This window comes from Motacilla alba, chromosome 2 (genome assembly GCF_015832195.1).
Source record: "Motacilla alba alba isolate MOTALB_02 chromosome 2, Motacilla_alba_V1.0_pri, whole genome shotgun sequence".
NCBI lineage: Eukaryota > Metazoa > Chordata > Aves > Passeriformes > Motacillidae > Motacilla > Motacilla alba.
This window is the reverse complement of record NC_052017.1, coordinates 92,380,394-92,523,667: the sequence shown is the minus strand read 5'-3', so window position 1 is coordinate 92,523,667 and position 143,274 is coordinate 92,380,394. Positions and strand designations below refer to the sequence as shown.

At 42.0% G+C, this 143,274-nt stretch overlaps 5 protein-coding genes across 9 annotated transcripts; 2 read left to right on the top strand and 3 right to left on the bottom strand.

Annotated features, from left to right (window-relative positions):
• Positions 1 to 41,702: 41,702 nt before the first annotated feature.
• Positions 41,703 to 47,600, bottom strand: TDP2 (tyrosyl-DNA phosphodiesterase 2). Its single transcript, XM_038127696.1, has 7 exons — positions 47,388 to 47,600; positions 47,225 to 47,313; positions 45,045 to 45,212; positions 44,299 to 44,390; positions 43,705 to 43,823; positions 43,162 to 43,332; positions 41,703 to 42,363 (listed from the first exon to the last, which is right to left on the bottom strand). The coding sequence occupies exons 1-7, from the start codon at positions 47,568 to 47,570 to the stop codon at positions 42,082 to 42,084; spliced, it is 1,104 nt and encodes a 367-aa protein (XP_037983624.1). The 5' UTR covers positions 47,571 to 47,600; the 3' UTR covers positions 41,703 to 42,081.
• ACOT13 (acyl-CoA thioesterase 13) lies at positions 47,399 to 53,771 on the top strand. Its single transcript, XM_038127698.1, has 3 exons — positions 47,399 to 47,743; positions 50,732 to 50,916; positions 53,072 to 53,771. Exons 1-3 carry the CDS (start codon positions 47,663 to 47,665, stop codon positions 53,226 to 53,228), a joined length of 423 nt encoding a protein of 140 aa, XP_037983626.1. The 5' UTR covers positions 47,399 to 47,662; the 3' UTR covers positions 53,229 to 53,771.
• Positions 53,772 to 60,565: 6,794 nt separating this feature from the next.
• C2H6orf62 (chromosome 2 C6orf62 homolog) lies at positions 60,566 to 68,473 on the bottom strand. The gene is made up of 5 exons (XM_038127697.1): positions 66,006 to 68,473; positions 63,940 to 64,116; positions 63,210 to 63,332; positions 62,363 to 62,497; positions 60,566 to 61,868 (listed from the first exon to the last, which is right to left on the bottom strand). Exons 1-5 carry the CDS (start codon positions 66,132 to 66,134, stop codon positions 61,743 to 61,745), a joined length of 690 nt encoding a protein of 229 aa, XP_037983625.1. The 5' UTR covers positions 66,135 to 68,473; the 3' UTR covers positions 60,566 to 61,742.
• An 8,083-nt stretch (positions 68,474 to 76,556) lies between these two features.
• Positions 76,557 to 84,292, top strand: GMNN (geminin DNA replication inhibitor). 5 transcript variants are annotated; one of them, XR_005255681.1, is made up of 8 exons: positions 76,557 to 76,636; positions 77,257 to 77,321; positions 78,996 to 79,094; positions 79,418 to 79,550; positions 80,236 to 80,318; positions 80,399 to 80,509; positions 82,118 to 82,394; positions 84,016 to 84,292. XR_005255681.1 is itself a non-coding variant. In XM_038126704.1 (7 exons), the coding sequence occupies exons 2-7, from the start codon at positions 77,265 to 77,267 to the stop codon at positions 82,319 to 82,321; spliced, it is 687 nt and encodes a 228-aa protein (XP_037982632.1). In that variant the 5' UTR covers positions 76,557 to 76,636; positions 77,257 to 77,264; the 3' UTR covers positions 82,322 to 84,292. The 5 variants fall into 5 exon arrangements, 4 of the variants coding, with proteins under 4 accessions (XP_037982632.1, XP_037982633.1, XP_037982634.1 ...); XM_038126704.1 differs by having other exon boundaries at positions 82,118 to 84,292; XM_038126705.1 differs by lacking the exon at positions 76,557 to 76,636 and adding an exon at positions 76,692 to 76,857 and having other exon boundaries at positions 82,118 to 84,292.
• A 2,921-nt stretch (positions 84,293 to 87,213) lies between these two features.
• Positions 87,214 to 139,341, bottom strand: RIPOR2 (RHO family interacting cell polarization regulator 2). The gene is made up of 22 exons (XM_038126703.1): positions 139,004 to 139,341; positions 120,945 to 121,071; positions 119,643 to 119,798; positions 118,930 to 119,008; positions 118,702 to 118,725; positions 117,617 to 117,670; positions 114,670 to 114,819; positions 113,698 to 113,761; positions 109,926 to 109,969; positions 108,545 to 108,670; positions 107,016 to 107,164; positions 105,830 to 105,959; positions 103,135 to 103,824; positions 100,398 to 100,582; positions 98,472 to 98,640; positions 96,886 to 97,021; positions 95,879 to 96,040; positions 94,740 to 94,898; positions 93,488 to 93,690; positions 91,954 to 92,037; positions 89,991 to 90,081; positions 87,214 to 88,851 (listed from the first exon to the last, which is right to left on the bottom strand). Exons 1-22 carry the CDS (start codon positions 139,317 to 139,319, stop codon positions 88,751 to 88,753), a joined length of 3,399 nt encoding a protein of 1,132 aa, XP_037982631.1. The 5' UTR covers positions 139,320 to 139,341; the 3' UTR covers positions 87,214 to 88,750.
• Positions 139,342 to 143,274: the final 3,933 nt, after the last annotated feature.

The following is a 143,274-nucleotide window of genomic DNA, read 5'->3' as shown; positions in this document are numbered from 1 at the left end:
ACTAAACAAACCCTAACTGGAGGTAGGAGGCCTGTTCCCTTCCAGCCAATCTAAAGACATGATACCACCAAAATGGGGAAAGGAGATGCTGATGCTCCCACCCACACTTTGGTCTTGTCCTCTCACCTGCTCTTATTTCAATTAAAGACTTTGATTTAGCTGTGCAAGGACTGGAAGCAAATTTTATGCACAAAAGAAGGATTTATGTTCAATCAGAGTAATTAAATGGTCAAACTCATAAGGGTCTGCCATCACATGTGAATATAGAGTCACAGCCGGGTAAAGTGTCAAATCATTGGTAGCAGCATGGTTGTAGACCAGCTTAAACTGTCTGAAAAATATGCCTTTCATGCTCATGCCCAGAGTGTAATGCACAGAGGACACAGAAAGAAATGTAAATTTCACAGCAAGGGGTATTTTCATCTGAAAGCAAGTATTACATTGATTTCCAAAGCACGTGAGTAATCTGCTGTTGGGCAATGTCTTCACCAGGTCAATGACCATTAGTGCAGCCTTCTTGTGAGCTGCAGTCTGGGACACTTGGTTTGGTCAGAGAGCCTGGGAGGATGAGCCTGCTTGTCCAGAACCTCACTGGGTGCAACAGAACAAGCAAAACTTGTTGGAAGTGAAAACTGGGGCAGGCAACCAGCAGTCTGCATTTCCATGAGATAACAGGAATAGATAACAGTGTAAGACCCAAATCCCTGGCAAATAAATTAATTTAATCTATTTACTTATTCAAAACTTTGTGCAAATAGCCGTTTCTTATTTGTTTCTGTAACTGTCTTCAAAGTGAATGGATCTGGGTCTCTCAGATAATAGATAAATGAGTGCAAATTTATCATCTCCTCTGTGTATTTAAAAAAACAGTAGTATGAATAATAAATTCAGCAATTACATATACAGAATCTTATTGTCCCATTTACATTCACCATAAAATTGCAACAGCAAAAGCAATTTCAGCCATGTGGCAGGTTAACAATTCCTATTCCCAGACATGTGTCTCCAAATTTATCAAAAATAAATTATGATCTGGAACAAGAAAAACTGAACATGGGGAAAGCCCCAGTCCAATGTCTTTATTTTTATTAAACCAAATCTATTGCAACAATTAACTCAGTTTGCCTTATACATCTCATTAATTAACTTTTTAAATAATCTTTAATTTCATTCTTGTTAGTCACTGCTATTAGTTTTGATGTGTTTTGACCTTGGATATGCTCTGATTCTGTTGTTCTTTTTATTTCCGTTTTATTTAGACAGAGACCAAAGTCTCTGGAAATTAATTTTCCTCCCTGTAACTTTTGTGGGTTTGTTACTTAACTTACCTTTGAGAGCTCTTTACATTTTCTGTATGTTTTATTTGTACAAAAATATTTTCCTAGGGCTAGTAGTACCTCAGGTTAATTTTCTTGAATTTTGTGCTCCATTTTTCAGTCACTAGCACAAAAAAAAGGGGTAACTGGAGAGGAGCAGCTAACAAAGACAGTTGAACTAAAGTTTTGCTTAAAACTAGTTTGTAGATGGTGAGAGCTCATTCTTCTCTGTTGGATGAAAGGAGACCTCTTGAAGAGGTTGATCCCATTGCTTGGTGCCTGACTTTATACATCTTAATGATCATTTTCAAATAAATTTAGAATTCTATAGAAAGCAATGAAATTTCAGAGGCACTGAGACAGAGAAGGGATTTTCAGAAAACCTGGTTCCCACTACTGCTAGTTATTTTTAAGTGTTGAATGTCAAAAAGAACCTGGCCTTTAGATATTTTTCATTTGTCTTCCAGAAAGAGAGATCTCTATTCTGCCAGTTTGTCTTAAGCTTACTGCCCCACTCCACTCTATTCTGTTCATGTTATTACTGTCTTTGAATTTGAGAAAAGCAACTTCAGTCTCCAGAGAACAAGGGTGTAGAGTAGATTAAGGAGATTATTTTAAGCCAAATCTCAGCAGTAACTGCATTTGAGTTGTTGTCATCCATGAAACTGAATAAAAAACATCCTGGCTTCTGACCCCACCATTGCCAGCTTTTTTCTCTGGGGGACTCAAAGGTTTGAAATTATAAATGGAGTTAAAAGAAGTGAGCTGGAAATGACTTAAGGTTCTGCAAACACATAAATACTGTACCTGTCACTGTCATATTTTCTGAAAAATCCCTTCGCCAGGATTTCTTCTCCTGGGAAGCTGAGAAGCCTCAGAGAAAAATGAGAACAATAATTATCTGGTTGCTTCTCCTGTGTTTGGCTGCTTTGGAATGTGGTTTGGAGATTGTTTACCAACTGGTCATTGTTTGATTGGTTTCATGTGAATTGTTTTAACTTAATGACCAATCATGGCCAGCTGTGTCAAGGCTCTGGAAGCAGTCACGCATTTTCATTCTTGTTAAGACTTCTGTCTGTATCCTTTCTCTATTCTTTAGTATAGTTTTAGTATAATATTCTTTAATATAATATAATATCATAAAATAATAAATTAGCCTTCTAAGAACATGGAGTCAGATTCTCAATTCTTCTTTCGTCATGGGGACCCCACAAATACCACACGTACCTGTCACCACGTTGTGTGAGATGTATGTTTCTTGGCTCAGAGACCTACCAGCAGCAGATTTGTAAAATGAACTCATCTGTGTTTTGATTCAACTCTGGATTAGCAGCCAATTTAAGAGAGCTACTGGAGCTGGAATTTTGTGACTCACCATCATCATTTATTGGCTAAGAAAGATCCAAATATTATGTTTGTCACAATTAATAGTCAATACTTTCTTGCTTTTTTTTTTTTTCCCTTCAAAAATCATAAACTCCAAGCAACTGGGGCTGTTGTTGCTTGATCTTGTTGATGTCATCTACAAAAGAGTCCCGGGAAAGGCGAACAACCACCATCTGTATCCCCTGTGCTTCTTAGCACACTCATCCAGAGGAGCCTGGGATGACCAGCAGCAGCAGCCACCACCCTGGGAGCTATGCTGAGTTTCTCTGGGGTGCTGCAGTGTGTTGAGGACAGCAGTGAAGGCATTTTGAGGTTTCAGTCCCATGTCAGCTGTGTCTAGTCAGCAGATGCTCTCTTACCAGAGCTAGTACTGCTGGCAATCAACCACATGTGAAATTATCCTGGAGAGAATCCTTTATTTGCTGAAGAGTGGAGAGCATCCAAAGGCAAGGCGAGCCTGCCAAGGATATTTCCCTGTGATGCTGCTGCAGCTGCCAACACAAGGAGAGCAGGGTGGCAGCAGCAGCTGCAGCAGCACCATTGCCCCTGCTGCCCTGTACCCCATCCTTCCTGGGGAATGCTCAACATGGACAGGGTGACTGGCAGCCTGGAGAGCCCAGATGGGGGAATGGCAACCTCCTGCTGCTGCTGTGGAGCCTGCTGCTATCACTGTGACAAGCCATGGCACGCTTTTGTGTCTGCTTTAGAGCGATTGTGGCTTTTCCTTTCCCCTTGCACTGGCACACTTACAGCCAGCAAAGCTGAAAATCATGTTCCCACAGTGACCACTGCCACACTGATGATGTGGTCCCAGAGTAATCAACTGGATCAGTGATCTGCACTTTGCTATTTCCCAAGAAATGCTTGAGACACTGCATGCTGAGTGGAGAAATGCCGGTCTTTTTTCCTTAATAGTTTGTGTTGACTTTGGGCTGCTTAGGGGCTGTAAATTCCTGCTGAGGGTGACATCTACTGTGGAGTTTTCACAGCTCTCAGGCATTGCCATATGTCACACATGCCTGTCTCTCTTGACTAGCCAACTGGACTTGCTTCTGCTCTTGCAGTGCTTCCTCCTACCCTGATTACCTCTACTGTCAAATTCAATTAATAGTCCTTATATGGTGGTCCATTGTTCTTATATTCATCTACAGCTTGGCTAAAATAATTGTTATCAAGGATGTATTAATGAAGGGAACTATCCACATCATGGGAAATATAAAAAAATCACAATGTGGTGCTTTCCTAATGCCTAAAGTCTTAATATCATCAGTAACATCCAGAACAAGAATCCTAATTTGTGGTATAGGGGACACACTAACTAACTTACTTTTCCTATTTTACATTTTAGTGTATTTTTATTTTCTTTCAATGAATACAACTGATTGATTGGATCTTACTGCTTGTTTTAGCAATGAAAATTATGAAAATAAGATTATTTGTCTCGTTCTTTGTGTCCCTGAATATTTTTATGCCTGGATGACAGCAACCAACCACTGACAACTGCAGTAGTATGGATATTTCATAGAAGCACCTGCTACAGAAAAGGAACATAAATACCATGTTTTGTTGCCATACCAGCTGATCAAGCAAATGTAGGCTGTTTATCAGATAGCTGGAGGATGGCAGAGATAAAACTATCATCCTCCAGTAAGGATACTGAATATAGCCTATTGTGTTGCTTAGGGCTATAAAATCTGAAAATTCTCCCCTGTTATCAATTATACTCATATATGAAACAAAATCTTCTTCAGTGTCTATTAAAAAAATTCCAAAGATAATTTCCTGGAACCGGGAAATAAAAACTTGGAGGAGGTAATTTATTTTGGGTCTTTTTTGCTTGGCTCTACAGAGCTAAACTCTGTCAGAGTGCTCTGAGTTTCCCATCTGCTGTCCAGTCCTGCAGGTCAGCCTAAAGACCCTTCAGAAGTTTCTCCTTTGGCAACAAAGACATTATTTAGTGTTAGCAAGAGATAGCTACGGCTACAATATTTTTCTCTTCCTCCCCTCATGGTTTATGAGCTGAGCTCAAAGGAAGGATCAGGAAACACTCAAAGTTCAGAGTCACTCTGGAGGGCATTCTTCTGTTCATGTGTTGCTGTTACACACTCTCTGCAACCACGAGATGCTAAACACTTGCATTAGGGTTGGTTCAAATGCTGGATGTGTTTATTTGACTTTGTCACTGTTTTCTCCCCTCTCCAAATGATGCTTGTTTTCCATTCATTTCTGCCAAGGCAGGTTTTCCTTCCCTACACAGCTCCAACATTTAAACCAATGCCTGTAGGGTTACCTGGCACTCCTGGGTGGGAGCATTCTTAGCTCACCTTTCCAATTATGAAATATTTCCATTCCAGTTTTTCATAAGAAGATTGTAGCTGCAAACATTTTTCCAACTAGCCCTACACACCAATGGCATTTAAACAGCAGTAAGACAGTCATGGTATATGCTTGTCATTTGAAATATTAGGTACTAACACTCTTTACTACAAATATATTAATTTCTCTATTTTCTGCATAGTAATTATGAGGTTACACAACAGATGAAAGTTGCCTGATTTCAATTTCAAAAAGCACTAATTTTTACATGAAATGGCAAATTATGAGGGTCCGTTTCAGAAGATTGCTGATGACTAATTATTAAATTGACTTTCTGATGTATATTTATTTTTCAAAAACTCCTGGTGTAAATGCCATCCTGATGTTTTACTGGCATCATAGACACTCACCTTAAATAACTGGAAGTACTCTATCCACAAAAGAATAGCCTGATAGCTAAAATACACATTGAAAAGAGAGGAGCTCTTTGACATCTTTGGACAGATCAGATGTACCTCAGAAAAAAATTGACTGAGACATATTGAAAAGAATTATTTCACAGCAGGTAAGTAAGGTAGGCAAAATACTTAAGGGTTATAGATATCTGCAAAATCTTATGGGAGTGGCTGAGGGAGCTGGGGATGCTCAGCCTGGAGAAAAGGAGGCCCAGGGACAGCCTTATCACACCCTACAGCTGTCTGAAAGGAGGGTGTGGCCAGGCGGAGGTCAGGCTCTTCTCCCAAATAACAAGAGATGGGACAAGAAGAAACAGCCTCAAGTTGCATCAGAGGAGGTTTAGGTTGGACATTAGGAAAAATTTCTTCATAGAAAGGGTTGTCGAGTGTTGGGACAGGCTGCCTAAGGCAGAGTCAGCATTCCTGGTGATATTTTAAAAATGTGTAGATGTAGCACTTAGGGAGGGACATAGTTAAGTGGTGAACACTGCTGTCTTAGGTTAACAATTAGATTTGATTATCTAAGAGACCTTTTCCAACCCAAATGATTCTATTTTGATTGTTGATTGTATTTCCTCTCCAAGGTGTATGCAGACCTTTCTGCATTCCTGAAAGCCTCTGAGTTTGTCTTGCCAACGTATCTGAGGGAGGTGTATTCAATCACAGAAAAATGGGCCATGTGTGACTGCAGCCCCATGGACAAAAGGTTTGTCTCATTGCAATGGTAATAGCAAGGCATCCAGTGATGCCATGAGGAAAATTACTTACAGGCTCCACTCTGTTATCTCACAGAGTAAGTTTTGGAGCAGAACAAGGCTCATATTTGTCATCTGATATGAACATAGCGTGTGTTTTCCTCTTCTAACCACAGAGAAGTCAGAGTCCCCCCAGCCACCACGCTATGGCTCTGCCTCTGACACTGACTCACTAACCATGACCATCAACCCTCTTACTGCTCCTGCTTCACCACTGCTTGTCAGTGTGACACACACTAGATTAATACCATGGATACAGATTAATTTACTGAATTTACTGCTTTAAAATTCTGCCTCCTTTTTGAAGCATGCAATGGAGTCTTTCACACCTTCCCTTGCAGCTGGATTACTGTGACAATATATCTCATATAAGAAGATCCTGAATAGCTCTATATGCTATATCCCCCAGAGAGGTGTGCCAGACTGAAAGGTTAATAGCTTAAACATTGCTAAAATCATTGAAGAACAATGGGTTTTGCCCAAAGATATTTCACTGTGGTGGTCCCACATCCCCAGTGGCCTCAGCCTGGTCAGGCCAGGAGAGCAGTGGAGGGAGAGTTCTTAGAGAAGGTGTTGGAAAATTTCAGAAGTACAAGCCTGTGTTGGGTTTACATGGGAAGGTTTTGGCAGCAGGGCGGCTACAGGAGTGGCTTCTGTGAGAAGCTGCCAGAAGGTTTCCCATGTCCAACGGAGCCAGTGTCAACCAGCTCCAAGACAGACCCACCATTGTGCAAGGCTGAGTCCATCAGTGACAGCGGTGGCATCTTTAGGATCGCAGATTTAAGAAAGGGGAAATAGTTGCTGGAAAACAGCAGTACGACCAGAGATAGGAGTGAGAATAATTGAGAGAAATATCTCTGCAGACAAAGAGGGAGGGGCAGGAGGGTCTCCAGGTGCTGGAGCAGAGATTCCCCTGCAACCTGTGGTGAAGACCATGCTGAGACAGCTGCACCCCTGAAGGGAGAGGGACGTGGAGGACTCCATTCTGGAGCAGGTGGATGCATGGAGGAGGCTGTGACCCTCTTGGAAGCCCACACTGTAGCAGGCTTCCTATGGCCCCTTGGAATGAGGAGCTGCATTAGGGCAGCCAGTTCCTGTTGACTGTAACATGTAGAAGGGACCCAAACTGGAGCAGTTTGTGAAGAGCTGCAGCCCTTGGGAAAGACTCACATTGAAGATGCTGTGGAGGTCTATCTCCAGTGGGAGGAACCCCACACTGGAGCAGGGGAGGAGTGTGAGGAGTCCTCCCTCTGAAGAGGAAGGTGTAGCTGAGAATATGTGTGGTAAACTGACAGCAGCCCCCATTCCCCCTGCCCCTGTGCCACTGACAGGAAGGAGGAATAGAGCTCGGGAGCAATGGAAAGAAAGGAAGGGTAGGATTAAGAGTGTTTAAGATTTGGTTTTTTATCCCATTATCCTACTCTCATTTGACTGGTAATAAATGAAATTAATTTTTCCAAATGAAGTCTGTTTTGCCTGTTTTGACAGTAACAAGTGAGTGATCTCTCCTATCTTTATCTTGATCCATGAGCATTTAGTTATATTTTCCTTCCCATGTCCTTCTGAGATAAGACAAGAGATAGAGTGGCTTTGCTGGGAACCTGGAGTCCAGCCAGGGTCAACCATTCACAGAGCTGATTGCCAGGGAAGCTGTGGAGGGATATTCCTTCTGGCTACAAGTTATGTCAGCTGTTTAATCAGATAGTTCTTAATTAGGTTCATTTTTTGAAGCAGTCACATGAAAGTGGGCAAAGCAATTTCAGAAATTACTGTACAGTAAAAGTAACAAGACATATTTTACTGTTTCTTCTTATAACATTACAACTATCATTTTGTTACAACATGGTGATAACATTATCCTAACTGTGTGTTATTATGCTTAGAGTCTCTCTGGCTTTGTGGAGAAGAGAAAAAATTAGGAGCAGCTGCCTGTCCTTATCAAAAGAGCCATTCCCTCATCAGAATAAAAATCCCAAAGCTGCAGTTTTTAATCCATAATCCATTGAATCACTTATCTCTGTACAAATATTGGGGTTTACCTAGTGAAATACGGAATATATCTTTTTCTTGAAAAAAGTTTTCACTTAAATATTCCTTGTAATGACATCAGGATCACTATTGTCATCAAATAGTAACTGTGAAGGCACCTCTTATGTCTATCAGGACTCTTAGTGTTGAAATACCATAATTACCTGGTTTCCATGTGTTTCAAACCTAACACAAATACCCAGCAGTGTGATACTATTACCATGAAACCATGGTAATAGCATATATATTGCCTACATACATGGATGAGGGCTTCCCTACCTTATACATCCAAGACTCCGAACAGCCTTACGTAGTGTTGGAAAACAAAATGTTAATCCTCTCAAGTCCTAAAATGCATTTCCATATGCATTGTGACAAAATGCTTGGAAAGCAGCAACAAATATCATAGCACTGTTATTTATTATTTTAACTTCCATGTTGGTCACACTTTAGGAGTTGACATGTGACAAAGTTAGAAAGTAGAAAAGCTCTGTCTTCTTTCCCAGTGATATGAAGTTTCTGGCTGCCATTTAAATCCATTCCCATTCTTATCATCATGCCCCAATGCAATCAGTCTCTACGCAGCGTGCAGGATGAAGCAGTTTTAGTCCACAGATGCTGGCTGTTCTGGCATGGTTAGACATATTATTCAGGCTGCAGGACATATTACTGTAGCAGCAGGCAGTTAGCATCCACTTGCACATGTGGAGTCTTTTTATAAAGAAATTCTATATAAAACTCTGCATCAACAACTATTTTAAACAGGGAACTTTTATGTTAAAATGAACATTAGGAAGAATTTCTCTCCCTCTTTTTTCTCTCCTTATACATACATACCATGAACTAGCAAATGCAGATGGGTGAGGGTCATGAACTTTAAACAAATATTGTCAGAGGCTAAAGACAGCCCATTTTGTGCTGCAAATGTGACAGAGAACTGGAGTTCTTCCTTACAATGAGAAGACCTATCTATCTTGGTGCAGTTCATGCTTTTAAAATTGCAGTTTAGTGGCAAGGTTCAGTGTCTGCTTTCTGACTTTTCAAATGAAAGACGTAAACTAAAATTGAAATTTCTCAGTGAAAGCTTAAAAGTGGAGCAGGTATGACAACTGCAAGTAGCTGTTTTGAAGTGTCCTCAGAAGAAAGGATGGTTTCCCATCAGACTTTTATAATCTTAATCCACAGAGATGAACATTCAGAGCAGTGAGCTTCAGGGCATTTTCAGATGGACCACGGGTGTGTATACACACACAGAGCAAGCACTGCACATTCAGAAACAGAAACATTTTGTTTTACTGAAATGGAAGAGCAGATTAACACAGGCATGGCCCTGAAAAATGTGCAACTGCATATTCTAATGCTAATAACTAGAAAATACCTAGTCTGCAGGCAGTAATGAAAGGGAGAAGTAAAGGTCAGATTAAATGGAATGAGCAATACCATAAGAACAGAAAGAAAGGTTTTTTGCATGAGTTCTCCAAATTAAAGCAGGACTTTGGAAAGGCTCTTAGAAAGTAATGAATTACTAAGACTGAGAAATCCATCAGGTGCCTGTTGAATGGAGGGCACATTTTTTCTGCTCTTCTGCGCTGAATGTTTGCTCATGAGCTCCCACAATATTTTGAAACCCATAAACTCAGATACTTGCAAGTGAGGAAAAACTGAGATCTGGGATGAGCTCTAGAAGATGAGAAAAAAGTAGTTTATTTCTTGTACAAAGGGTAAGCATATTTTGAAGTCTTTCCCATGAAGTATGTGCTCACAAGACTACCTACCCATAACCAAAGATTCAAGTTTGTTGCCATGAAAAAATATCTTCTAGTCCCAGGAATTGCAAAGAGAACAATAACTTCACTAGCACTAAAGAGTGGATATCTGTGTAAATAAACACAATGTTAAAAAGCATTAGTTTCTAGTTGGCATAAGTCTTATTAACTTGACATTAACCAAGGACAAACAAGAACAGTGTCAAATTTGTTTTCCTGCCAATCTTTCTTTTGTGGTTTTAGTCACATTGTAAAAAGTTGTTAGCAAATGTCACTGTATTGTAACTTATTATAATAAAGCATAAACAAAATAGGTTCTTACAGAACCCTCTGTTCAGTCTATTCAGAATCTGAAAATTTTAATGTAATGTAGCTACACACTTTTTCAAGAAATAGCATATCACAAAATCCTCTCGTATTTGCTTTTGGCAATACATGCTAGATTTGCTTATCAAAGCCCTGGGTTATTTACATATAAAATATTATTTGGGATTTTCAAGGGACATTGATCTTCCCTGTCACTGGAGGGTTTAAATAATGAATTAATGCTGCCCTCTGCAGTTATTTTGGAGTCAGAACCTCTTCCTACTGTTCTCACACAAATGGTAACAATGCTGTGGTTGCTATGATGGTCTAAGGATATAAGGAAAGCATTTCTTAAATCAAACTATTGTAGCTTCAAAAAAACCCTCAATCATTTATGAGGTTTGGGGATGAGGAAGCATTTCTTCTCAGGCTAGGAGAAAGGTTGCTGTGCTGAAAGATCCTGTGTTTCTTCCAACCTGTATGACTAAAATTAATTCAAAATATCAACACTCCCTACAAACTTTTCCCACCTGAGTTACTGAAAGAAAAAACAGATCATGTACTGAGTAAATGTGTAAGAGCACCCAGCTCTGCTGTGTAGCTTTCTCAGAGAGTCCTGAGACCATTTAAATATTTTGTCTAAAATCGTAGAACCATAGAATATCCTGAATGGGAAGGGACCCAAAAGAATCATTGAGTATAAAGAGTCACTCAGACATGGAAGACTGAACACTTCTTGCAGAAAAAGAATGATAAAATTTAGGGTGAAAATTTAGGGGTAAGCTTTCAGGTCATTTTACAAGGAAGATGCATGCTTTACAAAGTGGTGCAAAAATGGCAAAAGCAGCCATGTTGATGTTAATGCCACCACAGGAGCAGGTACTGCTCCTTGTGCCTATCATTTAGATCTGCAACCTTCTAGAAATAAGGATTTATAACCATAAATCTGCTGATGTAGATTAAATCTTAGTATTTGAAGCAGAAATCATGTTTTCAGAGAGGCTACTAGGACGTGTTGCTATGAAGAGATTTTTGGACCCCACATTGCCTCATTAGTAAGGAGTGAGCAAGAGTAGAAATATTATGTATCTTGCTAGAATTTCTCAAACTTCAAAGTCCATGAGCACTAAAAGTAGGATTTAGCAGGTTTTATTTGAATTTTAGGAATATTGCTGGAGTTGTACCAAGCATATCAGCAGCTGCTTGGCTGTCATAATTATACAAACTCTATAGCATTCTCTTTCTAACTTCTTTGAAATGAAAGCCCATTTATTTATGAATAAAAGGATTGCAAATAGAGTTAATGTACTGCATATTTTTACATCTAAACATCTGCAACTGGATGAGCTGGTAGTCACAGTTTCTTGGTAGCTAGCATTGTCAATACTGATGAGACAACAAGAGAGCCCCAGGGACAGATAACTTTAAGGACCTGCACCCTAAGGATGTCTGAGAAGCCAGTGCTTAGTTTTACCTGCTGGAAGTGAGATTCATGTCAGCATCCTTAGTAAATTATCGCCACCCTATTGATTCTGCATACAAAAGTATGACATAGAAACACAGAAGCATCACTGACTTAGTGCTAATTCTTCATATAGTAGTAATTTGGGGGTTGTAAATACAGTCATATCAATAATACCTTTTGCATATAACACAACAGTTTTCACATATGCATTTACATTTTGCTTGTCTTTTGACTATGGGACATTTTTTTTAGTTGTGAAGGACTGAATTTTATTTCGGCTCCACTTAGTCAGGGATGTTTTCAATTCCAGATTGGTTTTTTTTCCAGTTTGATATATACGTCAAACCATGACAATATTGCTTACTGTTAAAAACAAAATATTGCTTACTAGCTGAGCAAGAGTGATCTTTGATTTGTCATCCAAGTTACCAGTAAAAATGCTGAAGAATACCACCCTGTGATCCCCTCCTTCACTCATCCTAGTGTTCCCTCAGAGTGCACTTACAGCCCTTAGTGCATCCATGATATTCCACAGTGCTTATATCTGACTCAGAAGAAGTAAGACAACAAGGAACCTATGCTCATACTGGTGTTCATACTGGTACATGCATTTAAACAACAAAACTGTTCATTTGTTGAGCTCTTTTGAAGTCTGTTGTGCCAGGAGCTTGTTGTATTTTATACAATTTTAAATCTGTATGTCTGATGACTTAGCTTGCATCACTTAAGGGGAGAATATTAGCATTGCATACTTTGTTGAAACACCTAAATACAGAGAAATTTCTCAAAGGTTTGAATCCATAATTGTAACTGCAGGCAAATATTGTTGCTTGAGAAAAAACAACTAGGAGGGAAAAAAAGGAAAATAAAAGATAACAAAAATGGGTGGGTCTGAGAATTCTGGTTACACGTCCAGAATTCCCATTTGTGTAACTTGCAAACTAGAAGATAGTCAGAAGGAGCAGAGCTGATTATAAGCAAGAAAAACTGCTGTGAGCTTTGATGAATACCAGGCTCACAGAGTATCCAGCTCCCACCATTTTCCTGTGTTTTGATCAACACTGCTCTGTAACTGATCCAACCTGAAACTGCATCTTCACTCCTGTAATTCACACAAGTACACTTTGAAACAGAAGCTTGTAAGCAGACTCATTAAATCAAAGGCACAGTGTCAAATATAAAGCACTTGTTGTTTCTTTCAGGTCTTCCCCTGGCTCCGTTCTCACTTCACCTCCTCTGTTATTTGTCACCATAAAATAGTTATTACCCATCAGTGGTGACAGCTTCATCAGCAACTTGTCTTTCTTCAAAAATTTACAGAAAATGTACATCTTCCTTCTAATAAGTTCCTTCACTTAAAAGAAAATTTACAGCCTCTGTAGGCAATGTGAACAGAGTGTCAGGAATGGAGGTGAAATGATTTGTGAAGACACATGTAGTCAGGTCAGGATTAGAAGGAGGTGGCAATCCAAGTTTGAGGTCCTGTGCATTGATGTGTTTGCTTTCCTTTCACAGCAACAGCACCATCCTGCAGCAGTCTCACATGGCTCCCTTTGTGATGTATTCTTCAGAGGACATTTTGCTTCCTAGACTGGAAAATTCCAAGTATTAGTTGACTATTAATACTTTAGGTTTTGCTTTGAGCTTACTGATTATACAACCTCATGACTTTCTGATTACACCAGCGAGCTTTGATGTCAGTTCACAGGAAAAAAAGTCTTGTAGGGATTGTTGTGCTGGATGCAGTCCTATCCTGTGTTTTCCTCGAACCACAGATGCAATGCTAAGAAAATTGAATGCCATAGGTGTCATTAAAATGGCAAAAAGGGAACAGCTGCCTAATGTTACCAATTATCCTTTTCCCTTGTCCTGGCTAATATTTGATACCTTGCCTTGACTTAAGTCCCAGATAATCCCCCTTTCTCCTCACCTCCTCTACATCTGCTCTGTTGCTTTAATTGTGTAGGGGGAATTCTATAAATCAGCTCTACTTCATTCTCTTGAGCAGAGTGAAAGCAAAGATAAAAGTTAAGTGGCTCAAGAGAAATATTTATCCGCAACAATTTAGCATGCACTGGGAAGATGTCTTTCAGACAGGGAAAATTGAAACAATTTTGAGGGACATACATCAAAGAGCTTCAGACACACTTGAGTGTACTTTGTTTAATAAAAATCTTCTCCTGGTAAAAATGTCCATGCTGCAGTGGTTTGGAGAAGCTGTTGAGCAGAAAATTTCAGATACATGGCATGGCTTCCCACAAAATTTTTGGTTTATTGCTGTAAATATGTACACACAGACAGCATGACAAGAAGAAAGCAGCACTCCCTTGGCTCGTTCTTTTTTATGACAAAGCAAAATACTGCAATGTTTAAGCCAAGTAAGTATGAAATTTCAAAAAGTTGAGTGTGTTTATATATCAGAAAATAAGTGTAAATTCAATTATTATCACTTCATTATCTTAGTTGTGCTGCTTTATGAAGACCTCTCTGCAAGGTAAAAGAAAACATCCGAGACAACATGGAGTTTCATGTTAGGCTTTTTCACTTCTAATTAACTACAGATTGCCAAAAGTGAAAGGGGAAAAGAGTTTGTCTAACTTTTTGTAACATAATCATTAATGTATTCTACATTGATTATGTTTTGTCACCCATCTCCAATGCCAGCTCATTTAAGGGAAAGAACAGAGTGCTAGGATGGAAATAACATTAGCATTTACTGTTCCTCATCCCCAGCATAGATTGTAGGATTCATTTATCTCAGAAAAGCCCTAGGAGGTATTATAGGAAGAGAATACAAGTGTAAGAGGAGCAACAATCCACATGAACCAATGTGCATGTGAAATTAGTTTGCCATGGGAGTTTCACAAAGCCTGCATGTCCTCCCCTAGCTTAATGAGCCAAGGTTCTACAAGTGCAACCATTCAACCAAACTGCCTCATATAGCAAACACAGCTCTGGGTTCTTGTAGACACACTTGAAGAATTTGAATTCTTGTGAATTAACCCAATTAATTATAGTAAACACCATAAATATCTGTAATTTCTCTCCAAGAATGTATCAAAACCACTTTGGTTTTAGTTATGACTGTGCCATGGCAGTACTCCTCAGGAAGTGATGTGGTATTTTTGGACTCTACGTATCAGCCACAGTGTGCCCTCCAGCTTGCTGCTTCTGGAAGCACCTCACTTCCATGATGAGCCTCTTTGTCTCCTTATCCTTGTGCTGTGCTCATATTAGTATGTGGGTTTTAACCTTCAAACCCTGAACTCCTGCTCTGGAGGAAGAACTAAGAATTCCCATATTTCTTTACTGACTAGGCTGGTGCATTCTTGGCTGTACTTGAATTTTTAATAAAAGAAAAGACCTAGGTGCTTAACAGAGAATGCTGACATTTCTAGGTGTTGCAGGTTGATTAAAAACAGCAGAGATTTCTTCTATTCTTATTATTATACAGCTAGATTCACATGTAGATGTTATCTACTAATGCCCAATGGATTTCAGAATTGTCCCTGCTACACTTCCATGTAAGCCATTTATTTTAGAGAAAAAGGAAATTGCATAGGAGTCGTATCAAATGCACCTACCTACTAGACTTGCTTCAATTTTTCTTGGTCTGGGGAGCCTGAACTGCAGGCAATACTTCAGAGGGGACTTCAAATGCCTAACAGAAGGGAAGAACCACTCCCCCACTCGGGAAGTAGTAGCAGGGGATAGCAGTGAGCTAGCAGGCAACAAGGACCATGCTTATGCTCACACATCCCAGAATATAGCTGGCTTTCATTGCTGCAAGGGCACACCTGGCTCATGCTCAACTTGCTGTCAACCAGGACGTCTTTTGTGAAATTGCTTTCCAGGCAGCTGGCCCCAGCCTGTTCTCTTGCATGGGATTTGCCTGTTTCAGATGCAGGACCTTGCATTAGCTTTTGAGATTTTTTATGACATTTATCTCTTTTTGCATCAGCCTTGCTCTCCTGCCTATCCACTACTACCTGCAATTTGGTAGCTGTGAACATGCTGAGATTGTGCTACATCCCATTGTCCAGGCCCTTCACAAAGATGCCTAAATCTTTAGATTTTGATCTGGTGGCAATTAACACATGAGTGATACCACTAAGGGCTGGCTGCTAGTAAGAATTTATGCTAGAGGCTGCAGCCCTTGGAGTCTGGCAAGCCAGTTGATTTTCCATCCACCTATCATAAACTATATTTCAGCAATTTGGTTGTAAGGTAATTGTGTGAAGCTGTAAAAAAAATCTTCATAGGGTCAAGGTGAGAAAACAGCCACTGCTGTCATCTAGTCAGCAGAACCTGTCCCTGCCCCACAGAAGGTCATCAGGTTGGCCAGATCAAACTTGCCTCTAGTTAAGGAAATTAGGATGTTCCAAATCACTTTCTTTTTCTTCTTGTACTTGTACATGACTTCCAGGAAGATTTTCTCTATATCTTTCCTCGTGACCAGAACCCCTCTGTACCTCCTGCAGCCCCACAAAGGGATAGAGTCCTTTTCCTGCTTACAAAGCATAAAGGAAACTTCAGCAGTTATTCACCCACTACACCAGCAACAAACACATCAGGAATGGGGCTCTGAGCAGCCTGGTCTAGTAAAGGTGTCCCTGCCCATGGCAAGGCCATTGGAACTAGACGATCTTTAAGATCTTGTGCTGCTGTAGAGCCTTCATTAGTTGCTCTAAATATATGGGTGAATGTTTAATTGTGCTCCCTTGTTCCTGTCTTGTTGTTCTCATTATTTTCTGTAGCAGCTTTGTCATAGAACACAATGCCTTTCCTGTCTCTGAAACTGACACCTTACACATGCAGCAGCTCCTCCTGCCGGAGCCACAGGGCCACATTCAGCTGCATCAGACGTGGTTTCAAGTCCAGCTTAAACCAGTCACCATCAGCTTCTGACCCTGAAGCACTTACATTTGTCTTTTCTTTTTAAATGGTGATTAATGAGGTAAATTATGGCTTGTCATAGGCACAGGGTGTAAAGTCATCTCTCACCAGATAATCCTCATCTTTTGGTAACAGTTTAGGGATCTGAAACTGTTGGACTTTTGAAACTGGGCTCATCTTTCTCCTCATGACTTTGCACAAATACCTATTGCCTTGCATCCTCCTTATTGCAGTTCAATGCTGTGGTAGGCATTCAAGAGGATTTGGAGAGGGAAATTGGACCTTTCAGTCATTTTTCCAAAAATAATGAAGATGTATTTGGTTCCAGGCAGCTGAAGTTACAGGGGAAGGATTTTAAATTATTCTGAACACATTTTCCTTTTTCTTTCAGAAACAAGGTCAAGAGAGATTATTGATTGATTAAATCATTCTTTACTCATCCTTGAAGTAGTCTCAGGTCATCATGACAGGAACTCAACTGAGTTCAGAGAACAGAGAAAGAGGAAGAGAAACAAGAAGAAAGGAGAAAAACTTGCTAGGATTTCACCATGGTAATTTCACAATTGCTGCTTTACAATTCATCTATTGTCCCCAAAATAACTTCCATGTATTTTGCAGTTCACACAGCAAGCGGGGCAGAAATATATTAATCACAATGGAATGAATTGCTGGCTCCTAGATTAAAAGAAAAAGAAACTACAGACTCTGAAACACACTCGGGAAGGAAGTGATATTCAGGAACACTGGAGATGGTATTAAAGTAATATATTACATTTAATCAAGTAAGATCCAAATGTTCCAACCAAACTCAAGCCTTTTTTGTGTAAAGTGCTGAGAAAATGCAGACAAAGAGACAGGACATAGTCTCAGTGGAACACACAGAGGCAGCTCTCACTGGGGCTTTGATGCACCAGAGACAGCATTGTGAGCTAAGTAATGCACATGGAACTCGGGAACCTCTGCAGTAAGCAACAGACCATAAATGCAGCAGGCAGTGTCATTGAAAATAACCCATCCACGTTCCCAACCCATCCCATGTTCTTGTGCTCCCTCTGATGCCATTTGTAGTCACACTAAGCCTCATGCTATACCAGTGATCTCCAAAACATGATGCTGCTGCCTACAGACATTTACAGAGACCATCTTTTTCAGTTACTACATGGCATCAGCTTCTGAAGATTCATATCTTTAGTTTCAGCTGCAACTACAGTGTAATACACTTCTTTTTTTTTTTTTTTTTTCAAAAAGAGGACCTAACACTTTTATTGTGCTATGGCTTGACTTTATGGAGTCTAAGAGGATGCCAAATAAAAGATTTCTGATTAAATGGAGAATTAGCAAAACAAATATGAAAATAAAATGCTTTTCATTTATGCATCAGCAGGCACATGATATTTGCTGAAATGTTTAGGTTTTCTGATTGCTCAGGGCTGCAATTAAACCTGTTTTAACTATCATTAGCTTAATAATGCCTTTCTGCTCTCCAGCCCAAGACAGAACAGACATTAATATCTCCCTAGAATGGAGTAGTAGATGCATAGTATTACATGTCTTTTTGCATGGCCTTAAACAAGGCATCTTAATACAAATGCTTTTTTTTTTTAAGTTTTGTTTAGAAATTAATTTTTTTAAAGCAAATTCTGAATGGGTGCTAAGAAATGGGTGCTAAGAAAACTGTATGTTAGGACTGAAGTAATGCTAATGAATATTTACTCCTTAAGTAGTAACATAGAGAAACTCAGCTGGGAAAAAACCAATCTGTCTGGAGACAAAACAGCTGTTATATATCCATAGGATACTGTGGGACTACTGCCATCTTCTGGAACATGAAAGAAAGGCGTGGGAAAACGAAATTAAATACTCCTGTGAATCAATGAGGTTTAGGGCTTGAGATACAGAATAAACAAAAATTCTTCAGGGATTACCCGTTTGCCTATTGTCTTTTTTTACATATCATATTCCAGTTCTTCCCCACTTACATATTTGACTTCTAAAAAGCAGGTCAATATCGTTTTATAAGCACATCGATATTATAGTCCTTTAATTTAAGTTGTGAGGAAGAGAGATAAGCATTTGTTTTATTCTACTTCTGAGAAGTTTCACCGAATGATCACAGTGGAATAGTGTAATTTTTTTCATTTATATCACACTGATTGTTATGTCTTGACGTGGTTTACTATTAGGGCTTACTGAAGTGTAGCATTTTGTGCTAACCTATAATTCAGAAGATCTATCTTTGTGTGATGCATTTTGTGGAAGCCTTCTTGCACATTTCAGGCTTTTTCTGCTTTGGCAATGACACGAAACACTGGGAGAGCTGGATTCATCACATAGCATCAGACTTCCCAGAGACAGGTTAGATTTTTAGGATCACTGAAAATAAACAGCTAATCATAAATAAATGATAAATTAAAGTGGAAATAAATAAATAAGACTCTTTATTCTCCCTGACTGGTATAACACTCTCTTTCCAGAAAACAGCAGCTCCCACTCAACATTAAAATCTTGAATAACCACCTACTAGTAGAGACTTTTGAGTGCATACATCTGATTTTAAGGAATGCACTTGTCTCTAACCTCTGCCTGTGGCATAACTAATCTTAGGATGTTTTCATTTCTTTCACCAGTTTCTCCCAATCTCTATCTTATTTTGTGTTGGATGTCTTCCAGCCCAGAATTACGATTGACTCCTGGCTGGTTTTCCACAGAAAAACATAAAAAAACATAAAACATTACCTGCTCCAGACCACTGCCCAATGGGATGAGTGGCAGGAGCAAAACTGCAGCTGTGTGCCCACAGCCCAGCAAGACATGAGGGATCTCAGGTGGCCTTTGGGACAGGGCTGCCAAACGCCATCATGTGAGTTCTGCATCCCTCGGCACCCTGCCTTGGGTTTGTCTTGGCTTTGAATACCAGCCATCAATCTTGTTCTTCCCCAGGCTGGTTGCTCAGGAAAGAAACTGCTTTGCCTCTTCCCACTCATTGTCTCCCACTCATAAGAGGCAATTTTATGTTCTTGGCACAGCTAAGAGTACCAGATTCTTGGCTCAGCAGAAATAAACTCATGCCATGAAAAGGTCCTTCAGGCTCAGGTGAGACGGCAGAGGAAAGATGCTGCAGAGTCTTCAGGTAATCTGGACATGAGTTCATGAAAAATGGCAAGTGAAATATGCCATTTTTAAACAACAATTAAAATAAAAATCCTGGACAAGACCTGTGCAACATTTAACTGCGTACTAAGATCCCATTTTGTGAAAAATCCTGATTGGTTTCTTCATTTTATCATGCTAATCAAAATGAGATACAACCAGGAAATTCTGAGTGAGTTTATTAGTTACCTAATACTGTTTCTATAATGTGAAACTCATTTTTTTTAACGTTCTGGGGTTGCACTATTCTTGATGAGAAGCATGTAAACACTTATTTATTATGAAAATCCAGGAGAAAATGAGATTTGTGTTCCATCTTTTGGCACCTGATTGAATATAAATTTGTATAATATTATAATACTGAATTTATATTACTTGCTCCATTTTTAACTGTGTGAGTCAGAGTGTTTTAACATGAGAACCTTGGCAAAAGAAGAAAGAAATGTTTTCATCAGTTTTTATCATAAGTACTGATTTTGCTTGGAGTGAGCAGTATTTTGCAGAGCATAGGTTGCATAAAGCTATGGAGACAATCTGTCATCTGTCAGTAAGTGTTATCCAAGTTATGTTGTGTCCCCAAGAAACACAAAATAGTACTTAAATAAGCATGACAGTGTAAATTAGCTATTGACTTGTTACCCTTGGATCTTATGCAAAACTGTTCTCTACATTCTAGTATCAATGTTTTGAACAGCTACTACGTTGTTGGCACCAATGCTGCTTGCAGGGAGGTGGTGGATTTATTGCTTCAGGCTTCTCTTGCCTTTGCAAAGCAAAATTATTTCTCGCTGTGCCTCTGTTTTCAAATGAAAGCTGTGCAGTCTATCAGACCATGTGGACATGACCTTTGAGCTCTTCGTAGGCGTACAGTGCTCAGCACATGTGTGCATAAAAAATATGCCAGGTCCTGGAAAGCCTCCTGTGCTCCAAAAAATGCTGAGGTGCACATTTAGTGCACAAGTAGAGAAATGTGTGTGGGCTTCCTTTTATTCACTTTTGTGTAACTGGAAAAAATACTGGAACTGGCAAACCAATTAATTAAAATTTACTGAATAACTAGAAATATCCCAAAAGCAGCAAGATCCTCAGGATGCCGCCCTTTGGTTGTCTGCTGCCCTATAAAAGCAGCTTTACTCAACAGGGATGATCCATGTGACGGAGCCTGGACTGCTCTTCCAGGAGTGTTTCCCACCAGAGACTCTCATTGGCACTACTGTGCATCCAAGATGGGTCATGCTCAAGGAACACTTTAAGGTCTTCATCTACAAATATTCAAGGCAGTGTTCTTTAAACAACTCCTACACTTGGTCTACTTGCTTAAAAAAAAACAAAAAACAAAAACAAAACAAAACAAACAAACAAACAAAAACTAAAATAAAAACTAAACCAAACAAAAGGGTGTGGGGTGGAGAATGGAGAACAGATGTAAGTACATTTTTTCAGACTTGCATATCTGTCAAGCTTCAATGAAGGTATTTATTTAGTAAATGTGGCATATTTTAACTAAATATTACCAAAAGAAGTCTTTTGTAAATTTTGACAAATTCAAAATAAACATTAATTTAACTTCAATGTAGTATATCTTTTAAGTGAAGGATATTTTGAAAATATCTAATTTGATATTTTTGAGGGGAAAAAAAACTTTTAGGAGAGATCATATTCATAAGCCACTCTAAAAAAGATTCAAATATAAATGAACTGCCTATTAGATAAGGTGGTAAAAGCTCCAGTGCACACCCACAAAGGAGCGTGGAGAAACAGCAGCAGCAGGAGGAGCCTGAATAAAAACTTGCCTTGGCTGCTCCCCGGCCCATTGCAGAGGCCCTCTTGAAAATTTTGTGTGATTTGTTTAGAGTATAGATTGTTTACCAGATTCTTTTATCAAATTAAATTCAGTTTTGTGGCTTCCGAAGATATTGAAGTCATGCTGTGCTTTCTTCAGCAGAGTTCTTCAGGGAGTACCAGGAGGCCTCTCACCCCACAAACACATTCTTTATTATTAGCAGATCCAGGCTGCACTCCTTTTGAATCCTGTTCATTCCAGAGAAGTTACTGGTGACTGACTCAAGCAGGATTCAGTGGGACATCTCCCTTTCTTGACCTGTGCAACTGTGTTCACTTGTGTGACTTGCTTGATGACTTCCAGCGTCCTTCCAGTTTTGTGGAGAAGAAATCCATTGTCTTTCACTTGCCTGCAAAGACCATAAAAGAAAATGACATATAATTTTTGGAGCTGTTGAAGTCTTACCTTTACTAAATGTATAAATATTATTTACCCGTTCTGGAAAGTTTAAGTATGATTTGTTACCACAAAGACTGATAACACAAGAGTGATATCACAAGAGCTGGAAAACGCAACTTGAGCCTTGTGCCAGAAAGGCTTTTGGCTCACAGGGAAACTCATCCTGAGCATGAACTCATAAGGTCCCTTGGGACATCTGCTGGGTTGAAAGAGCTCTATGGAATATGGGAGTATTAGGTGGTGGGGGACTCTAGTGACTGCCACTGTACACCCAGAACAGTCTGACTAGTAAAAGCCTAGCCTAGAGGCTGGGGATTTCAATATTGTCATAAGTGTATGAAATAGTAATCATGAGCATTTTAGAGTGATCATCAGGAGAAATCTGACCAGCGCTTATTGCCAGTACATTTATTCATATACGGCATAAACCAATAAATGACACCTATTGCTGCCTTCAAAATCAAGCTGAGCCACACTGAATTGAATACAACTGCAAATACAACTAAAAGAGTAAGTCATTTTACTATTAAATGACCAGACATTCATGGTCTGATTCAGAAAGGTATTTAAATCTAATTCTAACTAAAAGTGGCTGCCTTGTTCTATTGCAAACTTACAGATTGTAGTAAAATAGAAGTAAATGAGGCTTAAAAATTACCCTGAAATGAAGTCACTCAGCTGTATTTATGCTCTTGAATATGTAGCCAGTTTTGCAAATAATAGAAAATGGCTCTGAAGATACGGAAGTTGTGTTACATCAATCTGCTAATTTTAAAATACCTTATTTAGAAGAATTATGCAACATCTGATGCAAGAAAATCCTCCTGCGGCAATATGCAGCACTTCTCCATTTAAAATATGTGTTTTCATATTAACCTTTATATCTGCATGCACCTCATCTTTGTTTTCATTTACGAAGTTTGGCAATTTATGATAGGACAGAAAAGGAATTCATTATACTTAGCAACAGAAAACTCATTTCTCATTTTTCTAGTGTCAAGCAGTTGCTACAAAATTAGCTAAGCCACTATATCACAATTCTTCACCATTGTGATTCTTTAGGTCACCCTCATGGGTCTTCAATTTTATTATGTTCAGAGCTTGGCACCTAGTAATTTTCAGAATCGGGAAATAAAAGGAAGCGATATATTTTTATATATTTTCCTTCTGAGAAGGATTTTCCTTTATTTAAGAAGACAAAGTATCAGTCATTTTGAAAATATTACAAACCAGAATAATAACCACAGCAAGGGCAACACCGAATTTGTTTATCAAACTTTGGAATGAAAATGTTCTGCATGACAAAGAAACCTTGCCTAACCCTGAGAGAAATTGTCCATGTACAGGGAAATTTGAATTCCTTGTTCAATAGCCAAAGGAGTTTAAGAAAAAGTTATGATAAGACACCCACGATTATTGTTCCTCTAAAAAGTTCTTGCTGCTGCCAACTTCCATGGGCTATGTTGGCAAAAATGAGAAAAAGATTAAGTAATTGTCTCTCTACATAAAATGATTATATGACTTGTACTCCAGTATTAGTCCTATCATCTATCATCTACTGTAACCTTCCCAGAAAAATCAGATATTGAGAGGAATATTTGTGTTAGGAAGCTGGGAGAATGCCACCTACAAGCATCAAACAGCATAACAATTCTGAGACTATGCAGGGCAAGACTGATCCCTCTCAAATTCAAAGCAGATTTAGAATTTTCATACTGTGATGGATTTATGAGTATAAGCTATTCTTTAAAAAATTGATTCTGTGTTTAGGTTTTGTTCTGATATGAATGTGTGGGTTTCAGTCCTGAATCAGGGATGTGATTTCTTAACATGGTTTGAAGAGATTTTCTTAACCCTTCTGAATATTCTCCGTGACTTTGAGAATCACTCATGTTGGTGTTTGCCTGTGACATACACACACACAGAACTTAAACCCCAGCAGTTACTACTTTGGCACAAAAACAGCACAAAAATCTGCATGTTATTAGCAGGGTTTTTCAAAGCTGAAATCTGGAAGAAGAAATCCAATCTGTCAGGGGCTAATAGCATGAACTATGGAGATATTCTCCCATTGCAGTTACAATGCTGAATAACTGATTTTCATCACTCTGGGATGTAATAAACCATGCTTTCCGAATAATTTTTAATTAAATTTTTATAAAATAGCTGTCAGTGTATTTCAGAGATGCTGCTATGCTGAGCAGATGTGTAGTCCAAGGGGAAGCTTTAGGACTAAATATATCAAGATCTTAACTGCCATTCTGCTAGAAATGTGTAAGTTGTAATTAATGCCGGCAAAATACAGGCTGGGAGATGGCATGGCTATAGATGAGAAGTGTAGCCATAATCACTACTTCTGTGCAACATTTAATTTCAAGAGCCTTGATTTGAAAATTAGGCTGTTAAAAGGCTGCTGTTGTTTTGGGTGCCATCTCAGCAAAACCCCAAGATTTATAGCAAAGCATACCTGCCCCCTTCTTCCCTATTCTTCAAGAAATCCTGGAGCTGGTTAGCTGGCTGACTCAGCTGTGCAAGGGCTCAGCTCATGTAAGTACGTATCAGCTCACTAGATGTCCTCCTCCCACAAAATTTCTTGTCATTCTCAACTAGCAAACATTTTCTCTTAGAAAGGACCTACAGCCATGTGCAGCGCCAGCAGATTGCCAGTGCAATTCTGTGTATTCACAAACCACCTGTGCCCAGAGAGCGGCCTCAGGGTAGGGCAGAGCCTTCAAGCCCAAACGCAGGAGCACTGCCCTGGCTGAGAGTGGGAAATGGTGTTCACCACTCCTTCCAGGCAGACTCATCCTTTACCACATCTGTCTTGTCATCATTATTTTCAGTGTGTTAAACCAGCGATGAATCTCATCCTAATGACAAAGGCCTAAGACTGGAATCACCTGTGTGCTAGCTATGTAAGTAATGAGAATCCTTTGACTGGAAAATGAGGAGCAGACCATGGATTGCAACGTGGAAAATGAGGTTACTACAGTCAGGCACCAAAAGCTTAATGAAAGTATCAAGTTGCACCATTATACCAACACTTAAAGTTTGCATGGTCAAAATGTTGTGTAGCAGAGCCTGGTGTCTTTTCTGGCCTGAGAAATTATGCAGTATGTTAAGCAGAGTGAAGGGTGTACTTTGACATTAACTGACTATATATTTCACTTTATTGACTTGCTAGAAGAAAAGCTGCTTTACTTACAGGTCAAAGCTTGCCCTTAATTTTTCCTTTTATGACTATCTACTTCAGTGGATGATTGCATCTATGGCAAATGTTGACTCCCTGCCTTGTCTAAAAATCTGAGCTTATGATTAGGTTGTGGGGTTTTTTCCCAAGAAAGCATTATTTCCTTATTTACACAACTGAGACATAAATGGATGTGATATGAGAACAAGAATATTTGAATGAAATTTTACTGCAATCTTGCAAAGGCATTTGATTCTTTGAAGAATCAAAACATTTTGGCAAGGATGTGGATTTTTCACTGCATTTTTTTGTTCAGATTTCAGGCTCACAGAAATGCAAAATGTCAGATTTCTTTCACACTGTGTCAGCATTCCATTCTAAACATTAGCCAACAGCTAACACTTTGGCTTGAGGCCTCAGGGAAGATCCTGTTCTGCAGTTTCTGCTGTCACAAGCCACAATATCATGACATGCCAGAGACTATCTGTGGGTGAAGGTCGGACAAGAGAAATTACTGGGAAGAAAGTAAGTCCCATGGAGCAGTCAGAGAAATCCCCCTGAAAGAAAGGAACTGAAAAACCCTATAAACTGTAGTGATCATGTTTAATGAAACAGTCCCACTTCTAATCAAGTAGACTTTCTATTAATGCTTACTAATTGGTAAAAATGTAATCCTGTCTTCTCTCCTTTTATTAGCAGGTATCTTACACAGCAGGACCACTTTGCACTTGCACAAGCAGGAGTCATTTCACAGATAGACTGCATAAGGTCTGCCTCATTTTCACTTCAGAATACAGCGATTCAGGATGTAATTTTCACTTCACATTGTGTTCACCCACATGAGAGCGCCATTTGAAACAACAGGGGAGGAACTCAATGACACTAAGTCCATGTTTGCCTCGTTAGTGCGCTTTTGTGGATATTGGTGTCCTGCTGGTAAATCTGACCTTGGGAGAAAAAACATTGTTGGAGAAAGACAAACATAAATGTTTCCATGTAGCATCTTTCCAAAACAGACTAAAGGAGTTAATCTGTGAGAGATAAAGTATGCTTGATTGTGCCATCTGCACAAATAGAGTTTGAATGTTGTTGTAATTTTGCATCTTTTGCACTAAACAAAGTTAAATGGAAACATTGTCCTTATTGCTTGCTACTTCTACAGTCTTTTTTTTCCCCCTAGTAGCTTCCCCTTCTAATTATAGTAAGTTGTGTGCAAATCACACTTCAGCAATATGGTTTTGTAAGTAGCTATTCTGGAGTCATTTATGCTTCAGATGTAAGCAATCAGCTCATGAAGCACCTCAGAGGTTTTTTGGGGTTTTTTTTCGTATCCTAGGCACTAAAGGGCAAAAAGCATAGAAGTAACTTAGATGTGTGTTCATTTTTCTGACTTGGTGTTTGCTTGTATTACAAGGTCTAGGAACAATACAGAGCTGAATTAGTACCCACAGTATCTTCTCCTAAATGGACTTGGATGGTGTTTTGTATGAGATCTGAGTTTGTTCTTTAGTCTCACAGACTAAAAAAGAAGAAAATTACATATATATTGGGCACAGTGAACTACGTTTATAGATGATTATGAGGTCAACATTGTGTGTGAAAGTGAAGTTGTATTAAATCAAGAGTAATCATAAGGACAGGAACAGGTACTTCAGACTCTTTGACACCTGCCTTGTGAAGGGGCTGTGACACCAAACTCCCCATGCAGCTTCCCTGCTGCCATGAGAAACCTGAAAAGTAGTTCCAACAGCACCAATGGGTTCTGAGCAGTCGATAAGAAAACAGTTTTTGAGTTCAGCTGATCCTGTCATAACACATGAAGGTGCTGCAGCTCACAAAATACAGCACAGGGGAACATGGCTTTGAACAGCACAGGGGAACAATGCTCTCATAGCATTTTAGAAGGGTGTTATTTTACTCTCCCATATGGATGTAAACTTCAGGTGACAGCTTTCCTTCCAAGCTGACCCAAGTCCGCTCAGAAAACGAGATGATGCAGAACAGGTATGAGGAGACAAGGCTGTGGTGAGAATATGAAAGCACTTTACCAAAAAGCTCTAATTCTCCTGCCTTCTACACTGGTGTCACACCAGTTTCCCCTGAGCATTACAGTGCATTTACACTTGGCCTAGACAAGAGCTCCAGCTGAGTCCATAGTAGTGCCACATAATTTTTATTATACATTAAATAATCATGTATTTTCCTTCCAAATTTCCAAAACTTGGGCTGAGAAACTGGTCAAATTAATGGGAACCTTACACAAGTGTTTAATCAAATTTAAGTACAACACAGGCAGTGGTCATAATTAGATGGTAGGAAAAAAAAAGGTAAAGCTAAACTTACTTCTACTCACCCTCATTTCTTCTCTGTTTAATCACTGATCTCAAGGTAAGTTTGGGTCAAGATTGTAGCAAGAGATTTGTCATTTATTTCTAGATAATGCTCTAGATAATGCTGTAGAATTTCTAGATAAAAATTCTTAGGTTTTGCTCTCTGGTCAGATAAAAACTAATATGGGCTTACACTCCTGCTGCACTGTAGGTGCAGTAAAAGCCTTTTTTTTTTTTCTTTTTTTTTCTTTTTTTTTTTTTTTGGAGCTTGCCACATCAGCAGTTTCAGGATGAGATGTTTCCTGTTCTGTTAAATGGAAGCCTGTGGTGCAAAAATAGACAGTGCTATATATTGAAAGCTTAAGCCTACTGAAGTTTTACAGATTTAGAAAGTTCACTAATCATTACAAATTAAAAGGCTGCTTCATTCTGCATAAATTAATCATAATGATGCACTTAACTGCAGGGCCTGCTGAAAATATTTATTTTGAAAAAGTGGTACCAAATGTAATCCTGAAGTGGTGCTTGTATTAACTGTCAAAGCTTTTAAACTGCTACAATTACAAGTTATTTTCTAAATCCCATATAACTCAGCAAGACTGTGCCACCAGTGTCTTTGCATCTGGTAACTATCAAGCAGGTTCTGAAAGGCAAAAACAAAAAAGCAGTACTTGCTTTGAGTGTCTGGAGGACTGAGGGTATATACCATGTTCCCATTAGACTTTCTTACGCCCAAGATTATGGCTGAGAACAAAAGTATTGATTTCACATTACTGTGAGAGAGAGTAGCACAGTTCTTACCCAGTATCCTCTTCCTGCAAATGTTTGGGTATTAGAAGGATGCCCTGGGTTAAATTCCCAGCCTTGCCAGCCTTGTAGCAAGGCTTCTGTTATGTGTTATCAGGTCTATATGTACTGTGGTCCTAACATCCAGAATATATTCAGGACAAGAAGCTGTGTGCTTTAGCTCTGTACCAGCAACAGAGGTTTCACACAGAGGCCTCAAGAGGTGTGTGCAGCTCCCTCTTTAAACCTGCCATGGGTTCCCATAAACCACTACTGCAAAAGCTTCTTAGAGAGTGTTGGAGGCAGGAGGGTCTGCATGCTCATCATAGCACACATGTTAAAGCAGAGACAGTGCACAGAGACCTACAAGCTGGTCCAGGAAGTCAGAACCCATTAACTTGTACTGGATTTATGACAAGCATCATTCTCTAAAAAAACAGCAACCAGCTGACAAATGGTTGAGAATGAGTTCCTAGGAAACACAGCACGAACAGATGGAATTGTTTTATTCAGTGCGAAATAATACAAACAAAGGAAAAGATATGAGATACTGTGAATATAGCAGGGACTTACTATTATGATAAAATTGATATTTTTATTTCACGAAAAGTATCTTTCCTAGCAATTGTGATAATGAAGCACATGTGGCATATGTTAATCACTAGCTGAATGTTAAACTAACCATTGTTATATCATCATCTTTACTCATAAACATTTATTAAGTTGTAAGTATGTTGTTCTCACTATTCAAATATCCACTAATCAGTCATTAGCTGGATAGAGTTTCAAGTGGAAGCATCTCAAATCTCTAAGGTCTTCAGCTTTTGTGATATCTCCAAGGTGTACCAAGGAGCAGACAATAGTGATGACCTTCAACACATGGCAGTGCTAGACAACATCTCATTTAAAAAAATTCAGTGCTGTTTCAATGATGTTTTCTTGTAGGCAGTACAACAAAAAAATGTATTGAATACTTTCAGTTTACATGTTTTCACTGTGCCTAATAGAAATATGTTGGTAACTGATGTAAAAATTCTTCTTTTTCTTTCAAACTGGCTTTTCTTCAGATTCTCTGCAATGAGCATAAAGGTTCTATCAAAGCATAAAGATTCTGTCAAGCCAAGTAAAATTAAAAACTTTTATTATGCTTCCATCTTAGCAAAACACACATGCAAGGAAACCCACCTGCTTTCTGACTGTGAGTCTGGAGCTAGGAAACTTCTGCCTCTAATAGAATGAGGATTTCTCTGTGTCAGTCCCACAACATGTGCCATCTCTTGCTTATGGTTTTCATAAAATCAAGAGGCAGAACCCACTATCCTTGCATTAGAAGCATTTCTTTGGTTTTCAGTTTAAAGTTTTGCTTGGAGACACGTGGAGAAATATTTCATTTGCTGTCAAATGTTTTTATATTCTGTGAAGCTCATGGATAGCTGGTTTAAGTACTGAAATAGTTTTTCTTTTCAGTGAGGCTCAGAGAAAGCATGTTGTTCTCCCATATTTTTGAACTGTCTTCCTTGAAATCCATAGACTAAACTGCTTTTAATTTTTTATCTTCAACACCATAAACCAAGTGCTAACCTTAGCAATTGTGCCAAACGAGTAGTGAAGATAAATATTTTGCAATTTTCACCTGAACAGTATAATATTAAAGCACTTACATAGGATTTGAAAGTACTACTCCACACAGAAATGATACTGTGTTCTGCCTTCTTGCACTGTATGTTGTATTTTATCAAGAGGAGCAGAACAAATCAGTACAAGAGAAGATAAGACCACAGCAATTCATTCTAGAGTTAGAACAACTTCTACCTCTCTGAGACAGAAATGTGGGTTACTGATTCCATGGTGTTTCATATCTGCAGTGAGATTAATAATTACTGACAGCTGTACCCAGCTGGAAGTTTGCTCAAAGCTACTGGATCCTTTCACTTGAAATACTCCAGCCAGGGAGTTGTGTCCTCTGATGGAGCATAAATTTGAGCATCTCTGCATGTCTAGAGGCTCTTTCCCAATGATCCCACTACAGAATTGCTTTCCATTTCCAAATGGCTGGTCTGAGCTGAAGAGCACCAGATTTGTGAATGTGCTGGCTCTGGCTGAGCTGGAGGTCATTTCCCCGCAGCAGCTCTCACCGAGCCCTGCTCTGCAAGGTGTTGATAACTCACCAGTGCTTTGGATCCTGCTGAGCAGGGCTGGCACAGCATCAGCACTGTCCCTCAACACTCCCCACTCACCAGTGGGCTGGGGACAGAGGCAGGACAGCTGGCCCAAACTGACCGAAGGGATATTCCATACCATATTGGTATGGTTTGCAAATAAAACAAAGGGTGAGGGTGGGGAGAAGAGAGAGGCATTTGTTATTACAGCATTTGTTTTCCAGAACAATCACTATGAGTGCTAAAGCCCTGCTCCCTGGGAAGGAGGTAGGCATGACCTGCTGATGGGAAGTAGAGAATAAATCTCTTGTTCTCCTTTGCTTCTGGATGACCTTTATTAAATTGCCTTTATGTTATCCCACAAGCTTTCTTCCCTCTTAGTTTCCCCCCCGCCATCCCTTGTCCTGCTGAGAACAGGAGTGATAGAGCAGTATGGTGGGTGTACCAGAGTCGCCCATCGCAATTTAAAATTGTATTCCTCAAATTGTCACTGGAAATGGCCTGAAAAGTCTACCCAGATGTCTGTGGAAATCCTTCTACAGTGCACTCTGGTGTCTTAATCTTCTCTTACTCTCACAATTCAACTCCAGAGACTTCAGCTTGGAATCAAACTACCTTGGCACATTGTGGATGCACAGTATCCACTAACTAACTAACAGTTATCTTTTAACACTATTAACATAAAAGATGTCATTATGAATATTTGTTTTAAATCCAAATATTAAAAAGGCATCATTAATTTTATTCAGGCAAATTGAATTCATTAAACCCACTGACATTGAATTCATAAAAAATACATTGATTTATAGGTTTTATGACGGTCTGGAAATTCACTAAAAGCATTGTACAATCCCTTGTATAACTGATTTATGAAGTCTTTTATTCAATACAATATATTAGGTACATATTATTGATAGCTTCCACCATAAAATAGTGCATACTGGTGCTTTCATTCAATATTGCAGACTACATACCCACTAAGTGCAAAAAGGGATGGTTTCTTCCTTGCAAAATAAGTCAGAAACTGATTTATAGACATAATATAGAGTAGTAAATATTTATATTCTAGTATTTTTACTTAAGATGCTTATTTGTGAAAATCAATTATTCGAAAGACACTTTATATACAAAAAAGACATCCATAAAAAAGACATTGTATCGGAAGTATCATGGGCTCATATAGATAATATGTTTTTACTTAATGCTTATTTGTAAAATTGACCACAGAAAAGACACTCACTATAAAAAAGACAGTGGATCTGGAGTATTGTGGGCTCATACAGATAATACATGTCATGAACGTTGGTGTCAAAGTTGGCTATCTTGTTTCTTTCTCCTATTGCAGAATATACTTTAGCAGCAATATTTAGTGCAAGACACCTAATTTCTCCAACCACATCTAAAATATTCACGAATGCTTTTTACCACATTACCTGTGCCTTAGAATGATACTCACCTGGATCATAGCTGTGCCCTGAACATGTTTGGGGCAGCTCTTGAGTAGTCTCAAAGCTCACCATCCAATTCTTCCTTCTTTTACTATCCATTCTTTCAAAAGTTAATTAAAACATCACTCGTTGCTATTAAAGAAGAATGCCATGCCTTTATTTCTACAGTCTAATGATAAAGTAGTAACCTAGCTTTAATTATAAGCCATATAGTAAATTATGAAAAATATCAATACCCTGAAGTATTTATGACAAAATAACATCCCACAGAGGAATAAGATACTATCTAATTTCATCTGGCAGAACTCTCACTCCAAATGACTTTCAATCTCTCTGCTCCTTGGATCTGCTGTCCCACTTCCTCTTTGCTTTTATTCAGTGGCCTGTTTTAAGTTCTGACATTTAATCTCTTCAGGACTATTAAAAAAGAAAACAAACAAGCAACAATAAAACCCCAACAACCAAAAAAAAAAAAAAAGAAAACCCTGACTGGTAGCTCTGCTTGGAGCTTATACCTAGTTTAATAACAATAAACACAAAAACTTCTCTTTCTCTGTGCCAACTTTTCTGAAGGATGCATTGTGGTTAAATCAACAGGTAATTTCGTTCACTAAAAGTGAAGTATTAACATGTTAAAAGGGACATTGATACCTGTGGATTCTCAACACTTTTCATTTCTCACATAGTTTTTGATTGTCATGTGCTTTCAATTTGTACTTATTTAAAACCTTGCCTCTCTTTGCAACAGAATGAATTTTGGCTTCGCTGATTGCCTCAATGTTATCAGTGCTGCCCAGATTTTTCTCTCCAAAACCCACACAATTCTGGGGCTTTTTTATTTCTCTTTGGCTCAGAAAAATAAACAAAATTCAGCTAAAAGGATCAGACTGACATTAGTCCATGTTTTTTTTGAAGTTGAATGGCATATTTATTGGAAATTACTCATTTGCTGGCAAAGCACAGTACTGCTAAAGAGACAGGAACAACTTTACTGAATCCTCAAGTCGCTTAGAAATCTTTACAATATTGTCAAAATTAAGCTTGGAGAAAAGACAAACACGTATTTTCAAAAATCTGAGTGTTTGTGGAGAAGTATTCTGATGACTGGAAAAGGTAGACTGTGTGTCTCCTGTTGCTGGTCCATTTCTTATCTGGTAAAAGAGAACTTTTTCTTACTGAAAAGGGCTGGCTATGCAAGATGGTCTCATCTTACATTTTTACAGCCATCTCATACAGGTTCTCCAGAGCAGCATCAGTCTCATTGTTACCATAAAGCTGACTGAACAATTCCTTAGGGATTAAACTCTTCTTTTTCCCTAGAAAACTGTGGTGGGAGAGAACATAATATAAAACACAATTCTCTTTCATTCTCTTTTCCCTTGCCTGAGAGGAATGAATAAGAAAAATTCCCCAAATGTGACTTTAAGACATTTTGTGATGTATGTGTGCCCTTCAGAGATAGGCACTAAACCAGACATACATGTGCATTCTCTGGTTTATTGACAGAAACCAAATATGTTTTCTCACTTCTGCCATTTTTTTAAATTATATTCACTTTTCTGCTCTGGACATCTCTGCTGAGATTTGGACATCTTTTCTGCCTTCCAGTTACTCCTCCAGCTGCCATAAAATGTACCTTTATTTAATCTGAAGACAGTATCATTGTAATTTCAGAAGACATATAATCTGCATAACCAGTTTCGTAGCAGCTCACTGATAGATTTCTGAGTAAGTGTGAAAATAGTATGATTGTTTTTATGATTGGGCTAGGGGATTTTATAATGCAATTTATGTCATCATTGCATGAAGAAGTAACTTTTCCCCTTCTTTAGGATATACAAGTAGTAACATTTTTTTAAATCTGTGCTGTGCTCTGAAAACCTTTTCTTCCAATAACCATGCACCAACCAAGCCAAAATTGCTGTCTTGTGTGTACAGATCCTCGCCTCACACACACTAAGGTGAAGTTACATGAATCAAAGCAAATTGAAAAGAAGAAAAATATCTCCACTCTGCAGGTCTAAGGTGGAGAAAAATATAAAATCTTTATGTCTTATATCTGGTTTGCCATACACACAGGCTGTTATCTGGCAAGCTAACAGCTTGTAGAGGCTGTTCTCCCTCCACAGCCAGCACTGCCTTTGGTAAAATAGACTCAGAAACAAATTTTGGAAGTGCGTTGTGCCCAGAGCCCACATAGGATCAGGAATTCAAAGCACCTCTAGCTGACCAACATATACATTTGTCACTGGGCTGGTGCAATGAAGGTGACCTGACAAAGATCACACTTGTGACAGTTTTTCTTTCGCATTGGCTGCAGAACAGATAGGAACTGTTTTCTGTGGCCAACTCCCTGCCTCCAGTGATGCAGACAATGGCAATTCCACAGGCAAATCAAACTTACATTTTGTGTTCATTTTCATCTGAAATATGAGTTGGGCTGTTGTACACAAGGTAGTTATTTACTACTCATTTTCCTTTATTGATGTTTAGGAGTTGAAGCATAAAGTGATCCTCAAATGTAGTTAAAGTGAGGCAACAGCTGCCATTGTGATCACGACTACAGCGGCACCACAACCACATAAATCAAGGGTTTTATTCATCTTTGAGCCAGCACACAGTAGAAAGTATCCTTAAAATGGAACTCTGCTGTAGTTAAAGAAATGCATTGCTTTGTCTGCATGGGGACTAACAGGGACAAAAGCTGACCTTAGCAAAGAGCAACAGAACAGTAAAGTCTTTCTTACTGATTTGCATTCAAGGGCTTTTCCCCACATCATGTCCTGGAAATAATTTGCAAAATCATCTTTCCTACATGTTTTTTAATATTTTTCTCACTGAATTATTACAAACACAATAAACGTAACAAAATCCTGCCATACACAGCAAGAGGAAAGCCAAGGCACTCAATTTATTTGTAAAATGGTAAAAGACAATTGATAGTGTGGATAGGTATTTTTATATGCATTTACTAATTCATAAATTACAGAATATCTCATCTCGTCTTTCAACAACAGCTGATGTCTCCATTTTCCTCGGGAAACCCCTGCAGGTTCCATTATAAGAAACATAAATAATATGTTTTAATGAGATATGGATTGATTATGCTGGGAAAGCTGACATTTTCATCCATCATTCTAAATGTTGTTTAATGATGGATTACAAGCCTGCAATTCCTCTGATATGAGATTAAATAAAGCATCAGGCTGTTTCAGCAGACTAGACCAAGGAGATGACAATAAATCTGCTCAATTATCGCATCAACAATCTGGTTTTCACTAATAAGGATATTATTATTTCATTTAAACTTGTTCAGGCATCATAGATTATTTTATTTCAGCCAGTCAATGGGAGCAAGTGCAGTATTTTATTCTCAGAGTTGCAAAGAACCAAGCTTTGAGAGAGTACAGTACATGCAGCTCAGCAGGCTTCAAGCAGACAGAAGAGAGCTACCAATCCCCTTTCAAACCAAAAATACATTGTGAAAGAACATTTTGTTTTCAACCTAGTTAAGTAATCTGAAAGCCTCAACTGAAGGAGACTGTGTGAGAAGCTGATCCATTGAAAACAGAGTTACTGGATCTTCTGTGACTTGTGCTTCATCTTGGTTCTGTTGTATATTTATAATTACGATAGGCAATTAATTGGCCTGAAAAATTAGACTGCAAATAACTGCAACAAAAAGAATCCCTCTTTTTTCCTTGCTTCATGCTCACAAAGCAGAAATCATGCAAATTTTATTAGCAGAAGCCTAACACAGAGAGTTTTCTTTGCCAGCCAGTCCTAAAAAACCCTCTCCTGTAAATCTAATCAAAAATGTTACATTTCACTCGGCACCATTGTTCTCCTCAGAACGTTCTGTAACGGCAGATAATACTTCAATATGGAGCATGTCCAGTGCCCAGCAAAGCCACACGGACATGGGGGAACTTTTAATAGCTGAGAAAGTTTCAATTTTCTACCCCAGACTGCAAACCAGTGGAGCAGGTGGTCCACGGAAAACACACAGTGTGTTTCATGTGCTTACATGAATGATCCTTGTTGCTTTACCAGTTACTGCTCTGAAAAAATAAGGGAATATTAAAATAGTGGTTCCCCTACTTTCTAAACACCAGAAATGTGACAGCGTTGCAGTGGTAAGTTATAATCTGTTCCTTGCAGAAGGGAATTTTTCCAACTCTGCTTCAAAACATACTTCCCAAGTTTTCATGGACCTGACTCTTTCCCTCTGCTTATGGGCATCCCCAGATGTCAATAAAATAGGATTTTGCTCAAAAGCAAAAGCACAAGGTCACTTATACTCTAGTTGTGGAAACTCTGTACTGAAGTTGCAGGAGTTAGACAAAGAAGAGATGTGTGGAGCATAGAATTTACTTCTTAGTATTACCACTAGGAGCCAGTGAAGAAGTGAAAGCTGCTGAGATGAAATGGAAAACCTGCTCCAGTAAAAAATGCTCTCCCTGGCACTTTCCTGGCTCATGGACCATCAGATAAGCTTTGATATGATAGACCAAAACAAGGACATGGTACAATCCATGATGGTGTCATCATGAAAGGATAACCACAAACTTCTCTGCAGTGCTGGACTAATTTAGCTTTAAGGCAATATGAGGGTGATTCTCATTAGTTAAAAAGGCAAAGAGAAATGTCATCTCTTCAGTATACAACTGTTTTGCCTTGTCTTTTTACTTACCCTCTGATTCCCACCTAACCAATATTTTTTAACCGTAGGCTATATGACTTTTCCCGAAGATAGTTAAATCTCTCTTGGTGCAAGCTCTGTAAATATAGAACATGAATCTCTGAACTGTAACTCTGAAATTGTCTGACTGCGTTTAAAATAATTTTCATGCTCTGTTGTTATGTCATTTTTTATTCCTCAGTTTCTGTGATTTCCAAGGTTAGGCCACAGGTAGGGGGGCTGAACTCTGCTTATTTGATGTAAAAATAATTGTTCTAATAATAACAGAAAAAAAAAAAAATATCAATGAGAACGTTGTATATTTTTTGATGTTGACCAAGACTGGTCAGTTTTGAAAAGGAAGTGTGTGTAGAGAGAGGAAGCCTGGCTATCTGTCCTTACCAAGGCAGCCCCCTTTCTCTTGCCTTGCAGCCTTCCTGTTGGCATCCAGGGGTGATTTACAGAGATAGTGGGGGAAGATGATTGCTCTCCAATGCTTTGCATGCTCCTGAGTTCCTAATTTTACTGACTGGAAAAGCTCCAGATATAGCTTCAGATTCTTCTGCAGGAAAAAATACTTGGGTACTCAAAGCTAGAGCTTTTTGAACCATCTGTGCAAGTGTGCAAAGGGCTCCTTGGTGCAGTGCAGGCTGAGGGAGATAAGCCCTCTGGTACCTCCCACAATCTTAGAGAAAGTAGGAGAAAGGATGAAAGCAGCAAATGGCCCTCTTTGCTTTCTCTGCACAGCAGCAGCTGGTCCAGTGCCCTTGGCTTTGTCAGAAGCAGACTTTCCTTCTCCATGGAACAAACAGGATGCAGCCAGTCCCATGCAAACACTGGGAACCCCAGCAGCAGCTCCTGCTGCCCATTTTCTGCCTGTGAACCCCAGAAATGCTACCAAACTGAGGAGCAGGCTGAGAAAGCAGATTACTGCAGAGGGCAGAGGCTAAGACGGTATTTTCCTGCTGAGCCAATTATTGCCTTTCATAACGCTGATGAGCTAATAGGTTTAATACTGATGGACTAATAGGCTGAGTGTGATGTAAGCTATCTGAAGACCATGGAAGCTTTAAAACATAGATCAATATTGATTCACCTCCAGCTCCTATCCACAGTAGGTGCACTCAGTTGGGCAGACAAAAAGCCCTGTGAAGCTGCCATCAGCCAGGACAGGTAACTCACTGCCAAACATCCAGGGGTAGTTAGGAGACCTGGCAAGCACCCATCCCACCAACATCAAACGGTCCTTCTGCCACACTTTGTGCTGGTGGCAGGGAAGCGCTGACTGGAGGCGTAACATTACTGGGAGGTTTTTCCCATTGCAGGGAGGTGGTGCAGCCCTCTGAGCACCCTGAACCCTGCTCTCCCTGCTTATCTGCCTTGCTCACAAGCCAGCCATCTGCTTGGAGCTGTGGAACATGCACAAGTTTGGTTACCAAACCTTGGTGAGATAGTTTTGTGCTTTGGCAGAAAGACCCTTTCCCCCTACGCTCCATCCCAAACTGAAAAAAATCTGACCGGTTTCAGTCCAAGAAGTATCTGCCAACACTGAAAAGGATGAATGCATTCAACTCCAGGGCATTTGAGACAGATTTTTTTTTTCTGGTTTTTCATTAACTGGGAGAATTTTGAAAGCCACAAGAAAGTGAGTTCCTTTTCTTGGACATATTTGTCCAGCCTTCCCAGCTGTACTTGCATGCGGTATCTACCTCCAGGTCTGGGTAAAGCTTCTGCCTCAACAAATGATTTCTGAGTAGGTTTTCATTAGCTCCTCTGTCCAACCAGTAACAGTATCAGGAAATACTGTAGTGCAAAATGTTATAATGGCATGGTGTAATCCTTCCTTTTTGTCTTTCATTTAAGTGTTATCACTGCAGGAACAGTATAACTCCCATTTCAACTGTTGCAATTAAGCAATGTTTCAGCCCACTGTGCCTCCTGCTTAAGCCTCCTACTTTCTCAAATGTCAGTGCTACACTAAAGATTTCTCAATCACTGGGAGCCTCTTTCCTCTGAGCTGATATTGCACAAGCTTTGTCTCCAAGAAATGAAAAAGATAAAATCTATGCATCTTCATTAATGAACATTTATTATAATCTTAGTGAACAAAACCCTGGGAAATTTACCTGCTATTTCCCCCTCTTTTTTTTTTTTTAATCCATCTATTTATTATTTAACTCCCTATATGTTTAATATTTCCTTATTTAATTCTAGGTAATTCACTTCTCTTTTAGTAAGTTCAAGCTCTTTTCATGTAGGACTGTTTAAGACTGGCTGGGTTCTCAGCAGAAATTGCTTCTCTTGATAACTGGAACAAAGAATTTATACAATTATGCCTCCAATTGTACATGATTTCCACAAGTACAGGTTACTGCCGATTATTAATTTTCTCACATTCACACTTGTATAAATGCTTTGGGCTGTATGGATGCCACAATATCATGCTACTGAATCAGGAAAACAAATCAAATAACATTGCAGGCCAATAAATGCTTTGTTTGGTTTAACTTTGCTGTTTCTACCCCTTTAAGTTTTAGTTGCTCTATTCAGCAGATATTTTACCTTTTACATCACTGATTAAGAGGCAAATTAATTTAAAGACTCTGACTGCTCTTGATTGTCAGCAATTTAGATGCTTATTAAGTGGTTTAAAGTACATTTAATTAAAGATGTATTGCTTCACATCCAGTAGTCAGTGAAACATTTAGTGTTTATGTCTTCTTATAAAGTATTACCACTTCTGTAGTTCAAGAATGCTTTCAAAGGATGTATGCATAATTTCCTCATTTTAAAAGAATGACTAACCACTAATTGCACCGAATTGAGTCTTCCTCTTACCTACTGTTTATAATTACAAAAATTAATTGGCTCATACAAATGTTATGTCTTTGCTTGCTCTTATGTCCCTCCTTATCTATTCCAAGGGTTAGGAAAGACTGCTGATCAAAGGAGGAATCAGCCAATGCTAGAAATAGATCTGGAGTTTAGGGATTGAGATAGATCACACACTACTCTGAACACTTTTTTTATCCCTGATTAAAAAACCTATTTCCGAACAACAGGAGTCAGTCTCTTTCATGTCTTCCAAAACAGTCCAGAAGGTGCAGCCACATAACCAAAAGCAACCATAATACAGAAGGCCACATAACCTGGTGTTTCTTGATGATGAAACACGAGTTTATTGTACTTTTCCCCTCCCAAACACTGTTAGAAAAGTCAAACTGCCTTCACCTTCCCCACAAATCCTTTGGCCAGAACTACCAGGGAGGGGGAGGAGGTGTAACCCCTGACAACAAACCCCATGACATTTCTTCAAAGGCTTAGTAAGGAACAAGATTGTCGTAGAGCGAGTCATAATGTGTGATCTGTGCCAGCCCCATTTTAAGCCCGGAAGGAAAAGCCTGGCAGTTGGAAAATCCTGGCGGTTGTACCTATTTTTCACTTTCTTATAGAACTATTTATTTTGGAATAGAAAGAAGAGATTATGGGCTCAACTTGAGTTTAAAAATGTATCAGTGCTTTCTCCTTCCTTGTTTTTGCAGCTGAGTTATTATAAAATAATGAGATGTGTTGAAAGCAATCAAGGATTGGACATCCTTCCCAAAACAGGCTGTTCTCTTTCACCTTTAATAAAAGGAATTTGCTGTTTAAAGAAGTGAAAGCAGAACCGGAGATCCCTGCAGCTGATTTCTTGTGCAGATGAATTAACATCCTGAGGCTTATTTGCTTGTTTAGTAGAGTCACCTGGGCCTCTCGCTGAATGAAAGGAAAACCACACCTGCCTCAGGCCTCCCTGCTCCTGTGACAAGAGGAAGAGCTGGTTAACTCATTCAGGAGAGGTTTAGACTGGACATCAGGATGGATACCTTTACTGGAAGAGTGGTGAAACATTTTTACTGGCTATGAATTGCTGTCACGGAATGTGATAATGGGCAAGGCTGGAAGTGAACACCAGCAGTGATTTAGCTCCTGGCTCAAGCTCAGTCAGTCCACTGGAGCACATTAGTAAGGAGTGAGTTTTGACTGTCCCCAGTGAGGGAAACTCCACCCCATCTCTGGGCAGCCTGATCCAGTGCTCAACCACCTGCACAGTAAAGAAGTTCTTCTTCATGTTCCAGCTGAACTCCCTGGAACTTCCTTCCGTGCATGTGTTTCCAAAACAAATCAAGTCCCCCAAACCAAGTCTGTTTTGCCCATGAGGATAATTGGGAAGTGTCTTTATCTCAACCCATGAGCTTTCCTGTTTGTTTTTTTTTTATTCTGATTTCTTCCTCCCACCTCATTGGGAAAAGGGGAGTGAGAGAGCAGCTGGGTGGCAGACTGGCTACCAGGTGGAACCAAGCCACCACAATAGCGCGGCAAAGTACAAGTTGTTTGTAAGCTTTGGGCTCAAGACCAAAGACAAACAACAACAACAACAAAAAGAAGAATTTACGCTGTCAAACTTCGTTGACTCCATGTCACTGACAGGTTATCTCTCCTTCTTCTCCATGCCTGTGCACTGAACTTCACATCAGAAAGTTAGGAGGCTTTCCCTTTTAAATCAGCATTGCACATCTATAAAACAACAGTTTCTAAGAGATTGATTACACAGTTCTTAGAGCAGGAAGGCCTGGTTGATCTTCTGCAAAGTCAGCAAGGCCTTGAGCTGTTCAGGCTTTGCCCAGCAGTTTACAGGAGCTCACTGAAACACAACACTTCTTAATGTGAACCTCAAAGCCAGGCTAATAAACACCAAGGTGTACACCATCCCAAGTGAACAACTTCCATGCATTTGCCTATACAATTTTGTCAAATAGAAGGCATATTGTTCTTAAATCTGTTTAACAGTAGTTCAGTTTCTACTTAAGAAACCCTTATTTTGTGAGACTCTAGTCATTCTTTCCTCAGCTCCTTTATTGTCTTGCCTGAAGGGGCGTGAACATTCAACACAAACTTCAGAAGCTAACACAAAACATCCTACAAAAGACAAGATCATAAAGATGATGGGAATGGTTACAAAATAAACAATGAAGGCACAATAAAAGTAGTCTTAAAATACAAAAAAGCAGCCTTTATTATGAGATCATAATACATGCCAAAAATAAAAGTGTCTTTTAAATCACTGAGTATGTTTATGAATTGTATTTACAGGTTTTTCCTGCCATTTTAAAACTAGAATTTGTTTGGTTTTGCAGATATTTTCAAAAATAAATATTATAAAACATGATTCAAGAAAAGATGAATACAACGGGAAAAGGGAAACCTGGCTTGAAACTAAGCCATTCCTGCAGAAGCCAAAGAACAAAGAACGTATTAGGGTTGAAAACTCAAATACGCTCTACCTTAAACTGAGAGGGTAAAATTTTGTAAAAACAAGAATAAATCACCTTAAAACTGAAGATGGGAGTATTTTTTTTTTCTTTTTTATAATATAACATCAAAATTACACAGAATGCCCCAGTGATCACTAGGAAATCTGCCACATTCCAGTTTTTCCAAACCAATCAAGTCCATGCTTCGTGGAATGAAATGCCCCCCTCCCACTGCAGGCCGAAAGTAAATCCGGTCAAACCTCATCTTGCACTTGTAGGCTGCGTTCAGGTTGGTGTTGGACTGGGTGTCCCAAGTGTAGCGGCAGTGCTGAGGCTTGCCCAAAAACTCCCAGGCATCCTTAATGTTGTCAGGTAGATTACCAAGTTTAGTAACCTGAAGGTAGAAGGAGGGAAAAAATTCCACAAGATAGTGAATTCACAAATTCTACCTTCAAAAAATAGAACTGAGTTGCCGCAGCATTGGATTTTTTTCTGCAAAACATAAGTTGTTAAAAATCAAAGATCTTGGAGATGTTTCTAAACTGTGGTATTTCTCCAGATACTCTAAAGCACGACCATTTCCTGTAGCACTTTCTAAATCAAAAACATGTTCCAAAATAAATGTTCAGCTCCAAAATGTTGAGATATAGGGCAAACACCATGTTTCCTAAATCAATGTAAGTCCAGTTCACTGCAACAGAATTTTATAGTAGGGAGAAGTGAAACTCTGACCTTCTAGTAATAATGCACAAATTTCCCTTTTAGTATCAGCAGCCAAAAACTACATCTAATTTTTAAATGTCTTGATTGCCAGGAATAAAGATCTATTTCTCCAGAGCACCCTCTTCCTTCATTGATTGTGAGAATTGGAGAGTTGAACAAGTAAAGGCCAGGTTCTCAAAATGAGAAAATGTTTTTGAAGTCAAAACTTCCATCAAATCTGCCTGCATCTGCTCAGATACAAGTATTGTTCTTAAAGCATTTTGTTATTTGGAAGGGGTCTCCATATATATATCACCTCAGCCAAAACAACACTTACTTCTACTTAATCACAGTTCCACAATTTAAGAATAAGTGTTGACTATCTCTGTTGTGCCTAAGCAGGTAATTTCTTATAAAGACAACAGAAAAGCCCGAGAAGGTTTTGTCAAAATACCTTCTCTAAATAACAAAGTTGCTTATTTCTATTTACCTCGCTGTCTCTGAGGTTTGTATCCCCTCCAAATATAACAGTGGTGGACTCAGACTCTTTCTGCATTTCGTTTAACACTATTTGCAACTGCTTTATACGTTCCTTGGAGTGATCCTTAGTGCTCTCCAGATGAGAAGTCATAAGGCAAAGTTCAATACCAGATATGCTCACCTATGTGTGAAACAAAGAGGCAGTGTTACCATCCACAGCAAGAAGCTCAAAGACAAAATCTAATCACAAAGCAAATGACTGAATGCCAGAGCTGGTTAATATTAGTTTTACATAGATGAAAAGGGGTTTACAGAAGGATAACAGGCTTTTAGTTTTGTTTTCAGAGGTTATGAGACTTGAAAGCAAAGTATGGTAAGTAACTCGCATAAAATATTTAAGTTTGTCAATATCAAATGCCACTGGGTTTGTATGCTTGGAAAAGTTTTTCTGCTCTTTGACACTGTGATAGAGAAAAAGCCAGTTCAGTTTTCTCTGGGATTTTCTGTTTGGAAGGCAGAAGTACAGCTGCTGAGTACATCCTGACTCACTCACATGCACAACTAAAAGGTTCCTCTTCATGGCAGTCGTTGGAAAAGGTATTATGTCATGTTTCAGTAGCTTCACTCTCGATTTCTTTAACATTACAGCAGTGAAATACTCATCTATGTTACCTACAGAGGACCAAGCAAAAAAATGTTTGAGGACATCTTCTGCTGTGCCACAGCAGAACTGCCATAAAGCAGTTAAGGTTCTGAAAGAGACCTTTTTACCACAACTTGTGAGAATATGTTGATTTTTAAGTCATTAGTGAAAAGTTGCATAATAATCGTCTGAATTTTTCAGATCTTTTAAATACAAATACCTAAAAAAATTTCTTATCTATGGTACTTTTTGACTACCCTTGCTACTCATCTTTCAAAATGCAGAAAGAAATACACAGGAAAATGCCAGAAAAGCAAGCTTTTCACATGCATAATTTGCATCAAGCTACATGCTGATACCAAAACACAGAAACATCGAGTGCTTCCTCCTTCACTTTATTCTTTATATTCTTTAAAATGGTTGGAGGTTTTGACAAGAGAAACAGAATAAACCCAAACTTTATTTTCTGGTTTTTGTCCTTAGTACCTGAGGGTATTTTCTTACCTGGAATAATAGTGTAATTGCCTGCCTTCATCTGGAGAAGAGGGAGATGTGGTGGGATGACCTCCTGTAAAAACACAACATCCGGACTGTATCTGAAATCAGCAAGGCAAGAAAAATTTCAATTAATTACTGAGAAGTAGTACTGCAACACTCTGAGGCCAAATAGAACAGGTGCACCTTGCCCTCATTTTTCTAGGTTTTGTAAGAATCTGCTTTAAAAAAAAAAAAAAAGCTATCTGCATTATATTTAGCAGCACACAGACACCACCATTACTAAAAGGGAGAAAACGATTGTTATTATGAACATGAAACCCACATGGTAATAAAATGCATGACTCCCCTCTACCATGACCTTGCAGGTTTCATATAGTACATGACACGAGGAATTCAACTCAAGCAGCTGCAAAGTAGCTTTGGGACATGTTTTTCAGAAGATTCTCATGTAGAGGATGCAATTATGAACTATGTTTGTGGTGTATGATTGCAACTTGAACAATATTGCTCATTATTAGACTTTTAAAGTAGCCATCTCAAAAAATTTAACCTCTGGGATGCTGCATAGGTTCACACCTTTTACAGTCAGTATAACAACTCTCAGCTATTTAGGATTTAGAGGGTGATTGATCTGTTGTATCTAACATTAAGATAATTGGACATGAAGATTTGTAAATTCTTAAATCACAAAGCCTTTTTATTTTTCTGTTGAATCCAGGCACCTGACAACACAAAGAGGAGGCTGTACTTACAATGCCAGGTATGTACAGATTCCTCTAGCTCGATCTTTCACATTTCCTAGATCCAGCCCATCAATGTTCCAGGTGATCAGCGAGAAGTTGCTGTCATCTTCTTTTTGCTGCGAGTCTTCACTGTTGACACCAGCAGTACTTGTAGTTGCATCTGCAGTGAGGTCAATGCTAAAGAGAGAGCGTATTTGTTTGTTAGCATTCATAATACTGACCTATCAGTGATTGCCTCACTTATCTTCTAAAGCATGTGTGGACCTCAACATCATTTAAAAGCGCAGTAACTAAAACATACGGGCCCCAGTCGTACAGAGCTGTGGTACACAGGCGAAGTAAGTGGTTTTTTCTCCTCCTTATGGATGGAAGATAACATTTATCATTCTGATGTAAGCTACTGAGATGGTAACCAACAAAATCCAAAGCACCTGAGTAGCTCAACTCTTTCTCCACAATCCCACTCTTTCCCGGTGTACTTCAGGAACAGGCTGCTTCCAAGTGGACTCCCCATGGGGTCACAAGTCCTGCCAGCAAACCTGTTCCAACAAAGGCTCTTCTGTCCATGTGCCCACAGGTCCTGCCAAGAGCCTGCTCCAGCATGGGCTTCCCATGGGATCAGACTTCTTCAGGCACCCATCTGCTGCAGTGGAGAGTCCTGCCCGGGCTGCAGGTGGACTCTGTTCCACTGTGGTCCTCCAATGGACGTGCAGGAGCACAGCTGCCTCACCATGCTCTGCACATGGGAAATCTCTGCTCCTGCACCTCCTGCCCCTCCTTCTTCACTGACCCTTGGTGTCTGCAGGGCTGTTTTCAGTTCTCTCTTCTGCTGCAGATGCTGTGGTGCAGCAACTTTTTAACCTCAAGTACATTATTCCAGAGGCACTACCACCATTGCTGATGGGCACGGCACTGTTCCACAGCAGGTCTGCCTTGAAGCCAGCTGACCTTGGCTCTGTCAGACACAGAGGAAGCTTCTGGCAGCCTCTCGCAGGAGCCATGCCTGTAGCCCCTCACTACCAAAACCTTGCCAAGCAAACCTGGTCAGAATAATGTTGACAACGCACTGATGTTTTTGTTGTTGTTAACTAGTGCCTACCTCAAGACAAAGGCTTTTCAGTTTCCCATGCTCTGCTAGGTGCGTAAGAAGCTAGGAAGAAACATGACCAGGCGAACTGACCTGAACTGGCAAAAGGGATTCACTGATTATCATGTTCAGTGAATGAACTTGGAGGGAATTGGCCAGGAGGAGCCAAATGCTGCTTAGAGATGGGCTGGGCATCAGTCAGTGGGTGGGGAGCAATTGTACTGTGCATTTCTCATCTTTCTTGGCTTCCATTTCTCTCTCTTTGTTATCTCAAATTTCATTACAATTAATTTTATATTATTATCATTAATTTTATTTCTGCTGTACAGCTGATTTTACCTCAACCCATGGGTTTTATCTTTTTTTTCAATTCTCTTTCCCACCCCACTGAGAGAGTGATGGTAAGTCAGGGTGTCCTAGTGAGTGGGTGCATACTACTAAGCTCGTAGCTGGGGTTAAACCACAGCAGGCATTGATCTGGAAAAGTCCAATTCCACATGCAGATCAATACACTCAGTACCTCCTGCAGATGTGCTATGAGATAGCGTATGTAAAATACAGATCTTACATCTTAACTTTCACAGGTACACTTAACAAGGTGTGCATGTACATGCCAATTTTATTTATAGAAATAAAAATATGCATACATCTGCTATAATACAAATATGCATAATTTACACATATACAAATGCGTGTATGGTAAAATACGCATATGTATCGCTGCACAACACAAGGCAACGAGAAGAAAGTGTGCCCGGCCCGTGCCTTCTCCAAAAGGTTCACCAGCCACCAGTCCAGAGGATCCACAGAGGGAAAATGCAGCCCAAAAGCCTGAGAGCCTCTCCATGGGAGAGGAACGTCGGGAAAGGACGAGAACGGGAGCGGGAAAGGAACAGGAACGCCCTGCCTCGCTACACCTCAGCCGAGGCGCGATGCCCGGCGGGAGGGAGCGCTGCTGCCCAAGTTACGCCTCGGCCCCGCGATGGCTCTCCCTGGGTGTGGGGGTCCCAGCGCCTTCCTGCCGAGGGGATCCTGCCTCCCCCGGGGAGGCTCCGCTCCCCGACCCCTCCTCCCGCCACATCCCGCCGTCCCCGTCACCTACCAGCCGCCGGTGTCCGCGCAGGCCGGGGCCGCCCCGCCCGCCGCTGCCTCCGCGTCCCGCGGTGGGTCGAAGTAGGCGTTCAGCGCCCTCTGAAACACAGGGGCGGCTGGCAGCGAGGGGCCGCCGCCGGGCAGCCCCGCGGCCCCGCCGGCCCCGGCCGTACCTCCATGTGCCAGTCGCTGCCGGCCAAGAAGCGGCGCGCCACGGCCTCGTCGCTGCTGGTGATGGCGGCGAACTCGGAGCACAGCACCTTCCTCCGCTTGGCGACGTGTAGCTCCTCCTGCTCCTGCTCCCGCTTGTGCTCCGCCGGCGTGGGGCTCGGCGCTGCCGCGGCCCGCTCCTCCATGGCTGCGGCGGAAGGCGGGGAGAGGCACCGCCCGCCGGGGTTGCCGTTCCGGGGCGCGGGCGGACGGCGGTCAGCGCGGCGGCAGTAGCAGCATGGGCTTCACGGTGGAGAGCCTGAAGGAGGCCATAAAGTACATGGTGCAGTCGAAGGGCTTCGACCGGGTGCTCGGCAAGGTACGGGCCCTTGGAGGGCAGGGCTCCGGGAGCGCGGCCCCGCCGGGACTGCTCGTCTGTACGGCCTTCCGTCCCCTCCCGGAGTAACCGGCTGAGCCGGGAGCCGGGTCCGCGGGGACTGCCCGGCCTGGCGGGGCTGCGGGCTCGGCCGGTGCCCGGTGCTGCAGGCTCGCCCGTGTGTCCCCGCATCCCAGGCCTCCCACCCTGGCGTGTGGCCGTGCTGCTAACACGGGGTAGAAAACAATTGTTACAGTAAGAATAATTACTCAGTTGCTATTCAGTAGCTCTCGTTAAACACTCCGGCTGCCTTCCAGCAGCTCTCTGAAGGTGGCTGTACTGAATAACCTTCAGGAGTCATTCGGCAGGTGGCGTTCTTTCCTTCGCAGTACTGCGAAGCCACTTACTTCCAGGACCGTGACATTGTAAAATAAACTCTTCCCTGTTTAAAATTAGAAAGGTCTCTCGTTGTGACATCTCCTGAGCCTGAAGTCAGACTGAAAGCACAACGCACATCTCAGGGCTCTCTGAATTTCTACACAAGGCCTTATACTATAACTTCAGTGCACACTCTGGTGTAAGGAAATGTAATTGACTGGTACTGCTGCAGTGTCATGCTACATTTTGCTCAAAAAAAAAAGTTGAATCTACTGTTAATTTACACTGTAAATGGTGTAGAATGCAGTAACATAGCTGCTGTGTAGGAGAGTTCTTGTTCTAGAAGCAGTTTGAGTGTTCTCATTAAATTTTTACTTTAATTTTTATTTGGTTGTGTAACTGTGACATGAAGTGATGGAGTAAATATAGCTAAGAAAATCAGCCATGTAAAAATGGCTTTGCATTATAGAGGAGCAAATGCTATAATGGGAGCAGTGCTTTTGTTGACAGCTCCATGATCTGATATACTTAATAGAAATCAACTGTTCGCAAAGTAATTCTTACAGTCATGTTTTTCCAAGACACACTGGTGAGTATAAAGTTTTTAAAAAATTTATAAAGCTTTAAGAAGATAGTTTATATATTTATAGAGTCCGTTTAGTTATTAGTCACCACTTCACTGTGATAACTTTACGCTCCTTTTGAATCCTGATAAGTGGTGAGCAAATATTAGCATTTCAGCTTCTAAAGGTAACTGCCTGGAAGTGAGCCCTGGGAGACAGGCTTCCAGTCTTGCTCTGGAATACTTTCAGATTTTTCCTGTAACCTTCTAGAATTAGGATATTAGGAATCTGAAGATAATAACAATAAAAGTACAATTGTGTTTGACTTAAAAGTAACTGCTACTTTTCTGGGAGATACCTGAAATCTCTTACCATAAGTAAATGACTCAAGGTTTTTGTTGTTCTGGAGAAGACACATGTAGTCTGAAACCTTTCACCTCAAGCCTCGGACTTAGTTTCTGGTGTAACTCCAGTGTGGTATCTACCCAGGGTTTAATGGCTGTGTGTTTAAAGCCTGGAAGCTGAAGCAATGTGCTATTCCCCGAGGCAGACGCGTGGGAGGACAAGCACAGCAGGGCTGGGAGAAGCACAGACCGGCAGCTCTAGCTGAGTAGGTCCTGGAAGTGTTCAAGAACTGAACTATTTTTGTCAAGGAGAGCAGGCATGTAGTGCCAGATCAGAGCAACGACAAATGGGACCAGATGCTTTCCTCACCTCTCTGGTGGGGTGGAGCACCAGTCCCTGACAGGAGTGGAAGCAATCTGCTCCCAGTGTTGAGCCTCAGTAAAGTCCTCCTTAGAAATTCTGTCAGAAGCTCAGGCCTCCAGTGCAGTGCAGCATGCCTGATTTAGGACTTGGGGTTTTCATTGATACCGGTCCTATTTCTGTATTAGGATGTTGCCTCAGTAATTTCCTCCCTGTTTAATACCAGTTTTTTTCCATTAGAAGAAGACTGTACTACATCATCATTGATCTTAGTATCATTTGTCTGCAAAATTTGGGTAGATTTTGGTTTATCAGAAAGGGTAGAACTCAGCTCATACATTGCATAATAAATAAGGAATGATGAAACTGGAAACATTTCAACCTTAATACCATTTAAGATCAAAAAATATTTAAACTCAGCTGGTAACAGAATGGAAATATTCAAGTTTTTAAAAGCCCTTGTAAAAAACCTGAAAATTAGTAAGAAGAATTAAAATAAATATGTCCACATTTCACTTTTAATAGTCTAAAGGCACTTCAAAGTCTTAGTTATACATGTAAATACCTGTGGAACTTACCCCAGTTTTGCTTCTGCTTTCAGATGACTGAAGAAATTTAAATAGAGATTTTCAGATACTGAATTGCAGTAACTTCTTGGTGTCAAAATTCCAGCTTCTTTTGTTGGTTGTAGGGGGAAGCATGGTACCATAGGTGAGCTGTAATTCTGGATTTACCACCTTTGGGCTGGAATAAAACTGTGTGTACAAATAATGATGCTGTAACACTGTGATACAGCTTTGGATACTTCTACTCATGAATATGAATTTCTGATCAGAGAGGCCAATCTGATTAGTATTTCCAATGCTCATTTCAAAATACTGATTTTTATTGAGGTTGCTCTTATGTAATGATTAATTAATTACTGGAGGTCTCATTACCATATTGTGAGCTAACAAATGCCTTCACAGCTGTGGTACACACAGATACTTAGAGCAGTTTTGTGTTCCCTCTAATCTGGTCTTTCACTCACAGTTTAAAGCAAAAGGAAAACTGAAGAGTTTCCTCCTAAGGAATTCCTGACAGCATAGCACCTATTGAAGTTCTGTTAAGCTGTCAGTTCAAATATCTGTCTGCATTAGATGTACAGATTTTTCTAAGGCAACAGTCTTCTGCTAAAAATCTATGGAAATATTTAATGGGACAGTTGAATTACTCTATTTTCCGTCTTTTAATTTGTCTCATGAGTCCAGAGTCAGAAAAAATTTACTTTCAATTTGACTGAGGGCAATATTAGGTGTTGGTACTACTGTCACTAAGCTTTTTATTCCTTTTTTTGGTTATACAGATGAAACTTCAATCTGCAACTCCTGGAAGAGTTGTTTGTGAAATGAAAGTAGAAGAGGAGCATACAAACAGAGGTGGCACATTACACGGAGGTTTGACAGCCACCCTTGTGGATGTGGTGTCAACAGCAGCATTGCTGTACACAGAAAGAGCAGCGCCTGGGGTCAGTGTGGACATGAACATCACGTAGGTATCATCCACCATGGTACCAAAACATACTTTTCTTCCTATTGACTCCATTGTACATCTTTTCTGTGCTGTGGCACTCACTAAAAATGGGTGTTTTCTTTGGCTTCAGAAGTCCTGCTTTGATAAATTAAAGGGGTTGCATTTAACACACATAAAGGTGTGTTTTTGGAGACTGACATTTGGTTTCAAATTTCGAGGTGGACCTTCTTAAGCTTTTATTTGTTACATGTGTTTATGAGACAGTGCCCATTCCTTCACAGAATGTAAAGGGATGTTGATACGTGGTTAATTTTACTCCTAAGAAATCGGTTTGGTTTCAGTTTTTGCTTGTGCAGGTGTGTTAATGTCTCCTCAAAAACCAAGCTCTAGGCCAAGCAGCTTTCTATAAACCCTTTTTAGTATTATTCCATAAACCAGAGAAAAATGTTAAAGCAGGAAAGTTTACCTCAGGTGTGAATAGAGGGTGAATTACGGATTGAATCAGAATTTCTCAGTGGAAGAAGAATCCTTTGCTCCAGGTTATTTTATGGTAGTTTTATACTGAGAATAGTTCTTCCTGTAATGAAAATTCAAAGCACGGTGTCTTAAAAAACCAATTGTTCTGAAACTTTCTTTGATCATGCTATTGGAGCTTGTCAGCTTTGCTTCATTACTTTTAATGAAGACATTACGACCAATTGGAACTAAAGTAATCCTACTTGGAATAACTAACACAGAGCATTAAAAATGTTAGAAAAGTAACCCCTCATCAAAATTGCCTTAAAAAAGCTTTAAAAGTGTGTGGGGAGTGATCTGTATCTTTATCAGGTTCCCTCCTTTCTCTCCCAGCACCTTCTGATTCTCCACTAGGCAGATGGGGGATTAAGCATCTATTTAAGCTTCATGCTACCACTGTGATGACTAGGATCTTATTGGAAATTAAAACCTAAAATTCTCCTGTCATTATGGGTTTTTTCCTGCAGTAGTATAACAAGTGGCCAACATCTGAATTATTGACACTGTCGGTTATGTTCACCCAATACGTAAGGGCTGAAATCTGAAGAAAGCGCTGCCTCTGGAGGTGATCCAAAATTACCTTTAGGCAATGTTACATGAAGCAACATTAATATCTTTTTTTAACTTGGACTGCTGCATTCATTGAACAAGTGAGATTGGATATCAAATATTGTTACAAGAACTTTTTTCCTTTTTGGGAAGAAGCTTTTTAAAAAGTTGTCATGAGGAAGCTATTTCAGTAATGGAAAGAACAGAGAGAAACAGAGAAAATTTTTTTTGGTAACCACAAGAGGATCAGCAGTAGCTTCTGGAAATGAGACAAGGCTGAAATCCTGCCCTTGTCAAGCAATGAAGCTGGTGCTACATCAGCGTTAGGGGTGACTGACATTCTTGTGACATGGCATCATGTATAAAAATGGACTCGTTGATGAAATTTATCTCAGCAAGATTAACATCCAGCAATTCTTCATTTTCCTCTGCAGCTCTGACATTTGAATACTGTTCCCTTACCTCAGATCATGGTTGGATCATGTTCTTCCTAATTCGTTCCAGGAGAATTCTTTGCACAGAAATTTCTTCCTATTCCCTGAAGAGTGTGTTTTAAAAGCACACCCTCCTGCTCATGTAAATAAAACAGTTTTCTAATGAATGGAAACAACATTTGAGGGCTGCCCAAATTTCCATGACTTTCCTCTAACCAGGGTCTGGGAACAGTTAACCTGTGCTTACAGTTCCATACAGAAATGACCTTCTGGAGCCTTTGTGACAGTGACATTTTGCAGCTGAAGCAGCCAGACTAGTTTAGAAAGGCTGTAGGAAGCCAGCAGTGGTTGGAATGGGACTTGGAGCTGAACTTTTGACTGAAGTCTTGGATACCTCATTGTTTCTGTTCCAAAACAGACTTTTCCTCAGAACCAAGCCAGTGGTTCTTTCTAGCCTCCATTTTCTCAGAGAACTCTATACTTACTTACTGCCAGTAGTTAGAGGAGCTCAGATCCATTAAGTGGGGGGTTTGCAAGTAGGCAGGCAGGCAGACAGAGATGTGGCTTTATTACCCACTTCTACTAATTCCTTCATGATAATATAAAATGCAGGAATATTCTTGGATTTATCCTCTGTACAGTTGCTTACCTATTCCTTTTTTTCTTCCTTGAAGATACACTTCTGCTGCTAAGATTGGAGAAGAGATACTGATTACAGCTCAGATTTTGAAGCAAGGAAAAACTCTTGCATTTGCCACTGTGGATTTAACAAATAAGGCTACAGGAAAGTTAATTGCACAAGGTAGACATACAAAGTTCATAGGAAATTAATATGAAAAAGTATTTTAAATAAGAATGTTGGACTTCAGAATCCCATTTAGAATTATTTTCTCACTTATGCAATATCATCTGCACAAAGTTGTGATAGTCTCTATCAAGTGAATTTGTCCCACTTCTATAGTAAGCAGACAGATTTCTTAATTACCACCCGTATTGCTACAAGCCTGGGTTTGGGATGAACAACAGAGTGTGACAGCACAGGGAGGCACCTGGCTTTTTTTGGTCAAGATAGCAGAAGGGAAGAGCCTTTGGACCAGCCATATGGTTAACCAGCATGACAGCATTTTAAGAGATCTGCTTTCTCTACCTGTGGCGTCATGTGACAAAGCAACCTTGTCTTCAGGCCTGTCACTGTCACACTCAAAACACCACTAGAAGTGCTTCCAAACTGGACTCTTTCCCTGACATGGTAGTTCATAGCTCCTGTAACATCGTCCAGAACTGGTTTGAAAGTGTAAAGCAGGCTAATGCAAAATGTAATTTACTGATGCTGTAATAAGTTAAGAAGTATTCAATAAAGCTTTCTGAAACTACCTTTTTAAAGATTGTTTCATAGTTTTGTAGCCTCTTTGCACTAAGTAAAAGCTTGTCAGCATGGAGTAGTTGAGAGAGGGTGTGGTGGAACCCTTGTACACAAATTCACCCAAGATGTCATCATCTCCCTCTCATCCTGGAAGGTGAAAACAGTTATATCATGTAGGCTTTTCAGCTCTCCCTAGCTGGGGTTGTGGTTATATTTGTTTAAAATCTATCAGCTGCATGTTACAGATGTAAAAAAGTTATTTTGGTGAGCTTTCATTCAGGCTAAGGCGGTAGATCATCTGACCTGGGTTGAATATGGTAGAATTAAGCTGCTGTTCATCAGCTGAAGCCTGGTCTCCTCTTGCAGTGTTGTGGACAGGCTTAACTGCTTTCCTCAAACTGTTGACAAATGATCCATGGCAAGATTATCAAGCTATAATAAGAACAGCAATGCTACATATGCAGTGCATGTTTTTCTCCTCTAGCAAAAAGCTGATCTATGCTAGTAAAGGGCATGTGTAAGTCCTTTTTGTTGTGGAAGTGGAATCAATGTCTTCAGTCATTTGACTTTTGTGATGAGCAGTTAGGGTTTTCTTCTGTGCATTCCTAAAAGAAGTAATTTTCAATGAGTTAGGTGACCTGTTCATGCAGACTGATTTTCAATACAAACTTGTACAAGTTTACTAATGTGTCATTAATCCTTCCAAAAGACTTTTAAACAACTAATATGAGCGGATAACTAACCCTTCAGTGGAAGTTCTCTAAAAAAATATCTACAGTGGGCTCAAGCTACCAGCATGTATTTTTGCTACGAATTTAGAACAGTTTTTCATGGTATAGACATTCTCAGAACAGCTTTTTCTCTGGGGCTGCCTCAGAAGCATACAGGGCTTACATGCCTGTGGCTAGTTGAACTTTTAATAGTAGCATCCTCTCTTTAGCAGTACATTCATGATTGATTTTCCCACAGGACTTGCACTCCCTCATACTCAGAAATCATCCCTGAATCCCATTTAAAGGAACACAATGATTTGCTGAAACAGTTCTTCAAAGGTGATTACTACAGCAGGAACTTTTTTGTTTTAAGTCTTTGTTCATCAGAGCTAGATGCTGCACTGTACGAAATCCTCACATTACAGCTCCCTCAGCCTGTAGGAGCCTTGAGTATCTCCAGTTCCTATGGAGCAGAGAGGATCCGTCAATGCAACTGGATGCACTTACTGACTTTGGCGATTGCTGCGCTGGTTTCTTCCTATTAACATGTTCTGGCATCTCCAGTTACCTTTTTTCTCATTCTTAAGTTTACCAGTTTTCTTATGTGGGTTACTTGTGTGGTAGAGTCCAAGAAGATAGTCAAAACCACTCCCCTCCAATTGCTACAAACCCATTCCCCTCACTGGAACACAAGAGTGATTTTGACTATTACCTGAAATAAAAGGCAGAGGGTGAGAATGAAGGAGGTGCCAAATTCAATATGTGCCAAAATATTGAGAACACTCTCAGCTTTATGTGCTGGAGCCAGTCTGTCTTTGTGTAACTGTCCCACTGCAACTTAACACAACCTCCCTCAACCAGTGCTGGCTGCCTTGGGAACCTATGAGAGTTAAGTGGTCCCATTCTATCACTTAGCATTCATCATATCCCCATAATTACAACTGAAAAGCATCCAGGCCAATTGAGAGTGGCAAACCTCAACACGGAAACAGCAGTATCCTCCTGTTCCCATTCAAGCCTGGCAAGGACTGTTTCAGGCTGAGAGGGAAACAAAAATAAACCTTCCTGAAATAACAAGTGAATTCTCTTCTCCCTTACAATGGACTATTCAACACAGTATTTTAGTACTGCCTAATTAAAAAGAGGGGCATCATTAATATGCAGGCCAGTTATTTCAGAAGCAGTTAATTAAATGGATTATTTTAAGACAACCTTGTCTGTTACCCCTCACCAGCAGCAGTATGTTGACCTCATAATTTATTTCACAACTGAACTCAGGCGCAGAGATGATCTTAGAAGGAACTGACACCACTGAGCTTGCCTAGCTTTGAGAGTAAACTGCCAAGCATCAGACTTAATACTTAGAAGTGTTCTTTACTGATTTCACTCTAACCTACATGTGGAAAAATCTGTATTTCACCTTAGCTGAATCTCAAAGTAATAGAAACAAATTACCATAATAAGGACAAGTGGTACATGGCTCCACCTGGCATCAGAACAAACAGACCTCCTGTGGGGTTGACCTGGTTCCATCACTGCAGATTTAGACATAATTCCCTTACAAGCAAGCAAATAATGATTTCATGAGCTCATCTTGTGAGTCTTAGTAGTATACCAGATTACATATACAGTAACTGACAGACAACTGCAAGTTCTATATCTTAACGGCTAAAAATGAGACCGGCCCTCCCATATTGCAATTTGTTTTATTTTGGGGTTTTTATTTTAAATATACCAAACATCCAAATTATATTTATGTCTAGATGTCTGTTCTTATAGAGGCCACATAAGTGGCCATTTCATACCACGTTTCAGTGGTATGAAATGTTGAGGAATAGTTTGTCTCTCTCAGTGAAAGTAACTTCAGGTTCCCACTTCATGCAGTACCCTGTCTAGCCAAATGTTTCATGCTGGTTTCACATTCCTGCTATTGCACAAATGCATTCAGACTGACACCCACGGGCTTGCACCATGTACAGCTGTGCTTTATAGATGCCTTGAGAAAATAAGGAATCAGAACAGACTTTTTCCCACTGGCATTTGAAACCAGAGGTCCAGATGCTAATCAGGACAGATACAGATCACAGATCAAGATGCAGTGAGAAGGGGTTTAGTCATTGAGGATTCCAGCTCTTGAGGATTCCAGCTCTTGAGAAGATGTCAGTGATAAACTAGGGAGAAGGTAAGGAAGGGTGTCACTGCTGAAACAAGTGCTGAACTATCAGAATTCCTTCTAAGTCTTTTAGGTCAAGCCACCCATCACAGGATTCTGATGGCTGAGCTGCTGGTTTAAAATTCTCAAATTCACAAACCACCCCCCAAGAGGGATGGGGCAGGGATGTCAGGTGAATTAGGCTGTTAAGTAACTGTTCTGAACAGCAGTTCAAATCTTTTCAGCTTCGTTGACTGGCTCTGAGCCACTGCCAGGGCATATGGAAAAATTTCCCACTGCATTATATCATTCACAATTTTAGAATCTCCATCTGCAAAAAAAAAAGTCATTTAAGCAGAACCCCCCAAAGCTCTCCTTACCTCATTGTCCCCAGGAATGAAAAAAACCCACTTATATGCCTATTTTGCTACTTGAGTTCAGGGCCAACATGATGAGAGTTAGCACCTTCATGATTCTGCAATGCATTCACTGAACCACTGCCACCACCAGACCAGGATCCCAAGCTGCCATGCTTGTGGGACACAGCAGGATATACAGTCATACATTCTTGCTTAAAAGAGAATGAATCACCTGCCACCTTTCATCAAACAAGACACATTTGCTACCCTTCAGGAAAAACACCAAAAATAAATGAACTAAACAAAAAAATTACCCCATTTTTGTTTACTAAGACAGTACCTGGAGCTTGTAATTCAAGTAAAATTCTGGATGTTTGATTTCTTTTGCTTAAAAGCAGTAGCTGCTTGAATAGATTTTCAGAGTCCAGAACAGCAATTTTTTTAGTGGGTGCTCTAGCATACAGTAATTGTGCTTAAATTAAGGGACCTTTCCATATGTAAATCCTTTCCAAGCAGAAGTAGGCCACAGATATCTTCAACCCTGAAAAGCATTTCAGTCACCCAAGCAGAAGAGAAATTACACTTAGCTTCAGTTAACCTGTAGAGCTGACACAGCCCTCCCTCGACAGCATCTGTGCCACCCAGTGAGCCTCGTGAGCTCCCTCGCAGCTGCGGTGCACAAAGCACAAAGCAGCACCTACTGCTGCAGACCTGAAGGGTTTTAATGATGTTTTGTCTCATTGCTTCACTCCATAACGCTGTTCCAGAATCTGTAGGCTTGCACAGCTTGTGAATTTACTGCCGCAATAAATGCAAAATGAAAAATTTGAGATGATTTTCCAGGCTTATGAAAGTAAATAGCAATTAGGTAAACTCACATGGCATGTCTGTCTGCATAGTGAATGTAAATACACTCCACTCATTCTTGACTTCAAACTATTACGCTCAATGGCAATAATGTTAATGCAATATTAAATGAAGCCTCCAACAGTCCATTAGAGTAATCTCATTATTAAGAGGCAAAAAACCCTTCAGTGATTCCTCTCACTGTTCAACTCCCAGATCCTGATTCAACATAATCTGGTGTTCAGTAACTGCACATAACTAAATGACTCAGCACACAAGTGCAAGAAAAAGCAGTGTTCTCCGGGCAGCAGAGCCGGGGTGGGAAGGGATGGATGCCTGCAGAGCTCACAGGCTGCAAGTATGTGCAAGGACCAAGCGTTTATAGCATTTGTGTCATGTCTTAAAGTAATTTCAAAACTAATCCATTGCACCTTATGTGTCCAAGATGTGGTCATTCCCAAGGATCACAGCCACTTACTGTAGTGCAGGCTCATCCTCAGGTTTGTATTTTCTAAGTACAATCAAATAGGTCTTCCGGAAATGTAAATTTTTTTAAAAGTCTAGGTCATTTTACAAGTTCCAATTTTTATCTTTCCACCTGCTGTTTTTCTAACAGACTTAGCATTTTTCAATTAATAAAATGAAATTGCAATGAGAGATCAGTACCTTTGATCGAAAACTTTCAATGTTCAGAGATCAGTAACCAATCAAGTAACCAATTTTTTCCTTTTTTTAAGAGAAGCACTGACTAACCCCAGTGTTTCTACTACCTGATATAACACGTAACATAAATTTTCATGTTCATAAAGTAACACTAAAGCTATATTACAGCTTTTGAGAGGGAATTCATACTTTGAGACAGACATGACAAAGGGCATCAACTGCCGAGTAACTACAGGCCTGTTGCATTTTGGCAGTACTTGTACAGCAGTTCTGTCCATCTTACCATATTTTGGTAGCTCTTGCACAGCTGAAGAAGCTTGAGAATTAAAGAGAAGCTTCATAATCATGTACAGACTTTAACATTTAAGAAGCTTCTCATCACCCAGGGAGCACCTGACGCAAGCTTCCCTTCACCAGACAATTCACTGAGATGCATTTAACATTTAATGGCCTTCTGTCTACTTATTTTATCCCTGCCCCCTTGGCACTTACCAAGGTCTCATGACAAATCCTTAAGCAACAGCCCAGTTAAACTCCCATATTCAGGTGCAATATTGAGTGTATTTCAATTCTTGGTATTAGTATGTCCAAGGAAGCCACACAAGCAGTTGACAATAGGCAGTAACTAAAATTCTTGTAAGAGAGCCTTTCTGTATTTACAAACAGCTCCAGAAATGAGGTGCACACCATCACAAACCGTGCTTTGGAAAATTAGTTTTGTGAGATAAAACCTATATTTTGAAAAAAGACTACCAAAAAGCCATTAAGCTTTTTATATAAAGCGGGCCTGAAACCAAAAGCTAGATGTTATGAACTACTTCCATTCACTTCTGAAGGGCATTTTGCTTAAGTAACTTAATGGAAGAATAAAATTTTGAGATTGAACTTGAGATTGCAAGTTCCACTGACAAAGAGTGGAACTAGAATTGAATCTCTTCTCTCAGAAGCTGTCCTGCTTAAGGGGAGAGAAACTCTTCAAATGATACAAGAACAAACTCACATATCCACCCCGCAACATTCCCAGCTCTGAAACCTGTTGGTCCCTTATCTTTTTTCCTCACTACTCAGACAATGCAGAATGTTCTCAACTCACTCTGATTGCACAGCAAAAGCATAAGGCGTGCTTGCTGGTTAGTACAGACCACATTTAACAAAATGAGTTTTCCAGTTTTTTCTTTCCTCTAATCCTGTGCTCTCCCAAGGAAGCACGGTATGGTTTGTCATGAGGAACAAATGAGCAGCCTATCTTACGCACCCTGTACAGAACTAAAAAAGGAATTTAAACAGAACCGGTTGTTTCCTGTAATAGAGAGAATTAGTGTTAAAATCCTTATGATTGCTGACACTTGGAAAGCACTGTACACAGCCACTCAGACCGACATCTTGAGGCTTTTTCTAAGAGAAACCAGACTGAAGAAAGCCAAAATACCTAATGCAAGAACTGTCATTGTTTGCTAAGCAAGGTAACTACGACCCTATTCTCACTGTGGTGAGATGATGTCCAAAATGACAAATTAAGAACAAAGGATGGCACTTACTAAGCAAATTCTAAAATCCAGAAACTTAAATGTTCCAGACCCCATGAAACTTAGCTCAGGCTTCATGTGCACATTTTGCATTATTTTGCAATACAGATCATTCAAAGAAGAGGCACTTAAAGCTGAGAAATTTTCAGTACTATTAGCAGGTATGGTCGTTGCTAAATATTTTAGAAAGTCTTAGCATCCTGAAGAGCAGCGCTTTCAAGGTATCTCTTTGTAACTTAAGGCAACTATGAAAGTGAAGTTGGAGCTTTCAGGTGGTGTTTTCGCAGGGCCTTTCACATTAACCTGTAGGAACTTATAACCTTGGAAGTAAAAATACTGATGTACCAATACAGTAAGATATTAGTAATGCCATTATTTCTGACCAGTACTTTTCAAAACATATGGCCCACATTTGCAAGAACACCTTTGCCACTGATCTTTGCTAATCTTAACATTTCACAGTCTGTACATTTTCAGTGTTTGTAGTGGGTGACACTCTTAAGATGCAAGACGCTACTAAGATTCAATTAATAGGATTTCCATAAATAAAGCCAGCCATCTTTTACCTAATTTATTTAATTTTCAATTTTTTTCCAATTCCAAACAAAAGCTAAATACAAGTTTTAAACAGGTAAGCACTAGTTTTATCCAAAGGGAGTAGGCTTATGCAGTTTTACTCCAGTAAAGTACTCAACCCTTAAGCAGAGCCTTCTTTTGTCATCAAAACTATACAGTAGTCTTCCTTTTATCATTGCACAATCTTAAAATGTTCTGTCAGAACCAACTTTTGACACTGCAAACACTATTTTACATTGGTTTATAATGTCTATTCCAAAAGAAAGAAAAAAAACAACCTCAATGGGTTTTCTGTAAGAAATGTTTTAGAAACCAGTATTTCCTGCACAGTTCACCTGCAAGTTTACAAGTCTCAACTCTCAAGAAAAAATAATCCTCTACCAACATTGTTTCTGCAGCTATTATTTTACCTTTTTTTGAGCTGCTTTAGCAACTTCAGACTCCAGGTCTGCCTCATCTGTATAAATGTATCCAACTCAAAAGAATACCTTCATACAGTTATACAGCAACTTGGGGAAAGTAATCCAAAACAAAAGTGCCAGTAAACTTAAGACATGGCCCAGCAAAATAAAAGAGGCAAAAAAATGCCTATACATTAAATGAGATGCTTTTTTTTTAAAGAAAGATTTCTTTCCCACACTTACTTCCTATTGTAACAGCCACTTCTTCGATCATTAGAATGAATGATAGTGCTCATCTATACAATCATGAACAGCAAAGCTATAAGGCTTTTATACCCGTTACATTCACTTCTCACCCTCAAAATACTGATGGTTAACATTAGAGATGTTAGGGGGCATGACCAGCACAAATGGGAACACCACCACAAATGATCACCTTGTGCTTTCGGATACATTTGTTTCAATGTACAGTCCCTTCATTTCACATTTCAGTAAGATGCTGATGCAGTGCAGAAGTGTGCAGAGCATCCTCTCTTTCACAAGGTCCATGCAGAAAACATCTAAAAAAAAATTGCAAAGTTCTGAGATACAAATGATTAAAAAAATCCAGGATGATCAAGTTTCACAATGTATAGTGTTCTGAACATGAGTCCATTTTCTTCTAAATTCTGAAAGAATGAAGTGGTGAGGAAAGTGAAAATCCACTGCTGCATTCTGTGATCTTCCCCATTTTGCTGGCCAGTACCTTACTCTGGCATGTACGGACAGAGGTGATCCTCTATGGTACCAACCGTCCAGTGAGTGAGCTGCTCCTGTGGCAGGTACAGGCAGATGCTGCATAACTTGAAGATTGTAGCTTTGTTTTTTGGAGTCTAGAGGCAAAGAAAACCCAAAGAAAAGGTATTAAGCCTAGAAGTTAACTCAGGACTAATAGGCAGACCCCCAACGACATTTAGAATTTGCTATTTCATACACATAAACAGTCAGAGCTTAAAATTAGTCTGCAAACTCTAATGCATAAAATGTTTTCACTATTTTGTTCATTCTTCACTTGAATTCTGTATTGTCACCCAAACCAAACCAATGCTTTAATTTTTCTTAAACACTGTTAGTTATTTCAGAACTTCTTTAATTTTTAATGCAAGAACATTAATTCCATGTGAACACATATGTGGCCCATAGTTAGTTTTTGCACGTATGAGTCCTATTTATAGTGTTTCCCCTGAAACTGCTAAAATGCAATCGTGAATGCATGATCAATTTTTCTACTTGAGTACCTTGCAGCAAAATCACTGATGCTCCTGAGAAGACAAAGCTTTTTGTGATTAAAACACACCTGTTTAAAACAAGGACAAAAGAAGCTTACCTGCAAGTGCTGTCTGTCAATGAAGAGAAACACTGACTGGTTAGGGTTGTTGACAACAATTCCAGTCTTGTCCTTTCGGCTCAGAACATGCAGAAACTGTTTTTCATAGTCACCGTGATGAAATTCAAACTTGGCCTACGTGGTGTGAGGGAGGGAAATAAAATATTTTTCAAGATAAAGCTCACGTGTAACCCATTAATTTTCTTTAGTCTGGGGCTTTACAACCACTTTTGTTCTTTCCTTTTCTGATATATTCTGGAAAACAGAAACTGAGGACCATGGCCATGTCTTGACACAATTTAAAGAATCCCCTAATTTCATTCTGCCAACACTGATATCAGCCATTGCAATGATATATTAACAACTCAAAGGTACAACTTTACCTGCAGCATATATATAACCCAGTTTACCTTCCTGTGGCAGAAGATCCCTGTGCAACAATTTATAATGCAAAGGTTCCATCCATCTCACTCTTCCATCTAATCAAATACAGCAATTTGGAATACTGACAAAACCTTAACAGCGCCATCACATTTAGACAAAGATTCAATTGTACTAAGAGGCACATCTAATCCACTCCTACAAATACAAACACACTGTATTTATACATATGTGTCACTTGCAAAGGCCCTTTGGAAACTTACATTTTGAAAGGGCTAATACAACAGTGCATTAAGATAGGAGGCAGAATTTGGCATTCAGAACACTGACTGCTTTATAAATAAAAGCAGACAGCATATTTTTCTAACATCCACAGAACTTGCATACTTTATCAACTTACTGGGTAAAGAGAACACTCCCTCCAGGAACAAGTTAGTTACTGAAGTCGAAACCCAAAACCAAATACCTGAACAGGCCTAAAGGGTTCATCAGATCCCTTCCACCGAGAGAACAGGAGACAGACTATCTTCTCAATATCATTACGAGGCCATAGAATGAAGTCCATCTCCTGGGTACAGCCGATCACATCCTGTGAGCAATAAATCAAGTTCTGTACTTACATTCCCTCCAGTGGTCAAAGACACAGATAAGCAACTTATCTACACAGGCACGTACTTGAGAGGTAATACTTATACAACATATGTTTGATTTTCCATTTGTATTACTCATACCACAGCTGAAGTCTTCCTCGCTTGCCACTGAATTTTAGTATCATTACCCACTTAATATAAACTACAACTTAAAAAAAAAATTAGCAAAGACTGTCTATCTTCCAATATTCATAAAGCAACATCACTTCAATGTACAGCAGGAGCTGTTGCAAGAATTATTAACACATGCCTTCTAAAGGACAAAGATGGCAAGAAGATACAATTCCCAAGGCACATCTCTGAATGAGACAAATGAAAGGTAAAACTTAAGAACTACATAAGTAGGTAAACTTATGTTAACTTTAAACAGTTTCAGAACTTTTATTACCCCATTGCTACTCTTCAAAGTAGACCACATAAACACAGGCCTACAGAGCCCTCATGCAGCGAATGAGAAAACAAAAAGGCAGGATTAGCCTTAGGATTCACAAGGTAAGCACAACTGTTGGAAAAGTACAATTCAGCAAGCACAAAAAGGAGCCTTACCCTGCGCATGGACTGGTAGCGGGGTGCATGGAGCTGTACTACATCCTTCTGCAGAAGCTCTAAGGAACTTTCCAAAGAATAGCTGGAATCCCGCACACCTTTCAGAATATTTTCTTCATAGTTATTGGTCATGACTGGTATCACTTCAGACACTTCAAAAAGCGCTGACTTTTTCTTCTAAAGAAAGAAGCACAGATTACATTAAGATTACAATCCTCTTTAGGAAACTACAGGTAACAGTTTATTTCAGGATTTGTGATTCTCTGTATAAATGTGTAAAGTACATATCACACCGGCTAGGACTTTGACACAAACCACTCAAATTTACATGCAAAAAAAGTTTATAAATTAAACAGAATCAGACTGACAACTTTTATAAAAGCTGAACGGATTTTTGTAGTCTCCAAAAATGCAGATTTACACATCAACCTTGAAAACACTAAGATTCTGTCTAAACATTAACAGAATTACTCCTTCTACAAGTAGAGTATACAACTCTGGGATGACCAAGAACTTCTGCAAGCTTCTCTCTGCAAATATCAATCAGGTAACACCTTTTTTCTCCTTTTCAATTTTTGACAGTTGACCTTTCACGAAAAGTGAAATCTTTCAATGCCACATTTGGTGACAACAGGTGATTGAGATCCCATCTGAAGTTAGCTATAACCTTCTCACAGGAGAACTATTTTCATTTGCTATGTAACTTTTATACTCACTACAAATATTTCACCATCTCTCAAGCAAGGCCAAAACATTATTAGAACGTAAAATCCCTAAAGTTATATGTCTGTTTCTAACAGCTTTCTTACAGTGCACTGGAAGTCTTGACCTACTTAAGAGACAAAGTGTATCCCACCAAATAATGCTCCACTTCCCCCCCATCAGAACACAGGTAACAGGCAACTAACTACTTGCTGACCATGCTGACTTGAGCTAAACTCCTACTTTAAGCAAAATGGTATGGGATGGACATCTTCAGTTCACTGTGATGTAAGCAAATATAACAAGATTTAAAACAGGCATTTACCATGAATTTCTACAAAGCAACCAAAAAGTAGTACCACTGGCCAACTAAAAGAGTTACAGCTGTGTCATCAAAGAAAATCTAACTGTTGCCACTGCTTAAACATTCTTTTTTTTGTTACTATTACACAGTAACTAAAAATTATACCCCAGCATATCCATCTCTGCTTGTTTGCACTAGAACTGATAAAAAAGAGCAAACTGAACTCAGAAATTTTAAAGAAGCTTTTCAAGGAAAAGTCTTCATTAAAAACACCTCATTATTACAGCAAATACAAAATCTATACATATGAGGATATTAAACAATTTCAGAGCTCATCTACATGCATTATGTACTCTGTTGCCATTTGCTTCTATCTTCACTTCCTCATCATGTGTTCAGCACATTCACTTCCCCAAGTACCTACTTTCCTTAACAATGTGTGGATAAAAAATCTCCCACAATCGCGGGTCTATAGCTGGCTTTAGAAAGACCCAGCTCCCCACCCACATGTGTGGAATTCAGCAGCAGAGGAGGCAGCCAAGCAAATGAAGATTTTCTCTTTGCCTTCCCCACTCCCTTTCATATTGACAGCAGCAGTTCCACATGTGCCTGCGCACTTGGGCCATTTCCACATCACATCTTGGAACTCCTCCCTTCAAATGCCAGGTCTTCCCTTCTGCTTTCACCAGATAAACACACTCGGCAATCGCCCCAGCCAGCAGCCCAACTGCTCACAGCCAGCAACTCTGCAGGCCAGACCCCCATTAGGCTCAAGGAGTTACAGTGTTAACTTGGAAAAATATCCACCCAACACAGGAGTTACTAGGTAACCATTTAATGAGGCACTGGAACCCTCCGCCTTACAACACTACAAAACACAAAGAGCCAAAATGACAACTATGAACTAAGGGAGTATTATAGCAATTAGCAATCAAAAAAATAAATTAAAAGTCAGTGGACTCTGTTAAGGATAAAACATTTGATGCAATCAGGCAGCAAGACTTTGCACAGAACACTTAAAACGCAACAAACACACAGACACACTTTAAAACCAAGTTACCTTGTCTTTGAACACAAAGGCAATGTACATCTTGAAGTCAAACTGGTCAGCTAAAGATTCTTTTTTCTTTCTAAGCTGAGCACGAAGTCTATTCAGAGCTTGTTTCTTCCGGGAGTTTGGGTCCCCCATTTTGTAATACAGGTGGTACTAAAGCCTTTGGAAACTGTCGCTAACTATGGGCACCTTTTCGTAAGACTTAAGTACAACAGAAACAAGTCGTTTGATTCCTGCTAACACAACTGAATAGATCAAACGCTAATGTAACCCAAAACCGCACCTCAGGCAATATTTTACGAGAATGTCGTATTGGAGGGGTCAAGAAACAAAGAAAGTAGTTGTCCAGCCATGGCTGGACAAGAGGTTTTACAATAAATCAAGAAAAAAACCCCAAAGAATTTCGAAGAGAAAAATTTGAACAGTTTAGCTGCAGGAATAAGTGGGAAAGAATGAAGGGAAAAAAAAAAAAAAGAAAAAAAGAAAACAAACCCCAAACAAATCGTATCACAATTTATGTGAACAATAAAAAGCAACTGGCACAAGCCCAATCCATGGGGGGGTACTTTTGCTCTGCTTACAAAAAAAAAAACCCGAAGCTGAAATTACAAACTGCGTTCTACCCCAGCCAGATTCATGACTCTACTGATTATTATTCTCAGCCTTCCACTATTGCTATGTTGCCTGTCTTTTTCTTTAGAATTATTACACTTGGTGGAGAGCAGAGAAAAGGGTGCAAAGGAGGAGTGCACAACCCGGGAAGTATGACATTTCTCTGCCGCCAACAACAACAAAATCAACTACAGACAACACAGCGCTGGTTTGCAGGGGAGCAAAGAGAGAAGACAGCGGAGTCATTTCTAACTTCATCCTGCTCATCACTACCCTGAGGCTACTGCTGCCGAAGAGGAGAGGGATCATGATGACCATTGACAAGGGGCGGACAGGGATTCTAAAGGACAGTATTATCTCACCGAGAGACTTAAACCTGAACCAGTGCCCCAAACCCGGGCTTGCTCCCTAGCAGTGGGAGAGCCCTACCTCCCCCGACACCTCATACACTCCCTGGGCTGCTGATCCCCCGGGGATCCTTCCCTCTCTCTCTCTCTCTCTGCTGCTGCTGCGAGCACGGTCAGCCGAGGCTGTGCATGGCCGGCGCTCTTGGATTTCCCTCCGGCTTCTCTCAGCGCGCAGGGCGGCCGCGCCCGGGGCAGCGGGACACCCACAGCAGCACCGCCTCTCGCCCCTCTCACTTCATGGCCACGACTCGGAAAACATGGAGCGCCTTTCGCTCCTGCTTCTCGGTGACAGACTTTTTTTGCGAGGTTTTTGTTTGCTTTTTTTTTTTCTAATTGCAACCTAGGTTGCAATCTTAAACCTCTAAATCACCCACCCCAGAAAAAAAAGCAAATCCCCAATTATCAGGTTATTTTCTTCCTCTCTCCAGACATTTTTCCCCCTCCCCAGATGTTTGATTAGTCGGGGTTAAAAAGTTTTTAGGTTAACAAATTCGTCGGACCAGGATAAGAAGAGGAGGGGGGGGGAAAAGTATTTCTCCCCTTCTCTCCCTGGAGAGAAAGGAACAAAAAACCAAAGGAAAACAAAACCAAAAGAAAAAAAAAAAAAAAAAAAGGAACCCCTCCCAAAGCTTCCCCCCGAGTTAAGCAAGAGACTGAGAGGCTCCGACGAGAGCCCGGGACCGTGGCCCGCTCGCTACCCGCAGCCGGCGGGCGCAGGAGGAGCAGTGGAGGAGGAGGTGGCGGCGGTGCTGGCAGCACGGAGAGGAGCCATGTCAAGATAAAGCCACGAAGCCGCGGAGCCCCCCCATCCCTGCCGCAGGGGACACGGTGACCGGGCCGCCCGCTCTGCCGCTGCTCGGCCCCGACCTGGTCCCCATAGTCTAGCTCAGCGCCCCGGGGCCGGGGAGTGGGGAAATGGTGGCGGAGAGAGAAGGAGGAGGAAGAGGCGACGGCTGCGGAAGGAGGAGGAGGAGGAAGAGGACGCTGTCCCTGCGCTAGCGGCTCCTACGGAGGAGGGCGGCGGGCATAGAGAGATCCCGGAGCGGCGTCGGAACAGGACCGGGACGGCCGGGAAGAATGATGAAAGGGCTGAGAAGAGCCTCTTTTCGGCCAGGCGGTCCCGGGACGTCTTCGAGGGCGACGGCAGGAGCGGGCAGGAGGGAGCGGGAGTGCCTATGCCTCGGCACGGAGCGAGCGCGGAGTGCAGCTGCGCAGCCACCACGGACCCCTCAAAATGGCAGCGCCTGAGTCACACAGGCACCGCCCTGCCCGCACCGCCGGCGCGTACCAAGCTCTCGTGCCTCCGGGGGGGCGACGCACTGTTGTGGTCGAGGCAGTAGAGCTCAACCTCCGTAACCACCGTGGACACGCCTTGTCGGGAATGGCAGGAAGCAAAATACAACAGCGGCTTGGAGCGCTTACGAGCTCTCACCGCTCCAGGAATCCGCACTGCCCTGCACTTTCTTCCCCTCCATCCCCCGCGGTCACGCCTCGTGTAACCTCCCGCTCGCCCCGCGGAACAAGGACCCGGATGGGGCTGCTCAACGCCGTTCTCGGGGGGGGGGGTGGGGGGTGGGGGAACGACGACAGGCAGGGTGTGAGGCAAACGGGAGGGAAGAGCCATGCCCCACCTCCCCCCGCCCGCCCGACGTGGTATTGCCTGAGGCAGCTCCCCTCCGTCCCGCCCGACGAACACCTGAGCCCCAGCTTCCTTGCGGGAACCCTTAAACTCATTCCAGCCTTAAGCGTGGTGATGTTATAGGTAAACAAGTCTCGTAGTGGCGTATTTGTGTAATTTGGTCCGTCGCGGTTTGTATTCAGCCCGTCCCACGTATGCAAAGTAAAACTGTAAATAAAACAACAATTAAAGTCCAACATGCGTTCAGAGCTGTCGTGGCGAAGGGCGTGCCTGCAGCACTGATCTCGCCACAGCAGCCAATGTGACACTCCGTGTTCCTCCGAGGCGGCCGCAGCACTTCCCGAGGAGGCTGGCTAAGTTCGATAAATAAGTAATTGCTGTTCCAGAGACACAAACCTAATCCTTGGAGAGAAGTAAGCGGTTTTATTTCTGCGATACAAGGACAGGCTAATGCCCTCGGTCCCCTTCCCGTTCTCTGGGAGGAAAGAGGAATGGCACGGAAGCAATGGACGCGAAGCGAGGACGCAGCCTGCTGTCGAGCGTTCTCCCTGTGGGAAGGCCCAGGGCGAGTAGGAAGAATGGCCATCACAGCACCGGGCCCATCCCTGCGTGCCAGGGAAGCCTCCTGGCTGTCCGAGGTGCCCCGGGCCGGGGCTGCTCCCGAAGCGCCGGCAGCAAGCTGGCGCGGGGAGCCGAGGGGCGGTGACCGGCTGCTCTGTGCCACAGCACGGCCCGGCCTGCCGGGGGGCTGAGCGCGGCGCTCCCGGCTTTCCCTGGAAGCTGGCGCTTGTGACTGCACGGAACAGCGGCGGTATTAACAGAGATTACAGGCAGAAGACAAGTGCGGGCACCGTCTCTCTCACTTGATCGTGTTTCAGAGCCCATGCAGCATGCCAGTGGTGCCAATAGCACTGTCCAGTAATTCCACATTTCAGTGTTTGGTCCCCCAGTCTCTTACTTGTCCCTGCCGATCCCCCTTGTTCTCTCCTGACCTTCAAATTAGTTATTTTCCTTTAGCACGCCTTTCCTCTACATACTTTCTCTCGGACATGTCTCTCCTGCCTGTCTTACAGGCAGGATCTGTGTTCGGCCTTTGGACCTCGTTATCTTCCCTGGGTGTTATCCGGACCCCCCCGATGCAAACAGTCCTCTTGCCTTCCTTGACATGGGCATTACCCAGAACATTCCTCTGTTATTTGAACAGAACAGAGCAGAAACATAATCTTTACCTACTTAGAGATTGCTGTTCAGTCCTAATGGGCAACGCCAATGGAAAATAACCCTTTGTTTGGTGGTACAAAGCAAGGCAGGTAAATAGGAGGATTACATTAGCTCTGCACTTCTGTGGCTATTTCAGACTACTGACTGAGTTCTTTAACTACAACATCAGTCTGTCCTTAAGGAGAGCTGTGTTTAGATAACTGCACTTCCAGCCAGTTTGGTCCAGTTTTGTTTTCCACACTGCCCTATGCGACATTTTGTGCTGCAGTCTTGTGCACCCGCTGCTATTTTAAGCCATGACTCACGCTCGGCCTGTGACCCTCTTTGTGCCAGCACAGCGAGAGCTCGGCACCGCCTGACGAGGGGATCACCCGGCACAGAAGGCTCACGGAGGGAACTGGCGCTTTGCCCACCTGCGCAGGGGAGAGGAAGGTGTTTTCTTCCAGCCCAGGGACTCCAGCTGCCCTTTTGAGTGTAGGGATGCAGTCACAAGGGATCAGGCAGCTGCCCAGCCCCAGGCTGAGGAATGCACCCAAAAAATTTTGTCAAATGTAGTGCTGGTGTAAGAGCACTTTTTCTTCTGGAGGGCTTTATAGTAGAGCTATGAGGAGAGGAATATATATACTTAGATGAAATACATATACATATACATATACATATACATATACATATACATATACATATACATATACATATGTGTGCATCTGTGTAAAGGAAAAGGGAGATCAAGTACAAAGTATGACATGTTAAGCAGGCACCACCTGTCTTCTGCAAACTCAGGCTGCTCAAATCCTTTCAGAAAGGGATGGGGAGCTGGAATCACTCCAGGTTTCTTCTGTAAAGACTGGTGCTCCTCCTTATATAGTTGACTTCCTTTCTTTAGCAAGCTCAGAGAAGATCTTTTTTCCCCCTTTTGCTCATTGTCTAGTAAAGGTACCCTGACAATATTTACGCAAATGAGTAAATTAACCAGCCCAAGTATGTTTCTTATACATTTACAGGCAGAAATTTTGCACTATTAAATTCATGAGCAGTGGCTGAGTCTTGTCCTACTTTTATATAGTTGTGCTTCTGTTTCTCCATCATGCACAACAATGAAGCTTGTAGGATAGAAAAATCTCATCATCTTAGTTAAAACATATGTCAAAAAGTAACATCTCTTAATGAAGGGACAGTTAAGACTTAGCAAAATAAATATTTGTATGCTATTGATCCATAATTCTCTTGACTACATAATTGCATATTATTGTTATGCTTCATACTGGTTATGCAATGTTGCATCATTTACAAGAGAAGCTTGTGGCCCTGGAAGCTGGGTGTGTATTTTGCAATTATGACACTCGATCCAATGACAGACTACGTCTCTTCAATTCTAATTTAAAACAATGTAAGGCTTATCACTGAGAAGAAAGGAATGTGCATGTTATACAAAACAAACCTGACAAGTAGGTTGTGGCATTATATGCAGTAATAGTTCTCTTTTTTTTAGGCTTAAATCCCATTAACACAGCAAAAATAGTTTTTCTTTTCCACTATAAATCTGCAGGGTGAGTAAAACAGCCAGCAGAGTGGGTCAGCCTCTGCTTGGTTAGCACAGCACAGACACATCAGCTGGTGTCCTTGAGGCTTTCCCCCAGAGTGAGGAGGACTGTGAACACCACCACATAGCTGCAGTCCTGTACCCTTAGAGGAGTCAGGTGCACAGAGACCCCTCTGCCTCTGAGGACTGGCGGCGCAGCATCAGGGCTGCCATCCTGCAGAAATACAGAATCCAGCAGCATGGGAAATGGCCCATGTGAAGGCAGTCATGTACTCTACCTGTTGCAAAAATATACTCATTGGGAGAGAAAGTGAGTCATGGAATTTTGAGAGGCAAAAGTTTAAAATATCTGGTTGAAAGAAGTTTGAAAGTTTAAAATATCTGGTTGCTAGCTATGCTTCTCTGAAAAACTGGTATTTTCTAGTCACTATGTTACCATATCCTCACTGTTTTCAGTGAAACCAAGCACTCCTTTGCATAATGACTTGTGCTTTTTTTCTGTAAATTAAAAACCACTGGTAACTTTATAGATACACCTTGTCGTTTTGAGTTTCTTTTTCCTAAAATTTTGGTAATTTCAGAGTCTAATTCCTGTTTTCAAAATTACATGTTTACTCATAAGCATGTGGGCAAGGTTGTACTCTAATGCCTCTGCTCTTAATTTCCAGCTTAATGATTAGTTACTTAAAAATTAATAATTTCATGTTAATAATTAGTTTTTAATAAATTGTCACAATTTGTTATGTATGTTATAGATATATTTCAGAAGATATTAGATGGATTCTGTTATCTTTCTTCTGTACATTCCACACATTCTGTACTGTATGTTAGAAGCAGAATCAGCCCTGAAGCTACTTGCTTCAGAAACAGAACTATGATTAATTCAGTGCCAAATATTTATGCATCATACAAAAATAAATTAGTATTCTTTGTAAATTCTAACAAGACAAATTAGGTGGTAATTAAAACTGTTTCATATACTTCAGAATGTACTGATTCGCTCGTTTCTACATTCAGAGAAAACAGTTTCTAAGGCACAAGAGGAATGCTTTTGTGCAAAGAAATGCCATTGTTTAATGTGTATAACATTCCTTATATTGTGTTCTAGACACAGAATCACAGAATCATAGAAAGACTTGGGTTGTCCACCACTGTCTACTTCTTGTGATGGACAGCAGTGGACAGAAGAAAATTAACTCTACCCTTGCCAAAACCAGTATACCACTGCACAGCTGTTGCTGCAATATTAACCTTCATTTGGCACTTCCTTATGCCCCACCTTTTAGTTTCAGGGGCCTGTGGTCATAAAATGGGACATAAGTTCTTGGGCATGTGAGGTACTGGTCTTAAATAATGTAGGTTTTGTGTTTAAATCAGTAGATGCTTGCAAGAATAGGGGTAAAATTAAAAACCAAATTGTTTTATTTGTTCAGTCTGTAAATAATATTCTAAATACTTGCCGTCAACAGCAACTTTAGCATATTATTAATTTGTAGCTTTTATACAGCATGTTCAATTTTTAAATCTTAAAGCACTTTTATAATTTTTTTTTTTTAAGCTGTAGGTTAGGACCTAATAGTGACTTAAAGGATGTCTTAGTGGCTCACACAGTACTCAGCTAGGGAAAAAAAATAACCAGGTGAGATGCAGATTTTTCTTTTAACTTTTCACCTCTGAGGCACTCAGGATCACGGTTCACAGGACAATCTTTTATTCTAATACATGAAATTTGTGGAGAGATCTAATGATTAACAGTGGCCATCACCGAAACCCAGTCTGCCTTATGAATTATAGCTGGATTGTGCCATGTTCATAATCCACGAGTTTCATTAGCATGCAGCCTTCCATGCTGATTATCCCAGGGAAAAGAAGACAAACCATGAATTTCTTGTCGGTAACGCAGGAAGCACGACGGAAAATCCAGAAGCGAAGGGAGGGGAAGCGTGATGCCACGCTGCCACCTACTGTCACCCTGCGGACTGCGAGGAGCCCTTTCATCCCTGAAATAAAAATTGGACAGGAGGGCCGAGAGGACTTCAGCCAGGGATCCCGAGAGCCACAGGTCTTAACAGGTTCAGGGATTCCAAAGGCGGCCTCGGGGCTTCCTTCCCGGGCCCTTTGCAGGGTCGCGATGCGACATTCCCATGTGTCAGAGGCTCAGCGCCGCAGTGGCTCCCCTGGCCCTCTCCAGGATGTTCCTCTGCACCCCAAACACTTATCAGTGCTTACAGCAAACACCAACAAATAGGAACTCTCTGATGATATTTATGTAATAACATAGTACACAGAATTTCTAAAAATCACCATGTGGTTTACCTGTACTTAATGTGGCAGGTAGAAATAAAGAGTCCTTAGGCAGCCCAGAGCTAGATCATTATCTGCAGAGCACAGAAAGGGCCTTGACAAAAGGCACAGTGTCACTGTCAGGCATAAATTCGTCCTTGCTAGCACTTCATTCAGATAGCCAAGTCCAGACTCTCCCTCTGCAATGCTGAGGAAGTTTCCACACAGTGCCATGTGCTCCAAGGAGCTTTTTTTTCAGTTGTCATTTGCTGTAAAAATTGATAACATTTATCAACAGCAATGGAATACAAAAGCTCTAAAAAGTACACCTTCTCTGCTGCCATGAATAATCTAACAAATTGGCTGAGTTCTATGGGAAACCTTGGCATGTTTGCTTAGGCTCACTTGAAGTGCAAATAGTCATAAGTATTCATGACAGAGGGTTTTATTTTTTATGAAACAAACAAGCTGAAATGCATTATATTGCACTCAGTCTGAAGAAAAATGTATTCTGCTAGCATTGGGTTGACAGATTTTTGCATGTAAAAATGTCCTAATCCCTGTTTAAATTAAAACTTTGGAGCTTTGGCTACAAAATGGGAATTATTACAGTAAAACAACCTGGATACTCTTTTTTTTTTTTTTTTTTTTTTTGAGGTTTTTATATCATTATACTGGTTTTCCACAATTAAGGCTATGAATAAGCTTCTAATAATAAACTCTCGGTGTTCTTTCTGAGATGGTGATGGGGTTCTTTAGAAACCTTTTGAACTGAAGAGACTGAACTCTGGGACATGGTGGTTTGTAAGAGGACACATTCTTCAGCTGGATAAACTGAAGGAGTGGCAGCTTTGTAATAAACCTCTAGATTGTATGCCTCCAGCAAGGAACAAATTAAAAGCAAAAACAAACAAGACTGTCACATCAGAACCATCTCCCATTACCTCGGAACTTTCCAATCACCAACATCTCCCAAAGCAGTTATTCCACTTCTGAACTGTAAATCCACCTGAAAATTTTTTATGAATTAAACCTGAATTTTGAAAAGGTAATGTCTGAGAAAGTTTCATTTGAAAACATGGTATTTACAAGACTTACAATTTATATATTTCAGCCATAAAATACAGTGCCTTTTAAGTATGATTTATGATGGAAATTGATGCATGCATCTAATTTAAATCTTTAGTATAGTTTTTAGTGGATTTTAAAATTTCTGTATAAGAAAGCATAAAATGTAAAAATAGGAATGTTTTTATGTTGTGCTCATATAGGCACTACCTGTATCAAGATTTTTCTGAAAGGACATTCAATGCTAGAAGGATTTGTGTGCATATATAACCAGTTACACATACCTGCTGGTGTTTTGAAACCAGGAAATTTCAAATTTCCTTCCAGAATCAACAAGAATTAAACTAACCTAAGAGCATGAACTTTTTTCTAATACTGTAACAGAACGATGTTAATTTAGATGACATTTCTGCATGTGTTATTTTCATTTGTTATACAGAAGACAAAGCTTACTAAGGTGACAGCTTGCTTATGACATTGTATTATTTGAAATAACAAGAAGGGACCTGACTGAAAAACTACAGAAGGACATGATGGAATTGAGTGATGGGCAAATACAGCAATGAAATTCAATGCAGATAAACATCAAAAAATATGCATAAGAAAAAACATCTTAATTTCACACATTGAGTGACAAACCTGACCATCACTCGAGAATAAGAGCTCAGAGTTAGGGCAGATTTTTCCACTGAAATGCCAGCCCAGTGTTCAGCAGTGGCAAATCAAATGCCATACAGTTCACAAAAGAGCAGGAAGATGGAACAGCTTTCATGTCAGGGACGCTAGGTAGGCCTGGGAGAGAGAGCTGGAGAGCAGTCTGTGTAACAGTGGCCTAGATGAGGGCAGGTTGTTTGTTGTCCCTTCCAGTACAAGGACTGGGGACATCAAGTGACAATATCGGAATCAAGTTCAAAGAAAAAAAAAAAAAATAAAAAGATGAAAAGATGGTGTTCTTCAGACCAAAGATTATTTGAGCTCTAGAGTATTTGCCAAAGGATATTGTGGACAATGAAAATTTAAATGGGTCAATGAGACACTGAACAAGAGAGATCAGCTTTATTTCCTTATCCTTGTTTAAAGATTTCCTAATGCGTCTTTTTTCATGGTCCGCCTTTCTTGCTTTCATCAGACTGTGACATTCTTAGAACATTCTCATAAGTGCCATAGAATTTATTTCCAAACAGGGGACCGGCAGAATGGCAGGCTAAATAAATACTTCTCTCTGTAATTATTCTAATTTCTAATAGCTCCATCATATTGCTTGGGAAAAATGTTGATAGCTGTTCTGTGAGACCTTGATTGTAAGCAATGTGTCCTTAACTCGACAAACTCTTTATTCACAAGTCAACAGAAGATACTATTAGTATAAATAAAAGATAAATGTGCAAATATTTGCAAGAATATAATCGTCAAGTGGTTTCTAACCAATTTAACAGCACGCCTGAGGCATAATTAATAAAAGCTGTAGTCTGTATCATGCGCAAAATTAGTGTTGTGTAGCAGTTATTGTGGCTTAACACTCCTAATTTTCTTCCCCGGTTTTGCAGGTCGTACCGTGTTTAGGCAGCGGTGACGAGGACGAGCGGAGACGCGATGGAATCAGATCTGGCACAACTCCTTTATAAGTTAAACAAAATCCCCACAGCCAGAAGCGCCCAAACCCCGCAGGCCGGGGCGCAGCGGCGCGCGCCCCCTCAGCGCCGGCCCGGCGCGCGGGCGGGGGCAGCGCGGCCCGCCATTGGCTCGGAACGGGCCCCCGCGTCACGCACGTGACCGCCCGCGCGCTCCTTATAGCCGCGCGCCGGGCGCGTAGGGGGTGGCTGGGTGTGCGAGCGCGCGCCGCGGGTCCGTGCGGGAGCGGCTGCCGGTGAGCGGGGCCTCGGGCGGGGCGGCGGGGACGAGAAGGGAATGCTGCCCGGCCCGGCTGAGCCGCCGCCGCCCACCGGCCGCGGGTTGGGGCCGCAAGGTTCCGTGGCCGAGTTTGGGTGTTGGCGGGCTCTTGCCTCGCTGTTCCCCATTGGCCGCGGCGGCGCGCGGGGAGGGAGGGGCTCTGCTCGCTCCTGGCGGGAGCGGAGGGAGATGGCGTGGGTGAGTGCCCTGTTCCCCCCTCAGCCGTTCCGGGTGTGCACCTGGACACCTCCCCAGCCCTGCGGGCTCCTGGCGGGAGCGGGCCGGGGCATGGTGTGGGTGAGTGCCCCGATCCCCTCAGTCATTCCGGCTGTGCGCCCGGGACGCCTCCCCAGCCCTGCGGAGAGGCCGCTCCGCGCTGTGGCGGCGCTGCCTTCCCGCCGCTCGTGTCGCGGGTGCCACCTCGGGAGGGGCTCCGGAGGGGCCCGCTGGCCACGCCGTGCATGGCTGGCTGCTTAAGGCAGCCATGAAGGCCGGTAATCCGGAATGGTAATGTTCTCCAGCTAGTGTTTCCCGAACTTCAGGAGTGGAGGGATGCTGTATTAATTTTAGAGTTTTGGTTTTTTTTTTTTATTGCAGTTGATCTCATGAATTCCAAAATGAAACAGAAACCGACCGCAGAAAAGTCCTCAGGATCTTTGCAGGTACAGGCTTTAAAGCCTTGAAGCTAGTACCTCTCTGTGTGACACAAGCTTCTCTGTCCGCTGAAGGAATATAAAGGGATCTGTTGCAATGTGCTTCCACCTGGCATATGTCCATTTGGCTTGAGTAACCTCCTGGCAGACATTGTGGCTTGGGAACATGCTGTCCTGCTTGGGTATATGTGCTTATGACTACTGTTTTTCCTATTGCTCAGCAAGTCCTTTTTACTCTGACACTGAGCTTACTGTCTCTCCGTTTAATTTTTCAGGGTTGGTTTGGTTTGTTTGTCCTGACTGTGTGCCTTTGCTTACTGAATCTGTCTGGCTTATACTTAGGGGTTGTAGGGTAGGTTGTGTAGGCTGTTCTTTATGGGTGGGAACTTCTGATGAGTTATTTATATCTGTCTTGGGTTGAACGTGTTTTAACTGAAGTATTCAAGCAGGCAGTTCACTTTCTAAAGTCACCTTTGTGAATAATAATTGCCTTGGAATTGGTGGAAATGCTTAAACAACTTAGGTTTTTAAGAGTTAACTGATTAGGTACAAACTTTAGTGACTTTTATTGGTAAATCTTTGAATGTAGGCCCTAATCAGAATGGTACAAAAGCATATAAAATAGAGCCTAGTAGATCTTGTGTGATGAGGCATAGTGACTGGAATGGCAGCTTCAGGTATTAATGAAAATTGCTAATTGATAGGTCTGATTTGTGGCACTCTTGCCCCATAGTGTCTCTAGGGTATAAACTGCTTGGTGTGGCTTTTTGCACTTTCAGTGGGTTAACTTGAGTATTGGCCAATAATTTCTTGGCAGAGTATATTTAATTCTAATCCTAAGTAACAGCGAGCAGTGTCTGACACACGATGTGATTCTTGTTCCCACAGCAGTTAATGTTTGTCCTTTAGTGGAACAGTAGGATAATTGGTGGCAGAAACTACCGTGGGAAATGCGAGCTCTTGTCCTGTGAAGTACGGTGTGAATCGGTAACTTTCTCACGCTGCTGTGGCATTGTATCCTGGCTGTTCTTGCTTGGTTGTCTGCCATTGTTTGCTATCCCATGGTGGCAGTGTAACCAACCCAGTCAGAAAGCTTTGATGCCGGAAAGAGGCATTTATGCATGATAAGCAAGGGTGATAAACAGACTGGTTAGACAAAACAATAGCCTGTCTGGATCGAAGCAAGGAAACTTTTGATCCATTTTAATGGATAATCAAAGGAACACATCTCTTTAAACGATCACTGTTTGATGGTGTGTTCACAGGTTACAGAAACAGCTACTGCCTGATGTACCTGTACCACCTAACCTTGCAGCTGCAATCACTTTTGTCCCTGTCCGCAAGGGTCTGAGACTGCTGCTCTCAAACTCCAGTTTGAGAGGTCCAGCTAAAATCGCTGGCCTTGAAATCTAATCAGAGTATTTCTGCTGAAGTTCTTTTATGGAAGGTGAATGTTTCCTAAGAGGCAGGGATTGATCATAGCTTCATGTGATTAAGATCTATGTCTGGTAGAAATAATTAGATCCCCTTCCTTACAAAAGCCTTAATATAGGCTACAGTGTCATTTTTTTTTTTGTCTTGAAAAGATGAATTGTGTTACCTTAATGAAAGCATGATGGATTCATGATTTTCAGTGTATGTAAAGAAGAGTGGCTACTGTCTGACCCGTTTTTGTCTTTTCAGAAGTACCTCACGGATACCACATGCAGTGCTGCCCAAAGACCGACTCTTAAAATGATCCAGCCTTCAGCAGCTGGTAGCCTGGTTGGCAGACATAATGAGGTATAAACTAAAAGATAATTTGTAAATATGGAATCATTTCTAGTCGTAGTGAAATGCATTTCAGCTGTTAACTGAAAACTAATATTTTTGAAATAATATAGTGTGCTAACTAGAGTGACACAAGCTTACTATTGTTCTAGTTATAAAACCTAGCAATTTGAGTTCTTTGGGTATTAAGGAAGATGTCTAAACTAGAACTGTTATATGGAGAAAGCAGGACTTAGAGACTTAATTGCAGTCATGAGTGTGCAGGCTTAGAAGTTTGTATTTTTGCATAGGCTGAGATGTTCCTCTAAACTTAAATCTGCCCATGCTTTATGCAGAAGAAATCTTCAGTCAGAAGGAAACTCTGGAATAACAAATTTGCCTCAAAGGCTTCTAAAGCCGGGGTGTCTGTGGACAAGGAGCAAGAGAATGAGAATGATGTCATTCAAGCTGAAGATCTCATGATGAAAGGTATGTGGTAATTCCTGAAATGTTTTCTTGCACTTTAAATGTTACTCTGCTGTTAGAGTGCTACTTGAAACATATTTCCTTTGTCGTTTAAATAAGGGCTTTGTGGTTTTTTCCTGATGTCTAGCAGGAGTTGATGATAATTACCCTCTATATTAAATAAAGTATAGATGTCTGGTATTTAAGAAGTTAATAATAACCAGAAGCTGAGAAATGTTTTGTGCAATAGTGTTAAGGAGTCTTGTAGTTTATTTTGGCTGGGCTCTAAGTTTTCCAGTGACTAATAATTAAGTTGAAACGAAAGCCTACTCTGCCACAGCCACACAGTTTGTGCAGTTTCTCAGAACCATTATGCCCAGTGTGGACAGTGACTTGGAAGTAACACTTCTGTCTTGCACAAAGTGCACATTCAGAACAGCATTTGCAAATGTGGCCATCTTGCAGAGCCTGCTGCTGTGCTTGAGGCAGCTTCCTGAAGGCGCTGTACAGCCATTAATGCAGTGTAGGACCTATTTCTTGTAAGCTTTTGTCACTACTAGTTGTAGTTCTACAACTAATCTTTGAAAACACTATACAGAGTGAGCTCTTAGTATCACAGCTCACAGAACACTTGTATGCAAGTTAAATATCTTAAGGTGCTCTTAAGAAGTCAGTCTTACCACAGACTTAATGTAGCCTTTAACTTCAGGAAGTCCTTCATCTCGGTATTGGAAAGAAGTGGCTGAAGAAAGGAGGAAGGCTCTGTATGAAGTGCTTCAAGAAAATGAAAAGGTAGCTACTCAAAGATGCCTGACTGCTAAAGTTACCTGGCTATTGTCTTCCTCTTCTAACATTTTGTTATTTGAACTCAGTTGCACAAAGAAATCGAGCAGAAGGATGGTGAAATTGCCCGCCTGAAAGAAGAAAATGAAGAGCTCATGTCCCTTGCTGAGCATGTGCATTATATGACCACTGTGATTGAGGTACTTAAAGCCATTTTCAGTTAATGTTGTAGAACAAAAAAGTGAGAAACCAGCCAAGGTATTTATAATGAATCATGACTTCAGTTACATGTGCTGACATGCCTCTTCATTTTAAATTGCTCTCTGACCCGTTTCCTGCAGGATAGCTCTAATTCTAGAGTTAAAAAAGCTCCTTTTAGGGGATGGATTTTTCCCATCTTAGAACCTATCAGAGTAATGAGAGTTCTAAGATGGATGTTTTCAGAAGGAGAGATTCAACCTACTCTCTTAACAGAATTAGGATTTGCACGTTGGAGACTGTGGTAAGGGAAGGAAGAGTTGATATTTCACTTTTTTTGGGATGACCTAAATTCATATGCTTAATAGGTTGGTACTGGCTGTGTCCTTTGAGAAACTGAACTTGAAACAGAGTCACAAAGTAGAGCAGTGAGAGGGAGCACTATTCTCTTTAAGGTCAACGTTTTCTTGTCAAGGCACAGTGCCAGTTTCACTGCCCAAAAAGAGCTGTACACAGTCTGTAGGGTTCATAAACTCAAATTTCCTAACAGCTCCCTCTGAGAATTCCTTGGGGTGAGTAGTTGTCACTAATTCCATGGCTCCTTTAGCAGGAGTGGATTGTTTGTAAGAGCCTCGGGAGCTGTGATAAATACATAGATGGGATGTATTTATCCATCAAGGTATGAAACCTGGATGTTGTGGCTTTCAGGTTGTTTTTGCAGGAATTAAGCTCTCATTAAGCTGGGATATGAAGCTGTGTGCCTGGCAAATACTTTGCGTCTGTGATGACTAGACTGAGGGGTGGAAACAAAATGCAATATTATTGCAAGTAACTTGTTTAGTCAATAATTAAATTTCATCAAGTTTTCAGTTAGTGCAGTTTAGATCAGCCTTGAAAGACTGTTTTGCTACACTTGATTTTTTTTTTGGTGTTTGGGGAGTACTACTTGTTAGTGATAAACCCACTGGCAGAAATTACATTACTTGAGGACTTGAACTGATATAGTTGGAAACTTCTCTACAGTTTCTCAAAAGTTATGATCACTTATTAGTTGTAAGCTGCTCCCTTCTGAGGCTTAAATGAGCTGTAAGGGATACATCAAACAACCAGAAGCTTCAAAATCAGCCTCTTTACAGTCCTGTTCATCTTCCTTAGATCAGGTTAGGTGAGGAACTTCTAGGCTGATCAAGTGCTAGAGACTGCTGGGTCTTAAAGCTCATCTCAATTTAATGTAGCTTCATCATCTCTTAAGTAAAAATTGAGTAAATTGGTTGTACAGTAATTTTTCTGAAATTAAATTTATAGTGTACTTTAAGTACTTGACTTGGGAACCAGTTTCCTGTGTTTTAGATTGCATGAGATAAAATCTGTCCTACAGAAGAGCCTAAGAAAAACTGAGCAAAGCAAATGTGCTTTACAAGTTAAGAGGTAGTAATTTGAGTTGAAATTGTATCTTAAGATTTTTGTAACTGAGGAATGTTTGGATTATATCAACAACCTCCAAAGGAAGGTAATTAGTTTGCTTAATTTAAGATGCAGAGTCTTATTTCACTATTTCATAGTTATTAAGTAGAAAAATATTAATTTTGCTGTCCTCTGTTTCTTTGTAGAGGCTAACTGGGCAAGCACCTGACAGTCTCGAGACACTGGAGAGTCTGGTTCTAGAGGAATCCAGACAGGAAAATGAAGAGCACAACTGCGGAGATGAGGCAGACAGCCCTTCTGAAGAAGAGCCATCACAAGTATTGTCTGGTTTAAGGGAGACTAGATCAGATCTTCCTTCAAAGGAAGCAAGCCATTTGCAACTGGAATGACAACCTTTAAGTAGGCTTATGTACCAGGCTTTTAATTGCAGACTTCCTCTTGAAAGGATGTACTACACCTCAGGTATAGAAACTCTTGTGGGAACATTACAGATGTTGGTATTTTAACTGGAATTATGTAGCAGTGGGAGGAGTATCTGAATACTGCATGGAAAATTTACTACAGGCTGCATGTAGTTGCTTGTATGAAACGCAAATACTGTGTATTTCAACTGTTGTGTAAATATCTTTCTTATCAGTTGGTCTGACATGAAGCATGAAAATTGATAAATAAATCTTTGCATTACCAAAATAGTGTCTTAATTGACAAGGGAATGGTTAATCCTTGGTTTAAATCAGTTATGACTCCTGTAGATGGAAGCTTTCAAGCTTTTAGGGGGATGCCTGGACAGTTTTTAGTTCTTCTTAGGTTTGCAGAATTCTGGAGAACAAAATTGCTTTTTTTTTGTGGATAGAGGGTGAGAAAAAGCTAAAATTTGTGTGGTGTTGGTGAGGTTTCAGAAAATCTTCCTGGGTAATGAATCAAAATGTAAAGGTCAGTTAGATTTATGATTTTAATTTTTTAAAAAATTAATTTCCTCTGCCTTCTTAGGAAACATTTTGCAAACTGTGTAATGAGAGCTTAAGTAGGAAATATTGGACCATTTATTTTAGTAATACTGTATTTGGCTTATGAAGAGAAGGTGGTGTGTTCTTAGTCCCAGTAGTAGCTGTGCTGAAAACTAGGTGGAGACAAAACAGAGCTGTTCTGAAAGGAAACTTGGTGTTTTCAAGGTACTGCTCTGGTATTTACCAAGAGATGAGACACCCTTTTACCAAGGTACTTAGGTTCTAAAAGGTTTACAGGAATAGAAAGTGATCTTTAAAACCTTGAGCGCCTTATCTGATATCTGCATGGGGTGTGATGGAGCAGGAGAGTAAGTTGGATACAGATTTTCCAGTACCGAGTGAACTGAGACGTATTTCGGGAGGAGCTTAAAGCTCAGTGGCTTTCAGGAGGCAGAAGTGAATAGAAGCATCCTGAGTTGTGCATCTCTCTGGCCTTGCTAGAGATGATTGCTTCAGGGTACGTGTGAATGACTCTGGAGCTATCAGATTGGCACCTTTATATTCCTTCTGTTTGACTTCCTGTGGCTGTTGATCAGTTAACAGATGTTTTACAAGTGATTTCAGTTGTGACATCCAGGAAACGTCAGAAACCATTATGGGAGGCAATACTCCTGGCTGCCATTTTACCTCAAGCATGCTAACTAGAAAACGAGGCATCACAATTTCTGTGAACTTTGTAAGCACAAGATTACATCTTCCAGTGTGTGTTCCAGGGGTTTCTTAGGCATATTCCTTTCCATCACTGTGCTGAAAAGGTGAGAAAGGTGTGTCCTTTATCTTGCACTGGTGCCATCTTGAAGAAGAAACAAAACGGTGCTGGGCAAATGCTTTGTAGAGTAACCTTGGTTTTCTGTTAGGAGAAGTGCATAATGGTTGTCAAGTGACTTAGACTTCTCCTAGCTCACATTGTAAGCAACTTTCTTAACAAAGTAGTTCAACATTAGTAAGGAAACATAAAATTCATTTTGATAAAATTGGTTTTTTGCAGTTCAATTTAGTTTAAGTTATTGATTGTTAACTCTTACCTTTTTTAGAGGTGGCTTTATTTTTAAACATCAAGTATATTGTATTTGCAGAGGCTGTAGAAGGGAAGAAAGGACTGTGGCATGACTAGCAGACCAAAATGAGACCACAAGTGCAGCTTTTCCACTGCTTCACTTCCTGCTGTGTGAACTGCTGTAGTACAGGTGCTGTTGTTGGAACAGAACTGCCAGAAAGAGACAAATCCAGAATTTGTGTGTAGTATCTGCATCTGTGTTTCTTACCTTCAGGTTGATCAAGAAGAATGCTTATTAGGTTTAGATCTTATGCTTTTTCTGGATTAATTTTATTTAAATAAAAGATGTGACAGTCCCTTGATGTGCTGGATCCTTCTGTTGAAATAGACTGTGTACAAATAAATCATGGCAGTTCTGCGAGTAGGCTGATGGATGTATTGCAGTGTTTGGCCCCCCTCTAACAGAGTAAATTTTTACATCAAAAGGGCATGTGCTGCTTAGTAATACATACTAATGTTTTAAACGGAGGCTGCTGTGTTTTTTTCAAGTGCAGTTTGTTAGGAGAGTGGATAGTTTGCTGTGGAAATGCAAAAAAACCTGTGATGCCCGAGAAGGCTAGGTGTGAGCCAAAATGCCACAGTAATAAAACCCATACACATGTTTTGTCGCAGATGCATTGAACCTTGACCAAACACTGACTTATACCTATTGTATCAGACACTAATGCATGGAAATGTTCTCAGCAGCTGTTTTAGGATGCTGCAACAACTGCTGTTTAAAAATGTTCTATTGTTCTGAAAATTGAGTGCTTTTTTGAACATGCATGCAGTAGCACTGTGTACATATTAAGTCAAGAAACTTTATGTGCTAACAGCTTGTCAAAGGTCTAGAAATTATACAGAGATTAGTTTGTGATTAGTTCTCTTAAAACCATCTGACATTTTAAGGGAAAATCATTTATCACTTACCATACAGGGAAAGTCATTTATCAAAACTGGAACACAGCTATGGAGCAGCTGAAAATCAGCATCACTAAAGACAACCTTTATCTCTGGCTAAGTTATAGAGAGAACATCCTGTCTAGTATAATAAAAGTATCAGTTCTGGAACCTAACTACAGCATGTGGTTCTCTCCAGGAAGTTAAATGTGTTTGTGCTACCAGCAAAAGGAATCAACACTCCTTTCCACTCCAGAGGGTACAGACACAATCTTGTCTTTCAGGCTGTGTGGAAGTGGGATGTATCTACAGTGTCCTAGCACTTCTCCCATAAAATGTGCATGTGCTGAATTTCAGTCATGCAAGAGTTAAGCGTGGGGCAGTGGGTCATTTGCAGGTGTCAGATGTTTCAAGAATGAGCAGCTGTTCAGGGACAGCAAACCATGGGGCAGGTGGACTGTTTGTGTGAGGAAGAACTCATAACTGGTTTACACTAAAAATTGCTATTTTTGCTAAGCACCCATTGTACTTAAGACAATGTGTGGAGAAATTAATTAGACCATAATAGCTACATGTTCGGGCAGCTGAAACTCACTTGGGTTTTGGCATGGGATTGCTTACGTGAGTGCCTGCAGCTTTGTTCTGTGCTGCAGCTTATGGTGTGGCCTCTGCATAAGTCATGAAGTTAGTCATAGGTTATTTTTTTGTTAAGAACATGTGATGCACATTCATTTACTTTTCCTCAAGGACCATCTCAGGTTGTTTTCAGAACTGGATTTAAGAATTTAATAAGAAGATGTGCCAACTTTGCCAAGGCTATGCTTTTCCAGCACTCTAATGTTCTTAAGACTGAGTTGCATTGTCAATGGTTTTTTTTCAGCAGAAAATGTTTATTGTGTTATTAATTTATCTTTCCATTCTTGCAATAACACAAAACAATTTAGCAACTGATAATGGTGTTATGAGGAACTGTAATTTGCTGCTGTTTGTTGAACTGCTGGCAAATGCCTGTAATGAAATGTGATCAGTTGTGAGGACACGTCTATCCTGCCCTCGGGGGCACTGCAGCCATTTGAAGCTGGATGCTGTGGATCCTCTCCTCAGGACAATCCCACTGCAAAGCAGGGAGCCATACTTAAGATACAGTGTCTGGCAGTTGTTGACTCCTAATTTTGAGGTTCACATTAATGATAAGCATTATTTATAAAGTATAAATTATAAAGTATGTATCACAGACTGCAGAACAGGGTGAAGCTCTAGAGGATAGCTTTTCTGAAGGTGTGATGGATACAACAGCCTTGCTAGTAGCAGTGTGAAACTGGGCAGCATAACATGCTGCTGCTGTAGCTACAGTAGTATAGGGGTGCTCCAGGTTTCTATTTATGGGGCCAAATGCTGAGACAGTGACAGCATGGCAGGGGTAGTAAAAACCACCACAGCATAAGGTAAGGATACCTTTACCACCAGAAAAACCCCTTTAACCAAGTGCACTTCTAGCGAGCTGCCCATCTCTTCCATCTGCACAGCTGCTGAGCCACTTTGCTATGGGAACTTTTTCCTAGCACACTTTCCTGCGGTGGCCCTGACCTTTGAATTTGTCCAAGTAAGTCTGCTGCAGCCCTAAGAGCTTTTGTAATTACTGCCTGCTGCTTCCTTCTTTACTGTTGGTAAGCACAAACCTTGTGATGCTCACCTCTGTGCATCTGGTTTTTCCTACTCCACCAAGGTGTGTGTTAATGTGCCAGGAAAAGACAGCGTTGTCAGCTCTGCAAGCATAAAAATGTACAAGCTTGGAGACAAATAAACGGTTTGGATATTTTTCTTTGCCCTCAGGTTTTGGAAGCTTTAAGGTCTGTTCACTTTGTTACGGCTGTCATGAATCCTGGCTGTAACGGTGTAGTAGATCAGCTTTAGGCTAATAAGCTTCTCCAAGGGTGGCTTTAAACCATGAGATGAGATACACCCTCCATTTGATGCAGTACCTCTGTATGTGAGCTGCTCCCTGTTCCCTGTGGCTTTGGCTCCCTGCTCCATAGGCAGCTCTCCATTCCCCAAGGTGTGTGCTGTAAGCCTGAATGTTTGAAAAGGGAAAATGAATGGAAGGAATGTCTTCTGTCCAAGAAGAGGCTGTCTTCATAGAAGGGAGGAGTAATCAGTGCAAGTTTGGTAATAATCCTAGAGCCTCTCCAGCACATCTTCTGGAGAGGTAGTCCCTGTGGAGCCTTTCTTGGTAAGCATCTTGAATGATACACAAAGCTGGCTTGCTCTGAACTAAAACTATGAGCCTGATAGTGAAGAGGCTGCTGATGGAAATGGTGACTGTACATATGGACTGGTGTGCTTAGTAATTAAAAATAATCTTTATTATAACTTAAATGTGATAGGAAATATGGTGAGTACAAATGCCACAAAACTAAAAGAAAAAAAAAAAAGTAGATACAAAAGGACGCCTTGAAAGAATTCAACTGATGGGACAGGTGTAGTATAAAAACCACAAAATGGCTATTTCACCTTCTGCAAAAAGAGTTTATATCCCTCAGTAAACAAGTAAGCATTTTGCACTGTACAAAATGTACTTCTTTAATTAAAGGAAGAATATATATATTTATAAATATACAAATATGTACATTCTTGTAACATTCACAGTAAAAAAAAAAAACCAACAAAAACAAAACAAATGACCCCTGCCTGCCAAAGTGTTTGGCTCACAAGGTTTCCTCTTGATGTGAACTGTTTGCAGTATTTTCTATGTCGTCTATGCAAATTTGGATACTTCAATTGACATCTAAATAGCATTTCATGCATAATCAACACAGTACAGGAACACTCTTCTGTTAAATTCTGTTCACCTCCTCTGTTAACTTAAGGCTTGTAATCAACAGTTTGAAGCACTCGCTGTCTTTCAACCTTGCAGTGCAGGGAGGGGAGGTGCATTTGCTTCCCCTCTGTTTATTACTGCCTCCGAGGTCCACTTGAGTTTGTTCTGTTCTTTATATTGAAATCACTCTATAGAAACTACGCTCCTCTAATTAGAATGTACAAAATCCAATCCTGCCTGCAGCTTGCAGGACAAAATGGTTTTGGGGACTTGTGCAATTAGCGGTATTCACTCCTTCTTCTCAGAATAAATAAATGCACTTTACCTTTTCATTTAGTTTTCAGAAACCTACGTGATTGATTGATCCCCCTCAGAAATCGCTGGATTAATGATGGTTTGCTGCTGGAGGACATGAGAAGGGAATAAAAGACCAGTGGAGGCATTTAGAATGAGTCACCAAAGTGACACCTCCCAGGGTTTACATCACGCTGTTTCTCAAGGCAAAACTTGTAGAACTTTCCCTGTATTTCATTACCAAGACACAACTGAGAAAGCTGAGCAGCGTTTTCTGCCACTGGAGTGTTGCTGGGGACACTGCATGGCAGCAGACACTTCATTTGGGATTTAAGGGAAAACTCTGCATGCCTGCTCAGGTGGCCTCCTGATTGTCCTTGACAGATACGGTATCACACGGCTCAAGCTTTCACAACAACTTCAAGGAAGTAAATATAATAGGAAAATATATGGAGATGCCGAATTCTAAAAACCTCACAGAAGTCTGTTGAGGCTGAATATCTGCAATTACATTATTTGTTTAGAATCAGTCAAGAAAGTATTGTTCCTCAGCATCCAACTGTTCCATCATGAGCTGCAACGAGGAGCCAATAGGAATCCTTAAGCTGGATTTCAGATTTTGCTTTTCTTGAAGAAGTCTGTAAATTGCTACATTTTGGAACATTCTCATAGAATTCTTTAAAGTCTTCCTCTTGTTCCCCACACTGAAGTGCAGCTCCATCCTACTTTAATGCCTGTTTAATATTAGCAGGTTCTTTTCCATCTAAAAAGCTGTGGCAGCTTCAGTTCCACGGCGGCTTCCAACTTTAACAAATTCCCGGGGAAATTTGTCCAGCTGTTCATATGCCAGTCTCCCATCTTCACCTGAATGCAAAATGATAAAGCATAATCATGTACTATGTCATTGCCCTAGAACATTTAAAATACTGGATTCTCTGCTGTTAGAAAGTACTGAGTGGCCAGTAATTTCTACCCCTTTTTCAACTTTATCTTGTTAGAAGCAATTTCAGAAATTATTTGGAAAAGCTAAACATGTTCTGAATGTTCAAATTATTCTTTTTTTTTAAAACTTCCCATGTAACTTGTTTGGTTATCTAAAGCCAAACAGAAGCAGATGTGGCTTGTACGATGAGGTGACAGTATCTTGCACACTTGTTGTACTGAATGACCTATTGTGCTTCTCAAGGTCTCAGCTGCTGCTGTGATGTACTTGAGGTAAATTATGTTTATCCACTTCAACCTTGGAAAATATAAAGTTTATCCACCTCCCACTTCCTGGCACTTTAAAGAAGTGAATCCATCCACAACGTTACTTCTATACTGCTGAGAATAGGAAGCAGTATGTTTGCAAAATATTATTGTGTCTTTCAACCCCTTTTCCCTTAGCTACTGCCATCTATATGCACTTGCAGGAAGACAACATTGACCCTAATGTGTTGAACTGGCAATAAGAAACCAAAAATGCTATCTGTATGTTATCTAGAAGAATGGCAGAACAATCAGGGTTTTCAAGTGTCCCTGGGCTAGTTGTTTTATAACCTGAGCAATAACATGTCCCACAGCAGACTGAATTCCTGCTGAAGCGGTGAATGGAAGAGAACATATTTGAAGGGTTTGCATAATTAAAATAACACAAGGACACCACCTCCATGGAGTAGAAATGCATGCCTAGCCGAAAGGCCAGAAAAACACAATTTTTCCATGCCACTGAAGTACTGGTGCCCAGAAACTGCAGATTAATTATTAATTCTTTCTGTTTCTCAACTTCTCCTTTGCTATCCTCCCTTTTACTACTTCCCCCTCCAGACTCACGCAATTCAATTTCTCTTTTTAGCTCATTTTCAAAATGAATGATTTTTAAGAATCTGTATTTTCTGACTTGTTTAAGTCACTCTGTAAAGTTTTGTTTCAATTTACAGTCTCACATTTACATCGCTCGGGTGTCTTACATGTTGCTCTGTTAAAAAATAAAATTAAATACTGCTCTAAGTCAGGCAACTCACCAAGGGAGAGCAGGGTTTCGGACGCCACTTTTCTGATCTCTTCATTGTCAGACTGGCAGAGCGTGACCAGCATTTTAATGCTCTCAGTAGCCTGGGAAGTGCAAAGAGAACTGCTTTAGCACCACACAGGACACTGGGTTTTTTCCACAACCTTGCGTTAAATAGTAACCATCCTCTGCACTGCCCTTCCCACTCCAAGCAAAGGGCTTTGGTGGAGACACGAGCAATGGGGTTTCCCTAAGGGGAAGCATTTGGAGGAGGTGTATTTTCTGCTGCTGGTGTGGACCCTTTCTGATTTTCCTACCCTATGCACTATATACATAAATCTGACAGACCAGCTATGTCTGCCACTTCTGACTGTAGGATAGGTGATGGGCTGTGGACCAAGGCCATAAAATGCCAAGGCAGGGTACAGCAGGGAAATGAACAGGGGGGATCTAGCAAACAGGTTTCCTATAAAGCATGCCAAGCCTGTGCTCACCAGTGTTTGAAGATTTCTGCCTTGCCTCTGCTATTTTTGGGAAGAAAGCAAGGAATAATCCTGTTCTGTGATACAAAAATGTCAGGTCTTTGGGGAGAGCAGCTGTCAGTGTGTCTCTGGCTGGCTATTTAACACTACAAGAGAGACGAGTGAAAGGAAGGGCAGGTACTGTCCCAGTGTGACACCTGGAAGAGGCACTGAGCCACAGAGTGAGTATTTGTAGGAGCCCTGTGGATCCAAGGGGCACAAGGCCTGGTCTGCATGCTCTGAATGAGGGCTTTGCTGCCACAGCCATTACATCTCACCACGCTGTCTTCACCATGGCCACTCATGTGTGACTCAGGCTGAGGCTGCACTGGTGACTACAGCTCAAATGCCTGTGAGTGATGGGGCCACAGCAAAACAGAGCTTGCTGCCATCTGAAAAAACCCTCAGAGATTCACGGGGCCCTTGTGCAACCAGTTGTGGATTAAACTGCCCCTGGGTTACTCCATCCACAGCCACCTACCCATTGTAACATTTCCATCTCTGAAGTAATAACTTCCACCTTCAGCTTCTTCTTTGAAGATTCCAAATGATGATACTTTCCCCAGCCACAAGACTCACTGCTCCAAGTTAAACTTGCCTAGCTCCAGCTCCCACCACTGGTTCTTAGTCCGAGTTTTCCTGAGCAATCAAAAACCCCGCTGCACCCGCATGCAGCAGAGATGCAATGTCCCTCACCATTGCCTCTCAGGGGTGCCTGCTAGCTTCTCATTTAAGGGAAAGGCTTTTTCATATTTAAACAATACTGGATTATGTATTGGATGGCATCACTTGTGACTGGGATGAAGTTACAGCTTAGAACTGCCTTCCAGGGGACAGATTAGAGGGAGAAATAGTCAGTCCAAAGTGCAGCTGTCTCATGGAACACATTTTTTGCCCCACATTTTTTGTCCCATACCAGCCAGGCTTGGGTGGCTGCTGTCTCCCATAGCTCTATACAACCAAAACAAAAGCGCATTTTCCATCCTGTCATAGGCTGGAGTGCAAAGATGGGAGCAGATGCTAGCTGAAGCTGTAGTGCCCAGATGTACCAGTTATTTGTCACAAAACAAGCTGTGATCTCTCTTCTCTGCTACTGCAGCCCACATGCATTAGAGCTCATTTTATCCTGGGAAAGCATTTTTTTTATCCTTCTCAGTCAGTACTTTATGGATTAACTTTTTTTTTTCTCTGTGATGTGGAACTGAGTCTCCTGAAGTCAATATGCGAGGGAGGAAAAGATGATATGCAAAAGATAAAATTTTGCCAAGGTCACAAAACCCAGGTGGTTTAGAAGGTTCTAAACCATTCCCTTTCTCTGAAAAAGGATGGAGCACAGCAACATAAAACAAAAACAGTACTGCTGCTGTTATTGAAATTTCTGTTTTGTTGTTTGTACCTATCAGATGTCCTTTCAAAAGCAAAGCCAAGCACCACAGTGTATTCCTTGTCTCTTACCTTGAGGTATCTTAGAGCCAAGCAAGCTGCTTTCTGCAGCTGGAGGTTGGGCTGGGTTAGTGCTTCACAGTAATAAATCAAGGCCTGAAAACAGATAAAGAAGAATAGCAATGAAGATGTCAGTGCCTCCATAGAGAAGGGTGGAGCATGGAGGTATTGCTACCCTGTTAAAGGACAGCAATTGCAGCCTGCCTCCCTGACAGTGAGCATGTGGGATGGCACAGGTGGGACAATTCCCTACAACAGATCCAGGCCAGACCACCAGTCACAGATCAGCAGCCTCGGGGCAGCTTTTGGTGAGGGAGAAGTTCATGTTAAAGTGAGATGCACCTTTGAAGGCCTTTCTCCATACATCACCAAAGAGCTTTGAATGGGCCTTGGAGTCTAATATCCCAAGAGGTGGCCCTTGAGGTGGTCTTTTTAACATAGGAATAAATGGAGTAGTTGGTATAGACCCCAGGGAGACTTAAAATAATGATTACAATGTCAGCATGAGCTGCTAGACCAGTTTACTGCTTGACCCTGGAAATTAGTAGCTACTACTGAGCAGCAAATCTCACCAGCACTCAGCTGTACAGTGGATTCATCTGCAGCATAAGGCTGCATAATACCCTCACAGAAGCCACCCTGTGGTTCTTCCTGCAGGCAGTGGACCAGGTATCAGCTACACATGCCTGCTCCAGGAGAAGGTTATATTTGCCCTGAGATGCTGCCACCAGGAAGCTGGGGATGGGAGAAGGATGCTATGAAATACCAAGAGGCTGCAAAAATGGAAGATGAAGTGGGTGGGCAAGCAAAGAGGGGACTGGATTGATAGACAAGAGAAGCAAAGACTTTTTCTCTTCCCTTTGCCTTCCTTCTGCTACTCTTCCTCTTCCAGCTGCCTTTTCTTTTGCTCTTTCCTGACAGAGTACAAGATGGACAGATGGGAAAGGTCTGCCATGAAAGGCCAGGAGCCAATCCCTAATTTCTTCGTACTCCTCCTTCTCCCCTGTACTTAATTTCTGTGTTTAACCTGGCCCTGCTTGTTGCATTTGGTATCAGAGACAGACTCAAATCTTAGTTCTCACAGCTGAGCTGTGTTTGCCCAAGGCAGTCCATCCCCTCTGGAAATGGTGGGAAGTCCCAAAGATGTCAGACTCCTTTGGGGGAAAAAAAAAAAATCTGAGACCTGTGTCTTTGCATGTTGGTGGTGCAGGGGACTGTTACCTTGAAGCCTTGGACTGAAGCCAAGTCTGAGACAGGGCAGCAGAAATGCTGAAGTGTGGAAGATAGCTGGAGAGCACAGCACTCAGTAAGTATTTGCAGTTTTGATTGGTACCTGTTTAGTGTAATGACAGGTAGAAGCAGACGGGCATAAAGACAGAAACAGACCTGCTCATGTGCAGAAAAATTAGACAGGATATCCCTCTGGATCAGTTTAAATCAAGCTTGGATCAGTTATTTTATATGCACAGATATTTGAGACATACATGTAGAAAAAAGTCATGATGACACAGGTCTCTCATGTGACAGGTGATTTTCTGCCACTTACCTTCTCCCTGAAGTGCCTGTTTTCTGCAGTTGCTGTCAGAAGTGATGCCACAGTCTCACTGACTTCATTTTTATTTTCATTGAGAAGTAAAGCCAAAGCTCTTAAAACTTCCTGCTGTGGTGGAAGGTTATTGGAGTTTATTTTGGACACATTTTGCTGCAGTTTTCCATCTTTCACTGACTGTAGCACCTGAACCACAGATGCTAGAAGTGCAAGAAAAAAAGTCTGTGTTACTTACTTTATCTTCTCAGTACTTAGGATTGATCCTTTTCTCGCTAGCAATCCTTGATTTGTATTACACACTCTAAGGATACCAAAATATTCCCATCTGAGCAACTCAGCATGGCAGTGTGTCTGCATGGGGAATTGTCTGGGCTTTAGGCTGGGCCAGCTTCTCAGACCTTCTTCAAGTGAAAGATGAGTAGATGTGAGGAGATCAGTAGATGGGCCCAAGTGCAGCACCCCAGAGCTACAGGCACCCCTGTCCAATCTTTGCTTTCTGCTACAAGATGTCAATTCTCTCTCTAACAATTGAAACCAAATATCCTGCTAGTGTATTGATTTTCAGAGCATCTTTGTGAGAGCTTTTCCTGGATAGATTGATGTCTGCCAACAAGAGCTAGGGCTAATATGTTTCAGAGGTGAGTTGAAATGCCATTTTGCTTCCAGGCTTTTGAGCAAAAGCTCCCTCGTATGCCCAAATAAAAAGGAAAACTAGGCAAGGCTCCTCAAACTCCCTCTCAAACAGAGAAGAAAACTTGGCTTGCCAGGGACTGCCGTTCAGAACACTTTGTGCAGCATCTGCTTCTCTCTTTAGCTCTTGGTGGTAGAGCCTGCAAAACTCTGAGGTGCTGTAATCCCTTGGTCCCTGAGAATTGCTCAGCACTTCAGGTGTCTCCATAACAGGTGGTGAAAGACCAAGATACCATCCAAGCTGTGGGCACAGAAAACTTCCCAGACCTTGGGCTCAGCCTTCCACCATTCAGCCCATTCCCTGAAAACCAGTGCTTTCAAAACAGATTTTTTCCCATTTGAATATGGAAATAGAAATGACTAAGGGTCTATCTACATCAGCTCCTTTCCCTTGACACACACAACAGGTCAGGTGCATTCACTTAATAGCCAGGACACTTCTTTGTCTCTTTTCTCTCCTCCTTTTGTAAAACCAGCCTCAGGGCTGCACTGCCTTGTGTTGAGCTCAGAAGGACAGGGAGGTACTCCCTAACCAGCCAGCAGAATTTATATACTCTACCTTCTTTTGCGAGCTGCAGCAAATAGCTTCCAAGGTCATTGACACTGTGGCTGGCAAAGTAGCTGTAATACTGGAAGACAGTAATGGTCTCGGAGGACATGCTGGAGTAGAGGACAGGCTCCGTCCGGTCCAGGATCTGAGACACCAGGATCCTGAAGACTGCAGGCAGCCATGGACAAAGGGACAGGTTAGTGAGAGCAAAAGCTGCGGGCAAAATTATGCAGTCCACTTCAAAACCAGCAAGAAAGAACCTCATCTGCAAGGCCAGATACTTCCCAATGTTTCTAAGCTCAGCTGTGGTTAGGTTAAGCTGGACAGGCCTTCTCCCTGTCTGGGTCTCCTTGCCAGAGAATATCTTTGTTACCTCAAGGATGAACCTCTGCCCGTTTACAGATGGCTAGTGCAGCTTCCTGTGCAATCAACAGAGCATCATTTCTACCTGAACAATATCCTGCATCCTAAATCCCTCTCCACATGCACTGCCTGCTACATCTCCACAGTGCCACTGAGGCAGGATTTGGCTTTGCTATTTTTCATGTTCCTGCAGCAGTGTAGCATGCAGCAAGCTTGTCTGAGGCACTGCTTGTGAGAGCTATAGCATGGAGCAGGAAGGAGAACCTTGCCCTTTGTAGGCATCCACAGTGCAGGTGGCCACACCTGGGCAAATCAGCCTCCATCCCCATTCTGTCCAAGGGAGAGCTAGTCAGTATAGCTGGAGTTCGAGGTGTGGTACACCCCCCACAAGATAAGAACCTGTGCTCACACAAACTCACTTGAATGCGGATTAATTTCATCCCAGGGCACTGTAATGGGGCGTGGGAATTATATAGATACACAAAATTAAGTGCAAGGATTCCTAATTCACTAAATCACTTACAAATCTGTATTTGGGAATAGACTTTCTTCCTGGTTAGCTCACAAACCTTAAAACAGTATTTTCATTTCTGTTAACTTCACTTTTTTTTTTTTGTTTGTTTCATTATTTGGAGCCAAAACTGTTTCAAGAGTTGCAACATTAGTTTTCAAATGAGATCTTGGAACTGTGGCCAAACAGATCTCTGAGGGGTTGGAAAACAAAGCTCAGTACACAACTGGTCTCCATTTTGATGGCTGACGCATTTTTTTGCAGCAGTTTGTACCTGTTTCTGCAAGTCCTGGACACTCCTCATTCACAGTGGTGGCAAAATTGATATCCAACTGCTTCATCATCCTGTCTGCAGAGGTGTGATACACTCCTGCAGGGCCAGTACACTTCATCCAGAAAGCCAGCAGTGACAGCTTCTTGTGGAACTCTGGAATTGCTGGGGAAGACAAAATGAATAATGAAACAAAGCCATGCTGGAAGCATCAGCTTTGAGAAAAGAAGGTAAGAATGGAGGACGTCTCACCCAATCCCACTGATGAACAGTTACTGTTTGCTGGTCCTCCCTGAGCCATTACCTTCACAGAGCATGACCACGTGCTCACCCCAGGTTTGTAACATGTTTTTTCTGTTTCCCAGTTCTCAGCATTGATGTCTCTTCCTTTTAAATAGCACAAAACACTAGGGGAACACCACAAATGGTCTGCACAAGTTTGGTCCCTGTCCTAGCACTACACTATGGCTCCAAGTAAGTCACTCAATTTTCTGATATAGTAAATACACCTTGTAGTATTTACCTATCCTGCCAGAGTGTACATGAGTGTTTGTCAAACTCTTCCAAGTATTAAAACAGATGCAAAATGAAAAATAACTAAGAAGTTTTCCACAGAGACTACTAAAAATGAGAATGTTCAAGAAGTTGTATTATGCCTCTGATATTGTAGTGCAAATCCTGCCTTTTCTCAGGAAAGAAAGGTGGAAGAAGAATTTGGGTCTTCAGAGGTGGAAGTATCCCCACCTCATAACACCAATGACACCTGCCCATCTTCTGCACATCAAGCTGGATAAGAAGTCCTTTCTCTTCTCACTTGCATATTTCTGGAAACCAGCGTTGAGGACAGATGGAGGTGACACCTGCCTTGACTGCTGCACCTCCTGGTGACCCTGAGCCAGCCCTTACTACAGTGGCCTCTTCTGCACTGCTGGTGAGCTCTGCACGGTGATTATTTCAGCAGACACACATGCCCAGGCAAATCCTTGGAAAGCCCCTAAGCTGTTTCTTACCATCAGTAAGAGACGTGATGTTTCCCAAGTTCTCAGTGCTGATCTCCGCAATATTCTCCACCACGAGGATCTGCCTGGACAGCTTATCCAGGAGGTCTCTTGTCACAAATGGTGTTTTACTGGAGAACACAATTTGCTGGTGAAGACAAATGGGAAGAGACAAAAATGAGTCACTGAATCAAATAGAAACCCAGCCTCAGAAAAAACAAAAAACTCCAAAACACCTGAAGTGCAAAGACAAATTCATTGCCTCGAACCACATGATCTCCTTAACTCAAAAAAAATTTTGTTGTAGGGATATTTTTTGGTCCTAGTTGACATGCATCACTGCTTGTACCTTCAATATGTACATCCACATCCAGACACCTGAGTATCCAAGTAGCCATTTGTTTAAGTAGTTTCTGACTTACACACTCCACAAAGCTAAAGAAACCCATCACCACAAGACTTAAAACCAGGCAAGAATATTAGTCTGACTTTCACACAACACAGATTGTAGACTTTCAGGACAACCCTGCATAGAGAGAAGGCCACAAGTTGCCCTTTCTCCACTCCATTTCAGCTTTGATCAATTACTTAGGTGCCTTTATTAATTTTATTAATTAATTAATCCTTGCTAATACTCCCTACTGCTGAAATCTGCATCTTCTTCAGCAGTCTATGTAAATAATGTGCATATCAAATCTGCTTTGTGTGTGGATGTGGTTCAAGTTCACCTCGCTCAGCTGCATATTTGCTGTATACTCTTTTATTGAAACCAAAAAACCTCCTTTCTTCTCATACTGTGAGTCAGCAGAGTTTCCAGCACAGCACTAAGGGTGCTGGAATCAGGCTCATGCTCTATTGCTGCTATGAGCCTTTGGGAAAATAAAGCTAATTATAACTAAGATGGAAGAGTAAAATAATTGTGAAGAGGAAGTTGCAGCATGTTTTGATTTGTTAGAAAAACCCTGATGACCTCACTTACTGGCTGTTTAAATTCACATTTGCTGTGCATGGGCTCTGAAAAAAAAAAAAACTACAGAAAACCCCTTCTAGTTGTGAGCATGAACTGACAGTTTTCATATCTCAGGGGGGCTGCCTCATGCTGCCTTCACCGTGCCTGTTGCAGACAGAATCTCTCTGCCTCACATGCAAAAACCCATCTCTGCTCTTGAACGCTGCAAGCTCATCTCAGTTAAACAGTGGAGACAGGGTTGCTGTTTTACCTCTGAAGACACAGGCTGCTTTAACTGGGAACCAGCTCCACTGAGGACCTCCCAGCAAAGCCAGCAGGAGTTTGTAACCCAGAGCAGGGGATGCCCCTGTCCCCCACTGCCCTGCCCCTCAGCCCTCCTGGGCAGCTCGTGCCAGGTGCCCCATAGTTCTCATGTCAGGTCTGCTCCAGAATGGGCCAGGATGGAAGCAATGGAGGCACCTCTGGCTGGGGTCAGGCTGTCATCATCCTACCCCAGCATGGTGTCTGTCCCAGCCCCCAGCTCCCCCTGCCTGGCAGGAGCAGTGCTGACCTTGCCAGCCTGCTTGTACCCATGCTGCAGGCAGGAATGATTTTAAAATAAACGCCCCAAATGAGGCGGGGTTGGTACCTGAATGAGCTGGGTGCAATACTGCAAGTGCTTAACTATGGTTATATCCAGGCTGTCGTTGCCTGTGGTCAGGGGCAGAGGGCTGCCAGCCACGCTGGTGCCCACGCCCGTGTCCTCGGTGAGAGCTTCACTCAGGTGGCCTCTGGCTTCTGGGTGCTCCGTCCTGTAACTGGGGAGGAGGCAGGGAGGAGGAGGTCAGTGCAGGGCCGGCAGCTGCCACAGCAGACACACACCCACACCCACACCCCCACTCACACACAAGGTGATGAGCAAAGAGCACGGCAGAAGAGCTGAAAGTGCACAGAAACCTGGTGATGAGCACATCATATCACAAAGGAGCAGGGCTGCCCTGCCTGGGTACAGGAGGGACACGGCCATCTACGGGACAGACGTGTCCCCTGACTGGCTTGCCTTGAGTGATGTGATGTCCTCAACAGCAAGGCTTGTCGTGGTTACTGTCCCTTGGTAGTGAGAGCTTTCTCCCATCTGTGATGAATCACCTGCCCAGTCGCTCTGGATTAAGAGCCATGACAATTTGTACCTTCCCAAGCACTGAGTTGCTACGAACAGCTTTGTGCTTTCAGAATCCTCCTGCTGTCAAAGTTAAGGCTCATTGCAGAAGGAAAGGAGTAAGTACTTACTGCTGAAGTAAGAGACATGATGCTTTCATATGCAGTTTTAGACACAATGTGTACAGCTTACTTTGCCAATTGTTTCTGCAAGAGTGTAGAGTTAGTCTTACTGTGTTTTAAATCATTATTTCCAATATTGTCTTGCTGCACAAATGATCCTCCTGTGTTTAAATGCAAAGCCTGAGGTCAGTCCCCAGATGGCAAGTGTGTTTGGCTGCAAGTTCAGAAGTTTCAACACTTGCAGTCTTTACAATGAGTCACACACTTACACATCTAAAAATGGAAATGGGAATCTGCACTGTCTGGGGATGAGCCAGAGGGAAAAAAAGAAATTTTAATTTTTATTTTAACTGGTTGAAGCTAGATCCCTAACTCAGCACAGACCGGACTGAGGTCAGAGTGCCATTTTAGCAAGCAACACAATTTCCCAAATTTTTTTTCCCACCAAGTCTTATTCTGGAATGAGGACATGAGATGATGGGAACTGCACGGTGGTTGCTCACTGCACTCAAATTGCTTTAAGCAAGCTGTGAGTAGTACAGCTCCCTGGCTGGAAAGCACAGGCAGGGAGGTAACCGTGTTCCTTTCTTTTTTTCCAGCTCTAGTGCCGCTTACATGCCTGCTGGGCATCGTGTCAACTCAAAGGAGGCAAACATGCTTTTAAGATCTAATGATTGAAGCACAGCATCTTAAAGTCACACAACAATGGCAGGCCACGGCACAACACCACAGCTTTTTTGTTTTGTGGTTTTTTGCTTTTTTTTTTTCTCAGAAAGACCAAAAGTGATGAAAGAAGGGCAGGTAACACGCAGGGCCATGAACAGAGTACCAGTCATCACTCTTACATTCCAAAGGCAACCTACATCATGCTGCTTAAATCTGGCCCTGTGTTATTGTTACTGACAAGCTTAATCCACTGCAAAGACTCATTCGGCTAGAGAGAAAAGACAAAGGGAGGGGGGAAAAACCACAGAGGAATTAGTAATTACATCCAAGGAAAGCCAGGTCCAAACCTATGTCAAGGAAGAGGCTCTGCCAGTATTGATGTCGGCCTAATTTAATTTACCCTTCTCCCTTGGAGGATAGATTGCATATATTTGAACAGAGGAAAAAAAATGGTCCTGGAAACTAAAGATTTTGTATGCAGCAGCCACGAGAAGCCCTCTGACCCTAAAATGCATCAAGGATTAGTCAGTCTTCCTTGAATGAATTGTGCACCAGGATCCCCTGTTAGTGACAAAGAGCCAGGGTGTCAGTTTGGCGTAAGCACAGCTGGCAGGTACTACAAACTTACCTATTCTTCTCAATCTCAGTATCTGAAAATACTGAGTCTGCACCTCCTCCACCATTACAAACCTCCACACCACCACCATCCTCATCATCAAAGTCAGAGGTGTTCAGGAAATCAAAGCTTTCTAAAGCACTTTCAACTGTTAGACTTAAACTGGAGGACCTGCTTCGGCTTACTGCTGGCTTGCACTGCAAAGGCAGAACGAACCAATGAAAACCCCAGATATTAGCTACTACAAGAAAGATAAGAAAAAAAAAATTGATAAAGCTTAAAACTTTAAATTCTTCATTTTATTTTTAAAACTTCATTTTATTGGGTGTTTCATTTCAAGCCTTCATATTCATAGCATATACAATCAAAGCCTGAGAACTGGAGAAAGCCTTTCATTCCTCCTCCCCTCCTCATGCTACCCACTCTCTTCCCCAAAGGAAAACCCTCAAAGGCAAAATTCAGCGTGTTTTACAGAAATGAGAAGTACTTCTCGAATCCAAGTTTCGCAGCTCTCGGCATTTTCCAAAAGGAATGATGAGAATTAATGCAATGGAAGTTGAAAGGGGAAGGCACATTCCTTAATTGCTGTTCTAGCTACAGAAGCCAATTTATACATATCCAATGGCACTACCTGATTTATTCCAGACGTAACTCTAACAGACCTCAGCCAGGAATGAATTTCATCCCATAGCTGCACATTTATTAATGGAATGAGAGGAGTTTTGTGGCCTTTGAAGCCAAATGGATTATCAAGGAAAAGCCAATAAGGCATCCGATTCCTAGGTGACAGAGAAAGGCAGTATTGTAACTCAGAAATTAACAGTGCTAGAGAGAGGGGGCAAACCATCCCCAGCTCACTGCAGGGAAGAAACGCAAAGGAACCTTGCTGTTGCTGTAGGAAGCATGAAATACCCTGGGCCCATGTGGCGATTCATCCACATGTCCCCACAGAATTGCTTCCAGGGTAATCCTGAAGAATCAGATGTAACTTGAGGGATCATCTCCATTGGTTGGTGCAATGACTTCAACGTCTTTCACACCATGTGATTATTTTAGCAGAAAGAGTCATGAGCCATTGGTGCCATTACACAGACCACATCCTCCAGTCCCACACAGGAGCCATGACTTTGTCTCAGCTCACAGAAAAATGCATTGGCCTCTGAGAAGTTCAGATCCAGCATCAGCTGCTCTGGAGCTGATGTTAGGATGTTTGAGTCCTTAAACTGACTGTACATCAACAGCTGATCAGACACACTTCCCAACACATCTGTGACAAGGATGAGTGCTGTATCCTGCTTCTTGTGCAGCACCAATGGTTTCAGCTTCCATTTCCTTCAGGGCTTGGTAGTGCAGCTTCTTCAAGCAAATGGGAACAGCAATATGTGGGCCATTTTCTCTGCTTGTCTAATATGGCCAAGAGAGGTTTCTTCAGCTACAGCTGGATTCCAGCTCAACCCTTCTGCATGAGGAGCCCTTTTCTGCATGGCTGCTGGTGATGCTGAGGGCCAGTCTGCGAGCTGATCAACTGGTGACACCCAGACTTCAACAGATCTGAAGAGGCGTCCATCTCAAGTGTGCAGGACCTGTCTGCACATGTCCATCCTCTCACCCCATCCTATGTCTGTCTGTCTGTAACTTCTGATAAAATCAGCCTAAATAAACAGTCTCCATTGTCTCTCTGCCCTTTGGATAACTGACCTCTTGTACCAAGTTAGAAAATAATAGTAATGGTACCTTTGCCTGCTTGAACCTCTCTAGGAATACATAATGCAAGGAATGGGGGCTGCAGGCTGTCAAAAAAAAATGCTTAATTTGGGAAAGTACCACACAATGGAAATAAGAAGGTTAACAAAGTTTCTTCATAAAAAGATAATGCAGAAGAATAAATGATTCCCTGCTTCCTCCTCAGCCATGTTTTTGAATTATGAGGCTTAAATGACTAGCAGACCAACTTGCATATGAATATGAAGCATTTGAAATGATTATTTCCCATATAATACTGTTTGCAGAGTAATGTGACATGAGTTATTCATGGGGGAGATACGAGTTACAGTGACCTGCAGTAAACATATTAACAGCACACATGCAAACCCCTTTTCTTCTGATTTTTAACATTATTCTCTGCATCTTGATGTAACGACAGGATGTCTTTCATTATGAAAATGGAAGAGGGAAAAAGGAAAAGGCAATGCCTAGGTGACATGGGGACAGCAACCTTCAGTGATTCTTGTGCTTCTAAATCCCTTTGGCAATTTAGAAAATTCAGCTTCTATGGCTACAAGGCTTGATCCTCAGCTGGCGTAGTTCTGCGCAGCTCCACGGAGTTCAGGGGCAGTATGCTAAAGTACACCCACTGAGGATGTGACTCATAGATTTCAAAGGCAGAAGTTTGGCTATGTTTGATCCCCAGTATGGCACAAGCAATGGGTTCACAAGAGGTGATTCACAATGGTTCACAAAGCAAACAGAGAAGGGTATAATTTAATTACCCTTCTGTCACAGTACCTTTTTCCCCCAGGTTTTGATAAAAGATCTGTTGCTTGAGGACATAAGGGTATGATAAACGCATTGCTGACAAAAGTTTAAAAATGCAACATTGTGAAAGGATTCTCCAAGCTGGAGCAAATCTACTGCTACCAGGGAAGTCTACTATTCTCCAGAAAGTCTACTCTGATGTTTGCGAGGCAGGCAAGGACATTCTACCTGCTCAGATTTTCTTTAGGGTAGCATTTTCTGAAAATGTACTCACTTTTAGGATGTCATCTAGATGCATCACTTCTTGATCCAGGTCCTGAAACTCTTTATACTGCTCTTTATGTGGCTCAAGAGCTAAGAGAAGCCCTTGCAGGGCTTCCTCAATGCTTCCATCGAGATAAGACTTATATCCTTCTGATTCCCCACTAATGGATCCCTCACACGGCAGCCTCTCTGGGGTCAGGGGTGTCTCTGCTGATGTAAGCCTTTTGACCAGCTGCTTCGTGATGTTGCCCTCATAGGTATCCAGCTCCACAGGCTTGAGTTCTGAGCCTTCATCCGTGTCCTGCAGGAGAGACACCGGGACGCTCGTTTCTACAAAGACACGATCGCTCTCAGCATCAGAGAGCTTTTGGCAAACTTCAGGAGCTGCCCTTGGGGTGTTCTTGTTCTCAGCCACTGCTCCCTCTCCGTGGGACAGCAGGTCCTTTGGCTCAGCAACAGAGTCTCTGCGGGAGTCGCTGCTGCTACAGTCTAGGCTTGAGCTCTGGGAGGACTCCAGGGCTCGGTGCTGGGTGGGGGTCGCAGTGATGTCAGGGCTGGAGCTGACATGAGCACAGGAGGACTCTGCTGAGCTGGCAGGGGGCACGGCGTCTTCGTAAGGCAGGTCACCAAACGTGAAGGAGAGAGGCCGCTTCTCAGTGGCTGCTGTCCCATTTTCAAAGACATCATCTGGCAAATTCGACTGAAAAGATAATAGGGAGAAAATGTTTTTCATGCAGCATTGGAAAGAAGAAAAAAATAACAGCATGTGCCCAGGAAAGAAAAAGGCAAGACAAAAGATTAAAGAAGCACTCAAGACTTGAGAGATGGAAAAAATATTTCAAATCAAACTTCTGCTTTCATCTGGCACAGCTCCTTAATTTCAGCATGAAAACTTCTGGAAAACCTGGTCGCAGCCATGCCTCTGCTAAATAGAGAGCTCTAGGAAATGATCTCCAGAGAGAGTCACGAATTCTACTCACCCTACTATATCCCCTCAAACAGCATTTCAAACTGCTCTAGTTCCTGTACCATGGCTCTTTTTTAATAGGATTGTACGTAAGCCACCTTGTCTGCATTTTCCTACTCATTCCAGATTTCTGTTCCACTTATTTTCTGACTTCTAAAGTAGCAATCTGTAAAATGTAACACAGTTTGCTCCAAAAGTTTCTCTAGTGTCATGGGGGTTAAGTGGTGATAGTACTGTGTTATTTCTTTTCCTCCAATGTCCTCCATGTGGCATGGATGTCTGTAACAATTGTTGATCTAGAGTTATATCCCATCCAACATGAGTTTCTGCTGAAATGAGTCAGCAAAATTGGTGGTGTATTGAGCAGGACATTGATCATTTAAGAAGCAAAACCAGCCTATGCAGACTCCAGACTTATCAAGGCAGATATGTATGTTCATCTCTGACAGATATATGGGGGAAAATCACTATAGGAGCGACAACCTGCCTATCTAACCTACAAACCTTGCTTTGTTATGTGGCCAGCTCATGGAAATGCATGGCACAGATGGAAGGCAACTACTATTTTGCTGACAATTTGCTGGAAAGAATCGTAGGCATCCACATGTTGTTAAGCTTAAGGTTTAAGCATCCAAAACTTGAATTTTTTTTCTAGTATTATTAGCAGCTTTTTTTCCCTAAACATAATCATAAGCCAAAGGTTTATTTCTTCTTTCCCTTGACATGGGTATGCTTTTAGCTTCTGAAAGTCATGTTACTAGGCAAATGTAAAGTGCCAATCAGTGTAGCAGGTGATTTTTAAGAACACTGTTGGCTTGTACTCCTGCCCTGCTCTCTGCCCACAGATAGTTGACTTCTGATGATTATCTCTGTAGAAACCAAGAGGAATTTTGATTTAATGTGAGCTGCATGGGCTCACAGTTATGTCCTGCCCTCTAATCAGTCAGCAAAATGAGTGAGTTGCAACAGAGAGCGACACATGAAGCATGCGTGGGAATGGAAATGCCACACAGGAACTGAAAAAATCCTTCACCAAACAAAAACCAGGACTCACATATAGCTCTAGCCCTGCTTTTGGGCTTAGCCTGAGCGATGGCAGGTCACTAAAAGAGCGACTGCGACGAAGCTTGTCAAAGAAAGTGTCCTGAAGAGCATCTAAGATTGTCAACTTTGGCCTGTCTTGCAGGGGATGCAGCCATTTCTTCAACAGTTAAAGCAAAGAGGGTGTGAGGAAGGGCAAGTTAAATGAATGCTTTGTAGCAGAGTACTAAGTTACAGGCATGGGATGCAGCACTTGTAAAGTTAATCTCTGTACAGATGGCCTGATTAAGCATTCAGAATTCGATTCATGCAAAATGTAGGAACACCCTGTGAATATCTTCAGTACAGGGGCAAATTTTATCACAGGATACTTAAAAATACTTGTGCTATAATAGTTGCTTAACTACTGTTGCAAAATGAAAACACATTTTTTAAAGATTATTCAAGCATCACAGCAGTCAGGCAGGAAGGATAGGTATGCATTAATTGGCCACATAGTTTCAAAGATGCCAGGATCATAGTCACCTTCTTTTAGGATTAGCAGCTAGGAATGCACTTGCTTTATAGGTATTTGTAAGGGTAACCTGCTGGAACCAGGACAAAAAAAGCTTAGACACGTAAAGCAGTGAAATGTTTGCAGTGTTTGAACTGCTCTAAGGTTTCTCATTACATAAACACAAAGCCAAACAGAGCTTACAAAGAATGAGTGGTCCTTGAAGGTTGGTGTTTCAGGGGTGCCTTGGCTGTACATGGACATTCTCCTCTGGAGAGCAGATGCCTTGCTCACATTTCCTGTGGATGGGGTCAAGTCTTCAACATCAAAGGGGCTACGGATACACAAGCAAGAGGGGAGAAAATAAAAGGTTGTTAGGCTGAGCAAGAGGGACTTTCAGGTCCATAGAAAGCATTTTTGAAAGGCTGGTTTATTAGCACATCAAAACCCAGAGGTAGCAAGATTTAAACTGAAGTGTTTAAAGAAAATGTTGTTAATTAGACAGCAGTCTCAGAAGTGTGGTTTTTGGTTCTGATAAAAGTGTTCCCTCAGAAATCATTTATGTAGTGTAGTCTGATGTTATTCTTCTCACATGAAAAGTATTCTTGCATTTGAGTTGCCAAGTGTCACACATACTAATGAGAAAGGTGCTCAACTATTAATAGAGCTGTTGCATTGTAAAGGAAACCAGGAGCTGTTATTGCTGCCTTCATGTTTATGGCATTACAAGAAACAGCACATGTGATTGTAAAAAGTTAAATGCATCAATGCTTCTTCAGAAATGACATTTACTTATTTCATCAAAATGCAGTGAGAATTGGGTTTGTATCCTAAGGCTACCAGCTCACCTACGCTGACCAAAGTGAATAGAAAACACGAAGAGGTTTCCCATCACTCTTGTCGTGTATGAAGACCTTAAAAGCCAGCTTTTTAAGATGGGCCAGCTCCTTAACTTTGCTATGCTAGTGTAAATCCATAAAATTATTTTTTAAAATATTAAATATATATATATATATATATATACATATAAAAATAATAAAAAATATATATATATGAGCACTCAGTTATATCCCATTTTAAAGTTTTGAAGTAAGCTTTAGGCAATTCTGAGCTCTATCTTCACTAAGCAGTTCCCATATCTTGTAATGTCAGTTCTTAACCAAACCTAATTTAACAGCTGAAACTAGGCACAACCCTCTTTACCACAGGAAAAGCAGGCAAACTGTGGCTGACCATGAACTATTTCTCACATACCAAACTTGGGCCACAGTTCCTTCACAATCTTCCTTGGCAGGAAAAAATATGGAGAGAACACCCCACATGGATGAACCATTTTCTTTGGTTGAAGTTTTACAGCTGATTGATTGACTGACCAACAAGTTCTACTTACTACCAGGTGATCTCAAGGTTCAGCTTTACTGTGCCAAGGTCATTAATGTCTACTGCAACCACCTGAGGCCGAGCTGCAAACAGGTCTTTTGTCTCACAGGTTACACTTCCCACAAGGATATGAGTGGCAAGCCCTTTAACTTCCGTGACCTGTAAGAGACAAGAACAGGATATTTAGGACCACAAAAGGCATTGCACTCCTTAATCCTAAGATAATACTTCTGATTGTCTGGCCTGGCCCCTTGCTAAAAATCTTCTAAAATATGATTGCATTAATTAAGGAAAAAATGTGGGGTTTGGTGGTGGTTTTGTTTTGGTTTTTTTTTAGGAAATGCATAGTTGCATATGATCATGATTCCATGTTTTCTTTTTTTATAGGAGTCAGAAGAGGACAACCATACTGGCTCAGACCAAGGGGCTGTCTAGTCTTGTATTTGATCTTTGCACTAATGATAATCAGAGCCCAAGGGAAGAGTGAGAACAGGGAGGCCATAGAGTGGAACAGCAGCTGACAAATTTCTGACTGGGAACCTCCTGATGTAACTTGCCTAATTAGTAATTCCCAAGGCAGCTCTCTTCCAGGTATTTCTCTCCTGTAACTCTGAAGCCATGTAATTGCTTGCACCAAGGACGGCCTTTGGTGAGGACTTCCAGAGATCTGCTGTTGAGGAACCACCTCTGTGTATGTTGTTACAGTAGGAGTAGAGCACTATTCATATTTAGAGATATATTTGCCTGGGAATTCAGAGTGACAGTTCTATATGCAGCTCCTACACAAACCAGCCTTTGACTGTTTGCTTGAAAGTCAGTTATTGAGCCTTTTATGTGAAAGTGTTTGGACAGAGTCCAAAAAGGGAAGAGAATATACACATTAACCTTAATAATACTGGGATTCTTGTGTACTATAAAAAGGGGTACTCTCCTAACTTTCCACCTTAAACCTGTGTGTTAGATTGAGGAGAGTGACTCACCATGCGTCACAACTTGCCTTTCATTGAAAACCTACTGTCTCACGCATTTGGGATTATTTTGCTTATGGGTTTTGTAATCACATGCACTTTTTTCATAAAGTCATTGCAGTGTATAAGTGGGCCATTTCCCCTAAGACTTTCAAGACTTTTTTCTTCTGTTTAAGCTTCCTAACCAGGGACATCTGGAGGGGTTTCTAGCAGCAATTTCTAGACAGAGGTCAGAGAATGGGTATCTCTAGGTTGAAGGCTTGTTGGAAAGAAAGCATATAGACTTCCAGCCAGGAGAAAACTGTGTTGGGACGCTGGGGGCAATGAAGAGATGTGATGGAAAGACTCCAGTTTGGGAAGAAAATCTCTCCCATAGCTCTCACAAACTGATTAGTCTTGTGGTATCTAAAGGGACAATAATACAGCACTTTAGTGGGTGTGTCAGAAATACTAATTATGGCTCATTTCTAAAGAGTGTAATGATCTGCTTCTGTGTTTTTGCTGATGGTGCATGAGAAGGCAGGTTCTTGACTCCCGTCTTCCTTGCAGGCAAAGGAGTCAACATGCATACCTTAATGGAGATCAGTCCAACAATGAGAGGGAGGAAAACCATCTCTTCTCCATCCCAGCTTTGCTTGCCATTCACTTCTATCTTGCCTTTCAGTTTCCAGCGCTGGCGACCGTAACGCATGAAAATCTAAAAAAAAAAAATTCCTCTAATTTTCTTGAGAAATCTGTTCTCTTGATGCACAAATATCAGAAACAGAACTGGGGACAGAGTTTGAGAAAGGCTGGAAGAGTTAGGTGGTATAGGTGCTGCCCTTCCACTTCCCATCGAGTCAGAAGGAAAAATCTACTAGAGGATCTCTATCTCTCAGCTTGCCTAATTGCTCCTTTTGGTAGTGGACCCCTCACCCAAGTTTTTAACTTCATGTAACTTGATGACTCATAACAAAGATGCAAGGCATTTAATTCCATTTATAGGGAAAGTGGCAGGGCAAGGGAGACTGGGGAGGGCAGGATGAAAGCATCAGTGGTCTATCATAACATCTACAACTTGCTGGATTTTCTGCCTTCCCAGGCAGGTGAGATTTCGGCCATTCCTCATCAGAGACCTCCCCAGCTGTGAGGTTTTGTCTGTCTGATGATGGAAATGAATGACATCCATAGTGCAGTAATCCAATTTGAAGCATCAAGAGCAGGATGACCACCTTGGGCCAGCTGGAAGACACCTGCACCAACTAACTGACCCCACAGAGGAAGCAGGAGTCATTTGTCATGGGGAATGAGAGTGGGAACAAATGAATCTATGATCGAGGCAGCTAGGAAGTACTGGTTGGAGGGATCCACTACCAATCCACTGCAAATTTCTTGCAAGGTTAGTTCTCTTCTGGTAGAGGTGGAGGCTTTTATTTTAATCCATCTCTAATTAACCCACTCCTGATGATCTCTACTGAAACACTGCAATGGTCAGAGCTCCTGATGCAGCCTCACAGCAGGTAACATCTGGGTCTCAAGAAATGGTTATTCAGTGTCTTTCTGCCACTTAGCTCTATGATGAAGTAGAGCCTATGCATTCAGTAAAGGATGTTTGCAAGGATGTGTTCCATTTGCCCTACGTGCATGGGATAGGATGTATGATTTTTTTCCAGGGCAATTAGATACTTCTGTCATAAATAAAATGTTTAAAAGCTTAAAAAAAACCCTCAAAGTTCTTCTAACAGCTATCACCCAGTTCTCTGAATGTAAAATCAGGTCTTCTGACAGATTCCCTGACAAAAGCAGACATACAGAGAACACAAGGTTTTTCAGAGCACATATGAAAAAAATAATAGCTGTTTATTGAGGTGCTGATGTGAAAAGGTTTTATTCACCATGATGTAGAAGGCAGCAGAGGTATGCCTTCCTTTTGATTCTTTGGCTATTTAATAAACAAACTCATGCAGACATACCTCATATTGATCTCCTGGGCAGAGCCGAGCGAAGCCAGCCAGACCTGAGAAGGAAAGACACACAGGGGCTGTGGGAGGGCCTGGGCTGCCAAGCATGGCTGAGCCCAGAAGTGGAGTGCAGTGGGGTGCCCAGGGTCACACTTGGACAGAAGAGACCAACACTCTCATGCAGCTTCCCAGCTCCTGTTTATATCCCCCCCTCTTACTGCTGCTTGTGCACCCTCCAAACCAAGACAACCCACCATCCTAATTTTCTTCTTTATTTTGTGTAAAATTCATTGGGCTGTGGTTTCTTGCACATGGAAGATTTATACCTTCCAGCTTTTTTGCCTATTAGAGCCTAAAGTTTCCTTTTATATAGTAACTATAGAAAAAGGAGAAACACCTTCTTGATGTCATCTGGCTTCAGACCCTCAGCTGAGAGCCCTTCCCATGGCAAGGTGTAGGCGAGCTGCTGATCCCCCTGCAGTGCTGCTCAACGCTGTCTGACTGAGCTCCACACTTCAACACAGATCCCTTTTTAGTACATCCTCAGAGAGACACAGCAAGCAACAGGGGCTCCTTCTGCTTGGTGTTTCCATAACATTATCATTCCCATAATAGCTGAGTGTCTTTCAATAGTAAGTGCATCACAAAATATGACTGACATCTGTAATACCAGATTAATCCCATTTTTCCCCAGAGTGGGAGAAGGAGCACAGCAAAGCACTTGTGATCTATGTTTGGTTTTGGGGTTTTTTAAGGTAGGACATAACAATGCTATTTTTATATCAGCACTGTGCATATGAAATAAACATTTCTTGAGGCTCCGCACTGAAATCCAAGGGGAATTACCACCTTCTCCTGGCCTGCTGACCTTCTTTTCTACAGGATTCAACCGGCTGTTTTTCCCACAGAGAGAGCTTCTCCTTTCTCACAGACTCCCCTCAGTATGTAGCCATTGCACTTGTTTTGGTATAAAAATTTACCCAGCTTTGCCTGTGTGAGCCTAATCTATGCCTCTAGTGTTGCAGTGGCCAAAGAACCTGTCTTGAGGCCACATACAAAGCCTGTGGCAGAAAAAGGGATGCACCAACAGAACAGACAGGGGTGTGTTAAAATCAAGGCAAGTATGAGGAGCTCTAGTGCTGGCTGTATTTGCAGGGATGAATTAGTCCTGCTAGCTGTACTGTAGGAGCAACTCGATCCCTGCATGCAGTCATGGGCTGTCCCTGTGATCTGCTTATCTGCTTATCTGCCTTATCTTCCATTTCTTTGACCAGAAAATAATTTTCTTTGCTCATCTTAGTGTTCAGCAGAACAGAGAGGCCCTTGCACAGAGCTCATATTACCAATTCCTTTCTAATTTATTTACTATTAATAAATAATTTAAGATTACTAGTACTCTACCACTGCTTCTCTCTCCCCAGGCATGCTTTTATATGTGAATTTGATCTCTCCTGGGACACATCACCAAAAGCATGTGAGGAAAATAAAAGGTTCTTTTTTTGCCCAGTATATGGGTGAGGAAACTCCAGCTTAAAACTCCATATGGATGTTGATGCCTGTGAGCTGTGACTGGCCCAACCAGGCTGATCAAGTCTTTTCAGCATGATGAAGAGGAGGCTAAATGCTGACTTGACAACAGGGTATAAGTACTTTCATAGGAAACAACAGGGGACAGGGTCATCACGGGGCTGTGCTAAGGAAGCAGGGCCACCTGGAGCTCATGCAGCACGTGCAGCTCTGCTGGTGTGCAGGATGCTGGACTCCTGGACTCATGGCTGCTGGTGGTGGGCTCCATGTCGCAGAGCCACCGGTGTGTCAGGCCACCATATTGTTCTCCCTTGAGTGAAACATCTGGGCTTTTCACCTCCTGCTGTGCTGGCTCTTCAAACAGCTATAAGGGCACTGTTCTGTACGTCACAACAGGACACGCAGATTTCATACAGGAAATTCTACACTGGCTTTCCTTGGTAAATTTCAACAACTGATTAATCCTGACCAGTCAGCTAAGCCTGCTGGCACATTTATTATCTTGATTCTGAAAAATGATTAGGCTTTTATTTTTCTAAAAATATCAGTCATAAAAGCTCTGTGCAGCTCCCCTGCTTCCTGACAGCATTGTGTAGGTTGGCTTGCTTTCAGTGTAAGTGACAGAGGGCACAAAATAAAAATAACTTTTACTGGAATGGCTAGGAACAGATAAGCTTTGGGGAGAGGAATGCTTTGATTTTAAATTAGATCCTAAAGTTAGCTGGATATGCTGCAGTATAACTTAAGGGGGAAACTTGCTGTGTGATCTGCAGGCTTTTTTGCCAGAGCTGCTGCAAGCCTTAGCAATAGCAATGGCTGTATTGTCCTACAGGATTCCTATTCCTAGGGAAAACTATCTAGATAGAAATCTCAGATGCCCTAATTAGAGAATACTTAATATGGCATTTCTCTTTGCTGTTTTCTAATTTGAGCTTCTTTGCATGATGCAAACTGTGTTCAGAAGCAGCTGCTGCTTGTGCTCTGCTCCCGCTCATGAGTGCAGTACCTGCCTTCTCCAGAGCCCTTGAATTTTGCCAGAGGATTTGGCCTCCAAAAGAGAAGGGGCCAGACCTCTTCAGACAAGACATTTGTGACACTGTGACACCTTCTGCAACATGTCCCGCTGTCAGAACTGTGCACTGCATTTACAGCAAGGGAGCTGGAAAATCCCCTTTCACACTGAGACATTGCTTCATTCAGCATGTCCATGCTGTGGTTCTGCTGTGGGTTCCTGTACAGAAATACCTGGCTCAGTCTCTGTGTGTTCATCTAAAACCTGAGGCAAGGAGCTAGGAGAACTCTAACATCTGCTGCAATTGTTTTCTCTAATATGAGAGCACATTTTAATTTAATCTAAGATTAATCTTAATCTTAGGCAGTGCAATCATAGGAAACAACTGTGACAAGGCAGGCAGAATCAAAACTTTGTATGAGATTTGTGAGGTCTCAAAACTCCACCAGCAATACTGTAGATGTTTTAAATGGAAAGACATCAAGTGAAGAATTAAGAGTTCATGAATATTTAGATGCTTTGTTTTATAGAACTACTTCACTCATGCCAGTGACTGAAGACCCGAAAAAGATAACCCCTCCCAATACCTTCTTTAAGACATGGAGTCTTAAAGGGATAACAGCATTAGCAGTACCTGATGAACCATTGAGGCTTCAAGTAAAACTGATTCCATTGTATTCAAACCCATAAACTCCCCTGTCATAAAGACAAGGAATAAAATGCAAAGGTGAATGTCATCACAGAGCTATCTAGGAAAACTATCCTCAGCTTTTTGCTTTTTTTACATTTGGTCAAAAATAGTATTGGCCAAAATTAGCAAAAGTAAAGGAGTTAGAAATAGCTGATGTCAAATAAAGAAGCTATTTTAAATTTCAAGTTCAGCTCCATGGAAATTCAGATAATTTCCCAGTCACCTTCTCAAAGAATTACTGAAAATAGAGGCAAAAATTACAGCAGTCTTCAAAACTGAATTGCTTTGGCTGTTGGGAGGAGTCTTTGTGGGAGGTAATTAGTCTAGAAAACAAAAAGCAGAACCTCAGAAAGTCTGTAAGCACTGGTGTTCCTGTTTCTGTAATCCTTTCCAGTGGGCAGGGGTGTGAATTGGGGGTTTGAAGGCTCAGCAATGGGTGGGAAGCCCCACCTGTCATAAATGCATGTCACACAGCACGTCTCAATTTCCTCACCAATGTGTGCAGCAACTGCTACTGTTTCTGAGAAAGAAGGGAAAGGTGAAAAGGCACTTACCTTTCATCTTGATGCAAAACTCCCCCAATAGGTTTTCCAGCTCTGCTTCTATGGTACACATGTTCTGAGTTGGAAAAGAAAACAGTGAGGGCAGACAAAACTTCTTTGGGATTTTTTTTTTAAAGGTCTGTTTGTAAAGATAGATTCAAGATATTTTGCAATAAAATCAATCTCAGAGCAATCCTTCTTGTTTAGCTAGGGCTGGCCCTAAAAAATGGCAGTTATGCCTGCTTTTTTTTGACACTGCAACCCTGTGCTTCTCTGCTGCTGCCTGCTAATCCTCATGATGGCAAAAGGGAAGCTTTGGCCCTTGGAGTGTAACCTGCTCACTGTTCTGGTCCTCTCCAGCCAGGACTTGTGCCAACAGCAGCAGCTCTATGCCAAAGAGGCTCCCAGCATGACTTAATCTCTCAAGAAACATGGACTACATTAGTAAAGAAGGCTGTAAGAGACTGGGTATTAGACCCTCTCCAGTTCTTCCTTCAGGTTTTGGAAGGCTGTCACAGCTTGTGTGCCGGGAAGTCTGCAACACTATTAGATTTGTTCATCATCTCCTGCCTGTTTAATAAAATAGATTTTGATCACAGTAAGTACAAAACACAGGATGCAGCATATATCTGTAGGCACATCATTTCCAGTCAAGCTGCCATCCCTACATGTGCAGGTGGGATGAAGGTAGTTGGAGTTTAAGTAGGTTTGGGGCAGATTTATGCTTCTGCTTTTGTGCTGCAGTTCCTAGGTATAATCCTGCTCCCATGGAGTCTAAACTGTTACTTCAACTCTTTGGGCTCATGTAACCTGTCTTAGTCAGTCATCAGGTATTCACCTGAAGAAAAACAAATACTAATTCTTCTTTAACGAGTTTTCTTTTATTTCTTCTATCTGGATGAAACTCTTCCTGAAATTAGTGGCAAAGTTCCCATGGCTTTCAAATAGTGTGAGAGTGAAAACACTGAACTGATGAGGATGTACCTCTGTGTACTCCTTGTAGCTCCTGTTGATTTCAGTCAAACTCTCTCGAGCTGCTTTGCTGGCAGGAGACATTGCAAAAGCTTGCTTCATTTTGCTGGCACCATCACAGAGACGTCTTTGGATGCAATAGGCTTCATAAAGCTCATCCACCTAGTGGGAACAAGGAAAGTGTACTGAAAAAAAAAACCCAGAAACCCCAGCAAAGTAAAGCCAACACAATGAGGTAATTTGCATTAAAAGAAAACTCAGCCAAACCATTATATCCAATGGAGGGGCTGAGGAAATGAAGCTGTGATAGTGTTATAGTCTCTGGAAAACAAACACAAGATGAAAGTAACTTCCACTGTAAAAATCTCAATAGAGAAACAGTAGATGACAGCAATTCACCTGCATGCCCTGCATGCCTCTAAGCACTGCTACTCATGCTCTCCCCATCGTACCAGTGAGGCAGGAATGCAGCCAGCTTCTCAAACATCTCACTCTGGAAGAGCTCTTTAAAAGGCAACCGCAATGCCCACACTGCCAAATGCAACTGGAAGTGGCAAATGGCACAAATAGCAGGATCAGCAGTGGCTTTGGTTCCCTAATATCAGCCACAGATCAGGGCTGTTGCAAAAGGTAGTAATGGAAGCTGGGAGCGATATTTTGAACTCTTACCATCCATCCTCCAGCAACTGGGAGTCATACTAGGAACCAGCACAAGTAAAGGGTTCACAAACAGCTGATGTCAAGTTTAAAAAGTATTTTGAACTTCAACCCCCCCAGACACTTACATCTAGTCATTTTCTTATGCTCCCTTAACATAACTTAGGGACCCAACATATTGTGAATGCTCTGAAGTTTTGCAGAACATAGTCACACACAGTTTGAAGTCACCTGGATCTAGCTTCAGAGAAGCAATGGATTTACACACCTCATGTTTTGGTTTCCCGTTTCCCTCTAATCCCTGTACTGAACACACATTTACTCGAACTGAGTAATACATGTACATATATACACCAGCTATATATAGTGGTTTATACCTTTATAAACTAAATCTGTCAGATACAGAAGATGTGGGTTTTCTAACCTGATTATCAGGGTGAGGAGAAGGACAGGAATGGAAGAAGCTGTCTCTTCTTTCTGCTTCTAACATCCCTCTTAAAACAGGATGATATTTGGGTTTTACCTAAAATAACTCTTTCCATTGTTATCTTGGAAATCAAGAGGTCACTCTGTGTCCCACAGTGCACCTGCTCAGCCATGGATTTTCATGGCAGAATTTCTCTCTATGAAAGCATCCAGTACCTTGGCTTCATCAGTCTGTGACTCTGTGAGCTGCATTAGAGATGAGCCTGATGTGACAATCCAGGCATGTTTCAAACCCCATTTTCCAAGCCTGCTTAACCTCTAACAAAAAGTGCTGTTGCTAATCTGTTTGGAATGGGACTTGTCTTCCTGATGGCTTCAAAGCCTTGGGTCAATTTTTACAAGGCTATCTTGGATAACTGGTGGCTGAAGCCTCTGACCTGAGGGCATCCTACCCAAGACAGGGAATGCTTTGCAAAGTGAAAGAGTTCAGCATAAGTTAATGAAGACACATGTAGCATTTTACAATTTTGAAGTCACAAAAAAAGCTTTCCACACTCATACTCACTCCCCTTTCTCTTACAAATCAGCAAGCTCAAGACAGCTACTATAAAGAGCTGTCACTTGGTATTTACTTGTGACATTGGAGTGGAGCCGTGGTCTGGGATTGATATCCTGCTCCTGTCCATGTGAGTGTGGCTAGGACATGCTCATTTGGTCCCCAGGTGTGTGGGATCTGCTGTGGTGCACGCCATTTTCCTTGCTTTTCTTCCTTTACAGAGCAGTGGCAGGTAAAAGACAGAGGGTATCTCTGTACCTGATTAAATACTGCTGAAAAAACTTTTTCTATCATTAGCAACAAAGATGTTTCTCCACCTGCCCAAGCCTGTGGGCTTTAATGCCACACACTCGGTTCCTTTTGTCTGTGTTGCCATGGGTTACAGAGAGTGAACTCATGTAGTTGGCAAGCCTGCGTAACACTGACCAGCGCTACCTCTCGCATTGGGTGCTTTTCACTCTTATTATAAACCCAGAAACCATTAGCTCTGAGCAGGCTGAAGTGGGAAGGATTTGAATGGAAATGTTCTTCAAGTACTAATTTTTGCCATTCATGTTGCCAGCAAGGGAGTAGGTGGCTTGGGGAACAAAATCTCAGTCTACCACCTCATGATTTATATTTTTATTTCCAGCTCCAAGAGTAAGAGAGGACTGAAATTAAAAGGTTTGGATAGGTTGTCATAATTAGAGGACTTGAAGCTGCACAAATGCTTTTTAAATGACTCTCAAAAGACATTTCATCTGTCAAAAATAATTCATTTCTTTGTCAGGCTCAAAACAGCAACTAATCACTAGCAGATATGTTTATAAGTAAGAGAATACAGGCCCTGGATTTCATCCAGGTCTAAAACATATTAGTGCAGATCACAAGTACCTCCACAATATTCTCACCGATGCATTCAAGTGGATATGGGCCCCAAACCACACAGCAAAAGAATTAGCAATGAAATCCAGGAATAAATCCAAACGAGCTGCTGTGTGTGCTAGAGATAACTGCTGAATTAAATTGCTTTCAGATGCAACTCTCCTACCTAAAGTCTGACAATAAGCATGCTGTGAGATAGATTTTCCCCAGCAAGTCTCCAACCCAATGTTCTCTCTGTACCTAAAAACATGTGGGAGTGTCTTGGGGCATGGCTGGACCTTGGGGTCTGTGTGGAAACCCTTTCTTTGGCTCTGACCACCAGCCTACCATGGAAAAAACAGCCAATCTGGGAGCGGCTTCCCCAGCACAAAGAGGTAGCACAGGAGGCCAAGGGTTTGTTTCCTTAATAATATAGGAACAGATGCAGAAGAAAGATGATAGGAGAGAGCTCATTACCTTGCTAATGTGGAACTCCAGCCTTCTCATGTATCTCTCAACTGCTTTGATTTGCTGAAAGAAAGGAAAAGGCAGAGGTGAGGCACCTTTAAATAAATCAGTAAGCCACTGGCACACTAGCTCTGCTAGTCCCCATGGATCCAAGATACTTCTCCTTAAAACACACAGGATTTCCATGACCATGAATCCAGAATCAGTTGTCCCACCCCATTACTGTTAAGCTGCTGCTGACAATGGACTCCTTTACCTAATGTAAATAAGAGTTTTTATTTGATGGGATTTCTCTAGGTTTTTCTAATTATTAAAAAATAATTTATTAATTATTAAAAATAAAAAAAAACCCAAAAACACCAAAACAGAAAAAAAACCAAAGAAAGCAGAACTTTTTTTAGGTTAAAAAATAATGTTTTCAGAACTTTGAAATCCCATATTAATATTGATCAGGTTTTGCATTTCAAGATCCATTGTCTTCCTTAGCAAGCTGGTTTTGAGAATAAACTCAAGCTTGGCATTTTGACTGAAAAAAGTCAGATTTTTCAGGAAATCTTTTTGAAAGATTTCTTTCACCCAAATTTTCCTGCAGGACAAATGTATTTTCAATTTTTCTTTCTTCAGAACTGGCAGAAGAAGGAATGAACTGGGCTTGACCTGGATCACCCCTAGCCGCCTGGTGCGCTGCTATCAGCCCCCATCTGACTGGACCTGGCTAAGAGAATTTGCACAAGGGAATAGATTCAATGGCTGTCAGCTGACAGAAAAAGGAAGACCCTCCTCTGCTTCCTTCCTTCCTTGCCTGGAAGGGGTCTGTGTCTCTGTCTGTGCCCATCCAAGAGCCAGTCTGACCTGGCAAACCCCAGAAAAAGGGTTGGTGGGGTACGTTTGACACCAGATCAGTGAGCACACTGTGTTTGATACTGCATTAGTGGGCAATACCAGAGCCCCTGGGAAAAGGAGGGAGTGGAACTTCTTCCTTTGAAAATGCAGGTGTTGGCATGGCTAGCAGATCCCTCTGAGAAAGGTTCCCAAGTACACTGAAGGGATATTAATGCTTCCTTGCAAAATGAGTGTTGTTGGGATTATCATACCTTATCTAAATCGTACAGGACTCCCTGCAACAGAGAACACAAAACCGATTAATTTTGCAACACAACAGCACCATGAGAAAGTAGTATTTGACACTAACAGAAATCACAAACAAGACAATGGCTAGACGGGAAGAAGAGCATCAGTGCAAATTCCCTGTATCCCACACCCATCCCTTGGCTGCTCCAGCACCTCATGAAGGCCACACGATGAAAAAGCATGGCACGTACCAGGCGTGAGTTTCTTTTCATGTCTTTTAACTGAGTAGTCAGCTTATCCAGCTCTGTCTGGTGAACTTCCAGATACTCACTGCAAACACAAACCAGAGAACGATGCATGAGCTCTGCAGCACATACCAAGCTGGCTGATGACCATCCCAAAAGAAAATCTGCCTGACAAATGGCTTTCCTCACTGGATGTGTTTACAGACGAAAAACTCATTTGCGTTGATCTGTCCTAAAAGCAGCTCCCTGCTGCCTTTTAGGGAATAAATAGGAGCCCACTTATTTAACTGTGTAAGAGCTCGGTGTTCTCTTTACACTGAAAAACCAGTTTCAAGTAAGCTAATCTGCTGCTTAGTTTATGGGCTGGTGCCTTCCAGTCGCTATGCCTGTATCTGGCTGATTAAAGCCCTGTTATCATCTGGGATGTTATCTGAAAGGCAATACAAGCCTTTGATACGTCTCTAGGAAACTCAGAAGGAAAAAAAAATCTGATGTTGAAATCCCAGACTTTGGGAACTTTTCTCAAAATGTGAATGGAAATGGGATTCTGCCTCCTGTATTCCTGTTTCCCATACAAATATTTTAGATACTAAGTGTCACAATCCAGACTTCAAGAGGTGTATGTTCCTCTCTTATGAGGAAGGATCCCTGTTTTTGTTTCTCTAGGCTCTAAAATGTCACAGAAAGCTTCAGTCAACCAGTAGGATAAAAGCTCTTACTCCAGGCCACTCTTCAGGGCTCGGTAGACCTCTTCCATCCTTTTAGGCTGGGGTTCTTTGGGCGTGGTGCTGTTCTTATGGCCCAAATTATGCATTTTCTTCACCTTTGCTTGGGGCTTCTTGAGCGCTGAGGAATTTTCAATAAAGGAGTTACACCTGCAAAGTGAACATCAAAGAAGAAGAAATCCCTATAAATCATAGAAATCTCAAAGGAGTGTAGCTTGAAGAAATCTTCTGATATGATCTCTGGTAGCAAAAAATGAATCTGCTTCTGTGCCTGCCAGTTAAAGGTCTGCATTTCTTTATGGGTTAAGAATCTGAGCAGCCTGGGTTATGTGCTTCCCAAGACATAAGTGCTCGTCTGGAAATGCAAGGCCGAGTCTGAGGCTCATAAGACATTTCTCTGTCTTAACTATGCCTGTCCTAACTCACATTAGAGAGTCCATGAGAGAGCTGAGCTACATCCAGGTGCTAAACAGAAAGGGGAGCCCAGATAATCTCCGGTGTAAAGCCTGTGGGTCCTAAGGAAGATTGGTATTTGATTAAGAGAGTTTCTGGAGAACAGCATCACACCACTGGTCTTGAGTATGGCAAAGTGAGGACAGCTGTGCTGCATACAGGTGTCTCTCTGGGGACTTTGCTGGTGGGTGGGTCAGCATCTAACAACCATCATTTGGGGTGACAATGGGAGCCCCTTTGCCTGCTGTTACTCCTCCACTGGTAACTGGGAGATAGCGGTCTGGCACTGGGAGACTACACAAGTTTAAATCAATTGTAAAGTAGCCTCTGGGAGCATCCAGGACTGCATGGCTTGGGCATGCCTGACTGCAAGCCCTAAGTCCTGTGTAGCTAAGGGGCAATGCACAGAAAGCTCAGGGAAACAGGTTTGTTTTGGATTCGTAGTGGTGGAGCAATGAGAAAACTGTCTTTTAGGCAGCAGTGGTCTTAAACGGGAGGTGATGGCAAGTGTATCATGTGCAGTGTTCCTGCACATTTCACATGTGAAAAGATCACAGCATAAGTTAAATTTGTTCTCTGAAATTCTCTCACAGCTCTGAGGCATATGAGGAAGCCCTGCGTTAATGGGGGAAAGGCAAACAGGCAGAGGGTAACAGCTTAGTTATACAAAAAATATATAGAGACATTTTAGCCTAGGACATTTTATTTGGCAGAGAGTCAGAGAGAAAGAAGTTCTCTCTCACCTCCTTTCCCTCTTCCCCTAAAGCCCAGGACATCCCCTAAAGCCCAGGACTCCCTTACAGCCTGATTTTGAAATTCCCCTTAGAGAGCAAGGGCACTTGCCTGGACCGTCTTTCCTGAAGCCCGCTGAAGCCAGCGAAGGACTGACTTCTAATAATCCCATTAGGACCTCCTGGGGAGAATGAATGTGATCCTATTGACATGATGTCAGGGAGCCTTGGAGATATTCCTGAAAAACAACAGAAAGCATGTCAGTGAGGGTGGAATTACAGTAAAAGACAGGCAGTGAGGCCAGACAACCTGGTGTCCATCCATGACATTAAGGGGTACCTGAACCCCATGAGGGGCTGCAAGCCAGGGCACAAATCTGTTTGCATTTCCAAATCATCTCCACTCAAGACCAAAACAATTTGAACTTCTGACTTTCAGCCCAGGGTCTACAAAAAATGTACCAGAGAGACAAAGAGGGTCTGGATGTGGGACTAGAAACCAGATACTTCAATGTGATAATCCCAATGCCATCCCTAATTTCTGCCATGCCTGGCATGCTTCACACCCATTCTGTCCTGGGAATTATGGCAGTGTGCAGAGCTTTTAGGAGGTGCTCACCATCACTGCAAAGTGTGATTATACATAATAATAATTTTAAAAAGGATTGATACATCATGAACGCCCTGCAGCTCCCCTTTGATCCTTGCTCCCATGGCTGCTCAGCCCAGGGGCTGCTGAGAAGGAAGATGCAGTGGTTGTGTGTGCAGCCGTGACATGCCCTGATGAGAGGGATGCTCTCCACTGTGAAGAGAGGAGTAAACAAGCTCCAGGCACTGTATGCTCTGCATTTCATGTGTCTGGGGGGGGCTCAGCAGGGAGGAAGCCCTTGCCCTCTGTGTGCTCATTTCCAATGCCCAGCTTGGCATCTGCACTAAACTAGGATGATTTCAATCCATCCACTAATAAATAGCAGAGAAGTGCTATGGTTCACAGCAGCTCTATCTGCTGCCACAAGGGAAAAGGGGGACGCCTTTATCTTCCTTTTCTCCTTAATCCACTCTTTTTTTGTCTCTGCCCTCAGCAGACAATTAAATTGATTTTTCTGCTGGCTTGGTTTTGTGCTGCTCTGGAAGGAGGAATGGCCCCACCAATTTGTGGGGAGCACCATGGCCAACACAGGCCAGGCAGCAGGGCAGGGAGCAGGAGGAAAACAGGGATGCTGGAGAAGAGGGAGCTGGTCAGCGGGTGCTGCCAGACACGGCTCCCCCATCCTGCAGGACCCATCCTCTCACCACCTCCATCCTTCCTGGGATGTCAGCTCAGCTGACACCACTGTGCTGTGAAACGGACTGAAAAACTAGGCCAGCTTAAAAATAACCCGACAGAAAATGAAAAAGAGGGGTTTTAGCAGTTCTTTTCCATCTATTTTAAAAGCTGGACCCAGCCTGCCCCATAGTCTCAGCTCATTTCACTCCAGTAGCCGGGCTGAGGGATGAGCTTGGTAATGAAGCAGGATGGTATGGCAGGGGCTGGAGCTGCCTGCAGGCAGTGGAGCTGATGTTCTGTGAAATTCTGACCTACAGGGCTGAGGGGGTGACAGCAAGTCTAAACCGCCCTCTCATCCCCACAGGTCAGGAATGATTGTGAGTGCCCAATAAAACAGCCATTTGTGAAAGCTGGAGATCTACTGTGAGCCTTCACTACTGAACATATTTATTAATGATAAGCACCAGAGCTACGTGGTGCTTGCATGGCAAACATTCACTGCAGAACGCAAATATGTGGGGAAACACTGTGCACTGCTCAGTTATATTTAATTTGGAGCATTAAACTGGGCAAATACTCTTTGGAGTGGCAGTAGGTGCCATGGCAAACTACTTTTTTCTCTTTGGAGGAGACTGTATTGCCCAAGGAGCAGCTTTGTCAGGAATATTTCTGCAAGAACTCGGCCAGAAACACTTCTTCCAGTCCCAGCACGGCCAGCACTACTGCTAATGAGACATTTTCTCTATTGCACAACCCAACCAGAGTACATCTTCCTGTTTTGGAAGTGAGGGCTGTCCCTCTGACTGAACAGCTTCAGAGATACCACACGGGGTGAAGTTAAAGACAGTTTTCTCCTCCTCTGTGGTCAGCAGGTAATGGTACTTCACCATTTGTGTCCCTGCCTAGCCCAGATGCAGCCCACTCAGCTCAGGGCTCAGAGAGTTTAACCACAGCAAGGATAAACCCCTGGGACACAGAAGTTGCCCTCAGGCAGACCAGGACCATGAGCACCTGTGTTGGCAGAAACCCACGGATAGGAGAGCATGGAGGAGCAGGGAGGCTCTGGAGCAGCTGCTGCTCACAAACTCAGAAGATACCACAGTGAGGAGGATGCACTTTGGCTAACTCACACAGGGATAAACATGCTCCAGCCACAGCTGGAGGTACTTGAGTCTTTGGTCAATGAGAGCCCAAATTTGGCTCTGTACTCACCCCTACATGCATAAGGCTCTCTGCACACCTCTGCAGGGCTGAGCTGTGCTCAGACTTGCTGATACCTGGCACAGCACTTGCCAGAAGGCATTTTGCAGCTTCCAGGGTCAAACCTCATATATCCCTATAAATGGTACAGTTTTCCCTGTGCCAGCTTATGCCTAACAGTTCAAACTCCACAGAGAGCCACCTTCTGTGAGACACAGTGGAAACCACTTGACCACAGTACTCTGGGGTCTGCACTGCAAGTTCCCTTTGGGTTTGCAAATAACCTTTAGACAATTGGGCTGCAATCTGCATGCTCCCATACTAGGATTTGCATTAAAAATCTGGTCTAGAGTGCCAAGGGGCAGAAAGAAAATCCCTTGCAAGTGTTCAGTACTTGCATGGCTTGAGAGGATGATTAACACACCCTGACAATATCTGGAGACCTAGGAGGAGCTAAACAACACTGGCAGTCAGAGGAGACTTAGCAGCATAAACATCAACCATTCCTAAAAACATAAGATAGATAAAACAAAACTGGAAGTTGGGTGCTAATCACAGTCACACTGGCTACGAAAAGGCCTTTAGATTCAGAACTGTTGTGAAAATGCTAGCATCTTCTGCATGATGTCTCTTCTCTATTAATATGATCAGAACACTAATGGCTTTCACTCTGAAAAGAATCTTAGTGTCTGAATCTGACTGTGCAGAAACACTGGAACTGTTTTGATATTCTTTTCCTTTGGGCAAACTTAAAAAATAAATAATCTTGGAAAAGGAATGTACTTATTTATTTTCTTTATTTTGCTCAAGCACTCAGATGGCTTTGAAAGGCTTTAGTAGCTAAGACTATCCCCAAGATACTAGAAAAAATGTGCAAGAAGTGCAATTGAAATGCAAATTGAAGACCTGCCTGGAGCTACTTTTGCTTTGCTTTTGCACAAAATGGTCAGAACTCAGAGCCCAGATAGGCTTGTGGCCTCTCCCTATATATTATATATAATCTTGGTGAATAATGTATGTTTAATTTCTGTACAGAAGAAAACTGAGATAAAAGGAGGCAGTAGGAACTGGTGAAATCTCCCAGTTCTGTTCGGTTATTTTCCATTGGTCGGGTTTAAAGGTTGACTCTATTGTACCAACACCATCTGTTCTTAAGATTTAAACTAATATTCATAATATGACATCTCAGACACTTCCAACCAACCTCAGAAAACTGCAGACTCTGCATCAGCCCCTTGGCCCAGATTCCCAGAGACAATGGCTGCATATGGGCACTGCACCGATGGATTATTAATGATATCCATCTCGCAAATACACTTGGAGTGATGAGTATCAGTCATGTTGTTGTGATACCCTCTGTTGAGAGGCGTTTCTTTTTCTGCCTCTTAAACCATTCACAGGTCTCTCTGCTATCAACTACATTAACCTACCTCTGAATTTAATAATACAGCTGTATTCTGATGAGATGCCTGGGTGCAGTTGCTAGTATAATTTCAGTAAGGCTCAGCACATGAGGACTCACCCAGATCTCTTACTGACCTGACGGGTATCCCCACAGCTGAACACCGCTAAGGGCATTCTGGTGCTGTGCCAAGGGAGTGATCAAGTTTCTCAGTCTACATTTAGCAGTTATGTGATATAATGCTTACTGTCTTCTACATGCAGTATAAATTTTGCTCTCAATATAATGCAAGTTGCACATCTAAAATTATATTAAATGCTTCTGTGATTTGAGAGATCCACTTCAGCAGTGGATATAATGACTACACTTACACTTTTAAATCTATATAGTTAATGAACCAGCGATGTTTCATTTTAAAAGGACACCAGTCTCCTTACCTCTAATATAAGCCCTGTGTAGAAGTATAATTAATATAATTAGTACTGCCCATACTAAGTGCACAGCAGTTGAATGATGAGCCCATCAGTGAGTCAAGGGATAAGGTGAAATCCTATCAGTGCTCCTCTGCCGTATTCGCTGACAGCTTGCAGCACAGAATGGCAGATAATTGATGATGTCCCTGTCCTCAGGGAAATAAAAGTCCCCTCTCTCAGCTCTTCTTTCAGTCTGGAAATGGGGAAACAGCTGAGCCTGAGCTAATGAGTGGGGAAGGGACAATCACTTCCACAGGGCTGCCCTCTCTTCATCACCCTCAGCATAGACCTCTACCTCCCACAGTGCCAAAATATTTGATAAACAGCATTTGATTCAAGCTAAGAGGGGAAATTCAGGCTGAAACATATTTGCTAAATCTAGTCCAACTTTTGCACAGCCTTTTTTTCTTTGCTTCTTCCCCATGACCAGTTTGGAGATGGTATTTTTTGCTCACCGCATGACGAGGGGAAGTTGGTTTTGCTAGACATGTACCAACAACCATGTAAAGCTGCAATATACAGTGGTGATGGTGCCCTTGATTTCTCCTGCTCTCTCCATGTAGCAGCTACCTGTTATGGCTCCAGGTCTAGAATTTGCTGTAAGGTGTAAGGGAGCTGTCTGCAGCTGAGGCTTCAAGGACACTTTGGGATTATGTATAATCGCTGATCAAATGGGAATGTGGGACAGGACTGAGCGACTGAATGCATCCTTGATTATCCTTTCTTCCTATATTATTTTCTTGTGTGACATGTGGTTCAAGGTCCATTCTGCATCTAAGGAGAGGTAATCCTTGCAGTGAGATGGTCTGTATGTTGATCTATGATGGTCTGCAGGCTGCCTGTTAAAAATCAACTAGGTTAAGGTGAGCTGAGGGGGTTCACTAACTAATGTGAGTGGATGGCTACAAAGGTCAACCAATTCTGTTTGGTGTGCTAGGAACATATCTTACCTGCAAACCTGGGGTATGTCTGACTAATGAGCCAATAGCTTTGTGACTAATGAAAGAAAAAAACATTTTCCTCTCTCATCTATGCCAAGGTCTATATTCTGCTTATTGGGCTGGCTGGCCTACAAAGAAGAAAAACTTTTGAATGCAATGAGATGACATTTAGGATCATGCATCTCTCCAAAAGACAACCACAATAAGGGAAGGAACTGTTATGCCCGAGTAGTCATGTCGTCCTCCAAAACAGCCAATTCTTTCTGCTTTGCACTCATAAGCACAAAGAGCAAAATGAAATTCTAAACTTACATATGCTCAGCTCAGTATCAAGCTCATTCAGTGCACCATCAATTCATGCTGCTTGCTTTTGTGGCCTAAGTCTAGTAATTTTTAATATTTATTTTCCAACTTCTTCCTTCTGATTTAGCTGAATTACTTAGGCAATACAAGGCCAGCATGGCCAGTAGCCCAAATAACCACCTGGAATTTATGATTTCCATGTACCCTAGGCTCCCAGAAGATACAGAGGTATGTATCTTGGATGAGAAACAGACATCCTTTTGGGTTTTTAATATAAAAATTTGACAGTGCTATGTGGGTAAGAGTGCTCAGGAGCATTATAAAAACTTTCACAAGAAATTCAGTTCTTGCACAAGAGTTTTTACACTTTCAGTACAAAAACTCTAACACATGAGTGAGCTGGCTCATAATTTCTGTATGTGTCAGGAAGATTTCTGTGGGGTGGGGGGGTCTCCTGGAAGCACCTGTAGAAAGGTGTCTTCTGTCGGTCACTTGATGATACAAATTACAACCTTCATGGCACATTTTATGCTCCCAGTGATTGGGCTGCTCCTCCCTTGTGCAGGGCAGCATTTGCTAGAACAGTACAGACATGTGATCTCCATCTGAAGAACTGTTCTTGGTTGCCAGAATAAAATCATGTGCATTTGTTCCACCCAAGTCCAAGGCTTAGAGATATTCCTAAATAGTAGCATATGGCTACACTGACAAGCACACGTCCCAAGCCTGCATCAGCCGGTGAAAGGCGAGCACACCCGTGAGCTCCACACGTTAATTTTAGCATACAGAACGAGCCACGTGGGCTTACCCACACAGCTGAAGAGCAGTGCTGCACAGAGAAGGAGCTGCAGCTGAGATGGAGCCCCCTCCTCCAAACAAGACATGTGGGAGCACATGGGACACGCTTGGGTGGGCATCAAAGCCACTGGCAGCCACAGCACAGGAAGGGAAACTTCTGCCCCGCCTCTTGCGGCAACAAGAATCTTAGGTGAGCCCATTGCAGCTCATCCTGCTCTCTTCCCTCACCATGGACATCCCCGGCACTGATTATCCAGCAGGATCTGTCTGAAGGCTTGAGCACACTTGTCACTGATGACTTTATGTCCATCAGGGACACCCACAATGGTTCTTGTATTAGCTGTATTTCAATACCTTCAATTCGGGTGGATTCTGTTCTTACAATGCACAAAGAAATGTTTATGCAACTGATGCATCTTTTATAGTTCCCACAGCTGGGAGCTTTACTTTTTCATGCAGAAATCCCCGCGAGTAAGCACAAGGTGCCATTACCTGTTTTTAATAAATGAAAATGTAGTATTTTAGTACCAAATTTCAGCTTTTGATTCAAATATCAAGCCTTAGGAAAAAGATTAATAGCATGACTTGTACTTTATAGTCTCATTTTTGTAAGAACATTTTAAATGTTTCATGTAAGGGTATTTTCAGTTTAAACACTAAGTATTTGCTAGCTCATCACTAGACACCCTGACCAGAAATACAAATTGTCTATCTGGAAGAGCCCATGTTGTTTTTTTGCTCCTCCTACCCAAACTAGATGATGTACATGAACCTTTTTGTTGCATAAAAAGCAATAATAACAGTAAGAAAAAAAGCTAACAGTCTAAGTCAAGAGCAAAATGGTAAAGTAGGTATGGATGTAAATGCATAGAACCTGATAGCTGATGCTCCCACTGCAATATAGCTCCATATATTCAGTAAGTCATCTCTCACACCAATCTAGGTACCAAAGTCAGTGTGAGGACTTTGCATTTCATTTTATTTTTATCGTAAAACATGCCTTTGGCTCTAATTCTCATCACCTCACTAGAACACAGAAATAAGGATTGGCAGTGGCTAAGGTGAAAGCAGCACCCTTTTGGTCTCATACCACAGTTAGCCTTCTTCCTCCCCTTTTTGCAGCTACTCCTTCACCAGAGCTCTCAGTGCAATGCCCCCATTTCTCTGTTTTTGTTGCCAGGGAGCCTCTGCTTAACCCCCATTCAGAGGAAGACCTACACTGCACCTTCCCCTTGGTATAGTTGAAAACCTAAGGAGAGGGAAATGCAAATGAGTTATTTCACTGTAATAAACCCAAGGAAAATAAATTTGATCCTAAATGGCTCCGCACACAACAGATGGGTTTGTGGCAGCTGACCTCCTTTTTTTTTTCACTTCCAACATTTATTTCACACTGGTGGCTGGGGTGAGCATGCACAGGAGCCCACATGGAGCCCTCCCTAATCTTTCTCCCTACAGCTTTAGAGACATAGGGCAATAATATTCAGCTGGCATTAGCATAAATAAGCAAAATTTCATCTTGTACTTATGAGTGTGGTTGAGGGATCAGAATCTGACCATCTAATTACATTTGACATTCATTCATCTCAAACCCACCCTAGTATGCAGAATTATCTTTGATTAGAAGTCAACTCAAATTCTACTCATCACTGATAATTCTTTATGTCAATGTAAGATTTAATTAAAAAGGAAGTCCCACTGCTGTTCACGTGCTAGCAAATAATCTAAAGAAAAAGCACTTCTGAAACCCAATTGAGAATGATCCTCTCATTCTTTAAATCCACCTTGCACAAAAGCCCTAACAAGCGGTTCAGCAGCGGCTTGAGCACACAATTAACCACGCTGTCATTCTGGCAGCACTGCAGTCATAAAGGCGCAAGACTTTGGGCAGCTCTGTTATCTATCCCTGCATCAGGAGATAAACTATGAGGAGCGATCTTGTGAGCAGTAGTAAGACTAGCAGGATGCAAAACAGGTTGTGGGAACTCCTCCAGCCAGGAGCAGCCTGGCCACTTCTCTACCTCTTAGCATATGCCTGGTTGACCACAGATGTTGGGCAGAATTTTAATTTCTTAGCTCAGAGCACAGAAAGTGACCAACTTATTGCCCGTTTTGGCAAGCATTAGCATTAGGGGAGGCCTAGGAACCCATGAGTGCTGCAGGTGGTCTCCCTTGACCCTTGCTGACTAACAGTAACATCTGGAGTAACAAGCCCAGGAGTAACATCTGAGCGTAAGTGGGGAAAGACAGCCCTGATGTCAATAGATGCAGCTCCAGTGGGAGTCGTTTGGCAAAATCCATGATGAATCTGAGCAGTGACCTAAATTTGCATGTCAAGTGTAAGCAGCACAGAGTGGCTTCACTTTCTCAGACTGTGCAAGGAATGAATATAAAAATCTTCTCCATGACAGGAGAAAAAAGCAATGGCTAGCGAAATTGTCCTTGAGAATGCTGATTTCTTTAATTACGTTGCACCAATATTTTTACTGCTTTACAACCCTCATTTAATGCAGATGGTAGCAGCACGGGCAAGGACAGCAAGCTGAGGATACCATTTCCTTGCATCTGCAGGAAAGTAAATGCATCAAGTAAACACATGCAGGATGGTTTGCGTAGCCAGTGGGCTGCTCTAGAGATTGTTTTCCCTCAGCCAAGACAGACAAACTAGCTGTTCTCAGTATCCACTTCAGGTACGCTCTAATATAAGCATGAGTGAGCTAAATTAAACAAGTACTATAGGCTTTTCATCCCTGAAAGGAAAGTAAAACATCATTGTTGTCAAATCCTTTCAGCCACTAATGAGATACAAACCCTTTGCTGCTCCTCTTTAAATACATGGGATTAAGGTGACTTAAAACTCTGTGGATGTTTATATGATCGTTCTATTTCCAGGAGTGTCGTAATGCCACACTGCTCACTGAAATCCTGTTGAAGATACACCGTTACATGTCATAGGATGAAGATTTTTAAAGCTGGATGTTCTTCTCCTAGACATGAGCATTGCAGAAATGGATTTATTTAATCTTTTTGACACCTTACAAGTGTGGCCACTTGAAGAGCATTGCCATAAAAGTCCTGTGTTACTTCATTTACATTTGGCTATAGAATCTGTCTGAAGCTCTCTTCCAGTACATCAAATAGCTGAACACTGTCCATGCACAACTAAGAACGGCAGTCTGCTCTGATGCAACTCACTTGTCTCTTGGCTTCAGCTCATTTTCAAATTCAAAACTTCAGCCTTCTTACATACATGACTTTAAGAAATTTTATTTAAAGTTATGGCAGAGTTTATTATTCTCTTGGCTACAGTATTTTATGCTTTAAAAACCTCTTGAAGGCACAGGATATAAGAGTACCTATCTAATACCATGAAACAGCCTAAACTTCTCCCAAAACACCACCATTTTCTCTGGTCAAGATAATGAAAGGATTTGTAAGAAGCATCTGAAAGAGCATAAAGGGGTAAGGGTCTGTGCTAGGGTCCCTCTTGGGAAAAGCTCGTGTTAGTGACACTGGTGCTGGAAAAAAAGGTCTGATGACCAATAGGGCAGCTGAGCAAAACAGAAAAGGTAATTGCTATGTGCAACTGCCAGAAGACACAGCTATCCTAACCTGTCCCACACAATTATCTTATATCAGGTATCCACAAAAAGAGCAGAACAGCTTTATAGACACACAAGTGTTTACAGGAACCACTTGAAAAAAACATCTAGAGTTTTAGGCAGACCTTCTCTCCTTGCCACCACTTTCTGAAACCACATTTCATTTCAACACTTACCAAGATGACTCAACAATGTGCAGCTGGAGCCCAGAAAGCCAGCAATATTCTGTGCTGCATCAAAAGCAACATGGGCAGCAGGGTGAGGGACACTGCCCCTCTGCTCTGGCGAGACCCCAGGTCAAGTACTGCATCCATGTCTGGGGCCCTCAGCACAGGAAAGACGTGGACATGCTGGAGTGAGTCCTGAGGAGGGCCACAGAGATGATCAGAGGGATGGAGCACCTCTCCTACAAAGACCGTCTGAGAGAGTTGGGCTTGTTCAGCTGGCAAACTTGAAGGGGGCTTGCAAGAAAGACGGGATCAAACTTCTCAGCAGGCCCTGTAGTAACAGGACAAGGGGCAATCTTTTATAACTAAGAGAGGGTAGGTTTAGACTAGATACAAGGAAGAAATTATTTACAATGAGGGTGTTGAAGCACTGGAACATCTACAACAGAGCTGCTGCAGATGCTCCATTCCTGGAAACATTTGAGGTTGACTTGGACCGTACTTTGAACAAACCTGGTCTACTGCAAGGTGCTCATGATAGGGGCAGGACTGGAAGGAACTAGATGGCCCTTAAAGGTCCCTTCCAACACAAACCAGTCTACAACTCTGAGTTTCTCAGCACAGAAAAGCTGTTCCCTCTTGACTCCGCAATAGCTTTCTGCTCCTTGGGGCAAAGGAGGTTATGCTGAACAGTCACTGCACAGGTCTGGTTTGGGCCACATAGGGCTTTCTTACACAACTACTGTGCATATTTTGGGAAGCATGGACCAATGATCATTCCCAAAGCAGTCTTGATGTACTTTCCTCCTCTGAAAGGCAGGGGAGCTTAATGCCATAGATACAGGCTGGTCTGTGCCTGCTGCTGTTTCTGCCCAAAACATTCGCTAATACCTGTAGTTTACTGTCACAGACAAAGCAAATGCAAACCTGAAAAACCCTTAAATCTACAGCAGGTAGATCTAGTCAGGGTTAATTGGTAAATTTAATTTGTAGTGGACATTAAAAAACCCCAAATCCTGAGTTTAAAATGCCACATGCTCCAGCTATGCTATAGGATTAGTTACCATTTGAGTTTTTTTAGACACAGAGACATTACAGATAAACTGAGCATGAACCAAAAAGATCTGACAGGGCTTTTTGTCACTGAACTACAAGGTAATTATCTTGTGTAACTTTTCATGACACAAATTAAGGCAGCGTATCTTGGCACATCCCTGCTATTCCACAGTATGCCATTTAAAAGAAAGACCTACTGGGGCCATTGCAGGCTAATGACAAGCTTTTAGGAATAACCCCGTAGCTTGTCCTCTGCTGCCCTTCCTTTCTTCTTTCCTTCTCTGTTGATTTCTGCATTTTCCTATTCATGTCATATTAAAAGACCATCATTAAGGATATAGGAAAAGGGGGATATCACGGCTTTTCATGAGGATGGAAAATTATTTTGCCCCTTTGCCAATGGAGGCAATTGTCTTCCTCAGCTGCTGGCAGCATGGCATGCCCACAAGAAATACAGTGCCTGGAGGAGCCCTACAGGGTTCTGTTTAAGATGGGAGCTGCCACACTGGATCCTGCTGCCACCTTCTCTACTAGGAAGAAGAATATTTTCTTGTTAAGGGTAGAGCTAGGAGAGAATGGGGGAAAAAAAGCAACCTTTTGCTGGATACCTGCATCTGAAAAGCCATCTAACATTCAGAGAACTTCTGTTTTCAGCATAGGGCATGGAAATCAAATGTATTGAAAGCACTTCCAGTCCAGCACCTGCATGATGGAACAAGGCTTTATGGTCCAGCTGTCATCTGGGGAGATGATGTCAACATCTCCCTCTGATTTCAAAGAAAGCAAAACCTTAGTTTATGCAGGCAGGATTTTAAGCCGATTATTCTCTGGCTTCAGCTGAGTCTTAGCATTTTTAATATAGCTTTGGTTTGGTTTTGTGTAGCACAGATTACTTACCGCAGTGAGCAATTTCAGCTCCTGGCTTTATTAATCTGAACATCTAATAAACTAAACATTCTTCTTTGTTTATTTTAGCAAACATCTCTTCTTATACACAAGATTTTATGTATATCTAAGTAGATGTGACCTGCAAGTGTCACACTGAATTCAAGAAAAAGCCTCGTGGATCAAAGAGCACCTCACAGCCAACTCTTCCAATGCCACCAGCACCTCTTTGTGAAAACCCAAGTCCTTCTTTGAACTAACAGAACACTGTTTTGAGGATGTACTGAATGAGACAAGGAAAGGGCAGTCAGTCATGCAGGGCAACACATTACACACTTACTTGAGCATTGGCAACAGCACTGTCACCCACTGACATGCCTCTGTGGTTGGGAAAGTGCACAGGTTGCTGCCATGATCCAGCAATGCTTTCAGGGGTTACCAGAGAAAAAGGTGTGTCCATATCCAAGGAGACTCACCGGCCAAAGACCACTCGCAAGGATATTACGTCTCAGAGCTGTAACATACACCACTACTACTGTACCACAGCTAAAAAGTTCTTAAACCAAACATTTAAAATTTAAATACTAACAGAGGATGTTTAAGCTGCCTAATTATGGAAGATACATTTTCCTTCATGTTATATAACAAGAAAATGCCTATCAGACTTTGAATATAGAGATACACTGTCTGCCCTACCTGCCTACAGCAGTATCACAGACCAGTGTCACCATCTCAACCCCAAGCACAAGCCCTGATCCTCAAGGCTTCTAAGGCATGCTCAAGGGGTACATTCACTACAAGCCAAAATTTTATTCCTCTGTTCAGATTCAGACTTCTAGCAGATGCAAGACAAATCTGACAATGAAAATAGACACGTCATTGAGGCACAAATCAAGACAGCAAGACGGTCAGACAGCAAGATGTTAATTTGGGGAAAGAGAAGGGAAGCTCTGGTGTTCAACCTTGCATGGTCTGTTGAAATATTAACCTCCTGCCACTATTTACAGATGCTTATTTGCCTGTCTCCTACAGATTTCACTGAAAATTAGTTCCTTCTTTTGGTCAGTTCAAATACAAATGCATAAATAGTATAAGATAGGGTTGGTCTAGACTGGTGTTTTGTAGAGGCAAAGCCACGAGCTAAAACCAGAACCTTGGTGTTGACCAGATACATTTTCTCTGCTGCAACTGCTTTTTGGAGTTAATGGATGACTAGGAGTTTTCCTGCTGAGGAGGCTTTTCAGGACAAAATCGTCTATGACAAATCTCTGGGTGTTGCAGCTAGATGAGGTTTTTTTCATTTAAAAAAAAAAAAAAAGGTTGATTACAGAAGGAATTATTTGAAACAGTTCTGGTGTTACTGAAGGCTTACCAGCAGGCTGCACAACCTGGAAAGCAATAGCTGCTGCTGCAGCTAATCAGGCTGTTTGAGGGCCAAAACAGAGGGCAGGCTTTGAGCAGTGGGACAGCAGTAATGAGATGGTTGGCTCTGCCAGCCAAGGTCAGCTTACTGGGGGCATCAGAGACCAGAGAGCTTCTGATGCACTAAAAGGGCTGGAAGATAAAATGTATTATTGTGACTACTTCATGTGTTGCACTGGTTCCAGGGAACTGTCAGCTTCAATTTGTTCCTCCCATTGAAAAGAAGAAAGATGCTCGCATACTTCTGTGCTAATCCATCATTTCTTTTGCGCTGGTCGGGAAGTAAAAATTACAGGATACCCTTGCAACATAAAAGTACACAACAAAAAGATAACTTTAGGAAAAAAAGGCCAGTTACTTCTTGTGTCATTCTTAAAGGACTCACTTCTTGAGTCCACTGGGTGCAGAGCCCATATGCAAAGAATAAGGCAAGGTCTGTACTTGTGGCTACCAAAAAGCACTTCAAGTACACCATGAACCTGCCCTTCTCCACACCTCCCAAATCCTGGGGGGCAGCATGTACTGTGGTTGTTGGTTTTGATCATGGCTTGGTTCCTGGAGCCCCACTGCAGCTCCCTAATTAACCTACATGGGACCGGGGAGGTGGAATTTTTTTTCTTCCAAACAGCACCAGACCCAGCAGCAAAAACACTTCAAAGCTAGAGCTGAAGTGCAAAAATTCAAGGGATTTAGTCCAAATCCCCTGGATGCAGATTGTAGTGATAGGATGATAGGAGAAGAGGTAATGGTTTTAAACTATAAGAGGGCTGGACATGAGGGTTTTTTTATTATTATTTTTTACAATTAGGGCGGCGAAACACTGGCACAGATTGCTCAGAGAGGTGGTAGATGCCCCACCTCTGAAAACATTTAAGGTCAGGTTGGACAGGTCTCTGAGGAACCTGATCTAGTTGAAGATGTCACTGCTTAATGCAGGGGGCTTGGACTAGATGGCCATTAAAGGTCCCTTCCAACCTAAGCCATTCTGCAATTCTGTGAAGGTTGAGATAAAACTGGTGCCCACTTGCTGTAAAACAAGAGCTGAATGTTGCCTGTCCCTAGGCTGACAAATGGGGATAATGGCAATTCCTGGTACCCACTGCTTCCTTTCCCCTTGAAATACCTACCTGGAGGTATTTCTGGTGCCAGAGCACCAGCTTTATGGGAAAAGACAGGACAGGATTAAACCATCCCCAGGCCAGCCACACAGCCTACGTGGGCGCAGATAAGTGAGGGCACGAGCAGTGTTTGCACTGAGAAGCAGAAATAAAGCTGCAGAAGAGCTGTGGACAAGAAAATGCAGTTTCTGCTTTGATTTGGGACATGTAGGGAAGGACAGTCACGGAGCTCAAACTGAGCTGACTGCCCAGCCTTAGCTAAGCCATTCCTGACATTAGGCAGAGAGATATAATATGATCCAGTTTATTACACCCAGGGCTGGCTTTTATTGCCAACCTCCTTCCAGCTCTCTCATGGGGAGCTGGCAAAGCCCATCCTGCCATTCCTCCACCAGCTGCCTGGCTCCCCTGCTCACAGACTGCCCTTCTGCCTTTGCCGTGGTGTAACTGAACTGAAGGACAGCATGGGAAACAAAGATGTTGGCAACTTAACTTCTCATTGACTCTGTGATGTGTTTAATGTGCAGCCACCATGGTTTGTAAAGTCTCCCAGGGCAAAACTGCTTCTGCTCTCAAAAGACTTCACATTTGACTTTAAATTCCAAGTGGGCCCAGCTCTTTCTCTCTGCCTCCTAAAGGGGCAAGCACATCTTGGAGTCAATGCAACAATCAGTGCAAAACTAGCACTAGAGGGAAAAAAAAATTCAGTGTGCATTCTTCCTGATTAATTTTGAAAATCTCTTACTAAGAAACTCCTTTAGCAACCTCCCTTCCAAAAAAACCAGCAGGCACTGTAAGCTGAGTGAACAAAACAATGACCTCCAAGCTCCTGCTAAGTGAAAAAATAACCATTTTTTCCCCTCCCATTTTGTTAATAGAGTCATCCAGGAACCACACAGCTTCAAAGTGATGTGACAGGCCCCAGTTTGATACTAATTCACATCCCAGCCCTCTCTAACAAGCCCATGCCAGGAGCGTGTGTTCAGGCATTGCTGTCCTCACTTCCTTCCCAGTCTGCTTTCAGCTGATGCTCTGTGCAGGATGAATGGACACAGACACAAGCTGTCTATCTCCCAGCTGCTCCCAGCCTAGCTTTCCTGATGAAAACTACCTCACTTAAGTGGGTTGTCTGGGAGCAGCTTGCCACTGCCACATGTATAGCATCAGGAAAAAAAAAAGTGTCAAACCAGCCATCCCTTTTTTGGAAAAAGCCAATGCTGCTTATAGCTCTCACTCCCACTTCTCCCAGCAGGAAAGCAAGGCGGCTTCCCCAGACCTTTTCCAGCAGTGCACTTTGTGTGGAAGTTACCTTTCTGCCTGTTCAGGTTTAAAAATACCAAAGAGCAAAAGGTAACCCTGCATGGCACGTAGGCATGCCACTGTGAGCTTTGAGGCTGTGCTTTGTACCACTCTTAGCCCAAGTGTTTGCTCTGTGATACAGGTGAATAAAATGGTCATGTGCCTTGAAAGCACAAGGGAAGAAAAGCACCTTTTTCACTTACAGATGTTCCTTCACAAACCATACACTTCTCCATTTACATGTTCCCAAGCATTTAAGAAATATTTAATTCTGCAGCAGGAAAATCCTCTAAGGTATAACTGTACTGTCATTCTAGAGAGGAGTAGCAACATGACAAAGCTAAGTGCTCTGTTTCTTATGCAGGATCCTGGAAAGAAATTCAACATGTTGCTTTTTAAAAACAAAACAAAACAAAGAAAACCCCCAAAGCCCACACTTTGTCAAGGAAATGCTGCTTGGATGCAAAAAGTTAAACCAGCATCAGGTTATGGATGCTGGGATTGTCAAAGTTCACTTTGCACAAGTGCTTATCTGCACTTGCAAGCAGCACAGACACCATCTTAAGTGATCTTAAGTAATCTTCATTTACTAGCTTAAAAATGCTGGATTTATGGAAAAAAAAAGATAAACTTTTGCTTCCTTTAGACTCCCACCATGCAACATATATACCCACCTACACTCATTTAAACAATCTGTCACATTTGCCCATTATGGTTATAAAGCAGGGCTCTGAACCCATCCCAGTGGATACCTTTCTGAGTCTGGCCACACAAACCACATCACATTCTGTCTCTTCCCACTGTGTGAAGATCTTCAAGACAGCTGGGCAACCAGCACAGGAATCTTTCAGGAAATACACCTTCCTCCTGTCTCCTTCCTTGAGCTCTCTGTTTGGGTATGCTCCTGCTTTTGTTTATGCAGGAGAGGGATACTTGGGAAACCTAATTAACCACTGGAGAAGATGTTGTTTCTGTTTGGGAGCGTGTTCCCTGCCCCGGGCTCCAGCTGCGTGACAGCAGCTCAAACACGGTAATTAAAATGAGCGTGGCTGAATGCATGGCCAGATTAATGAATGCTGAAATTACACTGGGAATACACTCAGCTCTTCCCAGAGAGATAGATGAAAGGGTGCAAAGGCAGCATGGCCACAAGCACACAGTTTCCAGAAAGCGTTCTGAAACTTTCAATGAGGGACAGCAAAATGCTCGGCTAATACAGCAATAGAAAGACCAGTCACAGGATTAGGGTGACCTTTTGTAACCAGGGCATTCAAAGGTAAACTGAAGAGCAATGCCAGTGTGTAATGGGTTTGCATCAGTCCTTGGGAACGAGCCAGAGGACTGTAAAGGGAACTTAAGAGGCTCTAAGCTCTCCTCTAACCAGTAATACCATAAAAGCCCACTGGAAATAGAAAGACAATACCTAAGGAAACGCCGAGACATTTTTATGGAAACAGGGCTAAGCACTTCCACGCTCTGTGAGAAAATACTAAGCCACTTTCACGTCCCTCAGCGAACACTCAAGTTCAAGATTTTCTTCACAATCACAGCCTAAAACCATGCCCGGGAGGCCCCACAAGAGCACCTTTGCCCTTTTCAAAACCTTTCCGCCGCCGGCAGATGAGCGGGGTCGGGACCCGCTCCTGCGAGAGCGCGGCTCTGCAGCCCCGCAGCCCTGGAGCTGCGTTCGGCCACGTCCCCGCTCGGCAGCGCCCCTTTCCTTCCTTCCTTCCCCCTCGGGCTCGGGCCCCGCACCCCTCCGGGAGCCCGGCCGGGTACCTGTTGCTGCCGGCGGTGCTGCCGCGGCTCACAGCCCGCTCCGGGACGCCGCTCGCCCGCCGCCGCCCAGCGCTCCTCGGGCACCGCGGTGCCCCATCCCGGGCGGCAGCGCCCGCAGCTGGAAAACTAATAAACAGCGAATAATAATTTCTTTAAAAAAAAAAAAAAAGGATAAAATTAAAGTTTTAAAATTAAATTTAGGAGAAAAAAATCAAAAATGAAGAGGAACGAGGACAACTCGCCTCGCCGCCGCGCACCGCCGCTCTGGCAGCGAGCGAAGTCGCTGCCGGCTTTTCCTTGCGGAGCTGCAGGAGGGAGGCGGGGGCGGAGGAGGGCGCGGAGGCGGTGCTGCTGCGCGGCCGCCGCCCGCCCCCACCCCGCGGGCAGTGCGGGGGTTCGGAGCCCCCGGGCTCGGCCCCGCGGGATGCGGCGCCGCCGGTGCCCCCGGTGCCCCCGTACCTTTTTGGGAGAGGCGGCGGTGCGGCTCTTCCGTTTTTTCGTTGGATGCATCTGGCCTCTCAGGCCGTTTGGTCCAAAGGCGGAACATCTGCAAAATCCCTCTGACCCTTCCTGCCTGGAATGGGGCAGGGAGCGGGCTGCCGCCGCCTGCCTTCCCCGCGGCCGGTGGACCACTCGCTGCAGCCTCCGTTGCCTTCAGGAGTGTGTATGAAAGCTCTAAATTTGGATATTGGGCGGGCTGAAGACAGCAGTTAAAGGCGAATAGAAATGAAAGAACATTGCAATGAATGGACCTTGCGTTTCTTCCTTTAAGCATCTTTTCTGATGCTTAGAAAAAAAGAAAAGTTGTATTTTCCCAGAGACTGTGAGGTATTTTCTTCAAATTTAGTGTTCCTTCCAAAGTGTATAATCATACTTACTATCAATATATGTCTCTAGAGAGATATGGATTTTGCATATATTTGTTGCTACCCTTAGGACTTCTTAATTTCTCTTCTGTGACTTTTTTTTTAATACTGGACATTACATCAGCCAACAGAAGTACCAGACACACGGTGTATTTTCTATATGATTTGCTGTTCCTCTGCCAGCATTTAAAGATGTTGTAGGGTCCTTCAAACAAGCTCTCCCTTGTGCCTCTTAAACAGCTGCAAGTAGTTCTTTTTTGGGGGGAGGGGGGAGAGGGAGTGAGGGGCAGAGGGAATCCCTGCCAAATATATGGGGTTGGTAAATAGACGCAATTTGGAAGGAGGATTGAGAAGTCAATGATGATACCCTCCCCATATCCCAGCATCTTTCCCCATTTGGATCAGGATAGGTAGGCTCACCACTTTGAATGCAAATGTTTTCATGGAGTACACTGACCTGTCACACAGAGGCTGATATTGTATGAAGAAGTTAAACAAATGACAAGGAAGACAGAGCTAGGTTTTGCAGAGCATTGTGCATGTAAAACAATCCCCAAAACTGTCCCTGAATAAAAAATCCAAGCTGCCAATTCCAGATGACCTATCATCTTAAGTAATTTTCTGCAAGAATAATGAATATGAGTTATTTATATTGTATGCTGAAAATAAACCCTGTAGTCTTAGGAAGCAGAAATAAGACAAAATTATTCCAGATTTAGTAAAAGCAGATAAGCATGCTCTTCACACTGGTGTGTGGACCTCTGGGGCCTAGAGGCCGTTTCCAAGGTTTCTGAGTTCAGATGGGCTCTACAGCGATCATGGCTGTGGTATTTCCAGAGGCACCCATTTCTCCACTAGAAAAAGGGTAGGGGCTGTTGCCAACACAGTGTCACGGCTGTAGCTCCAAGGCAAAATTTTAAGGGTGACCTTTCTACATCTCTGACTGAATCAACTATTCCCCCATTTCATGTGTGTCACACAGGATGTGAACTCTGAGGCAAAGGCAGAGGAATTGCTTTCTGGAAAAAGCAGCTGTGCACTTTGGGCTATGGAATGCCAGGGAAAGAGGAGAGGAAATATTTGTGGCAACGCTGAAAGCTATAAATGTCTCATCATGCACACTTAATATGTGTTTGAGTCCATTTCAGCCTTTTAGGGGGTGGCAGCTCTCACTGTGGAAGCCTGGTTATCTGTTAAAGGTTTTCAGTGCCTAGACTAATTGCAACATCTTACTTCAACTTGGAGCCTCCTACAGTTCTGGTCAATTGTTACCAATTCCCTCTGGCCTTTTTGATCGTATCTTGCAAACGATTTTTTGAACTTAAGGCTGCAGATGCAAATTACCTCATTCATATAGCAGCCTCCTCTTTCAAAGAAATACCCTCTATCCTATGCAAATACATATGATAGGGATGTATGAGCTATTTCTCTTGGTTTCTCAATATAGTTTAGCATAGCAAATGCAGAAGACTACTCTCCTCCTCCCCATCACACCAAGCCCTACACACACTCCCACTTCTCTGCCCCCAGTGCTTGTTGAAACAGCTGGGAGACTGAGTAGGTTTATGGATGCTCTAGATAAAATCTTTGCCCCACTTAGTCCTTCTGGACATGTATTCACCCTGACACACATGCTTTTGAAAGGCTGGGACAATCATTCCACGTGTGTCTTGTTTTGCTAATTCAGTGGAAATTGCCAGAGAGCTCTGTCTCCCTCCATCATCTGGCAGGAACTGAAGCTGCCATTGTATTGTGGCTGTGATCATGCTACTATGCCTATAAATTATTCACGGTATTGCAGCGTAATCTTCTGTTATGTTAAAAATAGGTCATCATGAGTGTCCCCAGTGAAATTCTAAGTGACAACAGCTGATTTTAGCTTTGTCTTCAGAAAACAGTGACCTTTTCAAAGCAGTAATTGACAATTATGGTTTACTTCTGTCTCTGAGACAGCTCCAGTGCACCTTCACAAACATTAATTGTCAGCACTGGTAACCCCACATTATACTTGAGACAACTAAACCAGAGCTACTGAATTACCTGCTGAGCTTTGCCGAAGCACTTTGCTTTCTATTAGCCTTTGCTTCCAGGCCAAAGAGTAAATCAGGATTATCAGAGAAGAGATTATAGTCTGAGAATACCTAAATGCTCTGCTCCTCCCAGCCACTCAGAAAGCTTTTTGAAAGGGCTGAGCAGGATTTTCTGGCTGATATGCATCAGTTACACATCCCTCTGGGGGGGGTGGATATATTGATAAGTACTTCACTTTTCCTATTGCCACATAGACTCCAAGCCACTGAATCCCCTGAATCAAGAGAGCCAGAGGCTTTCAGGTCCATTGCAGATTAGGCAAACCTGGAAAGGGGGAGCGCGACCCAGTAGTCTGGACAGAGCTCCTGGGGAAACTCTCTTTTTCCCATAAGATAGTGTGTGGGAGGGCTCTGCGTGGACCCCCTTAAAAAGTGGGATATTGTTGAAATTTTCCTGCTTGCTGTGGGGATGTATGTCTGTTACACAGATACAAAGACTTAGGCCTGGGTGACTTCATTCGCCTGAAAGCAAGAACTGGTGGTGGGTGGCAATGCTCGGCAGACCACGCAGACAGCAATTTGCATGGAGGTCTCTTGTTAGCATGTTCAGAGCAGCAAGAGGCCAAAGGATGTGGGGGGATGGTTGGGCAGGCCACAGCTTTGAGCTCTGGATGTCTGAGGTAGATCAGGCCTGCCCTAGCCTTTAAGAAAGACAATTTATACCTGTTTTTTCCTGATGTAACTTGTCTTTGCTGTGTTTCTGTGTAACTCTCATGCTCAGAAGGGATGCACAAGGCATCTTCATATTGCTGATGGACATCCCACAGGACATCTCCAGCAGGTATCACACCCAGGGAAGTCTTTTGTGGGAACACAGGGTGCAAACCTGACTGCTCTTACCTGGGGATCTTGGTCCAAAAATATAGGAAAATGATCATATTTGAGAGTGGGAAACATGGCAGGGTCTGGAACCATCACTTAGAAAAGCTTTTAGGGAAGAGGTAAAAGACAAGACCCTGACCCCTGCTATGAGCAATTTGTGCAAGATGTGAGCTTTAACATTCTGACTGTATGCAAGTTTGCCATTACTCTGTCCAACTATACATATTATACACATATTAAAGTGTAGCCAGAATTCTCCTACTGCATCCTGTCCATGCTGCTCTTTGGACTGACTCCATTCCTGTACCTGAGCTTTTCTGTCCAGTTTGTTGGACATTCATTGTCATCCTGTAACACTTCTTGCTCTCTTTCCAGAAGAGTTTGATACCCACTTGTTTTTTCTCTCCTCCTACCACTGTGCAATCATTTCCTCCCTTTTACTTCCCATCACTATATTGCTGCTCCACCCTCAAGTTCCTCATTTCTCATGATGGTGCTTTTGCAAGTCTTTCCACTTGCTGCTCGGGGGCACTTTGTGGGGAAAAGCTCATAGTGCTGATCTTCTGCAGTGATTCAGGAACAAATTCCATTTGGGACTTCTGGTCAGATGCTCAGCACAGCTGGATCTTTGGGAATGACCAAAGCATAATGCAGTGGTTGTGTCCTGTGCCATGGTGGTCAGGACACACTTGGTATGTCAAGGAACAGCTATGGATACAGAGGGAGAGGGCCAGGGACAGAAAGGGGAGTCACCTTTAGCTTTTGATGTACCACAGAGATACCACTTTACCCAGGTAATCCTTCTTTTATCTGTTCTTTGTCCCACCTGGCTGCATTTGTGGTGGTCTGAGATAGCTGCCTTCAGATCAAGAACACTTCCCACAATGGCCTGTGCCTCTGGCAGCATTTGATGTTTTGGAGGTGTATGCACAAGCATATGCCCTACCTATCC

Bases quoted from the DNA above. Each gene is read 5' to 3' on its own strand.
- TDP2 (XM_038127696.1), bottom strand. From the start codon at position 47,570: ATGGAGGAGCGGGCCGCGGCAGCGCCGAGCCCCACGCCGGCGGAGCAC. The intron at 47,314-47,387 runs GTACGGCCGGGG...CCTGTGTTTCAG, and splicing joins GCAGCGACTGGCACATGGAG to AGGGCGCTGAACGCCTACTT. The intron at 43,333-43,704 runs GTGAGTGAGTCA...TTTCACACATAG, and splicing joins GGAACCTTTTAGTTGTGCAT to GTGAGCATATCTGGTATTGA.
- ACOT13 (XM_038127698.1), top strand. From the start codon at position 47,663: ATGGGCTTCACGGTGGAGAGCCTGAAGGAGGCCATAAAGTACATGGTG. The intron at 47,744-50,731 runs GTACGGGCCCTT...TTGGTTATACAG, and splicing joins TCGACCGGGTGCTCGGCAAG to ATGAAACTTCAATCTGCAAC. The intron at 50,917-53,071 runs GTAGGTATCATC...TCTTCCTTGAAG, and splicing joins AGTGTGGACATGAACATCAC to ATACACTTCTGCTGCTAAGA.
- C2H6orf62 (XM_038127697.1), bottom strand. From the start codon at position 66,134: ATGGGGGACCCAAACTCCCGGAAGAAACAAGCTCTGAATAGACTTCGT. The intron at 64,117-66,005 runs GTAACTTGGTTT...TTCTTTCTTTAG, and splicing joins CCTTTGTGTTCAAAGACAAG to AAGAAAAAGTCAGCGCTTTT. The intron at 62,498-63,209 runs GTATTTGGTTTT...CACACCACGTAG, and splicing joins AACCCTTTAGGCCTGTTCAG to GCCAAGTTTGAATTTCATCA.
- GMNN (XM_038126704.1), top strand. From the start codon at position 77,265: ATGAATTCCAAAATGAAACAGAAACCGACCGCAGAAAAGTCCTCAGGA. The intron at 77,322-78,995 runs GTACAGGCTTTA...TTGTCTTTTCAG, and splicing joins AGTCCTCAGGATCTTTGCAG to AAGTACCTCACGGATACCAC. The intron at 80,319-80,398 runs GTAGCTACTCAA...ATTTGAACTCAG, and splicing joins TGCTTCAAGAAAATGAAAAG to TTGCACAAAGAAATCGAGCA.
- RIPOR2 (XM_038126703.1), bottom strand. From the start codon at position 139,319: ATGCTTAAAGGAAGAAACGCAAGGTCCATTCATTGCAATGTTCTTTCA. The intron at 97,022-98,471 runs GTACCAACCCCG...TGTCTTCACCAG, and splicing joins ATTGCACCCAGCTCATTCAG to CAAATTGTGTTCTCCAGTAA. The intron at 92,038-93,487 runs GTAAGTGGCAGA...ATCTGTTTTCAG, and splicing joins ACAGGCACTTCAGGGAGAAG to GCCTTGATTTATTACTGTGA.